Below are 114955 nucleotides of genomic sequence, written 5' to 3'. Positions count from 1 at the left end.
TAAGAGATTATTTTCATTTGTCACATCTTATTCCAGTTGACACAGATAGCCCAAATTGCTGCACTATGCCGTGGCCAAGTTATTGCCAACTTTTCTTTATTCTCTCAATATTCTTCGGTCTTCCTCCAGAACTTTTTCTTTAGCTCTCTCATTCCTCTCTTTTTTCTGTTTTTGGTCATTTTTCATGGTGAGTACCAATTCTCAGCGGTTCACTAATTTGCCAAACAGCACTGTGCTTTCTAGAGTGTGTTTGTGTCCCCTGGACTGTCAACTGTTGGATTCTGTATAGAATAGTTGCTGCATTAGCACATATATTTGCTTCTGTGCTGAATCAGGATTTTTGCAGGCTGTGGAAAAAATGAACTTACGATTTCATACTGAAATAAAGGAATTAAAACTTTTAAGCAACTGTTGCAACAGGAGCCCACTTGAAAATGTGGGGTTATGCACCTTTTTCAGTCTCTGAAGCTCTTCCTTTTGCTTTTATGCCCTGTTGCTGTGTGGACTCTATTTGAACTGTCTTAGGCAGTCAGGATAAATATCCAAGCCAAGGAAGTTCCAAGTGTATACTTGCAAATAATGAGAAGTTGCTCAGGGTTCTAGCATTTCTGTTTCTTTTCATTCTTTACATTTGAGAACAGCAGAATTGAACCTAGGAGCTAGCTGAAATATAGTTGGAAAAAGAATATGTTGCTTTCAATAACTTGAAATATCTAAGGCTGCTTTAAGTAATTCCCTTCATAATTCTGCAGTTACTCAGAAAATAGGGCCCAATTCTCTCTTGAAAAATTAAAAACCTACTATGAAGATCAGATGATTCTTTCACATTCTTTTGGTTTCTTGTGTTTTGCTAACAGGCAGGAAAGAAGGAGCACAGAGAACAGAATAATAACTAAAATCAACAGAGACAGAAGAGATACATAAATAAAAGCAGACTCAGAAGAGAAAGGAATCATTCATAAGTGAAGGTCAGCAAACAGCATGCCCAGTTATTGCACTTGATTGTTAGAAGTGTTGATTTTGATGCTTCCTGAAAGTTAAGAAATTTAATTATTTTTCCAAACTGCACTGCTTTGGGTCTGCAGACTACAGGGAAAGAGCAGTGGTAGGCAAAAGCTGCCACATCTGAATTTTTCACTGCCAGGAAATAGCACAGAAGCATTCTTGCCTGTTTAGTGTGTACTAAATCATGGATAGAAAGTCAACTGCTTATTTGGAGTCTGGCATAGATTTCCAATAACTTGCTTTTCCTCAAGCACAAACATACAACAACACTTTAGGAAAACCACAGAGTGAATCTTTTATAATCCAAAAGTAATCTTGTTAGATTTCCATGAGGAAACTGTAATTATTTATTTAGTCATTTTCTCTCACCTTGCAGTTAAGTCAAGTGCTGACACAGATTGCCAGATCATTTATGCCCCAAAGTGTTCAATAGAGATGATGTCTTCTGGTACTGAGGATTAAAAAAATGAAAACTTTACGGCTTTTAATAGTAATAGTAGCAAACCAAATATACAGAGTTACTACACAGTCACATATATTGCTATGTAATAGGTAGTCACTGTTTTGCTTCACAGATGTGCTCCCCAAGCTAATCTATGTTTATAGTTAAGGTCATATTCTGTTTGTGTATTATGCAGGATGATGGTATTTATGCCTGTATGGCTCTGACAAGTCAATCTACGGGCTTCCATCACCTTATTGTTTTGGCTGTTGCTGTCCTACCCTAGAGAATTTGGCCTAGTTTTAACAGGGATGTCCATGTGGCTGGATAGGCAACCATAATGTGTTCCATCCATGTAAAATCCCCGCAGGTATTTTACATCACGCTGAAAGTTGACACTGTATGAGGTGTCTTCTTGTGTGACACTTACTCCACAAGGTCGTTAGCACATATGTGAAGGCCCTAAAAGTGCTTTCCCTCACTCGTCTGCCCATATATATAGCACAATTTCAACATGCAGTCCTTCATGAGCAGTTCTGCCCAGCAGTGTTCATTAGTATTGACCTTTATTTCACCGAGACAAGCTATGACAAATTCAACTTGAAAGTCAGGGGAAGCATGAGAGAAGAAGTCTGCAGAGAGGACCAGGTATTCCCTACCTGGTCTTCTATTTGAGGGCAGTGTTGCTATCTTGTGACAGCAAGTCACTGAGTGACTGTATGACTGGCAGCTGGCCTTCAGTAGAGTCTCCACTGTTACTGAGTTTTGTTTAGTTGTATCATGTGTATCGGTTTCAGACACCAAGTGACTGCCAAAGGGACACTAACTTCTTCGTGTAACATACCGCATTCATAGCTCTGGGATAGGAGCTCTCAGAAAGCAGCAAGCATGGGTGGTCCCACAAGGGAAGGAAACCAGGAGCTGAGGGCAACAGCAAGGCAGGTAGGGCAATGATCTCACTAGGTGGGCACAATGCCACAGTATCTGAGCAGGTACCATGCTAGTGAGCAGTGTCAGCCAGCATTCAAGACTACAAGACATGTCTGCAGTGATGAAGCAGGTGCAAGGTCAAGCCAGCAATTCAAATCAGTGGTTCAGGATCAGCAAGGCACATGGACAGGCACAGGCATACCTAAGGCAAGTCTCAAGGATAGAGGCCTGAGTTCAATGCAGCTCCCAAGCAAAGAGCAGGAGGCCCCCGAGAGGCTTCCCATAGCTCCCTCTCACACAGCTCTGTCCCCAGCAGCCTGATCCAAGGCTACAGCTGCATAATATCAGAGCTGCAATGGAGCATAGGCAGCCAAACCCCAAGGCAGGGGGAAGAGGCTACAGAGCCTCTTGCACTCAGAGCCCTGACAGCAGCATGCTTATTTCCAGATTTCCATCCAGTCCAGAAGGTATCAGTCTCTTAAAAGTAATCTTGTTAGAGGCAAGAGACAGCTGTTCAGGGCTGGAATGTTTACTGCAGCCCGGTAAAGTCTGCAAAGCCATATGCTGTTTGATCCTCTGCTCCCTGGCTGTTTACCAATTCAGTGTCCAGAGGACCAGTAGTTTGAGTTGTGCCAGAATCACTGACAAACACAAGCCCTTCTGCTGGCCCATGAGGGAAGACAGAAGCGCCATAATTATATGAGATTACATTCTGCAGTACTCAGTGATCCATCGTACCCTTGTGATCATCACAGTGTTCATCTGCACTTTCAGGTCTGAACTGCTGACATTTTGATAAGCACCCTTGCCCCATAAGACCTGACAACAGCATCATCGTACCATATATGAATGTCCCCATCCTGACAACCACTGTGCCTCAGTGACCAGAAGGGAAGGCTCTTTACCTTCAGTGGCCAGTTACTTTCAGCTACAGATCCAGGCTAAGGATCACCTGCTTTTGCATTCGATCAAACAACCTCTTACCTTCAGATATGTAATGGAGAAAGATGAAAATAGAAATTGAGACCAAAACAGCATTTCCGCCGTTGTGGGGACCTCTCGTTGAATCTGGTGTGCAGGGTCTCCATCCCACTGTTGTTGGTTTCAGCACACCAGGTTGGGGTGAATGATGCCATAACTCACAATGAGCATTGCAGCTTTCTGCTCTTGCCCTTTGCTGGCAGGTGCGGTCAACAGTTTCAGCTCCCTGGTTTTGAGCTCACTGCTGAACCAAGAGGATTGGGCCTGGAACTGGCAAGAGATAAAGGCAACAAGGATGAATCAATCCACAGGTTGTAAGCCCGTAAGACTGCTTCAAAAACTGGCTTTTGCTGTCTTGCCCTGTGTGCTAGTTCTGTCTGTTCTCTGTCTCACCAGTGCCCTAAGAGGGGTACTTGAGTAGACGAAACCTTTCAAGTACTTACAATTACAGAGCATCGTGAAATAACCTCTTTGTCATAGATTAAGCTGTCCCACGTCACATGGGCAGTAGTCCAGAAGAACTGCATTTTAGGCAATTTGGACAGAGGGAGTCCATGTGAATTTTGTGAACAGTGATGCACTGACTCATCTTGAGTAACATTTGTCAGAGAAAGCTATAGAGGCATTGAGCCCCTTACAAGTGTGTGGGAGTTTAGGCTGGTCCCTGTATAGCCCCAGGTACTCCGATGCTCCTTAGCTTCAGCAATGTCATTTATTCTAAAGGTGATTGATATGGAGAATATGCTCTAAGAGTGTTTTATTGTGAATAGTTGGCACAGAGGGTCTTATCCCTCCAATTTGTGGTTCTCTGACTGCCTGGCAGGCATTGTATCACTTTCTGTTTTATCGTGGAGCTAATTGTTCACCTTCCTGCAGCACAGCTGACAGCTGCTAGAAACAGCCAAGATGAGGTAGTGCCCTCCGTGGGCAGAGAAACACTAATGGGGACCTCTTATGTACAAAAGGATGTACATGTGTGTGTATATATATTTATATACACACATCTCAGCTTGCATATAATGAATTTGTTAGAACAGATGGCTGCAGACCTCTAAGAAGGACAGCACCTATGTTTTTTTATAGATGGTGGTCTGTCCCGTGAGGTGCAACAGCTAGCCATTTGCTGGCATAAATTGCTGGTATAATTGCCTGGTGATTTCAATGAAGATTTAAGTAAGCAAAAGCCTCCATGTCTTAAACTAACATGAGGTAATGTATAAAGTCTGTAATTCTCATTATCTTCTCCTAGGTCATACTCCATCCCTTGCTAATTGGCTCTCTGGGCACCCCATTTTGAGTTACAATAACGTTTACAACCTTTACTTGATAATCTATTGTGCAGACAGGTCAGACTACAAATGCAAGCTGCTTTTACTCCCATTTCTTTTGCATAATAAGTGTCTGAACTGGAACTACACTCTCACCTACCTGTTAGTGCTTTCCCATGTCAGTATCCGCTACTGTTAAGTGTGGAAAAAGGGTGTGACTTGGCCACTAATACTTCAGTGTGACTCTTCTGCTTAACTTCAGGGTATGCCTCATGACTCATTTAGGAGTTTCCTTGGTACAGACATAAGTAGGTCTATTTCAAGGCTCTTATGTTAGCTAGTTGTCCTAGATATTATTCCTTTGGAAGCTCATATTCACCCACAGCCTTGTCATGATTTGGGACTGCACCACCTCTGAAAATCCAAACACACGGTATGGTTACTCACTCCATAAAGTATATAGAAGGTTGGGTTGGCTCACTTTACCAAACTCTGAGTAGATGGCTTCGGTGATTGCTCTCTATGAACTGACATCAAAATGCAGTGTTGTACCTTCCCAATTAATAACGCTCCCTCTGCTAATTTATTTTTTAACGACCACCATGACAATTAAAACTTCCCTGATTGCAATATTGTTTTGACATTTTGCTAGCAGAGATCACGTATCTCAGTCTTTTATTTTAAGTTGAATTTTTAATTTTTTTTTTTTATTTTAGGGCTAGAGTACACCTTTCTGTTAAGGCTCCTGATCAGGAAAACTTCGGGGTATGTGTAATGTTAGACATTGTTCAGTTGAGTCTGATTGTTCAGTTTTGTTTCCTTCTTCTTTGTCAAGCTTTTTATAACTATCAACTTAAAGATATATGTGTCTCTAAAACAGCAGCCATACAGGATACCATGTGCACTGGTGACAAAATCTTTGTCCCAGAGTATATAGATATAAAAGAGAATACTAGGAATGAGCAGCCCAGAGTATATAGATATAAAAGAGAATACTAGGAATGAGCAGCCCAGAGTGTTGTATGTAGAAATCCTGAGTGCCTTGTACTTGGTATAGCAAAGTGAGGTTTTCAGATGGATAAAAAAAAACAACCCACCCTACCAACCTGCAAGCTTTGGTTTGAAGATGCTGCATGAAAATTGAAACATCTCAAGGGTGAGAATGACCCATGAAGAAAACTCCATCTTTAACAGACAAACCCCATAAGCACAGGCTTTCACACAGAATCATTCAGGTTGTAAAAGACCACTAAGATTGAGTCCAACCATTACCTTAGCACTGACAAGTCCAGCACTATAACATGTCCCTAAACACCACATCTACATGAGGTGGAATTTTTGAATGATTCCAGGGACAGTGATTCCACCACTTAGCAGCCTGTTCCAATGCTTCATCCTTTCTGAAAAGAAATTTTTCCTCGTATCCAATCTCAACCTCCTCTGGCGCAACTTGAGGCCATTTCTTCTTGTCCTGTCACTTGGGAGAAGAGACCGATCCCCATCCCGCTACAGCCTCCCTCCAGGGAGCTGTAGGGAGCTAAAAGGTCTCCCCCGGGCCTCCTCTTCTCCAAGCTGAACAACCCCAGCTCCCCCAGCCGCTCCTCACCTTTCTGAAGGCTAAAAATCGCTCCTAACCCGCAACACCCGTTGCAGGCCATGGGGAAAAGTCCTTTTCAACAGTATTATTAAGTCCTTTTAACAGTATTATTTATAAAAGAAAAGCACCTAAAATAAACCCTTCCCACTGCACCTACGCCCTGCCCGGGCCTGAGGCCACGGGGCCAGCCGCCGCCCTGCTGGCTGCGCTTACTGCTGCCCTTCTCCGCCACGGAAGGCACAGCAGCTTCCCGGCCAGGCCAGCCAGCGCCCGCCCGCCGGTTTCGCGGCTTTGTTCGTCTATGCCTGCGCCCGCCCCGCCCCTTCCTCCTCCTTCCTCCCCTCCGCGGCCCCCTCCCTCCTTCCTCCCTCCCTCCCCTTCCAGGCCTGGCCCCGGCCCAGAGCGCCCGAAGCGGCCCGAAGGAGCGAGCAGGACCCCGCGTCCCTCCTGCCCGAGCGAAGAAGCCGGGGGCCCTGCGGCGCCGCCCGCCCCAACGGCTGCGGTGAGGGCCGGCGGCGGCGCCATGGCCGACAGGGCGCGGGGGGCTCTCGCGAGTCGGGCTTGGTAAGTGCGGCCGAGCTGGGCCGCGCCGCCGAGCGCGCCCTCGGGGTGACTGCGAGCGGTGGCCCGGGGGGCCCTTGTGTGTGGGGCTCCGGCTCGGAGCCCCTGGAGGCGCCTGCGAGGAGGGGTCTCTGTTGCCCCCGGCGCGCTCGGGGCCCGGCGAGGGCTCGCTCTGGGAGCAGCTCCCGGGCCCTCCCGGTCGCCCTGCGGGCAGGGCCGACTGCCCGAGCAGGGGGCCAGCCCAGACCCTTCCCGGGGTCGGCTGTGGCCTGCCCGCTCCTGCCTGCCCCGGGCCTGCTCTGCCGGAAGCCCGGCGCTTGACCACAGTGCTGTTGTTCATTACACTCTAAGCCTCTTCAGCAAGGAGGGGAAGATGAAAAAGGTGAAATTAATGTAGGGTAAATAAGGCACACGTGAGGCTTGAACTCGGGTAGTTGTGTTTTCTACTCAGCCCTAATCGTTGGGCACACAAGATCCATTTTGGAACAACGTTGTGCTTTTTAGATACCTACTGCGAACTCTTATCTGCTAGCCTAGAGGGGATTTTGCACTGTAGGAATTTGTTTTGTTTTGTTGGTTTTTTGCATGTTTGTTTACTGATTAAAGTATCTTGCTTCTTGGTTGTCACTTTGACTTTTTTCTTTACCTACTTGGAAGTCTTTGACCAAAACAAAAGTTAATGCTAACTGTACCAAAGCACAGTGACAGACTTTGGATGTAATTGAGAAAAACTGCTCACACAAAGCAAGGTTATTGCCAGTGGTATTCTGAGAATGTTCCTGTTTTGCTGTTTGTGGGTCTCCTGGATTGTGATTTCATGTATGGCTAAGATGTAAAAAAATAGAGCAGATATTATGTGATTTAGAATAAAAGAAGGATAGTTCATGTGGAAGGGATCTACAACAATCATTTAGTCCAATTGCTTGACCACTTTAGGACTGACTAAATCTTTATGTTATTAAGGGCATTGTCCAAATACCTCTTAAACACTTAAAAGGCTTGGGGCGCCGACCATCTCTCTAAGAAACCTGTTCCACTGTTTGATCACACCCTTGTTAAAGAAATACTTCCTAATGTCCAGTTTGAACCTTCTCTGACACAACTTTGAACCATCCCTGTCTGTCCTATCACTGAATATTAGGAAGGGGAGATCAGCACCTGCCTCTCCACTTCCTCTCCTCAGGAAGCTGTAGAGAGCAATAAGGTCACACCTCAGCCTCCTTTTCTCCAAACTAGACAAACCCAAAGGCTTCAGCTGCTCCTCAAAGCACGTGGCAGCAGCTTTGTTGCCCTCCTCTGGACATATTCAAGGACTTTCACATAGTTTTCCAGTGGTGTACACATTACTTCAGATGAGGCCACACCAATGCTGAATACAGTGGGATAATCACCTCCTTTAACCAACTGGTGTGGCTGTGTTTTTATCCCAACTGTTGCAGTGCTACTTTATGTGATAATACTGACAATGTCTTTAAGTCTGCTTCTTGGATAAGTGTATCAACTTTCAAAAACACTGTTGTAAGTGGTTCCAGAGTGCACAATACTGTGATTCCTGGCTATCACTGAATTGGGAGAATCAGTTATTTCTGCTTCTTTTCATAACATTATCTTATTTAATGGGAATTTTTGACTGTTACCTTGAAGCTAACCCCTCTCCTCTTCTGTACTTACTCCTCTCTGAAAAGGCAGAAGTTTTCCATAGAAGTGGTTTTTATTTTCATAGTTTTCTTTCTATTGCCTCTTCAAAATTTTATCGCACAGTTTTCAGCTCTTAGTTGTTTTACTGTCTTTTCAGTTGAACGAGTGGTAAAGGGTTTTGAGGTTTTGGCAGTACAAATACGAAACAATCTTACTCTGCAGTGTTTGCCCTCCCTCCTTGGGGGCTTATACTCCTGAATGGCCATAAAGACTTGTTATTCTTGGAGTACTGCAGTGTGAGCCAGAGGCTGCATGGTGATCAGGTGAGTAATGGGCTGATTATCAGGTCCACTGGAATTATGCCTTGACCTTCTTGCACTGGGAAGGGTGCATTAATGCAAGAGGGGTGAATTAATGCATGTACTTTTGAGGAATGTGAGGTTGAGTGGAAAATAAATAATGATTCAAAAATCTAGTTTAGTTAAATGTTTGTGCTCTTTAAAAATATAGTAACCTAGACATCCGTGCTTCCAACTGTTTTGCTGTTGCTCTTATGTTTATGACTTTTCTCGTATTATTAGGTCTTAAAGTTATTTAACACCTGTATGAGTAAGCCTTTGGTGATATTTAATGTGTGTCTCTGACTATGCTTGACTACACTGGTGGTTAAATCGTGTTTTGTACTAAATTGGTTGTTACTGGTGCTGTCACCTGATGTCAGGATGATATGTTTTCTAGTACAAAACCAAAACTGAGTTTATATATTATTAATATTATTTATTATTATTATTATATATTATTATTATTATTTATATTCCACTTAAGCTACAGAAGCCCTGCATGGCACTTCAGGTGAATAAAATGTTCTTGCTTAGTTGCAAATCTGGTAGCTTGTAAGATATTGCCTGTACTGATGGATTTTACTTTACTTTCTTAAATCTTTCAAGGTAAGAAGAGTTAATGTAGACACTTGTTTATATCAATTTCTGCAACTAGTGCTTACATTTTATGATTCTGAAGTAAAAATAAAGGTGTTTTTCAAGTAAACCAGTAACATCGTGTAGTTACTATAGAATAGTAACTATATATTTACTTTCCCCCTCCAACTAGGTATTGTAAGAGTCACCTGTTACAAATTTACAGACAATTTTATAGTGTTTGGCTTCAGTGTATCAATTACATTTTTGTCAGCTTCTGAAAGGTGAAGTAGCCCTATCTATAAATGTAATAGTGGTAGCTAAAGCTGAGAGCCTTTTTTTTTTTTGTGATGTTTCTTGAAAATCTGTAAAAGACCCCTGTAGTTTGTGTGCAGAACTGTAGTTTTTCTGAAGATGTGACCTTGCAGCTCTCTTTAAAAATGTGCGTTTTTTGATGCTAGTTCTTTTCATTATGCGCTACTGCACTGTACTTTGGAATGAGATATTGACTCCAACTTTAGGGGAGAGGTAAGATGTGTTTGTATTACATGTCAATGGAAAAGATATTCACTCCTGGAGCAGAAGTTCTGTATTAACTTTTGATTTAATTATCAAACACTTATGAGGAGGAAGGCTAAGGGGCAGAATTACTTTTTTGTATTGTTATAGTTACATTCATAAATTCTGGAATGAATTTTCCAGTGATCCCATTAAAATATAGACCTTAATGGAACATAAGTTAATGAATGCAGTTTTATTGCTAGAAATGACATTCAGAAAGACTGCAGAATACATCCTCTTATGTAAACAATGAGTTGAAAAAGCACTTCTTGCTGGCTTGCAACAGAGTTTTTTGTTAGCTTTTTTTTGGATGTCTCCTGGGTGGCATTTCACAAAAGAACATGACAAGCCAAGATCTCTTTGTTGTTCCCAGATCTTTGCAGAACTTGGGAATTTATTACATAGAAATGACAGTGTATTGTCAAAAATAAACAATATACCATGTCCTACAGCAGGTTTAGCCTGTGGTTCCACGGATCTTGGATCTGGTGATTGATCTCTGTGGGAAAGCAAGACATGCAAACTGTGTAACTAAAGAATTTCTTAGCACAACTAAATGTACATGCAAGTTCCTTGTCAAGCAGTACAGATTTTTTTATTGCAGTGTATTGTGCCATAAAAATTAGTAACTATGGCAAAAATATATAGTCTTGTAAAACTTTCCATATTTTGAAGATTATGTAAACAACATTGTGACTATGAAAAGTTATTCCCAGAGATGAAGACAAAATGGAATTGTACTAGTTGTTTGGAAACAGAAGAATACTGCTTAATAATCCACAAGAAAACCCTTCTATCAACGTCAGTGTGGTTTTCTGTACTTTGTAAGTGAAAAATACATAGTTGATGTACGGCAAACTCTTAAACTGAGTTTTTGATATTTCAGCAAGTAATGTGCTGTGTACTGGGTAACATTAGATTTAAGATTGGTCTGTTCAAATATGTTCTCCCGTAGGAGTAATCATCTGGTATGATCCAAGCTTTAAAGCAAAAGTAGGTGTATGCCTGGAAACACAGGGAATTGCTCACAGGGGTGAATCTAACACCTCTTCCTAAGTGTACAGCAGGCATTTGGCAAAGTAGTCAGTTCCAGGATCCTGCAAGATGGATCTGCTTTTCCCTCATGTTCTGTTGAAATGACTTTGGAAATCTCAGCTGAAATTGGTCCCTGCAAGGCAGGATACAAGATTTTCCTTAGACGTAGGCATAACACGGTGGGTTTGAGATTCTTGACACTTTTTTTGTGATGCACATTATTTTGTGAAGTTTGGTTGGTACCATGAAATCTCAAAGTGCCAGCACAAAACAAAATGCTACATGATTGCATTTTTTGTTTGTTCAGGTGTATCCCTTACTGGCTGGTCTGATCTGTTTGCATTCCTCCTGGATCACAAATAATGGGTAGTAAGAACCTGAATTATTTGTCATTTTCACTCTGGAGGAGCAGAAAAGGTCCAGCATTTTATATTCTGTTAAGGGAAACAACCAACTAATACAGATCCTACTTCTTTTTTCTTCAAAGAAGATGCTACATGTTTGAAAAATAGCTGTTACTAGATGGAATTGTCACAACTTTTACAAGAAACAAATTGAGGGCTGTAATTAATTGTAATTGAAAAGATGCAAAGAAGGATAGCTGAAATAAGGAGATGGAAGGATGTAGGGGACTGACATGTTTGAAACACCTCAGTTTGCAGAAGAGAAAACTGAAGGGGGTGAACTTAGTGAAGTTCATGTAATTTACAGGCAGTACATATAATGAAAGTAGAACTTTTACTCACCAAATCTCGCATGATTATTGCTCGCTGAACGCTGCAACTCTAGAATTGGAAAGCACTTAACCGAAGTTAGTAGCAGACTGGTTTAAAAGTGGGTAAAATTGTTGACCGGGGACCTCAACCAGAGCTGATTTGCCATGGTTAAATGGTTATCCTATGGATTACTATGGTTGGTTAAAGATGAGAAACTAGATAGATAAATGATTGCTTCATTTTGTAACAATGTTAGTGGTAGATTTCTGCTTGGATTTAGGGGTTCACTGTATTAAAAAAAAATTCTTAAGGAATGACAGTGTTGTGACACCTAGCAGTTTGTTGATCTATGGGGATTGGTAAAATCTGAACTGATTGGGTAGTTTCAGCAAACTCTTACAAAACCAGCACTGTGTCCGCTGCTTTCACATACAAATGTAGTTCAGTTCTGGTGAATGCCAAATGATGCTCATGCAGGGGGAAAATAATGCAGACCTATCCACACAGTGTTGAGGTCTAAATTTGCTCATGTTACTTACTCAGAGAAGGGCAGTGGTCAGACAGCTGTTGGGAATTGTTCACAAAGAATTAAATAATTGTTAGGTGATTATGTGTATCAGTGGTGTGTCCAAATCATTAACAGTGTGCATTAATGTAATCACCCCAGCACAGCAAAGGTTTCATAGACAGTGAAAAAGTGGATAAGAGGTGTGGAAGATCTCTGTGCTGGGAAGAGGAAGATATTTAGTGTGAAAAAGAGAACAATAAGGGGAGAGGTGATAGAGGTCTATAGAATCTGTAGATCACACAGAAATGATGAATAGAAAGCAACAGTAGCTGTTCTTCTTGGGACAAAAATTAGGCTACATAGCAAATTAAACTTGCTACCCAATGAAAATTAAAGTAGCTTGTCAAGCAATGTGTAATTAAATTGTGGAACTTAATTGCCCCATGATATTGTGGAGCAGAAAAAATAGAAGTGGGTTAAAATTGTAATTAGGCGAAGTCAGACAGGGATAGCTACACTGAATACTGAACTCTACAGTGAAGCTGGACTATCAGTTGTAAAATGGCTGAAGGCTAGGAATTATTCCAGACACTTATTTCTAGATATTTGTGGTGTTTTACATTTTTTACCTGAATAATCTGCTTCTGGTCACCCTTGAAAAAAGGGAACTGTGTTGCATAGACCGAGACTGCATAAGTAAAAGCACCATTTATGTTCTTATTTTTATGTTGTTAGGTAAGTGTCTTCACACTGTTGTTCTGCCGAAGAAAGGATTTTCACCCTTGCGTGGAGATGAGGGAAGAGGGAGTGAGAATTTGGAGAGAAATGAACCAGACTGTTGAAAACAGGACAGAGGGAAAAGACAAACCAAGTGTGACAGTCTCCAATGAGCTCGGTCTCAGCTGTGATTTGCACTGCCTTACTGCAACTCACCCTCCCAGTTTTCATTAGTTGCTGGGCGAGACTCTCCTTCCAGCATCTTATGTGAGATCTCAAATCGATTTATGCATCATCTTTGGGAACACAGACTTCACTTGCTGGTTCCTTCTCTGCTAGGAAGCTGAAGCAGTAGTGTAAGCTGTCCTTGATTTATAGAATTGTTGCAGTTTAGAGTGAAGTTGTTGCTACTGTGAAACCTTTACTGAATAAAAGAAAAGAGAGGAAAAAAGCTTTCTCTACTTGCAACACATCAAAAGTTGAAAGTCCTTTACATTGTTACAGACCTTTTTTAACACCCACCTTTTCAGTGGCCTTACTTTTCTTGGTATAGTGTGTCTGATTCTTTCCGATCAATGATTTCTGTGGGAGTGTGTAGGTTTTCCATAGCTAGTCTCCTTTTTGGAGTCCTTGGAATTTTGAATGTGATTGAGTCTTGTTTCAGAACTTATTTACTTAACCATGTAATTCTTAGGCTTTGCTGTCCTTTTGGGATGCAAATACTTTGTTAGGACAAGTGTCACTTAATGGGTTTGATTCAGTGACATAGTAGTTTCCTTCCATCTCTTTGTGTCACTGCTCTTTGACGAACTCGTATTGAACAGGGCACATTATCTTTGATGTCTGCTGAGTTTTACAGTATTTTCTATCAGTTTGTCTGTTGTTAAAATAATTGATATCAACACTTAAACAAGATGATTGAGTGGAGCTTATTATGTAATTATGATTGACTGTTTTGGGCTGATTTACCTCTTCCCTCACAGAAATTTTGTTTCTCAGTGTAATGTAAGCAAGGCTTGTAAAATGTGATTTTGGTAGGGCTTTGAGGGCAGGATAGAATAGCAGCATGCTTGATTATTATTTGCCTTTTCCAGTAAACCCAAATGAACTTCCCAATGGAAGAGTGAATTAATAAAAGCAGCAATGTATTTAAGAAGTCTGTATTTTTTGGTGGTCAGTATCTCTTACAATTTGAGAAAAAGTAGGTTGTTTTAAACTTGTGTGTTCCTGGTAATTTAAATTACTAGTCAGAAAGCCTATGCCTTCTAGAAAGTGGAAATTTGAGGCATTTTGAGTAGATGTTGCATATAGATGAACCAGCTCTCAGGAGAAAGCCCTTTGCAAAGATTTTGCATTCTGAAACCATGTCATGAGACTCTTGACAGATGGTTTTTTCTCTCTACAATTTCTGTGTGCTCACACTCCCCAGACCCTGAGTCCTTGAGCAGAAAGCTGATGGGAGGGTAACTGGTGATTTTGGAATGAGGTACTGTTATCATTCATACTGATAACAGAGTGATATTCAGTAGGTTTCTCTATGTGCATATTTCATGTCTTACTGCTGAATAAAATACGGTTTCATGTAAATAATACATGTAGGAGTATGTAGAAGTATGAAACTGTCCTGAAGTTTTACTTAGCTATAGTTACACTTATAAATGCTGGATATTAAATATCCCATATACTGGTTATTTTTTTAGAGTTTGCTTATTTTGTGATTGTAATAACAATATAATTAACATAAATTTAAGACTGATTCTCCAAGCTGCACATATCGTTCATATTTTCAGGAGCAGTGCATTTTCTACTTCTTTAGAGCAAAAGGAGCGTATTTAATTCCAGTAAGAGTAATTCTAGCAGAGCTGACAGGCAAAAGGAAAGACTTTCTGGAAGATGAGTGCTATGTGAATGTTTCTAATCACTTTCTATGTACTTAATGTAGTGCATAGTCATGAGGTGTCAGAATTTAGGAAGACTGGACAGCTCTAGGACTGATGTACAACCGTAGAGCTTCTTTGCACATTTGAAGAAGAAAGTTACTGGTTTAAATAATCTTTGTAACATTGGTAAGTAATTGAAGCACAACAGGCATTCTTGTGTTGATATCATTTTGAGTCCTTCACTGTGGGAAATGTAGCATAGGTTTTGAAAATGGGAGTGATGGTGTTAACTGACAGCAAGCAAAGACTTACTGTGAATTGGAGAACAGAGCACTGAACTCACTTCTTTGTCAGGAAATGCTCTCTGGGGACTGTGGTCAAGGCTGGCTTTTTCTTTTGTGTTGTTTGTCTCATAGTGCTCCAGGAATGTCTAGGAGTTTATAGTGCTGTGTCATATCTGAAAAAGAGCTGTTGAAGAAAGCCAGAGGAGAAAAAGCCGTGTGTGTTCAGACAGCTTCAAGATACTCTCAGTGGTATGGCAGCTGTGCCTTTGGCACAGCCCCAGACTTAGAATATTTGTGTTCAATTTAACACTTTAGGGTGGCTGCCAGCATTTTCTCGGGAAAATGTGAGAAACAGTGTTCACAGCTTGTATCTGAGAAAAAAAAAACAAACTGAATTTTGTTAGTTGAACAAAGGAAACTCTTCTCATTGTTGTGACTTTTGTATGTCAAATTGCTGTGGACTGTTGGCCTGTTATGAATCATGGAGAAGCAAATCTTCTCAAGGAGCAAAGCATGCAAGAGCTCTTGTCCAGCAATTTCTGACTGCAGGGGCTTTTTCTACCATCTGCTGTATTACAGCTGTGCTGCATGCTGGAAGCTTATCTTATCAAAGTTCAGAGTTAGTGAGGTTATCTTGGGCACATCTCTGCGTGTTACCTGGAAAAGTTTGACATTTTTGCATCGCAGCTTTTACTGCTAGATAACAGTGTGTGTATGCTATCACTAAATCTCTTCTGTTAGGGAGTTGTTAGAGACTCATGTTAACTTGTTTTTTTTCAATCTGCTGAAGTTTCAGTCTGTTATATTCTTCTAATGTTGTAAAATACAATATGTTGTGATCTCGATGTTTAAATACAGCATTAAAGCATGGGTTAAAACTGTATGCTATCCAGTACCCTTACCAAGGGTATTAATAATATTGATCTCCTATTTAATGAGCATATGAAATCACTTAGCTCTGATGTTGGTGGCAGTATACTGAATGGGTAAAATACATTTTTCAATAGTTAGATCATCTTGTTCTGTGGTATTCTGTGTTGGAATGACAGAAATAGAAATTACCGTGTGTGGAAGCACATTTACACTTACTTCTTTTGGTTGATGTTGCCATAATTACTGTTAGGGTCACTGTACACTGGGGGTGTGGGAGACTTTAGAAGGTATCAGGGCAGTTAAGTTTGCTTGCAGCTTCCAAGTACATACTTTTTTTACTTCCGTAACTGTGATCCTGGGTCTAAAACAGTTGTAAATACAAAGTAGAGGTGAATTCTAAATGACTTTTTTGAATTGTAATATTAATGAAGCATTACACTTTTCAACTTCTTGAAACAGCTTCTTGGTTACAGTTGAAAGTACTGGCAAGCGTGAAATTTTCCATTATTTGGAGGAGAGTGTGAGGGGGGACAACATCAGTGAAGGAGCTGAAGAGAAGGTGGGTGATTTTCAAGGATCTGGTTCTGATTGTGCAGAGTAGTGATTTCTGAATGAGGCATACTTAGTGTTGAAGTAAGGAGCTGCTAAGGAATGCTGAGAATCCTTATGTAAAAATATGATTCATCAAGCTGCTTTTCATTGAAAACAGAATGTATAATGAGCATAGTCATGATTCTTGGTTTTAAAAACTTATTCAAAGTTGTGTTTTTAAATTCAAGTGTAAGGTATAATACACAGATAGACATCAGTGTAGCACACATGTAGATATTGATAGATTTGAGAATGGCAGTTCAACTAGTGTAAGAAACAGATCAGAGTTCTGCCTTTTGGGAAGTAATTGCCAAATACCACTGCAGCTTTTCACTTGAGTGCTATCTGTACTTTTTGATGCAAAATAATATCAGATTTGGTTTTTTGCAACTGTGAAAATCTAAGGAAGCGAAGGAAGTGGATGCATCATTGTTTATACTAATATTTTAAACTAAACAGGTTTGGGTTTGTTTAATAATTAAATCATCCTTGAATATGTTACATATAATGCTTTCAATCAATTTTTGTGTCATTAAATAATAAGTAAAAATTTTTGGTAATTAATTTTTTTCTTAATGGTTGATGAAATCTCTCACTGTGAAATTGGTCAGAAATATTTCTTGTGTACATTTCGGAATTTTATTTCGAAGAATTGTCTAGAATGGGGAGAGTCGCTGTGGAATAAAGAGATGAGGAAACAGGAACTTGAACTTGTTTTTTGGCTTGAGGTGTTGAGTTCTGTTAATCCACCAAGTTTTCAGTCTTGATCATACCTATTGCAGAAACACAAAATTGATGCTCATTATGACCTTGGACGCTTAGGCAAAAAGATTCTCTATTCCGTGGTTTTGAGATGGAAAAGATTTCCTTGGAGAACGCTGTTAAGGGTTTACTAGTGTGCAAGTTTCTCTAGATTTGGGAATGGGAAAGAGAAGGGAATAGACTATCTTTCTGATCACTTCAGTACTCTATCTTCTGTTTTCCTAATTTATATTTTAGTTCCAAACTGAACCATGTCACCATATGATAATAACATGAAGAAATGAAAAAAGCTTTAGTCTAGAAGAGTAATTGCTGTTACGTTTTAGCTGTGATCATATTTTGTTCATGCTATTGCACTAGAGATGAACTTAGTGCTTTATAACTGAATAATTCCACTTTTAAGTGTTTTCCAGTACTTTTTCTCTGTTCAAAATAATTACTGTGTTCCACTGTTGTTTGATTCTTAAATTAATAACATAATTTTTATCTTCTACTAGCAGTAATAACTGACTTCCTCCCCTGACTTATTGACTGAACAGAAAAAAGTAATTTTCTGTCAGGTCAAACACTTCTGTGAATGACTTGGGAAGGAAAGGAAGTGAAAGCTTGAGTTAGAGGATCGTTCAAAAAAAGCAGGGAGCATAAAAACAGTATGTTGTTCTCCTGCTGCACATTGTCTGGCTGGGAGGTTAGATGAATCTCTCGAGTGTTAGAGCCCTTAATTTAAATTCTTTCTCTTCCTCAGCCTGCAGTGCCAAAATACTAAATTGAAACTGTTAATTAAACCAAAGAATATGAGAATAAATCCTAACAGTGAGCTATTTCAACACCTGATTTTTACCTCTTATTTCAAAGAACATTTAAGTACGAAAAGGAATGCTCTGGTGTTTTAGGTGTTGCCAAGCATTGTTTATACTGTCAAGGACTTCTCAGCTTCTGACCCAGCCCTACTAGCAAGGATGCTGGGGGTCATGAGGAGTTGGAATGGGACATAACTGGGACAGCTGACTCCAGTTGTCCCAAGGGATATTCCAAACCACAGGGCGTCATCCTCCTGTAAGTATAGGGGAAAAGCTGACCGAGGGCTGCTGCTTGGGAACTGGCTGGGCCTTGGTCTGCTAGTGGTGAGCAGTTGCACTGTGCTTCACTTGTTATGTATATTCTAATTCATTAGGATTATAATTATTATTATTTTCTGTTCCTTTTGTGTCTGTTAAACTGTCTTTATGTCAACCCACAAATCTTACTTTTTTTCTTCCCTGTTCAATCTCACATCCCACTGGGGATGGGAAGAGTGAGTGAGTGGCTGTGTGGTGTTTAGCTACCTACTGGATTAAACCATGACAGTCCTTTTTGGCAACCAACATGGAACATAAAAGTTTGAGATAGTGACAGCTCTGACTGGAACACATTAAAACAAATTTGTCAAATCTGTCATAGTTGTAGAGCCATAGAATGGTTTGGATTGGAAGGGACCTTAGTAATCATCTAGCTCCAACCCTCCTGCCATGGGCAGAGACACATTCCATTAGACTGGGTTCCTCGAAGCTGCATCCAACCTGACCTTGACAATTCCAGGGATGAAGCATCCACAGCTTCTTTGGGCAGTCAGTTCCAGTGCCTCACCACTTTCATAGTAAAAAATTCTTTGTAATATTTCATCTAAATCTACCCTCTTTTTGTTTATAGTGTTGATTTGTTTGGTTTTGGAGTTGTTGCAGTGTTGTGTTACATAACAGCAATACTTGCGTAATATGTATGACTGTATATGTGCATATGTGTGAGTAACTATACTTGCTGTATATGTTCAATGTTGTGCTGTTACCACCTCTGGAGGCTGCGTTAAGGTTAGTGTTTTGTTGTACTGTATAGCACTGCTTTATGGTAAAATTGTGGTTGTGAGATAGATCTGGTCTGGTGTGTGTGCTCAGCACTGCCACCATCTCCGAGCTTCTGGAGCCATCTACGGGAACCAGGAATAATTGCAGTGCGTACCTTTTCTCCTCAGACAGCCTTGGCTAAGGGGGAGATACCTTCCTTCATCTTCCCCTTCTCTTCCAGGCAAATTACAGTAGCTCTTGAGAATTTTTAATATCCTCAGCATGGTCAAACCATCATGTTCCTGTTGCTGTGTCTCCTGAGTGCGTTTCAGGTCTTGTTCAGGGTTAAACAACTATTTAAGAATATTTAAGAATACCACCCAGAGATTTGCCCCAAGGCTGGGTAGTTATGTGTATTAGGGTGTATGGGATACTACAGGCAAGCACCTAGGACAGTGGTCACCTCCAAATTCTGCAATTTGACCCCTGGACAAATGCAGAATTCTGAAAAACTGATAAAATATTTGGAAAAAGTATACTGCCACCATGGCAACTCCAGAGACACAAATCACTGCAGTGTGCTAGGCCCTGACCTATGCCTATCAAATCCTGTTCGACACTACTCAGTGCCCTCAAGGGGAAGAGAAGGTGTCTGAATCTGATGACAAAATGACAGGCACTATGGCTACTCCAACCCCTACAACAGGCACTGCAGCTGAACCAAAGAACCAACCTGTGCTGCTTTTAGTGATCCCTGTACACAAGACAAAATATTAGAAGTGGAAGTCAGCTCATTTAGTACCAGATGAAGGAGTTTCTTCTTAAGAGGGAGCAAGGGGAAGAAGTGGACAAGGCAGACTGCTCCAAAGCAGGACCATCACAACAACAGGAAGAGGAAGAATAGAGTCAGCTGCAGTTTGGGGAGGAGTAAGAGGAAGAATTCAGAAATGAGGCAGTAACCTCCTTATCCCTGTTCCCGAGTGAGCTGTGAGTTGTGTGAAAGGATTTCAGTTGTCACACGGGTGAGCACATGGTCATCTGGCTGCTCTGATACTGGGATAATGGAGCCAGTAGCCTGAAATTAGAAGGTAGGGAAGCCATGCAGCTGTGATTCCTTTCTAGGGAAGGGGGCATTGACAAAGCAGTTGGAAAAGGGGTATAAGTCCTCAGTGTCTGGAGGGGATTCCTGTCAGGAGTGAAGGAAAGGTATCCTTTCAAAGAAGCCACTATATGTCAGCCAGAGAGAGGTATCCAGTACCTGAGATGAATGAGATGATTTATGATGATCTGGACAACAAGCAATTATCTAAAGATTCAGACGAAGTCAGGTGTGTGCAACTGATATGGTGGAATTGCACCATCACCTTATGCCAAGTCATTGGCAGCAAGGACCTGGGAAGATGGAAAGGGACAAGAGGTGAATGAATTAGCTAGTCAGTTCTAGCAGTACAAAGAAAGTCTATCTTCCTCCATTGCCTCAGCTATGGAAAACCTGGTAACAGCAACGCAGAGGATAGATCCTACTCCCTACCTGTCTAGACCAGTATTTCTGCTGTTAAGAGTAAGCACTCTTCTGGTCAAGAGAGAGGATATAGTGGGTACACACTACAGGGCACCTTGTGCTTTTACCTGCATGACCATGTAGAAGACATGAGGAAGTGAGATGGAAAAATATTCCAGGATCCTAGAGGCATGGGTATGTGATTTGCAAGTAAAAACTATCACAAAAAGGAGGTTTTCCAGGAAAATTGCAGCTCTAGTCTTCAGTTGGCAGTTCACCAGACAGAATAGAATGGCTCATACTCTTGATCTTGAAGAAGGAACTTCTGATCTGTACTTATGGGAATTGAGTAGCGAATACCATGACCAGGACTAGAGTGGCTCTGCCTCCAGCCGGGTGGAGGAAAGGGACAACCATGTTTACTGGACTGAGTGGATCCAGTGGCCTGGGACATCAGACCTACGGAAGTATAAGGCTCTAGTGGACACTGCTGCAAAGTGTACCCTAATGCCATCAGGCTGTAAAGGGACAGAAGGCATCTGTACTTGTGGAGTGAAAGGCTCCTTCCTGTATCAGAGGCTGAAGTGAACCTGACTAGGACTGAGTGGCAAAAGTGCCCTGTTGAGACTGGCCCAGAGGCTCCATGCATCCCTGGCACAGACTGTCTCAAGAGAGGGCATTTCAATGACCCAGAAAGGTACCAATGAGCTTTCAGTACAGCTGCCTTGGAGATGGAAGATGTTAAAGAGCTGTCTACCTTGCCTGTTTTTTCACTTTTACGTGTTTGAATTTTACGTTTTATTTCCCAGTTCTCTCCTCCATCCTGCTGGGGGGACAGGGAGTGAGTGAGTGGCTGTGTGGTGTTTAACTACCTGCTGGGTTAAACCAGCAGGTTTAAGTGCATCTTGGATGTAGTCATTGGAAGCCATTTAACAGATGCAGTAGTGTTGTTTTAGTTTTGGGAATATATGGATCTCTGTAGCTGTAGAGCTTTCCAAATTAGTTATAAACATGTGTATGTTCTTTTACAATGCCAGTGTGATACCTTCATGCTGCATATTTTGAGTGATATTTTGTAAATATGCTATAAATTTAGTTTTAAGGGTCTGTAGAAATGGCTATTTTAGCACAAAGTAGAATAAAAAAGAAACAGGACACCTTTGCAGGGTTGAAAATAACTTCTCTGTATGCAGAAAAAATTGCTGTACTGAGTTAAAATTATACAGTAATAGTAATAAGGGTGTGTGTATTTTAAACATTGATGACCACAGCTGTAAAAGAAATTATTTTCTGCCTGGCATTTCAGTTTTAACGTATACTTCTTTGTTTCAGTAGTGAGTCTCATCTTTCATCCTTGTCTTCTGAGCATATTGTAACTTCTTTTTTTGTTTGTTTGTGTCAGTTTTGATATGTAGGAGGGAGGGATGTGCTTTGGGTGTCTTGAAAAGTTAGTTTTTTTACTTAGAGCACTTGAATCAATTCTCTAATAGCAGTACCCACTACAGCAGCTATTCTTGGTGACTTCCTGTTGGTGATAAAATTCTGTTTTAAATGTTTCAAAAGAAAACTAAAGGTATTTGCTTAGCATCTTGCTTTTTGAGTCAGCAAACACTGGGCATGTTACACTTTTCTTTTTTCCAAAATTAATATGAAGTGTCTTGAAGCAGAAGTAGTCCAGGTCTTTGACATTGATACAGAAGACATGCTTTAATAACAAAATACCAATTAATAACATTTCCAAGTTTCATTTTGTAGTTTAATGGTTCAGTGATGCTTCTGTGTGGTAATAAAATAAGATTTTACAGCTTGAATTGAGAAATATTAATAGTCTCCTTCATGAATACAGTTGATAGGCTAAATAAGGTGATTAAAAATGATCAAATTTACACTTGGCTTATTAAAGATAGAGCCTTTTGTTATTTATATGTGAGAATATTATGTTACATATTCCAGTCTCAATAAACCGACTTTTAAGTATCCTTACTGCGAAAAAAAGGCACAGAATGTTCCTTTGAGAAAGCATTTTTGGGATTTAATTCTTATAAAGAGACCAGGTTTTGCTTTGTTTTGAGATACTCAATATATTAAAGAGTTTACCTGGACAAATTCTGAAGAGCCATCCTAGTCCCAGCCCTTGCTCAGAGCAGGGCTAACTCAAGCTAGGTCACCTTGCTGAAGGCCTTGTCTAGTTGAGCTCTGAATATCCCTCAGGTGGCCTGCTCTAGTGCTTATCCACTCTGGGAAAATTTTTCTCTCCCTTATGTCCAGTTGAGATTTCCTGTCTTTCAGCATGTGTTTATTGAACTTACCATTTCACTCCACAGCGCTCAGAATTGGCTTCAGATAGTGGGGCAAGGAGAGGGGAATGGCTTCCTCCTTTGGTCTGCTCTTCTTTGGGACGAACCAAATTGACAAGCCAAACAACCAAGTGTCCTTTTATGAACATGGGCTTCAATCACCAAAACATCTTAGTGGCCTGTCTTCAGTGTGTGGGTCTTCTCTCATAATGGGGACCCTCAAAGCTGGACATGATACTTTAGATGTGGCTTTTGCACTGCCAGGAGAGGAATAATGACATCCTTGATTTGCTGGCTACAGTCTTGCTAAGGCAGCCCCGGATGTCCTTAGTCTTTACCGCTGTACCGGTGTGTTCAATCTGCTTTGTTACTGTCAAGTAGAGAAGGGCAGACAGGAGGGAGAGTTTATGAAAAGATTAGGACAAGGAGAAAGAGTAAGATGAAGGGAGATACATATTCCATCTCTGTCATTATAGAGAAGAGTACCAAATGACTGAGAAAATGTGATGTGATGCAGATGTAGTGTTATTCAGTCTCCTACCCCTCAAAAAAGAAAGTTAATTAACAGCTTATTAAGCTAAATATAGTGCATGGTAGATTCAATGAAAGTTTCAAAATTACAAGTGTGGCCTTAGGGTGATGCCTTTTAGCCCATCATGTACTTGTGATTTTGGATAGAAGAGTGTCAACCATCATTTGCAGTTGAATTAGAATCACAGAATATTCTGAGCTGAAAGAGACCCACAAGGATCACCAAATCCAACTCTTAAATGAATGGCCCATACGGGGATCAAAGCCACAATCTTGGTGTTACTTGCACCATGCTTTAACCAACATGCTAATCTCAGGGTCTTACAAGAGGTAGGACTTGGCTTGTACAGGCTTCTGTGAGAATTCGTGACTGGATGTTGGTATGTTCCTATGCAGAAAAAAAAGGTTCAACTTTATCATACCATCTCTCTCTGCAAAGATTTTTACCTGGTTTACTGCTTGGCAGATGGAGGGTGTCATCAGTTCCTACTTCTCAGCCTAGAAATGGTTATTGTTTGAGATGTCTTATCTCTGCTGGTTCCTGCTTGCCTGCCCCCATCATGTACTGTGAATTATATTTTTCTGCAGGATGCAGATGTGTATTTTGCTATGTGACTTTTAGCTTAATATTGCTTCCTAAATTTTGTGGCACAGACTTGATCTCACTATTTCTTCAGAATATTAGAGCACAAGCTTTAAAACTCTTGTGTTAAAGAAGGTAAATAGTCCAGTTTTGAGTCATAGCATCATATGATTACTTGGCTCGATTGATGAATTGAAAACCAAACTGAAAGTAAGCTTTTCAGAGCTGTGGAAATCTGAAAGTGTGGTTATCTTTGAGCTTGTGCCCTTGAATCTTAAAATTAAACTAATTATTGTAAACTTTCCCCTTTAACTCCTGTGACTGGCTGCTGCGGTGCCCTTGGTGCTCTCCAGTGCCTGTGTGCTATCATGCCTTCATGTCCTTCTTGTGGTCTGTCCTGCCCCAGAACACATTTGGCTTCCTCTCACGTCCCTTGCGTTTGGCAAGCACCAGCCTGTGTTATGGCTGTTTGGAGCGAGGTGAGTGCTTCAATTGACCAGTTGATTGCTGCTGCTCGAGATGGATGGCAGCCAAGTTCTGTTTCCCTTTTCCACAATGCAACTGCTAATTTGTATGTCTTACTTCTACCCGGCAGCTGATTTCCATGAAACTTAGGGTAAACTTAGGTGTCTTTGAGATCTCTGTTTCTCTGTCAAATTTGGCTAAAATTGGCCTGTGTGATTAGAATTCATGGCTGCTGGATAGACTGCATACCATATAATTGTTTTCCAAGGGTAATTGAACTGCATTTTAAAAACTTTTGGATTTGGTTGCTAAAACAAAAATGAAGAAACTCGACTTCATGTGAAATGGTTTGTCTGTTTAATCTATGATGTGTTTGCTTTTTCCAAGTAGTGAATACAAAAGGAGGGAAGAGAAATTTGGCAAAAGTGCCTGTCTCTGCCTTATGCTCATTAGTTCAGCAGCTGGAGTGTTTCAGCATAGGTGAAATGCATACCAACTCAAGCCCTGGGGATTTGGAACATGTATTCTGCCTCCTGTGCTTTGTGAATTTGTAATATCCACTGTTGTGAATAGTCATTCTTCTTTGATGCCATTCCCCATTTTATGTATAATCAAACTTTCTTCAGAGTTGCCTCAGGATCTCAGGCAAATTACTCCTTAGGCATGGTGAGTCAGTCTGTGGGTTTGTTTTTTTTTTTCCCTCTTTGTGTGTATTTTAACATTTAGAACAGCTTCAACAGAAGGAATTGACAAAGGCTCAGATACCTAGCATGGAAATTGCGGAGAGATGCTATGTTCATGCAGTGCTATAATATGAAGTCTAGGTTTTGTGCACAGTGTTATTTGTTGTACAGTTATCCACTGCAGTTATTCTTTGCTAGGACAACATGCATCTGTGGTAAAATGTTTTTAATCCCTTCACGCTTTTAGAAGCAGAAGCTAAGCTCTTCAGTCAAGACAGCTTGGAATTGACCATTTCCTGAAAGATTGAAGTAGATAAAATTTCAACAGTTGTAGAAAGGATTTTATCAGAATTTGTCCAAAATAAAAGTGGCTCAGGGGATGATGTTCTCTTACGATTTAGTTTATAGGGCTTATATGTTTATTCACAGAGCAGAAGAGAGTAATTATTGAGGGGATTAACTTCATAGCTTCAGTATACCTTATCTCGATTTGAGGCTATGTCTTCAAAATAAGGAGAATGATAGTCTTAAGCATTACTTCGCAAATTTTACTTTTTCCCCACTCTTATGATGAGCACCACTTGTCCTAACTGCAAGTTAGTCATGTTCTCTTCTTCCTGGGAACCAGAAAGTAGAAGCTGTGATTTTAACTTCTGTGTTTATTCTGAAGCATTAGTTTTGCTCTCTTACCTTACCTGTCAGAGATCAAGAGCAGGTGCACACTAAGGTGTTTAGCTCTTAATACTTCAGGTGAAAGTAGACTGGAATTTAACTGTCTGTGAAACTTGTAAGAAAAAGAGAACCTGAAGTAGCTGAGTGTGGGTGGGTGTGTATTAATGAAGGATTGCAGAATTGCAGGTGATTATGACTTTCAGTTAATCAGCAATACACTGAATAGGTAACAAGAACATGGGTCTTCTCTTTCCATATTTCCACATGTGCTGACATATTAGCTCCAGTCAAATAACTCTAAAGCAAAAAGAGAAAAAAGAGGAGAAAATCATTCTAAAAAAGCAACTAGTTATCTGACAAAATGGCTGTCATACTAGTTACCTGTTCACCGCAATAAAGACAGGCCTCATGTTGCTCCATTCTTTGTGCATATCCTTTCTGAATGCTGCTGACAGAACATCAGACAGCAGAAAAATGAATGGTCTCGGTTGAAGCAATGTTAAAAAAAAAGGCAGAGACAAGTTTACTTATTTTGTCATTTTTTTGTAACTTTATTCTTCACTGTTATTTCACTTCTGTCTCTCTTTTTTATCTGTGTCCTTTGCATCTTTGTATGCCAAAGCTTGCAGTTTTCAGTCATATGAGGAGTTTAAAGAGATGTTTTTGGTCAAGGAAAAGCTTCAGGGTGTAAATGCTGCTCATGGATAGAGGTGAGTATCTCAAGTCTTAGTCCCTGTACAACACCCCTCTATATCCCATGGCTTGCTCACAAATTACTCCATCTCACCTCCCTGTGGAAGTAGGTGGGGCTGTGGATACACTTGTTCTTATATAAGTTTTGATGGTATATTGTGATGTTGCCTATAGAAAATGGAGCTGGAGTTCAGTTACTTCAGACCACTTAAAATTTTCAGACCTAGGAGCAGAATGCATGAATTTAATTCATGTCAAGAATACTCTGATGTGTGTGCTGTTGTACAGCTTATTGTGAGGTGGGACTCTTCGCAGTAAGTTTTTTGATTGCAGTTGTTAGCACAGAGATAAGGAATTACATCTATCCATTAATTAAACTTAGAGGAGATATAGGTGTACATGATAACAAACGTGAAGTTAGGCAAAACACATAGCAGAGGCTGTGGAAGAACTAGATGATGCCTGGTTCAGGAAGAAGTCTGTGAGTACAGAGGGAGTTCTGTGATTAAATTTGTATAGACAAAGCAACTTCATGAGATCAGCACTGTGAGTCATATGGCTATGACCAGTCTCCATGAAGGCCAAATTTTCTGTTGTCAAAGCATTAACTTCTCTTAATTTCTCAGTAGTAAACAGGTTAATAGTCTTGCCAAAGCATAGGCAGTAATGTCAAAGAAATGGGAGGAAATCATGTTTGCGGAGAGGGATGTGAAAATGGTCTCATGAAGAGCATGGGTTTTTTTAATGTTACGTTTCAGCAGACAGTGCTCAGGTCCTTAAATCTGTAAAGACAAAACAAACAGATGTCCATAAAGGGTAAGCATAGTCTGAGTGTACAGGAAGACAGAAGCCCTTATTGGGTTGTTTAGACAGACATTCATAGTTTGTCAGTGGCATATAGATAGGGGGGAAGGGAAGTCTCTTCTGTTGAGTGTCTTAGTGAATGATATAAAAAGTATTTTCCTGTGTTCCGTGTGAATTGAACAGCTCTGGTGTATCAGAAATACTTCTGAACCTTTAAGTTCATGAGGAAATTTTGTAGCATGCATATCTGACTTAATGCCATTAATAAAATAATAATAGTTTGGGTCAGAAGGGACTTTTAAAGGTCATCTAGTCCAACTCCTCTGCCATGGGCAGGGATGTCTTCAATTAGATCAGGTTGTTCAGAGCCCCATCCAAACTGACCTTGAATGTTTCCAGGAATGTGGCATCCACCAACCTCTCTAAGCAACCTGTTCCAGTGTTTCGTCACTCTCATTGTAAAAAATTCTTCCTTATATGTAGTTAGAATCCTACCCTCTTTTAGTTTAAAACCACTACCCCTTGTCCTATCACCACAAGTCCTCCTATCACCACAGGCCCTGCTTAAAGCTCATCCCCCTATTTTTCATAATCCCTTCAGTATTGAAAGGCTACAATAAGGTCTTCCTGGAGCCTTCTCTTCTCCGGGCTGAACAACCTCAACTCTCTCAGAGTTGCAGAAGAGGTGTTCCATCCCTCTGATAATTTTTGTGGCCCCCATCTGGACTCACACCAAGTGGTCGATGTCCTTCCTTTGCTGGGGATCCCAAAACTGGGTGCGGTACTCAGGTGGGGTCTCACCAGAGTAGAGGGACACAACTACTTCCCTCGACCTGCTGGCCAGGCTGCTTTTGATGCAGTCCAGGATACAATTAACTTTCTGGTCTATGAGGACATGTTGCCTGATCATGTCCAGACTCATCCACCAGCACCCCCAAGTCCTTGGCAGGGCTGCTCTTAATCCCTTCATCCCCTAACCTGTATTGATACTGGGGGTTGCCCCAACCCAGGTGTAGAACCATGCACTGGGCTTTGTTGAACCTCTTGAGGTTCCTATGGGCCTATATCTTGAGCTTATCTCTCTGGATGGCATCCTGTCCCTCAGGTGTGCCAACCGCACCACTTAGGTTGGTGTTGCCAGAATAGAAAAATGGCAAACCAGATGCCAAGTTGCTTAGTTTGAGCACACTTACTGGAGTGCTCTTTGCCAGCCTCCCTGTACATGTTATTGAGTATCTCTGTAACAGTTTGCTGATGATCTCTATTTTTGGACAGTGAGTGAGAAAAGACTGCTTTGCATCAGATATAGAAGTGAAAGGGTGAAAACAGAGCAATGAGGAAGGCTGGAGTCTTGGTTTTCAGGAGTACGGAGTGCACATTCGGTACATACCTCTAAATTCATATTAAAATGCTACTACTCAGACAAAAAATAATTGTAGATGTTTCAAGCAGGACATTCAAAGTAATGCTTGTCTTTTTGATGCTTCTAACTAAAATCTGACTATGTTTAATTCCATTTCCTGAAAGAAATGTCATCTCACCTTAGAGAAGCACTTGAAGACATTTAATTGTTTCATATTGTTCACATGGATTCTGTGATGACAATATCCTTGAAACAGTAGCAGAAAAAAAAGTCTTAAGGCTGGCATAATGCATTTAGTGTGGACTGCTATTGAAGACAAGAGTTACAGCATATTATGGTATTGCCTATGCCTGAAGTGGTATGAGTAAATAGATGTAAAAATACTGTTTATAAAAGCTCAGTCTGACCTTTAATGTTTGCATTTTCTCTCTCTTTTGGTATTGTCTTTATGTGTCTTTAATATCATTTTTGTGTAGCAATACATAGGTTTTGAAAACAACCTGTAGGATTTTTTTTATCCTTTTTTATCCTATTGAGAGCTTTATTTTTCTATTCCTGAATTTTCTATCTACATGTAAAACTATAGTTATAAAATCAACTTCAGAAAAGTACCAGAGGCAGTGCAAGATTTTTTTTTTTGTGGTGTGCATAGGATGCAACAGGGTAGAGTTTGTAAGATTTTGCATTATTGCTGCTGTGAACTGTCTGCATACCATTCGTGTCAAGTTTGAGTTACACAAAGTAGAAATTTATGGGGGCGTCTGTTCAGTGAAAATATTAACAGCAATTTTTTTCTGAAAGCAGACGTGAATTAGCAGACTTTCAGAGGTTTACAGTTATGTGCATTATTTGCTTGTCAGAGGTTTCTTTCTTTAATATTGAGGCAGTCATTTACGTTCTGGTGGTAAAATACTCTCGATTGGCTATGGGAGTTGTGGCACTGTGTATGCTTGGAGATGGTGATCATCATTCAGTCACCTCGACTTACACTGTCTCTCTCCTGCATATTTCTGGAATCTATGGCAGCCATTAGCGCTATAGGTGTAAAAGTAATTCAGTGTTGGAAGTAGCAGTTTCCCTGAAATCCTCCAGATTGAACTGTATAATTTCTGTGAGTCAGAAAGTTCAGTCATTGGTGCAGGACGGTAAAATGATTTGTTAACTTCTTGTGTAAGTCCTCTACAAGGCTGACTGTGTAGTAGCTGTTTCTGTCTTTCTATTAGAGGAAAGAGGAGGAAGCAGAAGTTTAGTTCCTCTTAAGAACTTTTTCTTTGATGTTCACGAAACTAAGGTATTTCTTAGGATTCCCAGAAGATTTTGAATATGTATATACATATTTGTATTTATATACATGTATGACAGAATTTTCTTTTCCCTAGTGTTATGATTATGCTGATTTTTCAGAAACTTTTATCTTTTCTGACGTGCTGAAAGCTTTTCTTGCAGTTGCATTCAAATAGTAGGTAAATATTAGCCTGTGCTTTGCAAAGTATAGCTCATCTTGATGGCTGTTCTCAGGAATGTGTAGTCTTGGAGTTATGCTCCAACAGTAGACACAAGTTTAATTCTCTGTCCAAATGTAATTGTCTAAAATTTAGATGCCTATGTTGAGCTGATTACTCTTATGTCTCCATTAAATTTACAGAAATAATTACCTCCAGAAGGCCATTCATCTCTTTCTAAGCTAGGTGTCCAAGATAAGAAAGATAAATTGCTGTGGTGATTGCAAATGGGGCAGTGACTCATTCAAATTCAAATATCCAGCCTACCCTCTGCAGCGAGGGTCACTGAATCTCATCAGAACTGTTCAGATGGCACTAGTTAGTTGCAGATTGCTTTTTCCCATTCCTAGCTGTGTAAATTTTACTTATTTATATATATACACACTATATATGTGTACATATATATGTATACATGCTAGCGTGTGTCCAAAGAAGACGAATGAGGCTGGTGAAGGGTCTGAAGCATTCGTCGTAAGAGGGGCTGTGGTTGTTTAGCCTGGAGAAAGGGAGGCTCAGGGGAGACCTTTGGGCTCTCTACAACTGCCTGAAAGGAGGTTGTAGCGAGGTGGGAGTCAGTCTCTTCTCCCAAGTAACAAGTTGTAGGATGAGAGGAAACGGCTTCAATTTATTCCAGGGGAGGCTTAGGTTGGATATTAGGAGAAATTTTTGCTCAGAAAGGATGGTCAAGTCTTATAGCAGGCTGTCCAGGGAAGAGGTTTGAATCTCAACCACTGGAGGTTTGTCAAAGATGTGTAGATGTGGCACTCAGGGACATGGTTTAGTGGTGGACTTGGCAGAGTTAGGCTTGCAGCTGGACTCTGATGTTAAAGGTCTTTCCCAACCAAAATGATTCTGTACTTTTTAAGTGTAAGGCCTTGCTTTGTGGATTTGAGACTCTAGAGGTATGGATGAGTCCCTGTTATTTGCTTCACCTTTTGGTTCTGGAGGCCCAGTTTAGAGGGTCAGTGGTAGTTCCTTTTAGTATTTGTTTTCTGGGTTGTTTAGCCATAGTTAAGATGAATGTGTGATACAGTACACTGATTTAATTTTTTTTACCATGGTGGACAATATTAATTGGTTTTGCTTTTTAATTATGTTTTTAATTGTAGCATGAAATATATCACTGTATATAAAATAAATTTGCTCTTTTTTTGTGGCATTTCCTTGGAGGATGTGGAGGAAGAAACAGAGGAAAGAATGTGGGTTTGTGTGTGTGATCTTTGCAGTGCTTTTGAGTACAAGGTATAATAACCATGTTGCTTCAAATGTTTAGTTGTTGATTAAAAAGACTCCAAATTTGTTCATAAAATATCCACTTTTTGTCTCTGAATGGTTTCCACCTCAAATTCAATTTTCCCTGCAGTACCTTTGTGAGGCAGAGAGATGTTGTTATCGCTCTTTTATGGGTGGATCGCTCTTTTATGGATGGCAGCTGTGGCAGAGGCTTTGCTTTTTCATTGTGAGTGGAGCGGGCAGCGTGCCCATGTGAGCCAAGTGCCAAGTCCTGTAGGCGCGAGGGCTCTGCTGTTGTACCTGACAGACAGGTGTCTAATGCCGGTGGAGACCTAGGGTTGGCAGGTGTGACACGGCTTACAGGAGTCTGACGTGCATCTGAGCTGGAAGTTGATGATGTCTCACATAGCACTACTATGTACTCTCACAGAGAGCTGTTTAAATTGAGCACATGAAGATTTCCAGATCCTTGTTATCGGAGTACCTTAATTTTTGGCATGTTCCTGTAGCATCTGAATGGTCCAGTTCCCTGAGGAACTGAAGTCTTCAGTCTGAATTGAAAATTTTTACATTAATTGTTGACTACCATAAATAAATTTCTTTTTAAAGTAGGAAACTTTGAAAACGACATCTATTTATACAAAGAAAACATAACATTTTTTTGCAAGCATAGTATTTTTTCATTTGTTAAAAGCATGTAACGTGACCTGTTACAATTCTGTTGTGTTTAGACTTAAAGTATGACAGCTTGTTTGTTGGGTTTGCATGGCCAGGTTTTGGTAGCAGGGGCCTACAGGGGTGGCTTCTGTGAGAAGCTGCCAGAAGCTTCCCCCATGTGCACAGAGACAATGCTAGCAAGCTCCAGGATGGACCCACCACTGGCCAAGGCCAAGCCCATCAGCAATGGTGGCAGCACCTCTGGGGTAGCAGAGTTAAATAGGGAGAAAAGTTACTGTGCCAGAACAAATACCAGACAGAGAGAGGAGTGCGAATATGTGACAGAAACAACCCTGCAGACACCAAGGTCAGTGCAGAAGGAGGAGCAGGGGATGCTCCAGGTTGCCAGAGCTCAGATTCCCCTCTGGCCCGTGGTGAAGACTGTGGTGAGGCAGCTGTGCTTGTGCAGCCCATTGAGGTCCACAAGGGAGCAGAGATCCACCTGCAGACCCTGGGCGACCCCATGCCAGAACAGAGGGATGCCCAAAGGAGGCTGTGACCCTGTGGGAAGCTCACACTGGAGCTGACTTCTGGCAAGACCTAGGGTCCTGTGGAGAGAGGAGCCCACACTGGAGCAGTTTGTCAAGAACTGCAACCTGTGGGTAGGACTCATGTTGGAGAAGTTCATGTGGGATGGTCTCCTATGGAAGGAACCCCACACTGGTGCAGGGGAAGAGTATGAGGAGGAAGGAGCAGCAGAGACAGCAAGTGATAAACTGACCTTAATCCTCATTCCCCATCCTCCTGCACTTCTAGGGGAAAGGAGGTAGAGAAAATCAGGAGTGAAGTTCAGCCCAGGAAGAAGTGAGGGGTGGGGAGAAGAGGTTTTTAAGGTTTGGTTTAATGTATTACTCTACTGTGATTTGATGGGTAATAAAGTAATTTTTCCCGAAGTTGACTCTATTTTGCCCGTGACAGTAATTGCTGAGTGATTTGTCCCATGAAAGGCTCGACCCATGAGCCTTTCATTATATTTTCTCTCCCCTGTCCAGCTGAGGAGGGGAACACTAGAGAAGCTTTAATGGGCATCTGGTGACCAGCTGAGGTCGACTCACCACAGCTTGATGCCCAGTTCTTTTTGTAGCTTACTATGCTGTGAGTTTTCATGAAGGCTGTTAACTGCTTATATAGTAGCAGATAGGTATGAACATTTAATTGTAAATTAAACAAATACTTGAGTAGTATAGTGCAGTTCATTTTCACTGCTTAGATTTTGATACTTTTTGTTTCTCTTTTGATTAAAAGGCTGGACAAATGGGCTTAAGAAGGTTGTGAAACCCCTGTATTTCGAGTTAAAAGCAGTAACCTCCTGAGTGTTTGCATGGGCTAGGATTGGGGAAATGTGCTGAATTGCCTAACAAGCTTACAGAAATGTTTTTACAAGCAAAGATATTTTTATAGCAGAAATACGCTACTTTGTTAAGTGAAGGAAAGGAATGGATTTACCTTTTGTAGCTAAAAGTGGTTGTAGCTGCTTGAACTACCTGCAAGCTGCTTTTTTGATGGCAAAAGCATACCATGTCTCTATAGAAAGGATTGGGACTGCCGCTGAGAGGTTCCAGATAATCTTTGCCCTGAATTTCACTACAGATAGACATAGTTCCCTTTTTTTTTCCCTTGGAAAGACATATTCATTCTTCTCTATGGTACTGGTACAGTCACCTGAATTAGTCATAGCAAAAATTTTACTGTAAGATGCTGCCAGCAGCTACTTGGCTGCCATCCCACAACAAGAATAGACGACATCCAAGTTCTGATGCCAAATCATGTGTAGGTTAACCTTTGTAACCCATCTCAAATCAACACACACTGTCTCTGGGAAATAAATCTGGTCTATTTGTAGGAATACTCTGCCTGTATTCGATAGCTTGCATGCAAACTATGCAATTAAAGCCTCTAGCAGTTGTTGCTGAGAGGCTTCCCCACTGTGAAGCAATGTCTGTGAGAAACTACCCTTGTAAAAAGTAAATCCTTTTTTTCACCTTAAGATTCCTCATGACTGAGTCATTGAATATGGAAGTATCAGTAAGGTGTCTGTCAGTGGAATAGTGTCACGTGCAGGAACAAGTTGCAGTTCGTGTCTGTTGGCTTTCATCTGACATATGACATGAGCAGTAACTATCAACATTTAAGTGAAAGATGATGTGACCCGTGATGTGGGATGTCATGCAAAGACTGTAAACACAGCAAGGCATACTGACATCAGCTAAGTTTAAGATGCCATACTTGAATGCTGGTACTTAACCACAGAGTCCAGCCATTAGCAATTAACAAGAGGGAAAGTTTAAATGACCAGCTCTTTCCAAAATCTGAGCAGTAGGGCAAATCTTTTGAGGCAGAACTTGGTGAATGTTTTGTGTTGTGGTTTTTTTTTCCCCTCTAAACTTGAATTAATTAGAGGGAGAAATAGGCTTTTCTTTCCAGAAGATAATTCTTTATGTCCTCTTATATTAAAGAAGTATCATGGGGAACAGGTTAAGAAGGGGATCTTATTGTGTGAAGTACTCTTTCTTTTCCATTTTATGTCTTTGATTTATTCATCTGCATTATCTCTATCCAGGATTAGGTAAAGATTGTGTGCCTAGAGTTGGGTAACAAGATTATTTCCAAAGTGCCTGCTTTTCACTTTATGTAAAATTGAATCATTCACACTTCACACTTCTGTAAATGTGGCAGCAGAAGAACACTGGGAGAAAAGATTCATGGGCTTCAGCTATTGTTACTGCTCCTTTAGGTTTTTTTTCTCTGTAAATATGAGAATCTTAAAACACTCAGGCTAACATGTTGTTCTGTAAACAGTTTAATAATTTTCACTGTTTTTATAGACAGACATAATAGGATGGCAAGCAACCACAAACAGAAATTTAGGAAACAAGTCATGACAAGTTTTGACAGGAAAAAGCAGTACTGTCTTGTTTCTTTAATGAAACTTTCGAGTTTTTTTAGGTACTTAAGAGAAAATGTAGTTTGTATACAGCAGACACAGTTGCTTTTAAGATGGGGGATTACTTACAGTATGGGAAATGTCTAACCTGAAGGGTTGCAAGCACTTCAGTGGCAAGTCTTTAGAATTTAAAATTAACTTTGAAAAGGATATAGAATGGAAAGGAAACAAAAGCAATGTATTTCAATGGGTTTAATGCAGATTATTTTGTGGGCGTAGGTAGGATTAGTCACCTGCATATCATATGAGATATGCATGAGAAGCAGTTCTGCAGAAGAATATTTGGACGGTTCTTTTTTTATATTTTGTTTTATCCCATACAGAGTATGATGCAGTGTCATGCTGTTGAAAGGGGTATAGAAAGCAGCTGTTCTGGTTGTTAAGTATGGTGTTTGTAAGATACCTGAAAAGGTTCTTTCAGCTTGGTCGCTGCTGTAAGGCATTAGCTGGAGTTAGTGTCCAGTTTGGGTATAGCACTGCATGAAAGAGGGGAAGACAGAAAAAAAAGTCTTAAGTAGAGAAATAATCTGACTGTAATACTTGAAGGGCAGTAATGATTGAGGTGTGGCCAAGGAATGTACATCTGATTTCTGCACCTATTTCTACATTTTCATCTACAAATTTTGGCGGATTTATTTTGCTTGTATGATTAATGTGTGTCCAATACTGAAAATAAAAAATTGAGTAGGTAAATTACCGTGACTTAAAGGCTAGAACATAAATCCTGTGCATATGAGTGTAATAATACTGCAGTGTCATGGAGAATGGTGTACTTTCAAGGGAATGTTTTTTTATTGTGGATTTTTTCTCTGAGAATATTGTGAACAACCCATCTGAAAGCTGTCATGTCATATCTTGATTGTAAAGCCCTGCTATCTTACATGCCTTCTTGCATATAAGATCATCTTACTTTTTTTTCTGCAGTCCTTCAGTTTAATAATAAGAACTGTTTGGATCTGTGGGGAAGAGGAAGATAGAGAAGGGAAAGAAATAGAAATGAACCCTTCTGCCATTAAAAGTGCTGTGTATGTTTATTTAGATAAATGAGGAAAGGCATCATCCTCATGAGGTAATTAAAAATGTTGAAAAATAATGCCTTTACTTACGTTGTCACTACTTGAAGACAAAATGAACAAAACAGAGGCAGGCTAGAAAGGACAGCATTTACAGAGATCCTTGCCTTTGTAGCTGTTATAGGAAAGATGAAATCTCAAAACATAAAATTAGATTTTGCAGAAGTTTTTAGTCGGTGTTGATGATAAACTCAATTACTTTGCCTTTATTAGCTTTGAGGTTTAGAACACTGAAACAAAAATGTTGATTTTGATGATTAGGAAGTATTTCTAAAAGCAATTTATGGACTTCAGCAGCAACAAATACTTTAATGATTATTTTATGAGGAGAAAAAAAATGGTTGTGTTTATGTGTCTGCCTTTCCTTTATCTGAATTTTGATTTGGTTAATGGAATTTACTTTTTCCAACCATACTTTGTGTTTCAAATTTTTAAATGTTTTCTTTTGTTTTGGCAGAGAACTAGTTGTCTGATGGCAGACTTGACTTTTCTGTGCAGTGGAATGCCAGAAGCACAGCCTCACTTTGTACCTTCTAATAATAATTTAACATAAGCACTATAATTGTTGTATTTACCTTCATTTTATAATCTGGAAAAATGTAGTTATAAATTACATGAATTTAGAAGGCAAACATCAGTTTGAGCGCACAAGAAAAAGAGAAACAGCACTAATTACATTAAAAAAAATAAATAACCAAGGTGGTTCTGGAACTACAAATTGACAAATCTGTGCTTCTGAAGATGCAACCTAGAATTTGACAGCAAAATAACAACTTAAAATTCATATGGTTTTATGCCAAATCAAGAGGGGATATTTGGTAATTTTTATGTCTTCAGGGTACTGCTGGTAAAACTTAATTACTCAGTAGCCTTACTATCATCTTTCTCTGCATCCTAATTCTAATCTTGCCCTTTTTTTGTGCTGCCTTAAATAAGAGAATGGTTTCTGTGGGTGAAGGACTTGTGTCTGGTCAAGTTTTTCAGTGCTGACATCCAGTTAGAGACATTGGAGATGGTTATGGTCTAGGTACTGTGTGCCATCAAACTTCAGACTTCTATCATGTAGTCAGCTAAATAGTAGTGGGATCTTAGCTTTGGATGGTTGATGGTGTTGGTAGACTGGAATGAATTATTTGTTCCTGCCAGGTATTGACCAAAGTGACCTTAAAAGATCCAGCCAAATAAAATTTCTAAATATCAATTGCAAAATCATGTTTGGATTCTTAAAAGTGGCTTAGAACTTGTAGTTGTGACTGCTTTGGGGGAGAGGGGAAGAATTAATATTGGTAACACAAAGAGTCCATTGCCTACGTATATCTATGTGGTAGTTTCTTACACGTCTGTTTCAGTATTGGAGGCATTACTGATTCTCAACTACTTCCCAATTCATTAGTTGATCAAAATATGTACTAAGTTGCTGTACAGTTAAATTACCACTTCATTAGTTGTGTTGTGAATGCTGAGAGCTGGTCTTAGTTAATTCTTGTCTGGCTTTTTATAAAAAGCAGAGGACTGTAATCTGTCACATAATCAGCTTGATTACACAGAGGCCACATCAACTGTTTGCTCTGTCTTATAAGTGTTAGTAGTGGAAGTCTGCATTAAAAATTAAACAACTTGAAATTTTCAGCTTTTATAACCAAAAGTTGAGTAAAGCAATGCTGTTGCTTAGTAATTTTGATTTGGTTTGCTTTGTTTTGTAATATTGTGTCTTGTTTTCAAAACAGATACTAGTATTCTTAGTGATTTGGACTGCTACTGAGCCATGAGTTAGTGTCTCGAAAATAACCTCACAACTGCGTATTTTTTATTAATGATAAGTTAGAGCTCAGGACTGTGCACGTTGTGTGAGGGTTGTTTTCTTCTCATTGTGCAGTGCTTTGTGTTTATTAATGTTGAAATTCACCTGGCGTCATATCCTACTACCACAGAGAAAAATGAGCTATAGATTTTGGTGTCATCTAGAACTATATAATCATCACCAATTATCACCTTGCTGTCCAGTTCTTTGCCTTAAAATTTGTGATATGCAGTGCAAACCTATATCCAGTGATAACTAATCCATTAGAAGAGAGACCATTGTGTTTATACCCTTCTTTCATGTTTTAGTATGTGAGAAAGGATTCTTCTTTCTTCTTGTGCCTTAACAATTCTGTTTCTTTAAGAACCTGTGATGAGGGATCTTGCCAAAGCTATTTTCTTCATCTTTCAGAGAAGTCTAATAGCTGTGGGTGGGACATCTTCTGTCTGCCAGAAGTAGCATCTTCACCCTAGAGCTCCAGGGTTCTCATGAGGCTACAAATTCTAGTCTCTGTTATAGCTTATATGAGTTTGCTCATAAGGGTCTATATAACTCCTAGGATTTCATGTGATTACTTGTTTTAAAAATATCGTGTGATGTTTTATTGTTTTCCATTCTTCTGGTAGAGGTGTTCATTTAAAACATGTTGGCAGTTCTGGATTTTGACTCTTGTAGTGAATACTTGCTGATCCCAGTGGGTTTTGTTGTCACTGCCTTTTCTATTGTAATATGAGTTTGAGAAACTTGCTTAGATTTGTATTTGAACAAGAACTTCAGTTTGGAAACCCCCTGAATGTCTGCTGTAGAGATTTAGTTTAGAAATAATGAAAAAAAAAAACAAAACCCAAAACCCAAACAAAAACCCCCCAACAAAACCCAAAGGAAACCAACTTACATAGTATAACATTTTTTTTTAATCGATTCTTTTACATCTCAGTATTTTGACATTCTTTGTCACCTGTCAGGATTCTTCCATCTGTTTTGAAATGTCTTTATTATTAGCTTTTATCAAATTAATCCTCCAGAATATTTTCTTCAGTCTTTCTTTTGAATTCCTTTTTTTTTGGTTGGTTGGTATCGTTACCCTCTCTTTTTCCTTTGAAAAAATGTTCATTATTTTTTTGATTTTAAATTCAAAATTCGCTGCCTCCTTACTGTTTTGTCTAAGCCATCAGTAATAATGTCTGTGGAGTAAAGTTCTCTGGGAAGTCACAAAAACATGAAACCGTGTTTATTTAATTATGAAATAATAATTCCTCACAGTTTGATTATAATTTTTTATTATATCTTAACTTTCTGATTTGTCCTGAGCTTTTGACCTTTCTTAAACTTGGTTACCAACTCGTTCTCTCGAAGATTCTGTATGTAACTACATGGCAAAGAGAGAGCTCAATACCTTTTTAATCTTCACAATAAAAGGATAGTATTTGGACACTGAAGCAGAATAGCATTGTCAGTTTGACTCAGACGTTCCTAGCCTTACTCACATGGTGGTGAAATAAGTGATTTCTGTGTCTGCTTTTCGATGTGATTGATGATTATTGTTGCGTTATAGAACTTGGTTGGTTACTTCCAGTGGAGAAAGTTATGCTTTGTGTCTCCCGGGTCAATGCAGGACTGAAGAAGTAGAAATACAGTCATGAGTGAGATGAGCAAAAGTTCCTTCTAGACTGATGCTAAGCAGTGTTTTATTTGGCAGAAAATTCTGTTTGCTTTCATCCTTTCAATCTACTTCATTCCCTACTTCCTAACAAGTGCTTCAAATTTTGCCGTCTTTAATATGAAAAATTTATACTTAGATAATTTTTGAATGTAAACCACCTGTCATTTATTTTATTAGTATATATCAGTAGCTTTTGCAATTGTTTTAAAATTTAAAACTTAATGGCTGTTTACTTATGTAAGCCTTGAGGGTAATTACCTTTACATACACTCAGTGCTGCTAATGCAGTTTAAAACTTTATCATAAATAAGACCATAAAAGTGTAAATGTACAGTTTTTTAAAACCTACCACATGCAGATCTGACATCTTAATTTGTAGCTTTTATCCCATCCTTCAGTGATTTCTCACCCTGTTTAGAGATGCCAGTGAAGAGCTGAACATTACATCACTCAATGAATTTGAGTTTTTCGAGCTTTTTGAAAGCATAAGGAAGTAAGTTCAACAGCTGCACAGTCCTTTCAGAGAGTGCCCTGCCTAGGAATTTGTCAATTCAAGTGAGGCTTTTCCACGTGTTTCTTCCTTTTCCACTCCTTGGCTTGGAAAAGAACAGTAGGTGTCCTGACACCAGCCTCTTGTAGAACTGTATGATCAGACAATCTCCAGTTTCTGGGATTTCGGACTCTGTTTCAGGGCTTTGCAAGTGATTATTTTGTGATCTTCTGTTGGGAACTGAAATTATAAAGGAAGGTTGGTTCTGGTTTTTAGTTTTTACGTAGTTTACAGAAAGCATTTGGTGAATGAACTATATTGCATTTTGGAAAGAGCAGATGGAGAGTGTGAGGTTTGTGATGGTGGCATTACTGGAGATGTGTAATTTGACTGTAAAGGTGCTATAAGTTTTATGTTTGGTTCGAGAACAAAGTTTTTCCTGTTTTCTCTGTTTGGAAGTGCTCATGAAAGATGTGCTGCCAGTCTCATAGTTTTAAACCTTTTTGTGTTAAAAAAAAAATTGCATTCCCAGCAGTAGGAATTTTATAGAAGAAAATAGACTTAAAAAGAGCACACATCACACTGTGTATCACACTATGGGAGGTGCTACTGTAAAGACCACACTAACAAAACTGTTAAAATGTGCCTTAAAATTCACGTTCTGTGTGCAAGAACTTGATGAAGAGTGTGCTGAAAACTTGCTTCTGATACTTAATGTAATTTTAGAGAGGCTGGAGAGGAAAAACCCCAATATAATACATGTTTCAGTAATTAAAAGGAGAAGTGTGGTGTGTGGGTCTAGGGAGGTGTGAGATAGAATCATGGACCGTCAGGCTAACCTAATAATAGACTTACAGTTCTCTTTGCATGTCAAATGTATGAAAGATTAATTCTAAAACTATCACTGTTTACTCAAGCTTTTGTATGAAAATGGTCCTTGTCTTTGGAAATGGATGAGAGGCTGGGTTGGTAAAGGCAACTAAAAAATCATGACAGAAATACAGACTTTGAAGCCCTTGAAGTATTGCAGGGAGTGCCGGGGTGTCCTCTGCCTCTGACCCCTCGCAGAAAACTCCTTACCACCAAATCTTGTCTCAGGACCTACTGACCCAGGGATAGGGCAGCTCTCCTCTCCTGTAGTGTTGTAGGAGAGGGGGAAAACACTGATCGTTAGGGAGAGCAGTTCCCATCCAGGTCATTTGCCTCTATAGTGTTGGTAGGAGGGGAAGGAACTGACTCTGCAGCAATATCGGGTAGGCTGGACGGGGGAGCAGGAGATTCCTGGGGGACAAGCACAGTGGGTGGTTGTGTTGGGCCTCATCGCCAGCTGCCAGACTTGTATTGCTTATGCAGTGAAATAATATTTGTAGTGTTTGGTATTGCATATGCTTAGGACTGCAGTGTTCCTAAATTATTGGTCTTTATCCCATTTGTGATGAAGTGGTCTTTATCCCATTTGTAATGCAAGTTTCAGGTAGAAGTAACCCAGGAAGAAGCTAATGCACTGATCTTGTTTAAGACAGTGCACTTTTAGGTTTTGTTTTCTTTTTGTTTTTTTCTTTTCCTTTTCCTTGGCTCCAAGTGTTAGCTGTGCTTTTCTTAGGTCACGATTTTACTAATAAAATAGATTTTACTGCTAGATAATTAACTAGTTTTGCTTCCTCACATTTAAAAAAAGGGGGGGGGCAGCAATGAGAGTCATTCTGCTTTTATTATGTAATGTAAAAAAACCCTACCTTTTTTGTTTATTTTGTTCTAAAAATACATTAGCTTTCTTAGCTCATGTTTTCATTGAAAGTCAAGTGTCACAGGCATCTGAGAGAGGATTAGGCCTTAAATTTTGTCAGCTAAACATCTGAGGACATGAGTTTGAGAATGCATATTTTATGAGTTCCCCTCTGGGGTTTCAGCTTGACCTGGGTTGAAGGCTGCACTTAAGTAAGTGGTGGGCTCCCAGGAGTGAAAAGTTAGGTAGCTGGGGATGCAAGTTTAACTGCCTGGGGAACTGAGGTGATGTGGCTGTGCACCAGTTTTAGAAATGTCAGTAATATTTTAAAAGTAGACTTGTACCGTGGTGTCTGTTCATTTAAAAGCGTACCTAGTTGTAACCAAAATTCTGTATTTCTCGGTATGCTTTCTGGATGGTTCAAGTAGGTTCTTGCTAGCATAAGTCCACTTAAAACTTAGTGGGTTTTTAACACTGATATAATACAGCAAGTTCTGTTATTTTAATATTTTGCTTTTGCATCTTCAAGGAGTAAAATTGGGAAACAGTTTAAATTAAGTTCCTGTAAGGCAATTATAAGACTAGTTTGATCATACTAGAAAGAATGGCTATGGATGGTTCACTGTCAAAATCCGAGGCTACATGAAAACGTGTTCTAGGTCATGTTTGATTTGATACTGTGATTAAACACCTGGATGATGGAGCATGAAGTGTTAAGCTCAAACACAAGATAAAGCTCCTTAGAACTGCAAAGCTGTGAGTGCTCAGGTCGGAGTTCAAAGTGTTGTTAACAAATTGAAAAGTGATAGGAAAACAAAAATACAGTATATAACAATAATCATCAGTGAAAGTACAAAATACAGAGGAAGATACACCAAATGTGCAAGGTAAGAACAAGATGTAGGAAGTAAGTCTTGAAATGCAATTGCAAAAAAAAAAAAAAAAGGCATTTCTTTGTGTGAGAATATTAATAGTAAAATTGCCAAGAATATCACTTGAATCTACATTTGTCATTCCTTATAGACGTTTGCTGAGTGGATAAAGGAACAGTTGGCCCTAATTTTTGCCATTTAGTTCTTTAAATAAAAGCACAGAAGCTGAAGGGAAAAGCAGTGCCAGTTGCCTTCTCAGTGTTGTTATGCAGGTTAAAGGATATGGAAAAACCTTCTTGAAAATCTGATTTTCATATTTAGCATAATAATATCTTAAAATGGGGTTGTTTTTCCTTTTTAAACAGCTCTAATGATAGCCTCTTAATAAAATTTGTAACATTGTGGTGTAATTTCTTTATACAACTGAAATTCAGCAAAACGTTTTGAAACCCTATTAAGAGAACTCCCAGGTTTTTAAAGTAGCTGGTACAGGAGATACGGTTCTTCTGTTATGGAACAATACTGACACCCAGTGGTGGTCTCGTACTAGTGCATTCTTTTTAAGTTGCCCGATGCTGTATTGTTTGAATTGTTCTCTCTTATTGTGGTGTTACCAAGTATGAGAAATTTGAGAGCTTTTGGTGATTTTTTTGCTTTCAAAACCTTACCTTTTTTATGACGTGATTGTATAAATCTGCTTCTGTTGCGAAGTAATGGAATGAACACTCTGGTTTTTGCATATGCACATTGAAAATAGCTATATAAAATTTACTGTAGTACTCGCATGTTGTGTTGTGTGGCTGGCACTGAATCAGAAGTGGTAGTGCAGTTTATATTTGCTGCCAGTATCACAGTGATTCTCTGAAGAGTTGTGAATCTGAAATGCATACATTTTATAGAACATATTTATTAATATTAATTTCCCTTATTTACTTCTTTCCTTAAAGAAAGCTTCTACTTAATAAAATGTTAATTCTAGAGATGATAGGAGAAAATTACAGAGGATTTATAGAAAAATTGTAATACGGGATAGAAAAAGGATGGAAGTTTAAAGGTTTGTGTTTGTGCATGAACTGTTAATTATAATTAGAGAAAACATGCTTTTCAAGAAAGCTGCTCATGAAAAATAACTTTAAGAAAGTTATTTACCTGGTGGATTTAATTATAGAATAAGGCTCTGATTTTAAACCTTTTCAAGTGTGTGTGTGTATACAGGTGCATGTTTGTCTGCAGATCAAGTGTTTGATCCAGCAGTGTAGAACAGACAAAAATACATCTTCCTTTGATACCACTGGTTTCTTCAGTGTTTTAGGCAGAGATGGTAATAGAGTAGCAGTACAGAAGTCGGTCTGTTTAGGCCATGTCGGGTGTAATTTGTTCTTTATGAAGTAAAGCAGAACATAAAGCGAGATAAATAGAGGCACAGATGAGATTGGTACTACAGTTATATTCCTTAGCAGTGGGAAATACCGAAAAGGAGAATGTGCACACCTATAATGTGCAAAAATGATTTTTAAACTGATCTCATACTTGATATGAAGGAGCAGTGGGAAAACAGCTCTGCCTGTCACTCATGTAATATTTTTTTCTGTGTATTACAAAGGAAGAATTACTGGAATCTGTTTTTTGTAGAAGTTGAATGAGAACATTTTGACAGAAAAATTGTAGATTTGGATTTATATGTGAATGGTTAACGCAGAAAGTGCTGATTCATTACTAATGGCTTTGTTTTAATGTTTCTTTTGAAGGTAAGAATGCAGGTACTTTCTAGGAGATGCTTTTCTGACAAAAGCTGTTGCTAAGAGGATTGTACTGCTACGTGTCTCACATGAGTGGAACTGGAGTGAGGGGGAGAACTAGCTGAGATATCCCTCAGGTTTCTGCAAGCATAATGCGAAGGAATTGCAGTAGAAACATTTATTTTCCTCTCTCTTCTGATTTTCTTTCTCTCGAGAATGCTCCACAAATAACCATCTCAACCACTTGTGGCAGCTTTATGCCCATTTGGTTGTAAACTGTGATTTTATTTCTTTTTTCTTTTAATTTGTATTAATGTTCCAAGGCTACAGAATCCCTGTGTGACTCATGCAACACTGCTTACTAAAATTCCCTTGAAATCATTGCAATTCTCTTCATTACTTCAAAATGTAACTTTTAAGATTGTTTTAAAACGTGCATGAAAGAAGTCTAGTGAGTACTTTTTTTCTTGAAAACTAAAGTTTCTTGCAGTGTATGTTAATCTAGTTACCAGTCCTCATAGTGGAGGATTCAGTGTGGTGGTGGGGTGTGTGTATGGTGGGGCTTTTTTTTTTTTTTGGTGTTGAGGTTTTTTGTGGTGGTTTTTGTGGGGGTTTTTTGTGGTGGTTTTTTTTTGGTGGTGGTTTTAAACTTTCTTAAAGAAATCTGTTTATTTATTTCCTCAAAAACATAAACATCTCTTTAATATTTAGTATTATCTTCATTGTATATCAAGGAAATAATTTATGTCATTGCTGTCAGCGTAAGATGTCAGTGGTCAACCACTGGCTTGCCTTGGACTTTCTAGAAGAGCTTTGTGGAGCTTGGCTGCTGCTCACTCTATGCTGTCAGAGTTGTTCATTTGATCTTTTTTCTTGAAAGTAATTTTGGTGCTGATCTTTTGCATTTAAGTATTTTATGCTTTCATGTGATAAGCATCTTTAAAAACCAAACCAACCAACCTCAAACTATAAAATATTCCCCCTACATGTTCACAGATTTTGCTTTTTTGAAAACTTTTAATAACTAAGTAAATCAGTTTTTTTGCTGAAGAGCTTTGATGTTTGCTTAAATCAAACTAACAGATGTCACCAACAGTATTTCATGATTGGTGCCTCAGTGAGGTTGGCAGAGATTTTGGTCAGGTGGGCAATGTTTTTGCTAAGTGTTATTGCTTAAGTTAGCACAAGTCAAAAACTACTGGTCTTCTCCAGTGAGTTTCTCTTTATCCTTGTGTCTCAGAAACTTTCCAAAGTAATGAGACAAACTAAACAGAAAATTTATATATAGATTTATATATAAGAAGTTATAAACTGAAAATTTTTTCTTGAGCAGAGTGGGATTTTGACAGCTGTGAGTCAGTCTTCATTTTGAGGTTAGAAAGTAAAACATGACTCAGCAGTGAATTTTGTAATAGCAGAATTTATCTTGTCCTATATAAAGTTTAATTCTAGGTCAGATTCTTGTCTATTCATTCTTTAAAAGCATTTTTATTTGCTGGAAAATGATAATGCTTATGTCAAAGTACTAGGCTAAGTAACTCTGTAAGAGAAGCACAGTTCTGCTAACTTCAGTAGAATGAAGAATGACTTCATTTGCATTTGGAGCAGAAGAGGAGGAAATCTTCCACAACTTACCCAACAGTCTAAAACTCAGCTTATGGATTTTGTACTCCCCATAACCCCTGCTATTAAACTTATGCTCAGTTTTATGCTGAAGATGACAGAAGGTAAACATATAGAGTTTATGATATTGCTCTTTCTAGGAAGTCTGTTGGTGTAATTAAGCCACAGTTGAAGCCTCAAGAGCAGGATAGTGTCTGTTGGTTGTATCTGTTTCCTGGCACAGAGTGGGAATGCTGTTCTACTTTACCTTCTGACTCCAGCTAATGAGATCTGTTAATTCACAGTAGTTGGATAAATCTGCATAGATCCTAGTACTTGAGCTCAGAGTTGCTCAGCTGGGAAATCCTGTATTCCCATGCAAGCTACCAAGTCTCACCACTTTATTACTCTCAGGCATCTGCCTTTTATATAAAAAATAGAAGTGTTTCTTCTTATGCTTTTATAAATGCATTTTCTTGCCATTCAGTTCATCTGAGTTGTTTTTTTTTTTTCTTTTCTTTTTGGTGATGGTGGCTAGTGACTTGGGATTTGCTAGATACCAGTGTCCAATTTGACCAGTTATATCCCATCAAGTGTCTGGGTTACAGCACAACTGTGATCATTAATTAGCCTGGGAACACTGGGAAGACTTGAGGTGGTGATGTTAAAGTCACCTGGGCTAGAATCAAAAAGATCTGTAAAGTATACTTTCCTTCAAGTGTTTTGCCTTGTTTATGTTATTTTCTTTAAAAAGAAGTACTTCTTGAAGCACCCACGAATATTTATTTTTAGTATTTCCTAATGTATATTACTCTTTGTTTTTTAAATAATTCTTTTACTATTTGGGAAATGGTGTTTTCTTGGTAGGTAGTTATTTAAATGTTATTTGAGGAAGTACTGTGTTTCAGACTGAGTATCTAGCAAATATCAACTATTTAGTGGTTGCTGTGATGTTGTTAAATAAAATGAAGAGCTGTGCAGAGAAGGCAGGTTGCCAGCTACATAAAAATGAAAACTGGGACTGCAAATAGAATATATAAGGCTAAACGAACAACAAATGTCACAATTTCTGACCACTCAGGTTAAAATTATCCTTTTTTAAAGTGTTTTTTTTGGAGGTTAGAATAGGTCAACCCTTTAAAATGGATTCAGGTAATCAATTCAGAAATTACTTTTCAGATGAAAAATTTATAGTTACAGAATTTTTGCAGAAAGATACTGATTCTGAACTACCACCATCAGGCTCACAAATAGCCTTTCCAAATGTGGTCGTGAAGGAGATTTGTATTTTTATTTCATCTTTTTCACTATATTTAGCTATTCATACACTGGAATGCACTTTCATTTTTATCAGTTTCTTTGTAGCCCAGGCAAGCAAAATACATTTTAATGGCACAGTGTTGTGTGTCCCAGCCCTTGAAGGATTAACCCTACAATCTTGGGCTTTAGAAATAGATATGATTGTGTTTCGAGTGGCTTGGGAGTTGGTGGGGGTGTTTTTTTGTTTTTGTTTGTTTGTTTTGCTTTTTTTCCCCTTGCAATGCATGAGTGAAAGTATGCCACTTGTCAAGTAAAGGTCAAATGGTTGATTTTGAAACCAGGTTCCTATAATTTGGCAGGATGGGCATGGGGAGCTTAGTGTTACCCTATTCGGGATGGCTGTTGTTACTTTGTAAGTAGAACTTGTTTTTCTTGTTTGCATTTAAAAAAAAATTCTTTTATTTAGAAATTATGGAAGAGGAGAAGTCTGTCTTAGCCTCATCTCAGTGTAAGGAAACTGATTACATAAAGTTATTTTCCAAGTATTATTACATCTATGCTTCACCAACAGAAAAGATAGGAACTAAAGACAATCTCATGTACAGAAAAAATGTTTGTCTAATTGATACATTTTGTGATATTTTAATTTTTTTTTCTTTCACAGGTATCTTTCAGATGAAGGAATTGAAGCTTGCATAAGTTCATCTGAAAAAGTTAATACAAATGATATAATCCTAGTTGCCCTTAATGTAAGTTATGATAGTGAAAGTTTTTTTCTGACAAATCATGCTAAAAATGATATAACTAATGACTTAAGTATAGGTTTGTTTGTCTAATTAAGCGTACTGTTTTCTGTGTGATTTATGTAAAGGACAAAGTACGAGTACCTATCTTTCTCCTTGCCTGTATGAATTGTGAGTTTTATTTCCAAAGTCTGAAACCTGTAGGAGAAATATTAACGGATTTTGCAGTAGGAGAATATTTTTTGTTTTATAAAATGTAAAACTAAAGTCAAAGTACAAGCTGTAATATGATTGGAAATGCTATGTATTGACTTGAGTATGAAATTATAGTACAAAATATGTTTGTTGGGATGAATAAAACATCCTTACTTAGTTTAACTTCTGGACAAGATACTCCTTAAAGCACATTCAAACTGTACATCCTGTTGAATACATATTTAACTATCAACAGGTTTCTTGCTTTACTGTAGGAATATGGATTAGTAGTCATTATTCCTGCCACTAGATTAACACAGGAATATACAAGATAGAGAAACATCTTCGAAGCAATAAACCATAATACTTTTAAGTATGTGAGAAAAATGTGCATGTGAATTCCTATTTTTCAGAATTTTAGTATATACAATGTTGGTAAAAATTAGTAAGTCTGCTGCCTTTCTTAATCTGTGTATTTGTTATTTGTTTTTATGTATTTTATCAAATCCATACTTAGATGTTTTAAAGCTTAAATGCACTATATATGGTTTAATGTAAACTTTGTGCTTTGTAATAACTGTAGTTTCAAGGGGAAAAAATCAATGTAATAGAGTGCTTAAGAGACAAGTGTTCTTTCTTAATGAAATTGTGTGAGAGGGGATTATTTTGTCCATCCTCAAGATTCAATCACCAGTTGGTTTAAGGTAATAGTCTGAAAATGTCCCCTCTGCTCCTTTCATTTATTCTTTAAAGCATATGTTCAATCACTCACATGTATGCAGGCACCAATTCATATAAGGAATTGGAAAAGAATTAAAGCAAAATTATAATGCAAAGGTGCAAAGAATGTAATGCAAAACATGCAGAGGGTAAGCATTTGGTTTCTGGACTGTATTAGCATGCCTGTATATATGAGAATGCATTGCTGCTTTATAAAAAACCTAAATAAATACTTCCAAATTGCTGGGTATTACCCTGCATGTAATAATGTACTGGAACAAGTACTGACATGATCATTTGTGACTGTTTTGTTATTTCTGGCTTGTTGATAGATAATAAAAATGTTAACACAAGCACTCCAAAGCCCAATTTAATTCTTTATCACTGTTTTTGTCATTAAGTGGGTTGTTTTTATGCCCAGAAGATTAACTTGTCTGTTGAGTACGTGGGGAATAGCAGTGTGTCTTTAATGACAGGATAACAGTGAATTTATATTTGACTTCTTAAAAAATTGACAAATCCTTCCTTGACTGCTAGAGCCATGTTTTGGGCAGAAGAAATCAAGAAGCCATATGAACTTTTTTACCTTTTTTTTTTGTGTGTGTGTATGAATTGGTTAAATAAGTATGAAATCAACGTAAATGTACCTTCAGTCCTTCAAATGTTTTTATTTTGTGTAAGATCTTACAGAGAATTTGTAAAAGTTGTGTCCCCTTCCTGCTGCTCTGATTGCAAAGCACATTTTTGGAGACTTTACCAAGGGCAAGTCCTGCCTGACCATCCCAGTGTCCTTCTGTGAGGGAGTGACTGCATCAGTGAACAAGGGAAGGGATACTGAAGTCATCTATCTGGACTTCTGTAAAGCCTTTGACACAGTCACTCAGAACATCCTTCTCTGCAAATTGGAGAGAGATGGATTTGATGAGTGGACTGTTAAATGCATAAGACATTGATTGGACAGTCACATCAAGAGGGTATTGGTCAGTGACTCAGATGGACATCAGTGACAAGTGGTGTCCCTTAGGGGTCCATACTGGGGCCAGTGTTATTTAATATCTTCATTAATGACACAGACTGAGTGTACCCTCAGCAGATTTGCAGGTGACACCAAGAAGAGTGGTGGGGTTGACACACCTGAAGGATGGGATGCCATCCAGAGAGACCTGGACAAGGTCCAGAAGTGGGCCTACATGAATCACATGAGGTTTAACAAGACCAAGTGCAAGGGGCTGCACTGGGGTCAGGGCAACCCCCAACACCAATACAAGCTGGCAGATGAACAGATCAAAAGCAGCTCTGCTGCTTGTGGATGAGAGGCTGAGCATGAGACACAGTGTGTGCTTGTAGCCCAGAAAGCCAATTGTGTCCTAAGCTGCATAAAAAGGAGTGTGACAGCAGGTTGAGGGAGGCGATTCTGCCCCTCTTCCCCACTCTCATGAGACCACACCTGGAGTACTGCATCCAGCTCTGGGGTCCCCAGCACAGGAAGGACATCGACCACTTGGTGCGAGTACAGAGAAGTGCCACTAAGCTGATCAAACCTCTCCTATGAAAGAAGCCTCAGAGGGCTGAGAATGTTCAGCCTGCAAAAGAGAAGGCTTTGGAGCCACCTGGTTGTGGCCTTCCAGTACCTTCTTGTAAGGGAAATTACAAGAAGGATGGAGAGAGACTTTTTGCAAGGACAGTTAGTGAGAGAGCAAGAGGGAATGTCTGCAGACTGAAAGTAGGTTTAGATTAGATATTAGGAAGAAATTCTTTACTCTGAGGGTGGTGAGGCACTGGAACAGGTTTCCCAGAGAAGTTGTGGATGCCCCATCCCTGGAAGTATTTAAGACTGGGTTGGATGGGGCTCTTAGCAATCTGGTCTGGTGGAAGGTGTCCCTGCCCACAACAGGGGAGTTGGAACCTAGCTGATCTTTAAGGTTCCTTTCAACCCAAACCATTCTGTGATGATTCTATGATATGGATATAGGACACGTGGGAACAGTTTATAGGACCCTGTGTGCTATTCAGAGACACATAACTGACAGATCAGTTTCCTCAGGTGGGCTCAGACTGAAAACTGAATGTGCTTTCTTAAGACTGTCTGCCTTGTGCAACAGAAAGTGTGTTGCTCATTTGTCCACTCTGTAGATACTCAGTAAATACACTAAAAGAACATTCCTACGATAATTTTTTATTTGTAGGGTGTTTCTCACTGAAAACCGGAATAAACCAATTGTCTACAATGTTTCATATACTAAAATACAACCCTGCTCAGTTCTAGATCAGGATGTCAGAGCAGTAGTCCATTGACATATATTAATGGCAAGTTAGTGTCCAAGTTCTTTTAGTAATTAGATTTAGCCCATCTTCTTTTAGAAGTGTTGGTTTTGATCATAATAAGTAAGGAGGCTCTTCGGCTTCACTACTGCAGTCTGCATCAGCATGCTCTATTTAAAACAACAAGCTTATTTCAAGCACTGGAGTTTAAAAAACACAGGTGTTGTAGGTTGCATTGTTATGCCTTATATTTTTTTCTTAGCATATGTCAATGCACTAAAAAGGTGATTTGTAAAGTTTCATTAATTTTTATTCTATTTCCTATTTTCACATGCTGCCCCTTTTAGCTCACATCACCCTGAATGATGTGCTTGTCCAAACACTGTTAGGTGAGGAAAGGGCAGAGATTTTTTCTTTTGATCATATGAGTTCTTTTGTTTAATGTTGTCAGTGGCCACATTGCACAGTTGCAGAATAATGTCATGTAGCTGTCTATCTCACTTCCAAAAGAAATAATTAGACATTTAAGTTAAAAAGCATCTAATGAGAATACATAAGCTTTTACTCCAAGTGTAGTTGCAAAAATCATCTCAACCTTTTATGAAGGATTTGTGCATGTAAAAAGTCACAAACTAAAACCACTTTTCTCTAAGTGCCAGGTGGAGAGTAAAGAAAGGTGTTTACCTCTATTAAACCTCATAGTTATGTTTAATCATAGTTATGTTTAGTCATTTCATTTCATCTGTTTGAAGTGTTTTAATCAACATTGAAAATGTACTTAAAACAATATAGTTTAAAAAGCAAAATGATTTCTTTTGTAAACTCTTAGTTGTTGAATTTTTTTTTCATCATACAGGGTTAAAGGAATGGATTTTTGTAATGAATAGTTGTCATTATGGAAAATGTACCCTTCTTTTTCTTATTTTACAATGATTTTTTTGGAAACAGGATATTTTAGGTTAATATTCTCTTGTTTTCTATATTAATTTCAGACAGATTTAAGAACGATTGGCAAGAAATTCCTGCCCAGTGACATCAATGGTGGAAAGGTGGAAAAGGTACACAATATTTCTACTTCACTTTTCTGTGCTCTGTGATTTCTGTGTGATGACACCCTTCTATGGTGTATTAGTCTGGTTTTGTCATTATTTCACATACAAAGAACCCAATGTTTTAGTATATTATTGTGTATATATTATATAGTATTATATAGTATATATATTATGTTCATATATATATATGAATATAAGCTTCATAAAAAGAGGGCGCTTTCTTTTTTATTTCACAACTTTGAAATGTTTAAGTAAGAATGTGACCAATCCTAGCACCTTCATTTATCACTGACAAGTCATTTAGCCTCTTTGGTTTTGACGTGGTATTAGAATTTCATATTCCCTCTCCATTATTCTACGAGGGCAACAAAGCAGGTCAGGAAAAAAGCAAAGTTTGATTATGATGCTTAGTGATACATATTAGTGCTGTATTACTTGGCATACTGATGTACATGATTATAGCTATACGCTTTATGTAATTTTGCTGTGACTGTGTATCCTGTAAGTTATGTGGATAAACTGTGTTAGATGGTGTAACATTTTGTGTTAGAGTATTATGCTTGAAACTTGGATGTCCTAGATTTTTAATGTACGTTGTGTGTTTAGATAGAAATTAACTTTGTCCCCTTCAGTATACCCTTCCTGTTTTGTTCCTTACATGCAATATAGAGAGTCGATAAATGAAGTAATTTTATTTTAAATCGAGCAGTAGTTCTCACTTCAGTTCATTATCCCCAACTACCAAATATAGACAGTCTGTGTCACTGATGTGAAAATTCTAGGGAAATATGTTTCTTCACTGTTGAAATTCAAATAGTCATAAGTTAAGGTGGATTTGTTTTAAGAAAGCAAGACTGATGAGAGAGGCTGTTAAGAGCTGTTTGCATTTGTTTTTTCTGTCAACACTATTGTCTAAATGGAATGGTAAGTGCCATAAGCACAGATTTCTACAAGAACAACAGCAGGAACGTTATTGCCATGTATGAAAAGCACACTTGAGAGATTGTCTGTTGCAGGATCATAGTTTTTAGCTAGGCAGCAGTTTGTGCATGCAGCATATCACTTAGTAAACTAAATTTATGGGAGAAGTTTTATTAACTTTATTTCTTATAATGTGGAGCTATGTTCTTTTCAGGTATTACTTGAAAAAAATAAACCAAGATGATGTTTTATGAAACTGATTGTTTACCTGTTTAGGTTTCTGGATAACATGTTCTTGAAGATACTTCAGTGCTTCAAGAATTTTTTACCACCTAAATGAATTTGATTTAGTGGTTTTTATAGCTATAATTCTAATATTTTTTTGTCCTCTTCAGTATCCTTTATTTGAAATACAGAAAATGAGTAAAATAGTTGCTTTTAATGTCATTTGGTTTTGCACTGTTCGTTTCCCAGTTGCTTAATTGTGTAATATTCCCAAAGTCCACATGTATTTGGTTAAATGTAATTCTCCATGGTATTAAGGTTATACATGTGGTAATGTTTGCCTTATTTAGTGCTATTGTTGAAATATGATTTCAGTTCAAAAATTCAAAATGACCTTAATAGTACTGCTTTTTCAGAGTTTTGTTTATTATGATAGGATTTCTTTAAAGGTAGTTGTCAAGTTTTCATTCATCACTTGAGAATGTACCTAATAATTTGTCCATTTCCTTTAAAAAGAATGTTTTCTCAGTTTCTGTTGTCGTTACATAGTTCAAGTGGTCAGTTAAAGATTGAAGTGTGAGTAATTTCCTCAGAGCTTTGATAGAGGTTATATGTGAGAATCTACTTACGTGCTTTAAAATGTTTTCATCTAGTTTTAGCTGCTCAGATCACCACTTGGGTTTTTCATAGTTCTCAGCTTCAACTGGGGAAGGTGCAATTGTGCCATTTGTTTCCTTTAAATACAAAACCTCTGCACAAAAATGAAGGAAAACTCTGGTGGTTAGTGCTTTAGAATACCTGTGAAATAAGAACTACCCTTTTATGGAAAAAAACCTTTTGCACCTGTACACACACAAATGCATCTATATTTTGTAGAAAAGAACATCTCAGAAAATAAAAAATGGCCCTTAATTGTCTTTATTAAAGACAATTTTTTTAAACAAATGTTGTTTGTTAGTAGCGATTTACATACTTCTGTCAGTATTGTTAAAGATCAAGGATTTTTAATGTGAACTTCTAGTAAAATTTAGTTTGGTCTTATGTTGATCAACTGTGTTTATTTTGATCATAGATCTTAGAAAATTATTCTAAAAAAACGCCAAACCAGACACTTGCAAACCATTTGCTGGAGGGTGATAATCCTTCAGGTTTTGAAAAGAAGTAATGATTGCACAGAAAAAGCCTGTATTTGAGAAGAACTCCTATTTATAAATTTTAGCTCAGGCTATTAGATACTGTACTGAATCCTTGCTTTCTTAACTGTAGTGTTTCCTTTTTTTTGAGTAATGTAAAGCAAATCTGACGACTTAAACAGTGCTGCTATTTAGCTTTCAGTGTATGCAAATACTTTGTTACAGAGCTGTGTGTTTATAAAGAAGAATATTTATGGGGCAGGAACAACAATAGAAGTTATGTGATACTATTGTTTCTCTCATCCAAGACTCAGATCGATATTATCTGTATCTTGAGAATATATGTTATTTCCATCTTGCATAGAAAATAAGTTTATTCTGAAGTATTATCATAACAGGCAAATAGTTGCATAAAAGCTGGCATAGAGTCCTAGTATGAAACAACATGGGTATTTGACCATGATAGGTGGTTATCAACTTCAGTCATTAATACACAGAAATGTTTCATTCACTCATTAATGGATTGTATGGATAGTATGGATTTAAAAAAAGTTAACATTACCAGCATTAACCACAAGATGGCCACATTTGCATAGGATTTGGAAAAACTGAACCCTCCTCTTTCTATCTAGATGACTATATACCATAAATATATGTTAAGTATTTTTAATGGAAGAAAACTGCAAAGAAGGCTATGAAGTTATAATATATAATTTAAGTTATGTTACATTTAAGGTGTTACTGGTTTTCTTTTGAGAACTAAGATTACAATGGAAACATTGATTCCAGAAGAAGCATTCAGAAAGGATTTAATTTGTGAACTCTTTGCTTTCTGAGTTGCTTTCTGAGTACCAACAAATTATTGATAAGCAATTAAAAACATAAGTTGCCAGCAATTTAATTCCTTTTTAAGTTTACTCATATGCTTCCCAGTTTCTGTTTCATTATTTTTTGATTGTGGATTTTGGTTTCCTACAGCCTTTTTCCTTTCCCTTTTTTTTTTTTTCAAAATGATGATCAGATTTGTTGTTCGAGTTAAAAATGATCTATGTTTAATAAACCTCCTTCCAGTGAGAGTGATTGCTACATCAGACCTTTTGTTGTCATCATAGTAAAGCTACTTTGCTTCTATTCTTTTATTTATTAATTTCTTTTTTCTTTCTATGTTTACTATGTTAGAAGTGACAGTATTTGTGGTTTTTGTTTGTTTGCCTCCTCAACTGTTTTCATTCACTATTTTTTCATAGTTGATATTTCACAGATGTATGAAACATGACAACTGTTCTCTGAAAAAGCCATTTTTATCATGCTTTAGAACGTGCAGTACATGAGTGATAGAAATTGAACATGACTGCCTGATAAAATTACACTTTTCTTTGCCTGGGGGCATCTGTTAGTGTGTCTAGATATTACAGCGTTTGCTTAACAGTGTTAACAGTCTTGTCTTCTCTGTTTCACATATCTAGCTAGAAGGGCCATGTGTTCTGCAAATACAGAAAATTCGCAATGTTGCTGCACCAAAGGATAACGAAGAATCTCAGGCTGCTCCCAGAATGTTACGTTTACAGATGACGGATGGACACACAAGCTGCACAGCTATAGAATACAGTAGCATGTCAAAAATAAGGTGAACCAACTTTCTCGTCCAAGTTTTGCTCAATACTTAAATGTCCTTAAAGTAATGGAAGTGTCCTTAATAATATATGAAAAGAATCGCTTGACAAAACTTCCTTCTTGGATTTTGAATATAAAGGAGAAACTTAAATTCAGCATGCAAAAGTAGATCTGAAAGTAATTTACAGTACCGTTTATGCTGAAGTACGTAATGGAAGAAAGGGGATTTTTGCAGCCATCTACTGAGTCGTAGTTTCACAGCACACAACATTTTGGGTGTATGTAAACTTGAGCCAAATTCCCAGTTTTTAATAGTAGCACATCTTTTGTCTGACCTTTGTAGCAGGAGTGTCACAGGTCTGACACACCTAAGCTAATGCAACTAGTGCTGCTTAACTGTGGGCAGGCCTTTAACTTGAATATTTCTTCAGTTAAAAGTGAAGGGTAAGAGAGCTAATTACTGTTGAACATGGGGATTTTTTGTGTGTTCAGTTATGGAGATGCTAAAAATGATCTCTAGTGTTTAATCTCTAGAGTCATAATGTGCTCTGCACTTCTTTAGTTCAGATTACTTGGATTAAAAACAAAAATCTTCCTCTGTCTTTTTCTGCTAGCTGCAACAGTTATATATATGTATATATATATATACACACTTAATTTTTGAATGTCATCTGTTACCGTTAAACTGCTCCTTCTGAGCAGGAGCCAGCTTGCAGTTTAGAGTGGTGCTGTCAGAACATTTAATGATATTTTAATTTTAGCTTGAGCCAGCAGAACTTGGAATGTCATATTCCAATGCGAATATAAAGAGAGCAGTAAAGGAAGGCAAACAGACTCTTGTGTAAGTAGATTCTAGATCACAAAATATTTAATTGAACACACAGTACAAGACATCATTTGAAAGCTTTTTGGTAAAATTTGAAAAATGTTAGCAAACTCATCACTCTAGTAATGTTGTGAGCTCTTCTTTTTGTGTAACATATGAAAATTCAATTTCTGTTACATGTAGTTGTTTCAGGTTTGAAACTGGACTATTATCCTGGAATAATGTACTTTTTCAGTACATAGTGTTTCTTTAAATTAATAAATAAAAATCATATTTTATTTTAAATTGTAGGTTTTTAATGACTATGGTTTTCTTTTACCCCTCTCCCCATGCATAATTTTAATTTTTTTCTGTATTTCTGGCATGTTCGTTTGTTTGATCTCATTTTCTTTGCTTTTATCTACACAATACAGAAAACCTGCTAACATTGCTAAGGTTAAATGCCCCTGGTGCTGTAACTGGCTGACTGCATTGTGAGTGTGCCTCACTATGTAGTATGGACCTGTGATTGCAACAGTAGCTTCAGCATATTTTAAAGATATTATTGCCTCTCAGTTGAAAAGTTATAAGTGGCTGTGTCCTATTTCTCATAAGAATGAGCAGTCTTTCGATTGTTCTGCTTGTCATATCTTCCAGTTATGAGTTGGAGATGCATGATTCTTTTACACTTCTGCCATTGCTTTTCATAGGGTAGATTCACATGAGAAGATAAGGTACCTCCTTGTGGGAGCTGATGACAGAAAGTATTCATAATGTTTTTAAATTGCAGAGTAATGAGAGAAGAAGCACTATGAGTTGCATGCTTTTTATTTTTATTCTAGTACAGTCCTGGCTGTTGGTAACATATAGAAAGCTTCCTTTCTAACCACTCTTTGTTTTCTCCTAAGTTAAATGTTTAAAAAAAAAATGAGGTGATTAACCATCTGGAGATCCTCTATTAATTATAAATACATACTAGGATGAGGAACTTATCTTAAAGTCAGTTGTCTAAGACTATCTTCTCTTAGTCTAAACAAATCACATCCTTAGTTTGGTATTGTGAAATTGGGTTTTAACCAAGCAGACAATTTGCAAACATTCATCTCTGTTAGAGTCTAATTTGCAGTATAGCGTTTTTGTGTAATGAGTTGGAAGTGTTCCAATAAAGCTGTTGAAAAGTACTGTGTATACTCAAGGAATTATTGCAAAGGTTTTTGATGTTAATTTTTTATTATGGCATATGAAATGTTGGAAGTATAATAGAAATATTTTTAAATGTTTCTTTGTGGGAGAATATTAATAAATGTATTTGAAATATTTGGCTTTGTTTCTATCTCTAGCCTGAACACTCCACCTGGAACAAAAATTAAGCTTTCGGGAATTGTTGAAGTGAGAAATGGGTTCTTGCTGCTGGATGACAGTAACACAGCAGTTCTTGGAGGCGAAGTGGAGCATCTTATAGAAAAGTGGGAATTACAAAGGGTGAGGTAACACCACTGCAAATACTTGTTTTACAGAATGCATATTACATTTCATGACATCAAGCTTATTGTGTTGACTGTGAACTTTTTTTATGATAAGCTTTTAGGAGTGTACTGTCGAAATAGTTTTAGGGCTGCAGACAGATATATGTAAGTAGGTCTTATGTATAATGTTGCAAATTAAGAAATTAAAAGCAATCTTTGCATGGGAACTGATTCCTTTCTGTATTCTGCAGGGATTGAAAATGTTAATCAAATATCTTAAATTTATTTTGGTACAGTCATGGCTGATTGCTTTCCTAAACAATGTGTTTGGTTCCAAAATATTATAGAATGCTGCCTTTTACAATTACCATCTTCAGACTGTGTATTTTTGAGGTAAAAATAGTGGAATAAGTGTACAGAAAGCACTGAAGTTGGTAACCTTTAATACGAACTCTGTATTGCAGATTTCATCAGTACTTTAGATAAATTTGTGGTTACAAAGACAAATTGGAAGTTTTAAATTCTTTCAACAAGCCATAAATCCTTTACTCTGGTGTCTGTCCCAATAGAACAAAAGTGGCTGCAGGAATACTTTTTCATACATTTTCTCACAAATGAGTGGAAGTTCTTAGGGCAGGAAGTTGTGACCCTACTACCCTTGGTCCCAAATACCTGCCAGATCAGTTATCGCTACTGCTACCACACTCATCTCTGTATGTTTGCATCCACATCTCTGATGGATGAAATGGAGTAGCTGCTTATGAACAAGATGGTCATTTCTGTATGAAGCACTTCTTTATTTGTTGCTGATGTTAAGTGGGGCTCAGTCATTTTTGTTGCAAGTAACCTTCTTTGGTGTTTGGTTGCACTTCTTAGATTTCATCAAACTGAACCAAAACTTATTTGAATGTTTGAGTTACACAGTGTCCATTGTCATAGATTCTGTTTGGCATCCTCTTTGTGCTTTTATAGTTGAAAATAGTTTGGTTGGTTGATTTTTATTGTTGGTTTGTTTTTTTTTAAAAAAAACTATTCCTGGTTTTAAAAGAAGTTCTAGGGCCAACAGCAGAAGTATCCCAGTTTATAATTTTTTTCTTATTTAACATAAAGTCTTGTGAGTTTTAATATTGATGGGGACAGAAGGGAGACACATAGAGCTAATATGAATTCTTAAGAATGCCATCTAATTTGTAAGACAAGGGTCAATAGAATTGGTTGACTTTCTTGGTGATTAACAGTCTGTTTTCATATTTCTTCTATCTGGACTTCAACAAATAATTCTTACTTCATAATTATTATTTTGTTTTTGAAATAAATATCAAGAAATAACTTGGAACATGTTGTGTTTGCAAGAAAGCAAACCATTTAATAACCATTGGTGTGCTGCTGACTACACCTTTTAGCACTTGTTGTGAGCCAGTTCTGTTGGCTTTATGTGATATGTTTAACTGAGTGGTAGCTGTCACTCTTTTGCTCTGGTAAGATATAGAAAGGTAACTATTGCCTGTTGGTATCCCCTCAGCTCTCTCGTTCCATCTTGGAGTTTGCCCGAGTATCATTTTCTTTTTCTTGTTGACCAGCTCACAGCACATGTGGCCAATGTCAAAAGCTCTAGGTGACAACAAATCAATTTGGACAGGTGAACCATGACCACTGGAAATTGTAGTTCCAGTTCTATATCCAGACTGACAGCTAGACAGATAGGGCTCAAATAAGTCTGTAGAAACCAGATGCTACATGATAACTATTTCCCCATTAATTCAATATTTCTCTCCTATTCAGAAAGCTTTGCAGGAGAAAACAGTGGACAAATAAACATGATTGCTAAAATACCTGAGAGGTGACAAAGGACATTGCCACTCTAATCTTGCCACTGAAGCATAAATAAAATGCTGAATTGTGTTTGCATAAAAAGACAGAAAACTTTTATTTGGGGGACTATTTAAAATGACTTGTTTTTAAGCCAGTTTTTTGGTTTTGAAGCCAGTTTTTTATTTTCTTGCTACTAGAGTGTCTGAGATATGTTAATTTGGCTTCTCGTGTAGATGATGAAATAAGAGGTAACGTTAGTACTACTAAGCCAAATAACATTCTGAAACTTTAGAATTAAAGTTGTTTAACCAGTTTAAGTTACTGCCCTTGCACCTGCCTGTCAGCTTCTAGTTGTTACAGTTCATTACTGTTTTGTTCCATTCAGACCATTCAAATTGCTTTCAGGAGGAATCAAGTTTTAGTAATGAGAGACACACGCAGCAAATATAGCATATGTGGAATGAATGTAGTATTATCACACAGAATGAGGAATAAATTTGCTATTCCTTGTAGCATTCAATTTTATCATAAGTTAAATTCTTGTCTGCAAATTTCAATTTTTTTCAAGCGTCAGTATTTAAGTAACAGTATATAAATAAGGAAGGAGGAAATGAGACTGTTACTGTGAGATCTTTTTTTCTAGACTGTTTGGAAATGCAAGGTAAAGTGTCTGGACATCTTTAGGTGAAAATACAGTTCCAAATAACTGTTGCTTCGTGGAGTTTCTTATGTTCTGGTGGTGACTGGTGTTTCAAATATGAAGAGTCAGTATCTGCGAGATATTGCTGTTACCCTTCTTATGAAAAAACAGTACTTCCTATTGCCATTAATCAAAATATCAGACAATATGTAAGCGGAGTCTGAAGCAAATTTTGCTGAGATGATTGGTGAGAGTGTTTGATAGGCTCTTATATTTTTAAAACATAGAATCTGTTGAATTACAAATTATTTAAAAGTAAAGTTCTCTACTATACTTAATGAGTCTTCTGTTTTGGTGAAGGTGAGGCTAAATATTGAGGTTACCTTATGGGAAAAGGGAGTAGTTTTATGTATACATCAAAATTCATACTAGAAAGAAGTGTGAGGGTACAGTAGAACATAATATCTAGTTCAGTCTCATATTGTAAAACCTTTGTTTCTTAAGAGGTTCCCTAGGAAATAGGTTTTTAATATCACAATGCAAATACAGCAAAAAGGATAAAAGAAGCATACTAAGTGTATTTGTAACAAAGTTTATTGTAAATGATAGTTACTGCTGTGCTATGAGCATATTTAATTGTAAGTTAAAAAAATACTGTTGTCAAGTTGCTTTGTATTTGATGCAATACAAAATGTCATTTCCAAAGCAGCTGCTCTCACTTCTCAGCAGACAGTACTACCTGGGAAGAAAGTGTCAGGGCTCTTGTTTACCATTAGAACATTACAATTCTTTCATTACAGCTTTATGCAATAAATTGTTACGATTCAAAATCCATGTAGCTAAATGTAATAAATAGGCAATCAGTTTTAAGTGCTTTTTTGCTATTTACCCAATTGCATGTGTGAGCGGTAGATTAGAACAGTCATTTTCTTCTATGGGAAAGAAAAATTTAACCTTAAATTTCAGCATGTTCTTCCTGATTGTAGGACATGCTTTAGTTCTTAGACTAGCACTTAATATTTTTTTTATTATAAATTGATTCAGCGTGGGAGTTCATTCCAAAACTGCTTACATTTCTCTAGGTACAAACAAACAAAGCAAACAAATAAAAACCAGAATAAGTGTAGGATTTACTGGACCTAGAGTGCCTTCCTTGGGGAAGTGAAGCGGCTTGGCCGTGAAATCACTGTTGTACTGTGCTGCTTCAGTTAATAGATACAGAAAGGTATGAGCATGCTACAGTGATCAGCCTTTGGTTAGCTCATAATTCTAAGGCAGCACTTTAAGGGAACTGATTGAATCTAAAGCAGAAAAATTTTATGATTTCTGCACTAAGTGCTTTGTTTTGAATAATTTATCAAATACTTTATCAGTGTTTTTTTGCTCCAAGGCATGAAGAAAAGGATTATTATTTTTTTTCAGCCTTGAAAGGACTTAATAACCATAAATGATTTAGAAAACGGTCTTTGGCTCCTCAGTAAAAGTAGTTAACTTGAAAGGAGTGGACCAAAAGTTTTAATTTCGGTATGTATTAGCTAAATTGATCCATTACTTAGTTTAAAACATTTTCTGATAATATAGTGGCTTAAAGGATGTTCACGTTTATACTACAGTTCTCACATGATGTATTTAAATCAATTTTACATAAGTGTAATAAGTATATAGGTAAATATCATATATAGTCTTAAGTAAATAATACTGTCTCTGCCAATCGGGAGTAGTAAATGATGTATGTAATCATGCATGACTGTCCAGTGAGGGAAAAAAGATAATATAAAATGAAGATGATAAAACAGATGCATTATATGAAATGCAATTTTGGAGCATTTTAACAGCATTAAAGACCTGTTCTTCCCTTCTTCCACTTCTGAAACCAAATATTTCTGTGTAATACACAATAATTAACACATAACCAAATGTCAGTTACAGTGAATTTCTTTCTCTTCCAGGTTATTGCTGTTTTTGTAATTTGTAGAGAATGAGAAAAACTTTATCAATTTATGAACAGATAGTTCATAATAATCCATCTTTTGGCTGTTGTTGTTAACAAGTAATTGTATTATTGGAGAATGCTATGTTTTCAGGCCTAGGTCATCGATAAACCGAAGAGTTTAGAGCACTTGTTCTATCAATAGTGTGTATCAGTAATTGTTATGGTCTTTGTGATCCAAAGACCTTCTAATCAATTTAGCCTATATACCATACTTTTTATAAGGTTATTGGGGAAATTTCCTGGTAGCACAGTATTTTGTTTCCAGCAGTGGCAAAAAGATGTTTTTTAGGGAGAGCACAGCCTGAGCTCTTATGAAGCCTTAGCATCCAGAATTTCTCTTTTATGTTTTATCAGGGGATACAATTCTGACTTATCTTTTCTGTGTTTGCTTATGCATGGGATCATGAATTTCACAGAATGGTTGAGCCTGGAGGTCATCTGGTTCCATCAGGGCCATCTAAAGCCAGTTGTCCAGAACAGTGTTCTGGCAGCTTTTGAGTATTTCCAAGGATGGGGACTCCACAACCTCCCTGGGCAACCTGTGCCAACCTGTGCTAGTGCCCAGTCACCCTCAGTAAAAATAGTGGTTTCTGATGTTCAGAGGGACCCTCTGTGTTTCAGTTTCTGCCCATTGTCTTTTTGTCTCACTGGGCACCACTGAAAAGGGCCTGGCTCCATTCTCTTTACATTCCCCTTTCAGTTGTTTGTGTAAATTGATAAGATGTCTGTGAACCTTACCTTCTTTAGGCTGAATTGGTCCAATCCTTTTTTAAACATGCTGAATCTGTGTGTCTTTACAATCTGCAGTGACAGCAGATTTACTGGGCACTATGTAAAGAAACATCTACTGCCTATTTGTGTACTGCTTTGTTCTGCTAGTGTAGGTTTTGGTATATAACTGAATTTTCTATATTTGCTCTATATGTTGCCTTAATGATTATGCAGAATTCCATAATTTTCTTCTTTTCTCTGCTCCTCATTGAACCTTCTTCTTAAGTACCCCAGGATTTTAAGAATATCATTATTTTTTTCTGCTTAAAATGTCCATCTTGCAAATTTCCTATTCTTTCTGAAATAGACATTTAACATATAATCTCTTTTCTGTTTGCAATTTATTAATCATCAGTGTTCTTTTACAGAGTTTGGCGAAACACAATAGGAGTAACATTGGAACAGAAGGCGGTCCTCCTCCTTTTGTACCTTTTGGGCAGGTATAGCGTACTTCTCTTTGTCATTTCATGAAAGAAACCTGTATTATGATATCTAGGGTACCTGGTTCCAGTTAGATAAAGGCTATCAAAACACCTTAGATCATGATGACTTGGATATAAAAAATGTGCTTGTTTAAAAAAAAATTGTGTTAATCCTATCACTTTGTGGCATCAGTTTCTATTTGACATTTTTCCTCTCAATGTCAAACTTAATTTTATTTCATATGTGGAGCCTTTGATTGTGCCAGTCAGATCACGTAGGCACTAACGTAGTCCCTTCTTGAATGCCAGAGGTACTTCCAGTAATCTTACCAGCCACGTTGTGAACTAAGCTTAAAATGTAAAAGTCTTTTTTTGGCCTTTCTAGTGGACCAGAGGAGTATGCTTTTAGGAAAAACAGATCTAGATGTCCTAGGTGTACATTTTTGTGATCATATTCTTTAGCTTAAGTTGTGCTAATCTAATGCAATAATACTTTGGTCTTTTTTAAATGACAGTAGGCAGAAGAGTTAATTAAAAAATTCTTTTGCATTTTCAGAAATGCGCGTCTCATGTGCAAGTGGATAGCAGAGACCTTGATCGCAGAAAGACTCTGCAAATGACAAATGCTGTAAAAACTGTTGTGGACAATGATGAATTTGAAAAGCAGAGAACAGCTGCTATTGCAGAAGTAGCAAAGAGCAAGGAGGTTAGAATGCATGTGTTACACCGTTTTACTTACCGTAATTGATCTTTTCTTGTTATTTTAAGTATTAAATGACAAATGCTTTCTGATATTTGCCTGCTTATAATTCTACTCCCGTATCTTTACAAAGAATCAGAGAGTCATTTTGGATTCATGGCTATGTTCTTTTAATAATGCCAATAAATGTATCATAATGTTTTATTGAAGATATGTTTTTGATACCACTATTAAAAAATGTGGGGTTTACAATTTAGCTAATAAGATTTAAGTAATTAATGCAGGTTATCAATTTTGATGTGTTTTTTCAATTCTCAAAAACTGGTGATTCCCTGCACTCGGTCTGAAAGAATAGCTAGGAATTTTAGTTCTAATGTGTCAGGTTTTTGTCCTCCTTTGGTTTTCCTTTTAGTTTATTTTTGAAATCTGCTTTGTAAGTCATAAAAACTAGAATTATATACTCTTTTAACAACCTCCTTTGGGCACAGAGAAGGAAAGACCTATCTAATAAATTAATCTTTTTGTGTGTGTGTAAATTAGTGCTTTATTTGTTGATGGAAAGCATAATCATAAAAAAATATCACTGCAACAAATTTACTGCACTTTTTCTACTAGCTAATATTGAGGCTTATTTTTGTAAGTTCTGTTTGCTGAAATTTTGTTTTGTGCTTATCTGAAGACCAAGACGTTCGGAGGAGGCGGTGGTAGTAGCAGAAGTAATCTCAGTGTGAGTGCTGGAGGGAATCGAAACAGGGAACTGTTCCAGAAAGAGAAGATAGCAAAACCTGAGGGGAAGAATGAAGGTGTCTACCGAGAATTGGTAAGGTGGAAGACTTAAATGGAACCTTAAATGCTCACTACTCAAAACCAAAAAACAAATATAACAAAAATAAAATCAAAATACCTCAAGGAATAATGACTTCCAATAATTTTGAAGTCTATTTAGAATACTTAAGGTGTTTTTGTACTTTACCAAGATAGTTAGGAGCTTCAGTGTGATTTGAGGGTAAAAAAGTTATCCAGGAAACTTTAAATGTGTATCTAAAGGTTAGATTCCACTAGGTTTGAAGGTTGTTTTTATGAAGGGTCATAATATGCCTATTTTGGAACTTGCAGACACAGTGTTATATTCATGGGATTCCAATTAAGAATGTATTTGGTTGCAGCTGTTCCAGTAGATGCGTAACTGGTGTCATTTTGGTTGGGTATGGGATAAGGAAGGACAGAGGGCCTAGTCCCATTTTGTGTTTGTTGCATGTAAGTCTGTCTGCACTGGAAGAGGCAGTTTTCACCAGAGTGCTTTAAAGCAGATGTCAGGCTGTTTTCTATATTTGACGCTTTGTGATTCCTGCTTTGCCTTTTCGTCATTGTACTCTATACAGTTTAGAATAACAAAACCTGCATTTCTGAAGAAATGAATTGTTTGTACTTCTTTGCTTTCTTCTACAAAACCTTTAGCCAATTATTTTCTCCATGTTTTAAGAAATGTGTAACTGGGTTTTGTATTGTCTAAAAGTTGTGAAAGGGTTCGAACAGGACCAAACAGCTCGTTTTGATACCAGTATTATTTTGAGATATTCTTTTTAGTTTTCATCTAGACTAGGAGAATTTGTACTTGACAGCACATAATAGTAGAACTGAAAACTAATGAATTAAAAATCATAATAATAATATTAAAAAACCCCAAACCTTTATTAGCTGATTGTTTGGACCTAAGAGAGATTGTACGTGAAGATTTTATACAAAACTGAAATATTTATCATCAATTAAATGAGAAATAGTGTTTCAAGTAAAAATTAAAGAAAAAATAATGTAAAATCTGGTGGGTTTATAGAATCTTTGTTGTATTTATTAGTTGTGTGTGTACCTTTTATTTCAGGTTGATGAAAAAGCTCTAAAACACATAACAGAAATGGGCTTCAGCAAAGAAGCAGCAAGGCAGGCACTTATGGATAACAGTAACAGCCTAGAGGCAGCATTAAATTTTCTTCTGAACAACAGTAAACAGAAACCCATTCAGGGACCACCACCTAGAGGTAAAACTTGAAAACAGGTGTTTACAAGCAAAGGACTTTGTGTATGGTGGATTACTAATGTGGTTATAGAAAGTCATATCTGCATGTTTTTTTTCTTAAAGTTAGAATGCATTGCAAACCTGAAAGCAAATACCTAGGAAAGGCCTCTGTGCCTTATATTCTTGTCAAAATTTTTGAATTGGAAGTCCCAGATTGGAATATCCTTAAATGGGAAATACGTGTATCCTAAAATCACAGAAAGACGTGGGTTGGAAGGGACCTTAAAGATCATGTTGTTCCACCTTCCCCCCCGCAGGCAGTGATGCCACCCACTAGATTATGTCACCCAGGACCCCATCAGCCTGGCCTTGAACACTTCCAGGAGTGGGGCATCCACAGCTTCTATAGACAGCCTGTTCCAGAGCGTCATCACCCTCACATTAAAGAATTTCTTCTTAACATATTATCTAAATCTCTTTTATTTTAAAAATGTTCTCCCTTGTTCTATTTTGTCTATGACAGAATTTTTTAAAGACAGAAAATACAAACATTTTGTAAATCAAATGAAAAAGTGTATACTTTTTAATTTATTTATTACCCATTCACAAAAAACTTTTGATGCTTACAGGTAAAGGGAAGGGTCGAGGCCGAATAAGACCTGAAGATGAAGAAGAGCTAGGAAATGCCAGACCTTCTGCACCAAGCACACTGTTTGATTTCTTGGAATCCAAAATGGGTACTCTAACTGTAGAGGGTAAGTTACTGAAATTAATGTATCTGGAACAAATATTGGACAGTGTTGGTGGAATTCTTTTTCCTATCTATGTCATCTAAAAGGTGACTCCTAGAACTTCCTCCACACTCAGTCATAAAAAAAAAAAGAGTGCTTGGAGAGCTGTTCCTCTCCTTTGAAGAAAGGTCAAATAAATTGCACTGCAATGGTTAGATGTCTAAAAGTAAGTAATTTGAAATAAGATGACATAAATCACAGTCTGTTAATCTGATGGGATTCCTCCTGAATCATGACTCTTCGCTCATGATATCATGAGTCTTCCCTGTATTTGTCAGAAATCTAAAATATTCTAAGTACCTTTCAAATACAAAAACATTCTGCGTTAGCTGATACAATTTAGTAAACTATTCAGGTAATGCATATAATTCAGAAAGCAGGTGTAGGGAATGATGGTTGAGATATATCTTGGCAACTCATTTCACTTACCAAGGATGAATTAGATTTTTACAGTGAACAGAAATTAAAACAGTGGGGGTGTTTTTCACTTACATTCCAAACATTGATTTCTCTTTGGATACATTTTGTGCTTATATTGAGAGGTTAGAGAAGGCTTTTTTGTGTGACCGAAAGACATTTAAAGGAAAATAATAGAAATAATCCCTGTGCGTTATATAACTTGCTTACTGTCAGTAATTATATAGTATGTAAGTAATGGTAGTTTACCAAGACTTGTGAAATAAGTGAATTGCTTCTTGTAAAATGGTATTATGGATTGCTAGGGGGGGGACTTCTATGATCTTGGGATTTAGTACGTGTAGGTAGACAATAAAGCGTAGTGTTATATCAGTAAAAAAATGGTTTTATTGGTTATATGTATTTCAGTTTATAATCTTCAATGTTGTCTTTTAAAGATAAATACATTTTGCTTTTCTATGTTTTTTCCCCTCTTAAATAAAAATAAAAAGATTCCATAAGTGATCATAATAATAGACATAATTGTATTAAAACTTTGAAAAGGTTTTGTACTCCTTCAGTTGCCAAAGGTTCAGGCATATTTCCTAGCATGACATGGGGTTTTTGGTGTTGGGGTTTTTTAGCTTTATCTGAATGATCAATATGCGGTCTGTTGTACTATTCCTGAATCCTGCTTTTCTGAAAAGTAAAACCAAACCCAACTTGTTACCACTTTTGAAGAGTTCAGAAAGTGTTCTAATTATATTGTGAAATTTTTTTAGATATTTTTGCCTTTTTCTTCTGAAAAAGAAAAAGATGTTCTTTGTAATTGGTAAGGCTTTGAAGTGGTTGCTTAGTTTCATGTTGTTTTTATTTTCCTTACTGACTGTGTATAAGCCCATAAGATTGTGTCTCCGTTTCTATGCCAGGTTTTACTTTTGTCTCACAAAGTCTGTTTCAAATGGATTTTTTTCAGGAAATACATAGGCATATGTATTTTGTATTTTTAAAAGTACTTTTTTCCTTGCCAAATTCAAGGAAAATTCTGCAGTCTGATGAATTCAAACACATCCTTGAAATGATATATTGAAAGTCAATTTTCTGCTAGTTTTCTCCCTCTGTGGTTGAACATCATCTCGGTTAAATTCTTAATTATTAGTTGTCTTAAGTTCCATTTAAACAGAGATGACAGGAGTGTTAAAAGTGTTTGCAGAGTGATATATGTGTAGTGACCACTGTGAACTCTTTCACGATGACGTCTGCATCCAACTGTCTGCAGAAAACAGGATATGTATATATATATATATGTATATAGTACCTTCTAAATTTCATTTGATCCTGTTGGCTGTTAGCAGTAGACACATGTAGTTTCACTTAGAATTAGAAAAATATTGGTCAGAAATGAAAGGCACGTTGGGGAAACTGATTGAAGTGACTCAAATATGTAATGTTACATAGCCAAAAATAAGGTCTCTTCATTGATTTTCCTACATAGTAGTACACTAAGGAGAACCCAGGCTGGCAGGTTTTTCTCCATTTATATTCACTAAAGGCTGTACTATGCTACGTATAAAAGAAGATAGTTCTGCGTCTTCTGTATTTTGCAGTATTTCTGGCATCTCGCTGTCCTATATGGTCTCTAAAATACCATATTGTTTTTTAGGTATTCGGAGATGGCCTTTGTATAGCAATAGTGGTTTTAAATAAATGAGAATGTCTCTGCTGTTACATGAATGCTTGTGACCAGGAGCATATGATTACCTGGGATGGCTGTATTTCTCATTATTGCAAGCATGAAACTTCTGTACACTTCAGACAGCTTGTAATCTCTTCTAAATGACTGAGAATCTATATAGAAGCCAAAAAACAGAAGGCAGTTTTGCTAAACTGAGATAAATATTTTTTAATTCTGTGCTATGCTGCATTTTCTTCAAAATCTGCTTATGTGATCTGGGGACAGAAAATGTCTGAAAAGTAAAATCTTTTCAAGGACACAGAGGATTGATTTGCTTTTCTCTATGCATCCCTCCCTATTTTTCTTCTATACTGTTTCTAATTGCACCTGAAACCTCAGTACTGTGAAGAATTTCTTAATTCACTTCTAAGTTTGCAATAACAGGAACAATTTGTGAACAGGAACTGCAGAACAGTTGTTGAATTTTTTATCTTTTATTTGGTACCTTTTCATCCTTGGATTTAAACTAAGTAGAAAAACATTTATGAATTGAAATACCTTTGTGTTTTTTAGGATGTACTTCTATTCCTTTTTAGAGATAAAATAGCACATTGAATTTCTTGTTTGGTGTTCATTTTTCTTTTTTTTAAAAAAGAAGTACAAATTGGTTTTAAGAAAGCAAGTTGTTAGTCCTTTGCCCCCTAAGTGGTGTCTTGCAATGGTTGTTTATGTTTTATCTCCTTTTTGCCAGTTAATGAAATATTGTTTGAAGTAATTACAGCTGTTGGAAGTATTAAATACCTGACTCCATGATCTGCTAGTTCTTTCAATGTAAAACATAGCATACAGTAAACGTACATTGTTTAAGTGAAATGCAAAGAATTAAACCAAACATATCCATAGGTTTATACTGCATGTTTATTTATTTATTAAGTGGGAATGGTTGGTGGCACCTATGAAAATGTTTGTGTTGAAATTAAGTAGTTTAAGTTTTGGTTGGCCAGAGAATCCTCCTGACTACAAGAGATAACACAAATAATGGACAAAATTGCTGTCGACTAGCTGCCCTTGCTTGCACTTGGATTATTTCTGCCACTGAGCACAAAAGATTTTTCCATTAATCTCCTTCTTATATTTTTCTTTTGTTATGAGGAACAATTCATCCATCTTTGCCAACTTAAATAAGTAAACACAAGGTTTATCAGAGAGAACAAAACAGTGCCGAGAGATCTGACTGTAGTATTAAGGAATAATGCACAATGTGCTTTATATATTCCCAAAGAAGTTAAAGGTTTAAAACAAATCAGTAATGCAATACAATATAATTAAAATATATTTATTTCATTTTGTGGTGCCACAATTTATTTGAATATCTGGGACAGAGGGCACTTGGAAAAAAAAAAGAGTCTGACTTTTTGGAGTTAGAGGAAATTTACCTTTGGAATTTACCATTTAGTAGCCATGTTTTCAACAAATATGGTGTGCCCTATTGACAAGAGATCCAGATTGAACCATAGTCATGTTTGTTATTCAGCTTTACTTTTAAAATGGAACTTCAGTGGTGTTAATTGTGAATATCAAGAAAATCACTTATATTTGTTGTAGTAATATGTTAGCCTTGGTGACATATGTTAGGAGGCTTGTATTTTTATTTTTTCTTTAAATATAAAAGAGAAAAATATACTAAATTCCATACATTTTAAAGAATAATAAAAAAATTATTGTTTTTTGTTCCAGTCCTTTAATTTTGTAAGTTAAAATTAATTTTGTGTAAATGCAACAGCAGAATGCTTTGGAATTTTTTGGCCACTTCTTCATTTTCACCCTCCTCCTCAACTTGTATTTATTTTGTTTCAACAGAAACATGACCTCAGGTTCCAGTTCCTCAGTGTTACTACATTTTAGAAAGACTTATGTTGATATTTATCTAAATGGCAAAGCTATTGAGTAATGGGAATTTCATTCCATGGCATGAAATGTGTGCAAATGCATCATTAATTTTCTTCTAATTATTTAATCTTTTGTCCAGTGTGAGATAGAACATGCCCTGGAGATAGCTGTCTCCAAGATACACTTCTATGCAGTTACATAAAAATATTATTCAGTTTGAAAGGAGAAACCCAAGTCATTGCCACCAGTGCAGGAAGGGCCACAGTCTTTGAATTTAACCCCATTATTAAACATGATGAAATCCACAGGAGAGAGCCACAGGAAACTGTACTCTTTAAATTCCATTGTTCATGGAGCAGTGCTTTATAAACTGTGTTGACTGAGATTTCCAAGTGCAGCAGATCCTGCTGGTTTCTTGTAATCAAGGGAATGTGATTGGTTCTGTACGGTCTTCTTGCGTCATCACATACAAAAGCTAAAATGAGTAAAATAACTGAGTGAGAGTTTCAAACTGACAAATGCTAATCATCATCTTAAAGCTTCACAGCAGATGACAAAAACCTTGTCTTTAATTTTGAAATGTATTTTTTCCCAGAACTTGTTCCCAAACCTCTGGATACAGTGATGATGACTGGGTTAACACATCTTGCTGTTTGAAAGGAGCTTACCAAATCTTCTTGTTAAATGGCAAATTATTAATTGCTTGTTATTGCTCTGTAGGAAGCATTACTTTTCTGGGAACATTAGCTAATGAATTGTTGGAGTTGGGGCAAGAAGTAGAAGGAAGGAATAGCGGTTGAAATAGACAATCTGTGAATAGCATCACTTGTTGCTTAACTTTTTCTCTTAAAGAAACTTCAGAATCCCTTCAGTTTTTTGGTGATCAGCACAAATACATGAAGAATCACTACTATTCTCATCTCTAGGCTTTTTTTCTTAAATACTGTTGACGAAGTAACATTTACTGTTAGTTGGCAGTTTCCATTTGTGAATGGTTTGTGCTTGAACATTAAACAGTGGGTTAACATGTCCTGCTTGGTCAAGGCTGTCGTGTATGACTAGTCCCTGGGGAAGCTTTTAGCACAATAACTGCACCTCCGTAGAAAATGTAAGTTTATTGGATTTCACATACCTTAGAGTAGAAGAATGTCAGATGTTTTGTGAGCACCCTGTGTGTGTCACAGTAAAGACACCTAGAAAAAAGATGCTCGTGTTCACTGTTTTGAAATCTCTAGTCACTTTACTTACTGTCTAACATATAGTATTATTTTAACTTTTCACTGCTATCTAAAAGAAATCTGTAACTGACGGATTCAAGACACTTTCAAATCAACCTGTTACTTTAGTATTATGATCACATTATGTTGGGTAGACAATAGCTAAAATTACTTATTATATGCTATGAAATTGAATAGAAATTTCAGTACACTTTTTCCAGTTATTGAAGAATATGTCTATGTTTTGTTTTTTCCTCAAGGCTTTAACTAAAGTATAACTGCTCTGCATGCTTTTGTGTTGCAGTTGTATAGAGTCCTTGTATGTACTAGATGCTGCCTAGGTGACTACCCATCTCAGTTCAGGAAACGTTTATTCCTTTAGATGAAGGAGAAAGGACAACCCTCAAAAGGAAACATTTAGAGTCTAAGTCAAACCTAAAATCCTGCCGCCTAGCAAAATATTATCGCACCCCATCTAGTCATAAACCCATTTCTGCTTTTTTTCTGTTGGAACAGTGACTTTTTAAATGCATTTCATGATAAAAAATACTAAATAAGATGGTTTTTAATGAAGTATGTTAGAGTTTTATACACATTTTTCTTTAATGGTGTATACAACGGAGTAAACACTCAGGGGTCATCAAACAGTTCAGTCACTTCATGTGTAATTAACATTAGGAATAGACGTAAGAACTTAGATTGGGAATAGGAAGAGTGGAAGCCCAAGCATTTTACTACCAGAGGAGGAGAAGTATAAATTAAGAATGTCATGAGCAAAGAATATTCATTAATTAGGAAGTTAAATCTTTCAAGGCCACAGGAAGTCTAGAAGATGGGTATGTATTATACAGAAGTGGAAAAGTGTAATGAAGATACTTACTGAAAAGTTACAAATACAAACTAAAAAAACCCATTATTTTCATGAGCTGTTTGTAAAGAAGAAATAAAGAGGTACTTTTAAATTTAAAAGTTTTAGTCTTACAAAAAGTAAAATTTTAAATTATACAAGATTTAGTCACATTTTCATTTTTAAAAAGAAAATGCATATTTATGAAACTCTTGATTCTTTCTGAGTAGTATATATTTACATATTAATGCATTAAAAACATTATGAGTTTCAAAGTAGTAAATTATGCAGTAAGATGTATTTTTACCAAGATCATGTTCATGCTAAACCTTATGTATGCTCATGTCACTTTAAAAAATAAAAACACTACATCATTATAGTCAAAGATTTCTGACTTCTAAAAGTTATGCTACATCAGGTATATGTAAAAATAGAGCTAGATTCTTACTACCTGATTTAGTAAATTAAATTGATAAAAATTCTATGACCTATTAATAATAACATGATGTTTGGAAGTATTTTCTATGAAACAAAAACAAACAAAACAGGTGAAATCTCTATTTAATTTTAACTCTTACCATGTAGCATCTAATTGTGAAAAGTGATACATTTGCTGTCAGGTATCAGCATTCATTGTTTCCAGTGGTAACACGTGAACTGAAGTTCTTAGTTTTCCCTTCCCACAGGATTGTATGAGAGCCTGAGTGCACAGTCTCGCCATGCCCGCTGGGCTCATGCAAACAGTATATCCATGGCCAGATGCCATGGATAGACACAGACAAGGGAACAACACCTTTGCAGTCGCCCACATGACACAAAATTGCTCATATAAATCACTCTATTGGGTTTGTTTTCCTTTGCTATCACGTTTAAAGTGTGCTGGCAGATCTCATACTCAGCTGCCAGCATGCCTGTATTCACTTGGGTCTCTCCTGGTCCTGAGACCCTTAACCTCTGGCATCTCAGATGCCTCTTGTCCAGCTTGTTGGGTAGTACAACCTGAAGTTTGTAGAAGTGTTACACGAGTTTACTTACGTAGGTCTGACCGCTTTGAGCCCAGACCTGTGGTCTCTCTGGTAGATGGCCTTCAAGACCCATGGTCTCTCCAGTATTCAGCTGCCAGGTCCTCCTTGTCCCAGTTGCCAGCTTACTCTGTCTCAAATTTGCCAGTATGTTTAAAAAGACGTCCCCTCACTGTAAAACTCCAGCCCCAGGAGCTGCCAGCTCATGGGATTGGCTATGAGTTTTAGTTAAATATATAGATATATGGTTCTTTAATACTTTGAGATAGCATTAAGAGAATAGGCCACGATCTTGTTCCCAAGGAATTTCTTCATTAATTTAGGAGAATAAATAAGGGGACTTGGCCAAAGTTCAAAAGGACACCACACAAGCTAGACGAAAATGTTCCACTACAATACTGGTTCAACATATACTATTAATCTACAACACTCAAGTCAAAATCCAACCAATTCCACAACACTTCAATCAAGATCCAACCCCTCCAGCTCCAAACCACCCCCAAGCATCAAGAAAGGAGCAAAGAATGAGAAGCAGAGGGAGTAAGAAGAGAGAAGGAGACAGACTATATAGCTACCACCGCAGCCTTGTAGAAGACCAGCTCTCACAAGTCCAAGTGTCAGGGCCATGACACGAGGCAAACACATGCCCATGGTTTTATCTGCTCTGGTCTCTATGGCCAACCCCTCCGGGGGGGTTCTGTGACCCACCAGCCACTCTGGGGTTCCAGGCCAGGATGAGGGGCAGTGTCCTCACTGTCTCTGCCAATTTGAGCCTGGCTTAGGACCTGTAGGAGGTGTGGTGTGTTATAGTCTTCCCAGGCAGTTTGTGGCTGACAGCTACTCCGGGGCTTCCCCATGTGGGCTCCTGGAGTCTGCCATGAGGGATACACACACAGTCCCCACAAGTTGGTTCTGACCCAATCATAACTGGTCTGGTGTCTAACACTCACACACACAATAGAGAACTTAGAATTTAATAAGGAGAAGAGACAGGTAACAGTGATCACTTGCAGGAGTGTATTGACCGGGAACCTACTTACTTGCAGCTCTCCTGTTTAATCTCATTTCTTCTTTATTTTCTCGCACATATTTCTCTTGGTTTCATCTCTCTGCTCCTTCAGCTTTTCACCTAAAGAACCTATTAAAAAATTCCAAGGCTGCCTAAAACCCACTATATTTCCATGAAAAGTTTCACAGATACCCATAGTTACCTTCCTCTCCAGCAGGCATTCTCATCAGTTGGAGTTCCGGTGGAAACTCTTGAAGGTAATCCTTGAGCAGTTCCTGTTACAGCTCATTGATCGGAGTCTCCAGAATTCTGGACTTTGATGCTACTCCTGTTATCTCCATTTTGGCAGCTTTGTTCATTTTACCATTTCTATTTCTTGCCTTTATCTTTTATACTGAATAGCTGTTAGCAGCTTATTTTTACAGAAAGTTTCAATTCAGATTAGAAGTATTCCTTTTTTTCCTCCTCATGTTCTTCCCTCTTCCTTTCTCCATTTTGGAATTCTGCTTTTCTGTCTTAAGTGGCTCTTATTCAAGTGAGTTGTTGATGTTTTTAGAGAGGAATGAGTAAACTCCTGGAAATGCCTGGCTTTTCTCATTCTAGTAGGTGGTTTGGTTCTAAGTGCAGCCCACAGTAGTGTATATTTTCCAGTGACTGGGAATTACAGTTCAAATGTGTCTGCTAAATTTTCTGTGTCACAAATACTGCATACATTTCTAAAGGATACTGTTGCTTTATCAGAGTCTGAAACACTACATCTAAAATATGTTCCTGTGAAATACATTAACAATGAAATAATTTTTTTCTTTCTAGAACCAAAATTGCAATTTCAGCCACCACATCAAGTACAGCACAAAGTTATGAATGCAGAACAGAATGGCATCAAAGAGAATCATTCAAGACACATTTCGCGCAATGACACGAGACAACTGAGGAACGAGAAACCCCCTCGTTTTCAAAGGGATTTTCAGAATTCAAGACAGGCTTTGGAAAGTAGTGGGTTACCAAGAAACAGAGGTCCTGAAAGGCACAACTCTTTAGAACATTGGACAGATGAAAAAAATAAAAGTGACAGACATTTTCCTAGAAATGATAGGCCAAGGGATTTGAGTTATCCCATAGCCACTCACCAGAGTGATATTACTTTCAAAAAAAGAGATAACAATATGCAAAACAGAATAGGAAAAGGAGTGTCTTTCACAGAATTCAAGGAAAACTCTGCTGCTCAAGATACTACAGACAACAATAACCAGAAACGTGGGAAAAGGGAAAACCAAACACACAATTCTGAAAATTTTTGTGACAGGAAGGCACGAACAATAAGTAGTGAAGCGTTTATGGTAAAAAGTGAGCAACATTTTGGTGTTAATAATGACTACCAAAATCCCAACAGGACTGATAATTTTAATACTGTACCAAATGGAGATACTGAGCATCATCAGAAAGGAAGACGAGTAGGACCTATCAAATCATCAGGACCTGCTACGATCCCATCTTTCGATGATAAAATGTTGTATTACAACACCGGTCCCAAAAGAAGAACTGGTCCCATAAAACCAGAGAAAATATTAGAACCATCTATTCACATGGAGTATGGAAAAAGCTGGAGACCAGGGGATGAATGTTTTGCTCTTTATTGGGAAGACAACAAGGTATGCCTTTGCCAAATGAGAATTACCTCAAATTGTACCACTAATGTTTTGTTACGCACTTGTAGGAGATATTTAGCACACTGCTACAGAGACACTGTTCGAAGATGTGCAGTGTGCTTCTTGGATAGCTCCGTGGTCTGTTTTTTATATTTGTGAGATATGTCACTTATATTCATTTTTTTAAATGCTAAAATCAAGTCCTTGTTTCTCTCATTTAGGTGGAGTTTAGGAAGACTAAGCTCCTCACTGAAGCATTTTACTTAAGTGCCAAATATTTGAAGGGATGAATATGGATCTAGGTGCTCATGTTCTTTGCTAAGGAACAAAAATAGTCTTGAATGGTAGATGTGTAATGCCTTTTTCTGGAATAAGTCAGCATGCAACCTTTAGTAGCTCAAAGGAAACTCAGAGTCTGCAGGAACAGGGCTGTTTAAAAAAACTCCCTCTTTTAATTTCAATCATTACAGAAAGGAAACAGCAAAAGGCTTAATTTTGATTAGCACTAGTAGACTATTAGCTGAGGAATTTGTGGAACAAATGATTTATGCTGCATGATAGTTTTGTTTTACTGATATTTTAAAAGTTTAAATACTTCCTTTTCAGCTATTTTTCCCATTAATAAGATTTCTCTTGCAGCAGGACACTTTGCTTTCTTCCCTTTTGCTAAAAGAGTTTTAGACTGTTTTGTTTGATTTGTCATTATCTGTTCAGGAGTTCTCTGTCATTCTTCTTGGGCAGTTTCTTTAGTTTTTGACTCTTTCTGATAATCTGAGAAGGGAACTACCTTAAATATTGTTGTTCTTTGAGTAGGTCCTATTCACACTTTTTTCAGTCTTTTTTTTTTTACTGTCTATTTTTTGTGTTATTTATTATAAGTGGTTTTCCTTCTTTTGGTCCACCTAAACTCAGCCCATGACTTTTTTCTCTCCTTTCTTTGTATGATTAAAACAAATGATAAGCCATACACGTTTTTGGTAGTGTCAGCATACAGTAAGTTAGCTCTCTTAAATAGGAATTTGTAGCTTGAGTGGATGGATTAGTGTGAAGTATAATGGCATATTATTGAATTGTTTTCTATTTTGAGAAGCATACTTTGATTACTGCGAGATGAGTTTTTTAAATTTTGGAAAGTAAAAACTTGCAAAATAAATACATACGAGGTTATCCCAGACTGTTATCTGAAGAGTATTCATCACATTAGAAGGGGTGTTGTGGGCAGTAATTAATTTCCTGGTATTTATAATAAATGCTGCTGCTCACATCTAGGGCAATTTTGATATGTGATGATACAACACAGTACTAAGCTTAACCATGTTAGGGGGCAGTGATTTCTTTGTGTTCACTAAGATAGAAGTGATTGAATATCTTCAAGAAAGCTATATTTGCATAAGTGTAAAAAAATCAAGTTTCGTGTTTAGAAAAAGTACTTTTTGAAAGGGCAGTTTTATAATATTTTTGTCATGTTTTATTGTGTGATAATTATGTAAGTACGTACAGTGTATACAGCTGATAAGCACTTACTGATATGTGTATTTTAAGTAAACAGCTTACGGTAACACTTCTCTCTATACAGCAGCATTTGTGTTAGTGATGGATTTGTTCTGCTTTCAGAGAAATGAAAACAAGTCTTTTAAATGTTCAGTCTACTTTGATAAGCTGCATATTTTCTCAAGGAGTGTTCTAAATACATTCTACCATACCCTTGCAGTCTACCTTGTGGAAGTTTAAGATACCTGGTTTAATATCTGGTACAAATTTAATTCAAAACATAATGCTGTCTAAGACTAAGTATATATATACACAGAGACATACGTATATATGTATATGAAAAGGTAATTGAAAAGGTAATTGCTGGCTGTTTGTGGTATTTCTGATAATATTTTATGACCTTTGAAAATTTCTCTTTTAAGTTCTACCGGGCAGAAATTGAAGCTCTCCATTCTTCTGGGACAACTGCAGTTGTTAAATTCAGTGATTATGGAAATTATGAAGAGGTGCTTCTCAGCAACATCAGGCCTGTTCATGCAGACACATGGGTATGTCATAACAAATTGTATTAAAAATATAAACTACCTAGTCTGTACAAAGTATGTAACTCTTTAGAAATTAATGCCTGCTCATGCAAAGAATGCTACTTGCATGTGTAGAGAAATAGTTATGCGAATACATGAACAAAATCTCAAATTTTAGTTGTCTATATGAAACTTCGTAGAGGTGTATGATGATGTGGTATTCTTCCTGTATAATAAATTTCAATTGTATTGTTTGAAAATGAATAATTGATCTGTCAGCCAAACAGTTTTGTGCATGTTTTTTTCTCTTAAAAGTTGTTACTTTATTCAACCCAGTTTTCTGTTTTATTTCATATACATTGTATGTTGTTCTGTAAAGGTTAGGAAGTAGTCTTTTAAAATACATGTTCTGAAGCTTTTCACTTTGTGTGTATGTATGACAAAAAATAGACATCTGTATCACTTTATTTTGTATCATGATTTTATTCTTGTTTCAATGATTTCTTCTTTGCCAAATATTGTGGTAGATGTCTATGCCTCAAAATGTATTTTACAAAGTTTAGAATGTATTAGCCTTATAGAAATTGGAAATTTCAAAAGGCTTTATTAATCAATGTCATGGAAACAGAGATACATTTTGATTTAAAAAAAATACTAGAATTACACAATTCTTAGCTGTTTACTCTTATTATAAAAAACTGCACAAAAAACCCCAAACATATTTGCATATTGATTCCTTAATGATGAGTTGACTGTGTTAATTTTAATTAACAGTCAACTCCTGTTTCCTACCAGTGGTCTCTTGAAATGTACTGTTGTCTGTAGCTCTCAGATGCCCTAATGACCTCTGAGATTGCTTTTTTGTACTTAAAAAGATATTTGAAGTTCTTCCCAGCTGATGCATTGCTGTTTCTATTAAAATTTACCCTTTTTTCCCCTTTTTTTTGTCCTGCTAGCTGAGCTGTAAGGTGCTAGTTACTTACTGTATGATTGTACTTACTTTGACCCTTTTTCAGGGTTAATAATCAGCCTTTGGTTTTGATTACAGTTTTGAGGAGTGGCTTTTATTTTACTTTAACCCTCTGAAAGTTATCTCTCACAGTCTAAGAACTTGGACTAGTATTAAGTTGATCCTAGTAGTGAGGTTCCAACCTGAAGCAGTGGTCATTTTCCCTGCGTTTTCTGCCGATATCTGACCACGTGTTCTTCCTCATCCCTCTCCTCCCATGTTGGGTCGTCAGTCATGTAGCCACAGGATGAGTTGAATGAAATGGACCACTTTTTGTTCCCCCCAGACTGTTTGTTTTATTTCACAGTTAGTTTCTTAAAGCTGACACAAAATGGTGGGACCATGTATGGAAAGGGCATTCTGCCACTAAGTAGTGTAATCCTAGCATCGTGCTGCATCCTGATCGAGTCATTGAGGCTTCCTCTGTTGTTACTGGGGACAAATGAAGATTTTCCAAGGACTTTCAGTCCATTTAGAAATGAAAGATACCCTTCTCAAGGTTCTTTGAATTGCATTCAAACATTCAAACAATTAGATTTTAAATAATTACACAAATAAATGCCAATCGTACATCTTCACAGTAAACAACTTTTCTATGGTTTTGATTTTTTTCTGATGAATTACTGTTTTGTTGCTAGAAGGTCCTCGCAGCTATAGGATTTTTGCTGAAGAAAGTTAATTAGGACCTTGCTCTTCACTTCTTTGTGTTTGGATACTAAGTCTAATCCTCTTTTATTTGTAGTTCTTTGTCACCCATTGGAGTCATGCTCTGATACTCAGGTTTGTCTTTTAAACTGAACACTGTTGGTCAGTTTCTTTGTCTCAGTGTTCATACTAATATATAAATGTAGATAGCATGCATAAATGCAAAATGAAGTTCTCATGCTGCTTAGTACTTAATTTTTGACATAAGATTTAAGTAACTTTATGATATTTCCTTGTTACAAGAGAACAAAGCAGATTTTAAACTGACTTCAGTAATTCTTTCATTGATCGATGTTGTTGTCACCAATGAACTTGCATTGTTGGAAACGTTATGCTGATTTTTATTTTAGTCCTTCCAGATAATTTTCAGATAGCTAAGTAAAACCCCCCGGGAAAATGTTTTTGCAGGTGCTGGGGTCCATCGGTGCTGGTCACTTTTTAAACGTTACCTCCTAAGGGCACAGGAGTAGGCAATTCCCAAATGTCAGAAGTCAAGCAGACAAGGCAGAAGGCCACCTTGGTTGAATAGGGATCTTCTCTTGGAAATAAGGTGAAAAAGGAAGGTATATGTCCTGCAGAAGCAAGGTCAAGTAACATGGGAAGAATTCAGAGATGCTGCTTGCTGGTCTAGGGAGAAAATTTGTGCAGCCAAAGCTCAGCTGGAGCTGAAGGTGCCCAAAATGTGGGGGACAGTAAAGAGTTCTTTCAAATATATTAATGGCAATAGTCAGTATAGAAATATCATAGTCCTGTTACAGGATGAGGATGGTCACCTCACAAACAGGGGCAGAGACAAGGCAGAGGTGTTTAACACTTTCTTTGCCTCTGTTTCTGTTTTCAACATGGATGATGAACCAAGAGGGTCTCAGTGCCTTGAGCTGGAGAACCATGGCTATGAGATCAACTCCCAGTCAACCCTGAAAATGTGTGGGATCTGCTGCTCTAGCTGGATCCCTGCAAATCTGTGGGGCCTGATGGGATTCATCCCAGAATCCTCAAAGATCTAACTGATGTAATTGCAAACCCTCTCAATGATTTTTGGGCAGTCTTGGGAACCTGGAGAGGTCTCAGCTGACTGGAAGCTGGCAAACGTCCTGATTTTCAAGGAGCAGGACTCCAGAAACTACAGGCCTATCAGTCTCACTTCAGTGCCTGGTAAAATCTTGGAAGGGATTATTCTGTGAGGTGTTGAAAAACACCTAGAGGACAACACAGTCATTGGTCACAGCCAGCATGGCTTCATGAGAGGAAAGTCCTACTTGTTGAACTTGATTTCCTTCTGTGACAGGGTAACCCAGCTAGGTGATCAAGGAAAGCCAGTAGATATAATCTTTTTGTGCTTTGGCAAAGCTTTTGATACTGTCTCGCACAGTGTCCTTCTGGACAAAGTGTTCAGCACGCAGCTGGATAAAACATAATGAGCTGGGTGAGCAATTGGTTCATGGGTTGAACCAATTACAGAGGGTAATGGTGAATGGGGTGACATCAGACTGGAGACCTGTCACTAGTGGGGTTCCACAGGGCTCCATCTTAGGCCCTGTGCTCTTCAACATCTTCATAAATGACCTGGATGCAGGACTAGAAGGAGCACTAAGTTTGCCAACAACACCAAACTGGGAGGAGCAGTTGAATCCCTCAAGAACAGAAAGGCCCCTGCAAAGAGACCTCGACAAATGAGAGGACTGGGCAGTCACCAAGCATATGAAGTTCAACAAGGGAAAGTGCCTGATTCTGCACCTGGGATGAGGCAGCCCTTGGTATACATACAGACTGGGGAATGAGGTGCTGGAAAGCAGTGCCACAGAAAGGAACCTTGGGGTCCTGGTCAATGGCAAGTTAATTATGAGTCAGCAGTGCCCTGGCAGCCAGGAGGGCCAACCGTGTCCTGGGGGCATCAGGCAAAACATCGCCAGCCGGTCAAGGGAGGTGATTGTCCCACTCTGCTCTGCACTGGGGCGACCTCACCTGCAATATTGTGTGCAGTTTTGGGCACCACAATATCAGAAAGATCTGAAGCCATTAGAGAGAGTCCAAAGGAGGGCGATGAAGGTGGTGAAGGGCCTTGAGGGGAGGCCGTATGAGGAGTGGCTGAGGTCACTTGCTCTGTTCAGCCTGGAGAAGAGGAGCCTGAGGGAAGACCTCATTGCAGTTACAACTTCCTTGTGAGGGGAAGAGAAAGGGCAGGCACTGATCTCTTCTCTGTGGTGACCAGTGACAGGACTTGAGGAAACAGCATGATGCTGTGTCAGGGGACGTTTTAGGTTAGGTATCAGGAAAACGTTTTTCACTCAGAGAGTGGTTGAGCACTGGAGAAGGCACCCCAGGGAAGTGATCACAGCACCAAGACTGTCTGAGTTCAAGACGCATTTGGACAATGCTTTCAGGGTCATGGTGTGATTCTTGGTGTGGTCCTGTGCAAGGCCAGGAATTGGACTTGATGATCCTGATTGATCTCTTACAGCTCAGCGTATTCTATGATTCTAAGTCTTTCTTAGCTGTCTGTATTGAAGACTTGTTATTACTGTAGAAATATATTGTATGTTAGCCCTGATGTCCTGGTATTGCCAGTTTTTCAGACTCCTTTTTGAAAGACTTGTTGATACTGAGAAAAGATTTGGGAAACTGATTTAAAGGCATACATTTAGTCAATTTCTTAGAACTGATTGTCTTTACTGTTTGTTTCAGCACACTGCTTGGTAATCATGTGTTGAATTTCATTTTTTGTCCAACAAATAAAAACTGATGAAAATATACCACTGGGAGGAAGGGAAAAAAATGGAAAAGCCAAGTGTTGCTCAACTAATCAGTTGAAAAAATAACCAAAGTACCACAAGGACCTTATTTTGATGATATGACCTATTATTTAAGCACCTAAGCTTCTGATCTGCTTTTTGCAACCTTTATAATTTTAAAAAATAGCAAATTAATGAAATTTCTTTACATTGTTAGTAGTTTTAATATAATTTCATTTTCACTTCATCTTCTACTAGTTAACTTTCTGCTCTCTGTTCCTGCTGTCTCTCCAATACTGAACCACACTGCATTAGTACAAGTTGTGTTGTTTTAATGGGTTTTGGGTGGTGTTTTGGTTTGGTTTGGTTTTTTGGTTAGTCGAGGGGGTTTTTTTGGTCTTTTTTAAAAATTTGTTTGGTTGTCTTTTCTTGACTGTAGATTGAATCTGCCTCATATTCTCAGGGTTTGTGCTTACCACCTTAACGAAAAAAGTATAACTAGATGATCAAGACTCCTTGATAATTGATTGTATACTGTCCATTACCCAGTTTGCCCAGAGTTCTTGTAAGTTTTCAGTCTCTCTGACACCTTACATGCAGCTCTTTATTCTGGTGGCTAGAAGTATAGAAGATAAAGCTGAGTTTTACATTAGGTAAACCAAAAAGCTAGTGGGGAATTTTTTTCAGTAATCACATACAATACCAATATAAATATATTTAAGAACACTAAAACTGTTTATTTTTTTTCTTAGTGCCTGAAAAATATGTCTTAAGTATGCAATTCATAAATATTTTTAATAATAAAATTACATTTGGATTCCACTGTTCTAGAGTTCTTATAAGTGTCTTGTATGTAACACTACAATACTGTATCCCTCTAGTTCCCTCAATGTAGCAGGGGTCACTTAATGAAAGTATTATAATCCAAATAAAGAAAAAAATCACTGAAAAGCCATTGTAGAAATAAGAACTGTTTGTTTTTTCTTGTAAAATATGTAAAATTATGCTAACAACAGAAAAGCATGGAACGTGAAGGACTTTCCTGAATCACTTAATTTGTTCTGTGGAAAAAAAAATAAAGTCAAGATAATACTTTAAACTCTAAGTCTTAATTTTATTCTCTAATTTGTAGGATTTTTTTCCTCAATAAATTATGAAAATTTGTAGCCTAAGTGTTCGTTGTGTGACATTTTTCCCTAAAGCCTAGTAAGTCCTTACTCTGTTTTCAATCCTCTATTTCCTTAGTCTTACGATAGGCCTTTTCCCACCCCATTTACACTACAATTACCTTCTTGTTTTGTTTTCTTTGTTATTACTGTATGAAGGAAATAAAGATCATAGTGTTCCCTATATATGTTATGTAGTTTCACCTATAAATGTTATGGTCTTATCTGATTACTCTCAAAACAAGCTAGAATTTATATGAACTCTTTGCTTACAGTATTTCTAATTACTCTAAAAATTCTAATTATGAAGTTTGTAGTTTAGATTAGTTTCCTCTTTCTGTATCTTGCACTGTATTTCTGCATAAAGATGTAAGAAAGCAAAAATTATTTTTAAGGCATAAGTATTATACGTATTCCTAGTTTTTCTGTAATTTGTTCTGGTCAGTGGAGACTGAAAATCCACTTTGCAGCTTTCCTCAACTCATTCCTCCAGGAATGAATGAGCTGAGGAAAGAAAATAGCAAAGGATCTTGGATTACAGTTAATTTCTTCTGGCAGACATTTGAGAGCTCAAATTTGATATCTTTGTGTCTTGCACAGAGCTCTAAGAGCTTCTACATGTGTTGAGTTACCTTAAAACTATAATTCAGGTCTTACTTATACCTGTCCCCTGTTTCAGGTAAGTGAAGACTCCTGTGAGTTTTCTGAACGTGTTTGAACCTCTCTCCAACAATGTAAAGAGCAACTGAAAACCGCTAAATGGCAAAGGCTTACAGCTACCTCTTTAAGCTGGGGAAGACTTTTGCCTATATGTTTTATGGAGGTTTTAAACCTTATTCCAGTGTCTTTATTTTTGACAGGCAAATACCTCCTTGAAGGATTGGGTGTCATTTCTTTATGACTCTTAAGCCTTGAAAGCCTCGGCACCACACTATGGTCTTTTCGTGTTGTGGGTCAAGCAGGAAATCTTTCCCATTGAATAATTAAGTAGGTGCAGTAGATATATGTGTGTTGGTTGGGTCTCTTATCTAGCTTCTGTCCTCACTGACTACACTAAAACCAAAGCTGTTAAAAGAGAATGGTACAGTCTACTTGATCAGTTCTAAGATTCCTGTAGAAAAAATGTCCCTGAATATTGCGTCAGAGAAGAACTTGATGTCTTTAATTCTTTGGCTTCTTTAATGTTAGGAAAATCTCTCGATTAATTTTACAGTTCATAATAATTCAGTGACTCAATTAATTAATGAAGGCTGAGTATTTTGGACTGCTCATCTTCCTGAGTGGTGGTGGATATTTATTGAAATCCATCTAAAACATTATTAGTGGGAACTTAGTTTCCACAAAAGGATATAATTTTGCTTTATGAAAGCAAATAAGATATATGCAATAATTTTGTCGGGATGTGCCTTATTTTTCATCTCATCAGTATGTTGTGATTTCAGTTGCCTCTGTCCTGCCAGGCTGAAAAATTGCTTTTTGGAGTCTATCTTAAACTTTTTTTCCCTTACCAGAGACCTTTTGTACTTACTGGAAATATTGCCTCAAATTCCATCATGTCTTTTGCAGAGCATCATCATACATGCCCTACACACAATTAACCTTCAGGTTCTGTCAGGATAATTCTTTATGTAATTTATTTATTTCCCCAGCCTTCTTTTGAGGGGCATTATTTAGAGACAAACATTGTGGAAACCACTTATCCTGTTAATCTGCTAGTAAGTGTTTTTCTTTAACACCTATATCCTGTGAGAGACTACATAGTTTTTCAAACTCTAGCGTGTTGTATCCACGTTGGAATATAGACATGTTCACAATTTGACTCTGAAAGTTACTAACCCTTAGCAGAAATGTAATAAGTGACATTGAAAGGTGGTTAAGGAACTGCATTTTGCTTTTTCATAAACTAAAAGCAGGTATATTTCAGTTGAGGAGATAATTTATACTAAGTGGGCATAGAACTGGTTTTCTATTTTCTGTCTGTATCGTTAGGCATTGCAAAGTGTGTTTGAGTCTTCAATTTGAGCATTTTGTATTCATCAGACTATGAAATTCTATTGCAAATTATCACCAGCTGTACAAGTTGGATTAGGAACACATTCTTCTTGGAGTTTATAGTTATTGAAAATAGTTGGGACAGTTAAAGCAGCACACTCGGAGCATTATACTTGTCCCCTCAGCCCCTTGTTATTAATTGTAATTGCACACAATGATGAGTCATTATTCGGGGCTGCATATGGGCTCCTTAGTTCGTTTATTTTGAGAGATACTGTTTCTCACTAAATACCTTCCCTTAAAGTGACTTGCAGTTTTATTTTGAGATAGCATAGCTTAACCTGGTTTAAGTATTGTTTTTGATCCTGTTCTCATGTGATTAAAAGTTCTTCAGATTCTCATTTTGAGAATTCTGAAGTATTTATGCTTGGATTTCTCTGTATTGCGTGTGTTGGGATTGAATATGTTGAGTAAGTAAAAGAAGTTTGTTGTGTAAAAATGTCTGGACTGTTCTTCTCATTGCTGTTTTCCTGTTTCCTTCACCTTTCAGTGTTCTGAGTTGGTCCACATTTCACTGGTTATTTCAAAGGATTTTAATTAAAGAGGAAATTGGAGGAATTGGTGTAGTATTCCTGACTGGTTGCTTTCTAGGCAAGAGACATGATACTCTTGGCTTGGTGTTGCAGAAGAGAACCTGTGACAAATATAATCTGTAGTGGGCTATGTTTTTATGATACCAGATCTTACTCCTCCTTGTGTATACAGTGCATGTTGAATAGACGCATTCTTTAATACACTGAAGTTTCCTTGTACAGGGATGTACAAGCATCTGGAATGCTTGAGGGGTTTTTTCCTTGTTTGATGACCTGCAAGTGTTATCAGTAATAATATCTGCAAAAGAGAAATCTTCTGTAATGTAAGAACTAAAAGAAGAAGCTGACTCTGAAGGCATGCCTTTTTTTCAGAAAGGTGATTTGTTTTTCCTCATAAACGTTAGAGCATAGGGAATTATTCTTTCGGGTTTTTTTTTTGAGACTGAGAGATTGAGGGAGTTGGTTTGGTTTTTGTGGGGTTTTTTTCTTTGTTTGTTTTGGTTTGGTTTTGGTTTTTTGTGTTGAAGAGCTCTTTGCCAAAGGGAATGCCTTTTTCGCTAATAAGAGTGAGAGCTGGTTAATAAGAAAGCAATAAATGTGATAGCTATATAGAGGGTGGTTTTTCCCATGTTTTATGCATTTATTTTGTATGTCACATGTTGAAGATCAAACATGATAGGATCTTCTAACTTTATAACTTGAGACATGCTGTTATGCAGGAGGATATCAGGGACTATCTCATTGCTCAAAAAGATTGTTTCAGATTCTCCCACACTTATGAAGCCCATTTATTGGTGGTCGTTTCTTTTTATCGTGGTGTGGGGTTTTTTTAGTGGGGTTTGTTTGTTTATGTGGGGGGGGTGTGTGTTTTGTTTTGTTTTCTGTAGTACCTAATTGGAAATGCTATTTCTAACTTCTTACTGAAAATCTTGAGAGCTTATTTCATATAGGTTCATGATGATAAAGTATTTTGCTGAAAAGGTTTATATAGTTATGTAATAGTATCCTGTTTCCTTTTTGAATTTGTTTCTGGCGTTCATCTGTTTTCTCATCTGGGCATTTTTGTTCTCTCCCTAGACTGTATTTGCTCATATAGGACCTCCAGTGGCATATAGGAGCAAATGAAAGCAGTAGTGTTTAGCTATTGCAGTCATCTTTGTTCCTTTCCTGACAGAGCTCCTGCAGTGGTGTTTTAATGTAGCTCTGCTGATGAGCATTGTTGAGTGCTGAGATGGAAAGTAAAATTTTTTTCAAGCTATTGGATGCAGACTTGTGAGGTTTCCCTTCTTGCTTGCAATCCTTCTTGGCCCATTCCAGTCTCGCTTCTTTTGCCTGTGCACATGATCAGCCTCCTTTTGGTGTCGGACACACATCAGGTTGTGTCAGCAATCCTCGCTGCTGGGCGTTTCAAGGTCCAGCCGTTGGAAATTGCATCGTAAGTCCTAGAGTTTCATCACTGTCTGGGGAGAGAAGTTTAGTCCCCAGTGACAGAGCTGAATCTCCCACAAGTCCAGGCCAGTTAAAGGAGGGAGCTACTCAACAAAGGTTCATCACTCAACCTGGAAATGGACTTCCCCCTATATCAAAGTGGGAAGTACTGTGAATGTGAGTAAATTGGTTCTGGAGAGGGGTTATTATGCCTTGTTTTTACTTTCTTACACATGGAAAATTTTGTGTTTTGTTTTTTTGTTTTTTTACTTTGTTCCTAACTTATTACCTCATTCTGTGTAGATATAAAAATTGTTGAAGATTGCATATTACAGATTTAGAATAATAGAATTGTTTGAGTTGGCAAAGACCTTTAGGATCACCCAGTCAAACCATTTACCCAGCACTGCCAAGTCCACCGCTAAACCATATCACTAAGTGCCACATTTACACATCTTTTAAATCCTTTCAGGGATGGTGACTCAACCACTTACCTGGACAGCCTGCTCCAAGGCTTGGCCTCCCTTTCTATGAAGACATTTTCTAAATATCTAATCTAAACCTCCCCTGGAACAACTTGAGGTCATTTCCTCTTGTACTATTGCTTGTTACTTAGGAGAGAGGACCAACCCCCACATTGCTACAACCTCCTTTCTGGTAGTTGTAGAGTGATAAGGTCTCCCCTCACCCTCCTTTTCTCTGGGCTAAACACCCCCAGCTCCCTCAACTGCTCCTCATAGGACTTGTGCTCTAGACCCTTCACCAGCTTCGTTGCCCTTCTCTAGACATGCTCCAGCACCTCAATGTCTTTCTTGTAGTGAGAGGCCCAAAACTGAACACAGGATTCAAGGTGCAGCCTCACCAGTGCTGAGTAGAGGGAGATGATCAGTGCCGTGCTCCTGCTGGCCACATTATTTCTGATCCAAACCACGATGCCATTGGCTTTCTTGGCTGCCTGGGCACACTGCTGGCTCATGTTCAACCAGCTGTCAACCAGCACCCCCAGGTCCTTTTCTGCCAGGCAACTTTCCAGCCACTCTTCTCCCAGCCTGTAGTGCTGTATGGGGTTGTTGTGGCCAAAGTGCAGGACACAGCACTTGACCTTGTTGAACCTAATATAATTGGCCCCAGCCCATTGATCCAGACTATCCGTCTGCAGAGCCTTCCTACCCTCCAGCAGATCAACACTGCCTCCCAACCTGGTGTCATCTGCAAAGTGACTGATGGAGCACTCGATCCCCTTGTCCAGGTCACTCATAAATATGTTAAACATAACTGGCCCCAGTACTGAGCCCTGGGGAACACCACCTGTGACCAGCCACCAACTGTTCTATCCTGTAGCAGTATAAAAGGTTCCTAATGCTTTTAAGCATATTTTGCCCATCATCATTTTTTGAATTTATTACAGAACTTGCAGGGTGACATGGTCTCTCGGTTGTTTTTTTTTTGTTGTTTTTTTTTAAGTCATGGTTATTAACTAAAAGGTGCAATTCGGCCTATTTTATTTCAAAATGTAAAGCATATGGGATATAAATAATGTAGAGGTCCTAACTTTCAAGTTAAGATACTCTCTCTTTTATGGGGCTGAACTGTGTTGTCTCATGGACAGTTTCCCTTAAATTTTTGTGTCTTCACTACCTGTATGCAGTTTTGTTTTAGTTTTTATTTCGGAGTTGGGATATATATCTGTTTAAAATTTTCTCCATATTTACTGAAATACCTTTTGCCGTGTTTAACTTCCTAATATTTTTTTGTGTGTGTGTGCAGTTATTCACAAATAAATTCACATAGGCTTTTTTTTACTGAATATACATCTCCCTGTGTGACTTTGGGTATTCGTATGTCAAATCATGCCATGGGTCAGGGTATGCACACATCCTTCTTTTTCACCTAAAATGTCACCAAAGCTCCCTTATTCCCTGTTTAGGTTTTGGTAGTGATTTTGTGCCCTAACAGGAAAGCATTAGATAATTTCTCATAGCATGTCTTTCTTTCTGAAATTTTTGTTGGCAGGATTTTCTGTTTACATGCTAAAAATAAGTCCAGTGATACAGCAAATACTTCCCCCACACCCCCTTCCATGGAAGAGTATAGTTTGGTTCACAAGTGCACTTAGTGCAAAGAAACTGAATTTTTTCCAAGTCTATGCAAATATTCTTTTTTGCTATATATTTAGGATAGTCTGTATTACTATCCTGTTCAAAACATTTCCACTTCCACTTTATGGCTTTCTTCTTGCTGAATTGAGAAAACCCTATGTGTCCGTTGGTTGTGTGTTAATTTTTATAGAATAAGTCACTTTAGTGCATCCACTTTTCTTTTAGAAATTGTTTGAGAATAAACCTTTAAATATTTATAGTTTGATACTGATACTGCTCAGTGAAGAAGGTTTTACTGATAAAATGGATATGGTCTGAATGGTTTAAAAATGTATTTGTAAGGAATTTTTAAAATTCATTACTTTTTCCACAGTTGAAACAATGAAGTACAAAGAAATGTCTGATTCCACATTAACTGTTGTGTTGCTTTTAGTTGGAACAGATTAAGTACAGAATAATTTTCCATGCCCATCCATTTATTTTCCGTTTCTTGATTTTTTTTTCCTGAAGAATCTACAGATTTTCTGTCACTTACTATCTAATGGTTATTGCTTCATTTGAAAGTCAGGATGTGTTATGGTTTTAACAGAATAATTTAAAAATTATCTGATTTTGAAGCTCAGCTGCTTTATATTTTCAGCAGAGGAAAAATGAGGTAATTCTAATTAATTTTTTTCAGGATTGCCAAATAATTTTATTATAAATTTAGTATCTCTAATTACTGTGTAATAAGACATTAATTGATAAATTGCTGGTCCTGAAGAATGCTTTGTAGAATTTTACAAAAACTGGCTAGAAAATGTAAAATTATTTGACTTCTGATGTTTGGTAAGTGAAAGTCAACAGAAAATATTTATTACCATAAATTTACTTCAGATGCTAAATAAAAGACTGCTCGAGGAAGGGTCATCTTGAAATTTGGAAAATGCAAAAGCATCAGTTGTTATGGTACAGCCTCATGTGACCTAGTTTTACATACTGTAGTTAGGAACATATTTTCTTGTGGCCCATGTGTGTTCGGTGGAGCAAAAGGCATACCCTCATAAGGATCATTTCCTTTTTCTAATTATAAATAAGGGAAACAATGGGTATGTGTTTTATTGTTTTACTGTTCAGTGTTATTTTTCTGAATGACATTACAGCAAGTTTGTTGTAACAAATTGTCAGTAACTGTTGAAATTGACTGCTCCTCTATTAGGGAAGCAATGAACTGAATTTCTGACTTGCATAAAAGGCTTTGTACGGATCTTGAAAATACATTGTAGGGTTTTATTTGTATAGTACAGCAAAATCTAATAGAATTTGAGAAACATTAAAGGAGAGAAAGATGTCACTAGTATAGTAGATGAAAAAGTTTTGTAAGTGGGTAGGAATTATCCTGGCTGCACACAGAATGGCAACAAACAATAATTGTGTAGTTGCAGTTCACGGTCTTAGATGTTTTTAGTAAATCATACAGTACCATACAGTAAATCAGTTGTTTCCCTTTAAGGACAATTAAATTTGCAGTAAATTTCCTACAAGTTGCTGTAAAACATTTGACATTTCCATCACCAGTCTTACATAGTTTACTGTAATGAAGCTAAACCTAAAAACTTCAGCAAAGCTATTGATGGTTTTGATGTAAAAGTTAAAGCAGAATTACATATGGAGGACTATACATGTAGCATATACGAGTTTATATGCATCTGTATAGTACCTGTACTAATTATCTAATGCTTGTAATGTCCTATATGCAGTGAGGTGCTTATTGGATCATGATTTTCAAGTAGTAGAAGAACTTGTATACCCTATAAATCCTTTACAATTTTTTATCCTGCATATCCTTTACAGACAGAAGATAATGCATTAATAGGGATATGAGTTTATATTAATGATCTGATGTCAGTGAGGGATCAGCTGTGTGCAGGTCTAGTAGTATAATCTTGGTCCTCTCATTCATAATTTAACTCAGAAATTTGAATGCCCACAGGCCCACTCTAATATAGATGTGTACTGTGGAAAAAAATAAAATTGTGAGCATCTGCAGGCTTACGAAGATTACTCTGGAAGATTACTCTGTGAAAGGAACTGGTATTTTAAGTAACAAACCTAACTTGCAAAGAAAATTGATCAAGAACAAATATGTTGAATAATTCTGTAACAGACACCTCAAAAAGCTTCTGTCACAAGGTCAGTACTTGGTTAAGATCCTTGAAAAATCTATTTCAGTCATAATTTCCCTTTTACGTGGAATTTTTACACCTCATTTGATAGTAATTTTTGAAATTATGGCCCAAAACCACTCTGAAATTGTGTAACTTTAAACTGTTTTTTTCCCCCTACAAAATCCTTTCTCATTCTTAATTAGTCTGGAGAACAAAGAATCCAGATAAAGTAAAAGTTTAAGGAAATACTGTAGGCACTTCAGCCAATCATTTTTTTCCTTGCAAATATAGGATATATAATATATTGCATATAAAATAATTACATTTAGCTATTTCTAAGACTTGTGAATTTCTTATTATGGACATAGTATATTTTCTCTTTGGTTTTGTTTTTTTTACATCTGGAGTATCTTGCAATCTGTTTTCAGTTGATACAAGCGTGGGTAAGTAGAAAATGCAAAACCGAAAAAAGTACTCAAGGAGATCAACACTGGATGATTAGGTGAAAGAAGCAAATTTTAAGAAAGGAATTCAACCAGCAAAAAATAGATCACTTGTGTGTTAACAGCAGGAGGCTGCTGTTGGCAGCATAGTGGGCAATGCAAAGAGGCATTTGATCTGGATTATGAAATAGAATTTCAAATGGTCATGGAAGTAAAGGTCACTTTGCATGGAAACCAACACTCTTTCTTTATACTGAATCCAGCAAGTTCCCCATGCACTGAGTGTTTGGGTGAAGTTAAAACTACAGCTTAAACTGGAGCAGTGGTTTGACACTACTGAAATGGAAAAAGTCTTCTGCTTTCTTTGCCTTGCTGCCTCTTTGTCCCACAGTCTCTGGCCCCACTCTGCTTCTTCATGCCTCCTTGCACAGGCCTGAGTGCTCATCTCTTATTAGCCCACAGAGAGCTATAATTGAAAAGCCTTAATAGAAGGGCCCAGTGAATGGAGCAGAATTTTCCATTTGTAAGCAGTAATAGACAGAGGTAACTAGTTTGTAAGTGGCAAAGTGCAGGAGCTGCTCAGCTGTGGCTTGCAACTGCATCCTAAATATATGTGAGCACAACATTCAGCAAAGCTTTTCTATCAATGCATAACTTCTGTCTGGCTCTTTAATGTAATCCAGCTATTCGTTGTTCTCAGAAGTTATACAGTAAGTATTCACTGCAAGGTCTGTGTTTAAAAAGAAGAGTTTCTAAACAGTTCTTTTGAATGCACTGAAAGACGTCTTGCAGTTGAAATGAAATGAGAAAGCTTTTAATGAAGTATACATTTACTCTGCTCTAATATTGTTAATTTTAGGAGTAAATTGGTTGTTAAAGTATTTTAGATGCTGGATTTAGAACTGTATTCTGCAGCTATGAAATCCATTGAATTTTTTATGTGAAAACAAGCTGGTAGTCACTTGGCTGGATGGAAGTTACTTGTGGGATTCACTAAACTCAGCTGATCAAGTATGATGGTGGTGGTACAAGCTCTTCAGAATATATGGGTCCAAAATAAAAGCACTAGGTATGCATATATTCCAATTTCGCCCTTGTTTAGTTCTTGCCTGTCTTATGAGATGGAACAAAAACATCAAAAATAACTGCAGATTTTTATGGCAGAATATTGAGTGGAAGCTGAAATTCCCAATGGCTTATGCTTCCCTGTTCACTACACAGTCTAACCCTGTTACTGCAGAAATTTATTTTTGAATTTCATTGTTTGCATTGGGAACCTTTCCTTGCTTTTGCCAATGGATCTGCCATTTTTTGCTGTCTTTTGCAGTTATGATTAGTGCTATCATTTGATTTCAGGGTTCATAGTCCTAGGTGGGCATTGTCTAAGTACTAGCATACTGAGTCCTGGATCCTAGAGTATTAGGTAATGAATAATAAGCTGAAGTATGGAGATTATAAAATATATGTTTTTGGAGCAGTGTACTAATATAAAACCTCTGCTGGTAATAGAAGGAGAATGAAAATGCTCTGAGATTTGTGGCCACCTTTGCTTTATAAAATTAATCTAGATTTTATATGGATAAGAATAATTTAGAATGAGTCACAAGCAACTGATACATTGAAAGCAAGCAGTAAGAAAGACTGGAAAAGTAGAGTTGGTAGCAAGATGTGTGACCTAACCAAATGCAGTTAGAATGGAAGAAATGTAGACAGGTGAAGGTTTTGATTGAAGAACAGAAAAAACAAGGAAGCGAACATAAGAGATACTAAGTGCAAAAAGTGGATGGTGTTCCAGAAGAGGGATGACAGTTTTTAGTGTGGGGTGGAGAGATTTTAAAGTAAAGTGAGATAAAAATCCTTAAAATGGAATTAAGGGTTTCTTTAAGGAAATAAGGAATTTCCTTAAAATAGAAATAAGGATGAATAGGCTGAGCCTGTTTTGCATGGAGAAGAGAAGACTGAGAGTGGAATCTCAATAATATATATAAGTATCTGAAGGGAGGGTGCCAAGAGGATGGAGCCAGACTCTTCTTGGTGGTGCCCAGCAGTATGACAAGATGCAATGGGCAGAAACTGCTGCACAGGAAGTTCCACCTGAATATGAAGAACTACCTTACTATGCAGATGACCATGCACTAGAACAGGTTTCCCAGAGAGGCTGTAGAGTCTCCCTCGCTGGAGATATTCAAGAACTGTCTGAACACAATCCTGTGCTATCCTGCTCTAGGATGACCTCTTGAGCAGGAGGTTGGACCAGATGATCCACTGTGGTCCCTTCGAATCTTACCCGTTCTTTGATTCTGTGGAAATGAAATGGCAATAGAGGGTGAAATATCAGCAGTGGTGGATTGAGGGTCGGTGATTAAGAAATGGTGACAGAAAAGAAATTCAATTACTTGTAAAGCAAGAAATGTTTAATAGAGATATGACTTGGCAAATTGTTATTTTGGAGAATGTTAGATTCATTTAGGATCAAGTGTGAATAGGTAAGACCCAAGAAGCAAATGACAATGTGTCATCTGACGTGAAGATGGCAGACTTCAACAAGGCAATCTGTAACTGGGTGTGGAACCACTGAGTATGGAGTTGAAAGGTGTTCCGTTACTCATTTGTTATTATAATTTCCTGCATTTGTCACTGCCATTTTATTCAGAACCTTAAGAAAGTGAATGTAATTTCACATTTCACTCTTGCCTATTGCAGTAAAAATACTTGATTTGGAATGAATGCATCTGAAGCTTTTCATTCTGTGTGTGAAGACAACTACACTAAAATAGAAATGTGTTAGAAAATTCTCATTTTAATTTGATTTTACTGAGCTCAAAGGATCCACAACATTAAATTTGAGATTTGATGAAGATTTGCTGCTCTAGAAATTTACTCTGATATACTAATCCTCAGAAAGAGTTTGGCTATTACAGGTGAGGTGCAATACACTTCACTATTCAGTTTCTGTGCTTTCTGAGCAAAGACTACCAAGTGTCCAAATAAAAGGTTCATATTTGATTTGCTACAGTCTCTTGAAAACACCGATATACATTGCTAAATTTTCAGTCATGTATATATGCCATTTAGTTTTCAAGAAATCCAGATACTGAGCACAAGAAAGTTCACCAGTTTTTTCTTGAAGAATGAGTGCTCTTATGTTCGACTGAAGCTTTGACATAGAATTTTAAGAAGGCTTGCAATTGCATCTTTCTTTTGGCAATAGAAACTATTTTCAGCAATTCAGGTTTCTTAGAGTATGCTGAAAGAGCTAAAGGTGTTTAGACCACTTCAATCATGTAGCTTACCTTTTAACATTTTGATCCTAGTGCAGCTTGCGTTGCCAGTGACAGGAGATTACCTGATATACTAAGTTGAGTGTTTGTACTAGGGCTAGTAATATTGCAAACTATGTGCACCTTTGTGTTAGACATCTACTTCTCTATAGATTTTTTTTTTTTTTATAGTATCTCTGAACTTCTTTATATGAGGGAATTGATAGTGCTACAAGTGGTAAAAGTACACTGAGAAAACTAAGTCTTATGGCAGAATTGTGCTTTTCAGCTTTTGGCTACAGTGAAAGTAAAAGATATAAATCATTTATACTGTATTCAGTTGTGTTGAAAATCTGTTTTCTTCTACAGAAAGACTCTGTAGTAAGGCTTAATCTTGAAATATAGCTCTGACCACAGATATGCCCTGTAAATAGGAGACCTTACCATGAGGAATGTGGTTGTCTGTAACTGTTATTTCAAAAATACATGTTTATTGATGTTGAAGCTAATTCAGAAAGAGGGGTTTCTTGAGTAAGATCTGACTTTTTGCAACAGAAAGAAACTTAGGCTGTAGGATTTTCCTTTCTGTCGCTTAGAGTGAAATATTTTGCTGCTCTGACTTGCTTATTCTGTTATGTGCATGCTGCACTCTCAGACAGTTGCTGGGTGTTGGAATTGTTGATGAATATTTAATGAATCATTCAGTGCTTTTGCTTTGTGCTGCTCTATGTTCCTATGATGTGAATGAAAGGGATTAAGAGTTACATACTCAGTACTTTTTCCCAAAAGCAAATTTCTTCCAGCATGTTCCCACTAGACTTGGTGTCTGCTACAGTGTAGTGTTAAGATATTAAAGAAATGAAAATATAACTGTTTTTCTGAGGCACTGTTTGACAATCATACTCATTTTCAGGAACTTTTTTTTTCAGCCTGTATTTTTTTTCTTCTGTTTCTCTATGTTATAAACTCTTATGCTCTTAAAATTTTTCTCTGTCTTAAATGTGCACCACCTTCAAATATTCCACCAGATGGATATTTTTCCACTCAATATTTCTTGACCAAAGTAAATATGTAGTTATTTTATTCTTCCTTTGTAAGTCATTCTCCAGTATCTTGATTATTTTTGCGTTTTGGTTGGTTGTTTCCCCCCCCCCCGAATTCTGTGTAATTTGTCAATATCTTTCTGGTGTGGAGATACCTAGGAGTGAATGCAATATTGCAAATATGTAATTACCGCTCCTGTCATTATTCAGGGGGTATATTTATTATTGCAACATATAGAAAATTCATCTCTAACTTGTTCACTACACTTGTAGGCTTTTTTCATTATTACTGCATCATAGATTTTCATCTGCTGTTTCAGATCTATGTTTCTAGCATGCATGTTGCCAGATGCTGTTCCTTGTATTTCCATTTCCTAATTCTTTTATTTCATTCCACACACATTTGTGAACTCCTGAAAGCTTTCTCTTGCTCTGGCAGGTTATCAGGGTTACTTTGCTTCTTGAGTTTGTTGCCTGGATGACTCTTGGAAAATAATTTTTCTTTAATATGTATGATTTCCCCCCCCCCGCCTATACTTAATAACTTCTGCTGCTTCCCTGGGGGATTGAGTTTTGAGATTATCCAGCTTGTTTTTGTTAGCTTTCCTAGGTTTGAAAAACCAACTCCCATATCTCACTTATTTCATTAAGTGGTCCTGAGCACAGAAGCAGCAGTTGCTATGTGTGCATGGATTCATCCATACATGTATATATGAGTGGATGTGTGTATGCGTATAACGACTCACGTATAATGCATTTCCCAGCTCTTCTATTTAAAACAATGCTATTTACCTGCAGGAGGACGAAGAAGAAACATATGAGCAAACTCTAGAATTCCGCAGAGGAGGTGATGGTCAGCCAAGACGGTCCACACGACCTACTCAACAATTTTATCAACCCCCCAGAGCTAGAAACTGATGAATAAGGAAAAAAAGGTAAATATAAGATATTGGCATTTTATGTATGTGTTTAGATTTCAAGAAAAGCAGGTCTGGATTGTTCTCTGCTTTTTTTTTTAGGGATATTGGTATATTTATTATAGAAGTAGGATATCTGTTTCTCTGGATTTTGTGGTTTAGAAAGAGACTTCATATACCTGTGGAAAGAGGGAAGGCAATAAAAGCATTTCAGTAAATAGCTTTTTGGTTTTGCTTTATGTCAAGACTCATGTCAGCTCAGCAAGTTTTTACCTGATACTTTTTCACCTGAGAGCAGCAGCAAGATTCTCTCATTCACATACACTGGACCAGCTGCTTCTCTGAAATAAGTAGCTGCAGTCCTTGCTCAACTCAGGACTGTCTATCTCTGTCCAAGATCCCATATTCTACTTTTTATGAGCCATTCATGGGAATAAATGTCCTTTCTGTTGTTTTACTTGCATGAGAAGGAGAATTTGCAACACTAAAATATAAAATCTGTGAGTTCACCATTGAATGGGGAGCTACAAGGCCAAAGAATTTTTACCGTACTCTGAATCTTGAGGATATACTTACATCTATACTTTATTAATTACCAGAAATTAAGGAATTGTATATCATCCTCAGAAAATACACCTGATACATACATTCAGAAATTTGAAAAGGGCAACCAGATAAAACAGTTACAGTAATTTTACTAAACAAATCATGTAAACTATACTGCTTTCATTTTACTTGTTGATTTTCTAAATCCTTAATTTACAAAGGATTGCATCTTGAATAAAGAAAGCTTTGGTAAGCCACATATTGCTTGATGTACATCTACAAGGTTTCTTTGTCTTGAATCTGAATTATTTTTTTGTTTTACTTACTAGCCAATTTATTTTTACTTTTGTTCTTTTCCTTGCTCCAGTCCTCCACATTCTGTTGGCTTAACAGGTGTTGCTTATCTCTGCACCTTTTGATATTTCTGATGTGCAATAACATGATTCTACTTTTTTGATTATATGCTCAAATGTTTTTTTCATTTGGGGCAGTATTGGCAATGTAAGAGCATACTTTATTTCTGGCTCTTGCCAAGGTGAAAATTATTCTATTTTTACCTATGTAATTTGATTTTCTATTTTAAGTAAGTGTATCATCAATATCAATAAACATGTCAGAGACAGTGTAAGGTAAAACATACACAGGTATTCTTCCCAAGAATGGCAAGGCAGTGGAAGGATTAAAAAAAGGGTTTATTTCAGATACAAGGACCACTTCTTAACGATGCTGCATGCACTGGGCCCCCAGGGGGAAAAGGCAATGCCCCACCTTCTCCAAGGCTTTTTGTATCTTGTCTCTCTGCTCTCCCACCCTCTCTGGCCCGGTATTGTACATATCTGCAAACGTGTTCTCTCTCTGCATAGCAGGGAAAGAGAGAGCTTGCTCACAGCTTCTCCCTGCAGCTTTCTCTGAAATGCAGAAGGAAGGAAAACAAAAAACATCTAACCCATTTGAGAAGGCATTTTACAGTCTTCCTAAGTGAAATGGAGTTCTAGCTTTTTGTCACAGATTCTTCTGAAATTGTGCCTATCCCTACAGATAGTTGGGATAGGCACAACTATCCCAACTCCTTGCACAGTTGGCTCCAAGGAGTGTCAGTGTGATCAGTTGAATGAGACGTGTCAAGTGTACGCAGCAGTCAAAACCAGGGAATTTTTTTGTGCCTTTAGGTAATATTTTTGGTATTTCTCTAATTTTACAGTATAAATCTGGAAAACTGTACTGGCTTTGGTCAGCTATGAGGGACCAGGGAGAGTGATAGTGACTCCTGTATCTCAAGAAAAGTGAATGAATTGTTGGCAAGTAAGGAACAACCTTTCTAAGGTACAGGGAGTTGTTCCTTGCAGGTGTTTTAAAGATTCTAATTGGATCCTGATCTAAATGGACAGCAGATGTGGTATCAAAACCTACCTACTACAGAAAATAAGCCATTACAGCCTTTCCCTTCTACTGAGCTTCACCAAAAACAAGGGATTGATGTAATCAGTTTTTCCCTGCTTTTAAATGTGGGCAGAAAAATCAAACACAGTCCTTTTCTAAGTTGCTTTCAGCTTACTTGGACTTGTACAATACCAATGTAGCTCTAATGTCTTGACATGTAAAAGTTCAGGAATGTTGAATGTCAGTTCCTAGAAGTGGGTTTCTGCATGGGTTTTGCCTCCTTTTTATTCCTTAGAGCCTTTGAGAGCATGGCATACTGTTCTTATTTCAAGTTTTTGATAACCTGTTAAATGAAGACCAGATTTATCAGGGAAGTTTTAAGGGCTCCAGTAAGATGTAATTTTACCACAATTTTCCTCTGAAGGATGTTTACCTCTTCAACAGATCATTGATTAATGACACCTTTACTTACTGAAAGTAAAGGTGTCTATTATATAAAGTAACTTAATGTCTTTTTTGTGAAGAGAGATGTAGAACCCTTGATGATTATTATTTTATATTATAAATTGGTAAATTCTGTAGAATTTTAATGTTGTAGTTCATAACATTTAAAATTCCAACATGTCTTGTTCTCAAAGGCAACTTAGACAGTACTAAAACTGAAGTTTGCTGGCCATATTTGTATTGAGTATGATAGAGATGTATCAAAGATGAAGCATAAAGTCCATACAGTAGATGCATGCCCTTATACCCCAAATCTTTTAGATCTACCTGTATAATCTTACCTGACTTGACAGGGAGGATTTATTAGCAGTGGTGGAGCAGTGAAGCTGTTCTTCCTCCTGGATTAGTGTTCAGCACACTCATTCGGGTGTTGAATTTGCACATGCAAGTCTGGAGTTAGTATTACCAAATAATCAGTTTAAAAATCAGCATGTACAGTGTAATGGGATTTTAAGTGTGAGGAGGTTTAAGTTTTTAAAAATCTGAGATGTTTTTTAAAAGTGGAGTTTGTATCCAGGGGGCTATTCTGTCTGGGGAAGAGAAGTCTCCAGAGGGACCTTAGTGTGGCATTTCGGTACTTAAAAGGGCATTATAAAAAAGTTGGAGACAGACTTTGTAGTAGGGCCTTTTGTGATATTGGTGGTGGTTTTAAACTAAAAGGGGGTAAATTCAAACTAGATTCAAGGCAGAAAATTGTTTTGATGAGAGTGGCGAAACACCGGAACAGGTTGCCCAGAGAGTTGGTGGATGCTCCATCTCTGGAAACTTTCAGGGTCAGGCTGGAAGGCACTCTGAGCAACCTGGTATAGCTAAAGATGTCCATGGTCATTACAGGGAGGTTTGACTAGACGACTTTTAGAGGTCCCATCCAACACAAACTATTCTGATTCTAGCCTTCTGAAGAGGTTTTTGCCACAGTGTTAAAAGCCTTGGGTATTAAGAACAATTGCTGCAGACTTGCAGGAGGTCTTGACCTGGTAATTTTTATGAGGACAGAGGAATAGAGTAGACATGTTAAGGTGAAATAACAGAAGTATGGGGTAGTCAGTACCTCACTGTGGTTGCAGTTGACCTATAAATTATCCTTTATTAATATCCAGCAGTGTGAGGTGGAGAACATTAACTCAGAATTTTATCAGAAGGAATTTTATGTGGGTATGATTCAAATACTAGCTTTAACAGGTCTGTAAAATAAGATATTCCTCCTAGAGAGTCAAGATATAAGAATTAGAATCTAAAAATAATAAAAATACATCCTGATGTTATACTTTCTGTATAGAATGTCATGATAGTCTGAAGAAGAAGAGGAACAAGTAATCAGAAATGAGTGTTTTGAAGGATTGTAGCTTTTGGAGGAGCTTGAAAGAACCTGTGAGTGTGGACCTGTGAGTGCTTGGTCATTATATGTTTCTTGGGTCTTCCTTTGCTCTCTGATAGAATTAATTTTAACTTTGTCACACTTGCTATAAAATCTGTCTTAAAGTCCTTAACAATGGAGAAACTGTGTTTTTGTGAGAGAAGTCATTACCAGAAAGTATTCTTTGTACTAGACCAATCATATTTATTGCACTGAAGCGTAGCCTTCTGATTGATTCTTCTAAAGACTTCTAAAGACTTCTGCCTGTAATTACTGAAAAGCATATATCCAGTCTTTTGGAAGAAGAAAATGAAGTAACAATAAAGCGCATGTTGCACAAAGAGCCCAGGAGTGGAGGGTGGTGATGGTTTCTTGAGTGCTATTATTTTTTTTATCCTTATCTAAAGTATTTTATTTTTTTTTCATTTAGAAACTTTCTTGGAGTCAGCGGAAATTCACTGGCAGTTCCAACTTGCTGAAGACTTCTAGAGGAAATTCTGGCTTTTTCCAGACAGCAGGATGGAACAAAGAAAGCTCATGTGAGCAGAAGGAATTTGGACCTGACACCACAAGAGACTTTTTTAAAGTTCTTAGATAAATGAAGCTGAATACTTTTTACATATGACAGAGGCAAATTGTCATTGCTACCATCAATAAAACCACAGTGCACTATTCTATTCTTTGCCTTGTATTCTTTTTACTGAGCCTCCACTGTTAGTTAACATAATAATGTATAATGATTTTTATTAATTTTGAACTGATTTTGATTCTAATATTGCTTCTAGTAAAGTAAAATTAAAACTTATATTTTCTCAAAAGATGACAGGATTGGGCATTTTATTTAGATTTTTGGCTAACATTAGCAAACATGTTAAAAAAGTTTCAGCTAATTATTGTACAGTAAAATTCTGAATAGGTTTTGACTGGGTTTTCTGTGGGTTTTTTTTTCCAAAGTTGCTGAAGGCCAAATTACATATTTGCCTACTATGTTTTTCATGATCTGTGACCAGAAGATCAAAGGGGAGAAAAGAAAAACATCAGTTTCAATAGTCTTTTTCTAAATAATTTTAGGTAAACATTTTATTTTTAGGAATATTTATATTACAGAAATAGAAATATTTCTAAAAGGTACAGAAGTCATTTAAACAAAAAATGCCTAAAGATGCACGACCATTTTAAGCATAACTATGTGTATACATGCACACACTTGTGAACTGTTGAATAGTAAGTACTTTCTTGCAGCTTTAAACTCTGCTTTTATTGCTTCATATTACTAGAATTTCTATTGTCATTGGTGCTTGGAAGAATCTTATGTCAAACTACTTTTCATTATAGGCTGTATCTTCAGATCTTATGTGATTATGACAAATAGCTGAAATTTCACTATTTCTTTATCTGAGAAGCACTCAAAATCTATGTAACATGCAAATCCCTTCTAAGCTTTATTCTGATCACTTGAAATAGCACGTGTTTTGAGGTAGTTTTGTAAGGATAGAATTATACCTGAGAGATGTATTGATGGTATAAGTTGTACAATTAATTCTACTGAATTTTTCTCTAAGTGCTCATACAAAACTCTGTTTGAATAGAACCTTGTGTATTTGGATGATAAGACCTTTTATATTGAGGATGTATTTGAATGTATCTGCAGTACAGAATGTGGATTACTGTCTGAATGCAGTCACATCTTAACCAATCACATAAATATTTGCAGAATAGTAAGGAACCAAATGTTTTGCTGCCTTAATGGATCCTAAGCAGCTTCTTGATAATTATGATGCAACTCACTAATAATTCTAAAGAATTTTGGAAGTTAAAACATGAGCTGTACAACATTAAAGTTCTTCACTTTTAACTGACACACAACAAATTTTATGAAGTTTGTTAGATTTAAGTTAGAAACCACTTTCCAAATATGAATCATCCTGATCGGTTCTGCTAAATTGTACCAGCAAATAAATAAACTATAGATCTAATACATTGGATGTTGGATGTTTACTTCCAGTATTATTGCTAAGACCACTGACAGCAGCTATTCAGCTTCATAAAAAAATGCAGCCATAGCATTGTTTTAAAAAGCAGTTTTGATTTTTCTTTGTAAATAGGATGTGCATTAAAGAAGTCCTACAATCAGTGTACCAAAGCAATTTCTGAAATTAAAATAATTTTTATGTTCTTTTGGGCTTTCATTCCTGCTGTGAACTAATTCATAAAATTCTGAAAACTATAGTCTGATTTAGTGAACTATAAAAAATAATGCCTACTTACGAAATTTTAAGACTATACAAATACGAAGCAGCATTTCTCTGTAGCGACTGTAGCATTCTGAGATTACCACATGGATGTACAGCTGTAGGAAAATGACATGTCCTTGAGAATGTTGTTTTTCTTTGTAAAATAGTAAAGACCATGTCCTGGTCTTTTCACCGGTGCTGTGGAACTGGAAAGCCAGAGTAAGCAAACAGCTCCAGAGTCTTCTTGAAAAGTCACGTACTCTTCCTGTGTTTTATGATTATTTATGGTTTTGGTTTTGGCTGAAATAATGTCTTCTGGAAGCTCTGCTTGTTTAGGATCTGAAGAACTGATGTTTGAGTAGTTAAAAACTATTTTCAGTCTGTTCTGAAAAGCAAGAATTCATACATTCATGCTCATTGATTCCTGTATCTGGAAACATGATGATAAAATAGGTAGGTATATAAATTATTTTCTTGATTTGCATAGTCCATCAAAACCAAAAATACAATAATTTGCCAGTCATAATGTAGTAAAGTTTGCATGCACAAGAACACGATTAATTTATTTAGCTTTTGTGTACCTATCATGTCTAGATAGGTCTTCAAAACTGATGTGAAAGTTAACTTCTAATTTGTTAAAAGTAACAGCAAAAACAAGCTCCTAAACTTTGTGTGGCCACATCTGTGTAATTTAACAGTAAAGACTGATAAGGAGCACTGGATCCTGGTTATGCACACTGTTTAGTTACTAACTTGATTTGTGACTCTGTTGTGGAGTTTTCTTCACCAGCTATTTCTAAGACAAACCTGTCACAGAGGAACAGGTCCCTTTGCAAGCTTGACATGAGGCAACCTGTGCTTTTTGACCTGTGAGCCAATAGGTCCCTGGTCCATGGCCTTCCTTCACTAGGATTATAGATATAGCTTTTGAAAATTTCTATTGAATTTAGGAATGCAATTCTAATGAGATGTTTTCCTTGCCATGAGCTTGTGTATAACACTTTTACTGAATGAAAAAGAATGGAATTTCTGGTTTAAATTATTATAAAAGTTGTATGCCAAGTTGCTGATACTATCATTGAGCATGGAGGGTTTTTTCCCCTTTTATATGGTTGAGATACAAAATAACTTTGAAACAAAGAGTGGAAATGTTCTGGTTTTATCTTACAGGTTTTCAGAATTTTGTATTAAAATCTGATTGAAGTCATATTTATATTTAAAATTCTTCTTTGGTCTAACATCTTCTGATAGATATCCATATAGATATATATATATTTTAATATAACTTTTCCTTTTGTCACTAGCAGGTACTTTTTTTAAGTCTTTGGCAACAACTGTGCAAAGCATTTTGAGGATCATTTGTCAAGGTCGCTCTTCCAAGGAACATGGCTGGAATTGTCTCTGCAGAATCTCTCTGTGATGACTTGAGCCTTATGGAGATTGAACTTTTTGGGGATATGGCTTTTCAAGGCAGTGTTAATAACACTTGTTTTCCTTGGGTGGCAAAACGTTGATATCACAGGAAGGACAGATCTTATCTGTGAGATGTACTTGGCATTAGATACATACAGATATAGCTTGAGGTAAATCTGAAGACATATTTGCAAGAGAACTCCCAGACAACTAAGCTAGCTAAAGAATCTGGCAGTGTAGGGTGTACTGTCCCTTTCTAGCATTATGGTTAGAAGGAGTTTGATACAGAAAAATCTCCAGTGCTTTTATACATAAGCAAGAACATATAGTTTAGAATGATTCTCCTATAGATGCTTTTTTGAAGAAGAATCCTAATGCAACTGTCCTTTCATCACATGACTTGAGCCAACTCCAGTAAAATACCATAACTTTCTAGAGAGCTATAAAAGCTTGAAGAATGACTAATTGCACAATTAGGCTCAGTTTAGCTTTTACCTTGCTATACAACTATTGAGGTATTTTCTTGTTTTGTTTTTTTTGTTTGGTTGTTTTGTTTTGTTTTGTTTGTTGTTGTTGTTGTGGTTTTTTTAAAATGCTTTAGATCAACTTACTGCAGGAGAGTAGCTAAACTATGGAAGGTACTCCAAACATGTAGGCACTGACCTTCTCATAGAATTATATGCATGTGAAAAGCTTTGTGTAACAAGTGGCATCCTTCAAAGCAATGGTAAAGACTCATAATTGCTCTTATTTTTCAATATTTACTTCATATAATTTGCTTATATTGGCCTGGTTTAGTTTTAAATTGCAATTTTGTTCTGAGAATGTTTCAAAATAATTTAAAAGGTAAAGATAGAAATTACATCAATATTTAATTTTCCCACAAGATTGAGAGGCCATGAAAGTCAGTTTCCATGCAAACACTTGGCTGTTGATGGACATAATTATATTCTGGAAATTGTAGTGGTATGAGTGAAACCAGAATCTAGTATATATTAAAAATAAATCTTACATATCTTCAAATAAACAGGAACTGTGGCAAATGATTAAGTGTACAATAGCTACACAGAGCACTATAGATGGTTGAAAAAAATTCTGCAGCTGCTTCTAAAGGAAATATTTGTAGTCATTTTATAGTGCTTTGTCATTTTTTGTGCAACTTGACTGATCTATTTTTATTCTATGCATAGGTAAGTGTTGTGCAGAAGATATTAATGCAATTTTCAGGCACTTTAGTTTGTCCTGGGATCTTGAACGCTTTGCTTTGCTTTTATACCGTGTATTTCTAAACTGCAAAAGTTAGAGAACATAAATAGTATTTTATATTTCTTTTATAGTTGAAATGGTCTTAACCCCAGGTATATTTTGTTAGTCATTAGGTAATGCCTCTGCTAAAACAGCTGTAATCTAACATGACTGTGCACAGACTTAAGTCTCAACCTAACTATATTTGTGCTGAATATTCTTCTGTAGCTATTTATTACAGGAACTTGTTTTCTTTACAATAATGATAAAATGGAAAAGCAGAATAAATAAGCAATGCTTATCATTTTGACATGCCACAAATGAAACAATGTTTTTTGTACCAGGGGACTAGAATAGCATATACAAAGTCTATGTTCTGTGTGCTATTTGAATGTAAAATAGCTTTCTTCAAAATTGATATTTTTAAATTTTTTCCCCTGCTTCTAATTAAAAAATATTCGAGCTCAGTGTAATTCTTGGGATAAGACGATCTGCACTGACATGTCATTGCTCTTACCATATCAGTCTAATGATAAAATGCTCCCAATAATAGATATTCTTGATGGCCAGGTGCTAAATGTGCTTTTTACTCCAATTTATTGGAGTAAAATGTATAACAAAACTTGATTTAACATTGTACACAGCAAAGATGAGATATGTCATGCTGACTTTAATCAGAAGTAGAAGCTACAGCTAAGTTTCAGTGTACTACAGCTGCTCCGTTTTACTTAGTTGTTTTAACTTTGAACTCTCTTTTTCAAAAAGAAAAAAAAGACATTCTTACAGCTGTACATAAACCATTGAAAATGTGACTGAGTTTAAAATGAGAAGCTGATGCCTATTGCATCTTTAGAAAGAAACAGAAAGTTACAATAGTTGTGAAATGTGAAAACTTGCCATGCACATCAGCTGAGAACATTTATGTTCTATGGATATGGAATCTGGCATGTTTTTCCAAAATGTTGAAGATCTGACCAATTCTGATACAGAATAGTTGTATTTGAAAACAGCTTATCCCATCATTTCATTCAGTCTCTACCCTGTGAGGAACCTGGCTTTTGTGTCTCTGGCACTCTCTCACAGCACTTTGCAAGAAGCCAGACAACAATTGGGAGTATCAGATGAATATAAGAGAGGTTAAGACACTGATATTGGTTTGTGAGTACCTCCAAACTTAATTTGAGAAGCTATACTCTATACCTGGAATATATGAAAGAAGCTGTGACACTCTGGTTAAATAGTTGTTGAAGGTGAATGCTGTATCATTAATGTGTTGCAAAGTGCAGTTGTGTGTACTGGAACAAGGACAAGACAGGTGGAAAAAAATACCTGTTTAAATGATGATATGGTAACAATTTTTCCAAATAAAGTATGCCATCTGCAAAGTACTTAGCATTCTGAAATGCTGACACTAATGGGCAGAATGCGCAGTATTTATAGGAAGAATCTCAAATTTAAGATACTTTGAATGTCATCCATATTGACACCATTTGTTTGACTTGACTGTTTTGCAGTAATGTGATTAACTTGATGCAGATGTTAAGAAGACCTATGACTGCCTGAGGTGTTATTTTCCAGTAAACCAATATGACTAGTCTGCCACTGGATTATTTTTTTTCTCTTTTCATTAATGGTTAGAAGTGACAGTGGCTATGAGTTATTGTTTCCATGATATGTTTGGAGACCACTCTTTTAGTAAGAGCGGACCATATAGGCTCTTATGGAGGATTTGTGGGTCATGTGCTGAAGCCCAGCCAATCTGTATAACTGAATTTATGTCCTCATCTGACCAAAATATTGATGTCTCCTCCTGTAATTTTTGTACCTCCTACAGTGGAGAAAACATTCATGAATGATGAGTCACACTGCTTGTTTGTGGGAGGGCCCGAAGGAGGACCCGGGAAACTACAGGCCCTTCAGCCTGACCTCAGTGCCTGGCAAGGTTATGGAGCAGATCATCCTCAGTGCAATCACACAACACCTACAGGATGGACAAGGGATCAGACCCAGTCAGCATGGGTTTAGGAAGGGCAGGTCCTGTCTGACCAACCTGATCTCCTTTTATGACCAGGTGACCCACCTAGTGGATGAGGGGAAGGCTCTGGACATAGTCTACCTGGACTTCAGCAAAGCCTTTGACACTGTCTCCCACAGCAGTCTCCTGGAAAAGCTGGCAGCCCACGGCTTGGACAGGGGCACCCTGTGCTGGGTTAGGAACTGGCTGGAGGGCCGGGCCCAGAGAGTGGTGGGGAATGGTGCTGCATCCAGTTGGTGACCGGTCACCAGTGGTGTCCCCCAGGGATCAGCGTTGGGCCCAGTTCTGTTTAATACCTTTATTGATGATTTAGATGAGGGGATTGAGTCCATCATCAGCAAATTTGCAGATGACACTAAGCTGGGGGAGAGTGTCGATCATCTGGAAGGCAGGAGGGCTCTGCAGAGGGACCTGGATAGGCTGGAGAGTTGGGCTGATTCCAACGGGATGAGGTTCAACAAGACCAAGTGCTGAGTCCTGCACTTTGGCCACAAAAACCCCATGCAGCGCTACAGGCTGGGGACAGAGTGGCTGGAGAGCAGCCAGGCATAAAGGGACCTGGGAGATTGGATTGACAGGAAGCTGAACATGAGCCAGCAGTGTGCCCAGGTGGCCAAGAAGGCCAATGGCATCCTGGCCTGGATCAGGAACAGTGTGCCAACAGATCCAAGGAAGTGATTCTTCCCCTGTACTCAGCACTGATGAGGCCACACTTTGAGTACTGTGTCCAGTTCTGGGCCCCTCAGTTCAGGAAGGACATTGAGGTGTTGGAGCAGGTCCAGAGAAGAGCAACAAGGCTGGTGAAGGGACTCAAGCACAAGTCCTATGAGGAGAGGCTGAGGGAGCTGGGGCTGTTCAGCCTGGAGAAGAGGAGGCTCAGGGGAGACCTCATCACTCTCTACAACTCCCTGAAAGGAGGTTGTAGCCAGGTGGGGGTTGGTCTCTTTTCTCAGGCAACTATCAGCAAGACAAGAGGGCATGGTCTCAAGTTGTACCAGGGGAGGTTTAGGTTAGATATTAGAAAGAATTTCTTCGCAGAGAGGGTGGTCAGATATTGGAATGGGCTGCCCAGGGAAATAGTGGATTCTCCATCCCTGGAGATTTTTAAAAAGAGACTGGATGTGACACTTAGTGCCATGGTCTAGTAACCACAGCGGTAGTGGATCAAGGGTTGGACTTGATGATCTCTAAGGTCCCTTCCAACCCAGCTGATTCTATGATTCTGTGATTTGTTTCGTACAATCATACTTGTTTGGGCTACAAGTGCCCATGGAGTCATCCATATATCTCTCAAGAAAATGTGTGTCTGAAGTGTTTGGACCACAATGTTCACTTGGGGCATTTCTGTCCTGCAATCTGTAAACTGCTAACTACCGCATTAGTAATTTTTGTCACTTTTCCCTTGGTGATGTAACACCTACAATTTAAAACCAGTGTAATATAGAATAATAATGATATTTGGGTTGGTTTTGGTATGTTGTTTTTTCCTGGTAAAAAATCTTCTGTGAAACAGGATAAATATTCTGGTTCGAGGTGGACTGGGCAGGCAGAATACTACTGTGTACTTTGGTCTCAGATCCTTTCATCAAAGTCTGCTTATCAGTGCTACTTTGCATTTTAATATGTTGTTAGGGCAGTTTTGACTTTGATCACATAGGATATAGACGTTTATCCAGGTATTTTTTCAGCATAGCAAATAGCACTCTCCTGAGTCCTCTGCATATGAGGTCTTCATTAATTTTTTTTTTTGTGGACTTTGATTAACTTATCCCTTTGATAAAGTTCCTTAGCTCTTGAAAGCACTTAGCTCTAATTCCCTATTACTTCTATTACCAGATTGTTCCAGAATTTAATTCAACAGAAGGCTAAAAATCTTCTAATTACAGTCTAAACATATTCAATTATACACAGTTGTGCTTATGTCACTGTTGACCTTCACTTTAAAGAACTCTCATCTGACCCTTGAGGTATTTTTCTAAACTGTGCTGAATGATGGCTTGGAAGAACAATATTCTGTGCATCATGTCCATTAATCATTTATGATATGGTAGCATGCTTTCACAGGAGGTTCTATGACTCACACAATCCTTCATGCTTATATTGTGTGCAGTAATATCTATTCAGCTGTATATGTCTTCATTGAATTGATTAATTCTTTAAACTTGTCTTTTTGCATACCTTTTTTCTAGTGGTCAGGGAAAAAGTGTATGTGGTATTACAGAGCAATGCAGGTTAGATGGGACCTCAGGAGGTGTATCTCTAGGTCAACCTCCTATCAAAACAGAGTCAACTATGAGATCAAATAAGGTTGCTCAGGGCTTTATCCAGTCAGGTGTTGAAAACAGTCAGGGATGCAGATACATAACCTTTTTGTGCAACCTGCTCCAATGTTTGACTTGCTGTCTCCATGGGGAAGAAAGCCTTGCCTTTACATAGAGTCTGAGTCTGTCCTACTTCAGTGTGTGGTGGTTGTCTTTTGTCTTCCTGCCCTGCACCACTATCTTGATAAATCACCCCTTAGGAATAGGTCCCCCTGCAGCTGTCTTTTCTCTAGGCTGAACAGGCCCCTGCTGTTGACTGCTGCAGTAGTCCCCCACTGAACTTATTCCAATTTACTTCTGTCTTCCTTGTATTGGCAAACCCAAAACTGTATGTGATATTCTAGCGGGGTTTAATGAGACATAAGAAAAGGAGAATGATAATTTCCTTTGATTTACTGTCTGTGCTTCTCTTGATATAGCCCAGAATACTCTTGACCTTCCTTGCTACCAGAGCATATCGTTGACTCACATTGAACTTACTGTCTACCAGTATCCACAGGTCTTTCTTCACAGAGCTGCCCCCCTGCCAGTTAGTCCCTAGCTTGTAGCATTGCAAGGGGTTCTTCCTTCCCAGGTGTTGGCATTTTTATTTGTCCTTTGTTTAGTGAGGTTCCTATCAGCTCATTTATCCAGCCTGTCTGGGTCCATCAAAATGGTAGCCCTGCCTTTGAGCATATCACTTTGTTCTCCTTTCAGCCTGCCTCGAGTTTGGTATTCTTGCAACCTTTTTAAGGAACCAGTTCACCGCCTCTTTCAGGTCACTGATAAAGATGCTAAATAGGACAGATTCCAGGGTAGTCCCCTGTGGTACCCCTGTTGTTACTGGCATCCAGGCCAGTAAGTTTGTTGGCCTTCTGCAGATACAGAGTATCAGCACTCAGTGACTGCTCTGTTCTAGAATCATCTTTTGTCTCCTTAATCACCGTAGAGCACAAAGGAACATTGGTAGGACAAAGCTTAGTTGATATAATAACAAGAGGTAATTATTCCAGTAGCTGGGGGCTCAGACAGTAATAACCTGTGCTACAGAAGGTAAGGAAACCTTTGCTCAGTAAGAGAGTTTTGCAGTAGGACTGTGTGGCAGGGAGTACCTGTTACTGCAACATACCATGCAGTATTTACTATTACAATGTCTATGCTTCCCCCCCCCCAATCTTACAATTAGGAATATTGTAAAATATTAGGAATATCCAAACCCAGGCTATTTTAAAAATAATTTCAAGTAAGCAGAGATAAGGATATAACTGATGGAAAGAACAACTTGGATTGTTCAGTCTCAGCCTGGCTTAATACTGCTACTGTGAATTTAATATATTTCTAAAATAGTTTGATTCATATTCCTTGTATGCCAGGTGGCTGTTGCTCAACAGAACAGAACAGTGCTCTGCTAGCAAGTACTGGAGAATTGTGTCAACCTGCTGATGTTTCATAACAAGCTGTTGACCTGACTGGTTGTTAAACTTCACTTTGAATATAAAGGTGGGCAAAGAGTAAGCACACCCATGACAAAACTCAGACAGTAGCAACTGAGCCTAGGGTAGAAGAGGTTGCTTATTCTATTGTTGATATTGCCAGTATGAAGCAATTTTTTTATCTTAAATATGCTCTTTGAAATGAAGTAGGGCAGGGAAGACATCCACTGACAGTGATATGTGATATGGTAGGACCCAGAAGCAAAGTACTCTAATACTGTCAGAGGAAAATCTCTCTGCTAGCTACTTGTGTTTCCAATGGGGAATAGAAATGAGTGTCTTGGACAATGTCAGGAGCAGAGGTAGCCTTGGGCACAAGATTAACAAAGTCTGATGAGCACTGACTTGGCAGCAGAGAAGCTGGGCTAATGTGTCTGTTCCCAGCAGTGGGACCTGAGGAACAGGAAGCTCTGAGCTGCCTCCAAAGAAAGTTAAAACTGTACAAATCATAAGGGTAGGCATATCCTGAAGTGCCCATTTAATGAAAAATAAATGCTCGTTTCCTTCAGGACTTGCTCTCAAATGGGTATGTTTTATTGCTAGCAGTTACTAGTGGAAGCTGTAACATATATCTGTTTGTCCCGTAAAACTTGGAATAGACTCTATTGGTCACAGAGTAATCTGAAAGATTGGAATAACTGATTTTTTATTAGTTCACCACATCACTTTAAGTGCGTCTCTTCCTCTGTATTTGCCTGTGGACTACAGAATTAAAGCATCACCTGAGGATTTATGCAAGAATAAATTTTTAAGAGCCTACATTTATTGAGCCTTTTTTGGTCCAGTTCCTCCAGCTGCTTATTTGAATATACCAAACATAAAAGTTGTTAGCATATTTAAAACTTTACTTTGCATGGAGATTTATACTGTGCATTCATTTATTATGAGCTGTGATATGCTGTGAAAATAAATACCCCAAAATACGATCTGCAAGTCTGATCTGAACATCTATATGTGTTTAATTGAAGGAATTACGGAGAAGAGACCTCAGCTGTGCTTGGCAAATTCAAAAAGTACTTCCAATTTATCTAATGCCATTATCTAATGAAATGAACAAGATCGAATTATAATGCTGTGGTTCATTGAGCACGTTTAATTAAGATCACTGTTCATTCACCTAAGACCTGTCATTTAATATTTACGTTGTTAGAGAAATGAATGACTCTGAACCTAGTGGTGCTTACCTTTTGAAGGAAGAGCTATTTATAGAACACAGTTCTTTATGAATATCTTAGCACAGGTAAACCTTGGCCTGGGATACATTAAAATAAGTTCTCTGCCTAAAAACTAGATCATGTGATGGTATACTTTTTCCTTCCTGAGTAATCATACTGGTAGAAATTCTCCTATTGCAAAGATTTATGATAATTTAAAGAGTCATTCCCTTTCCCTTATGGAAACTGATTACAGTAGTATAAACACTATGACTGTACCAGTGTAACCAAAGCAGAGTGATTTTTATTTGTATCCTTGTGACGTGTCCATGTCCTCTGTCATAGAAGAAACTGGACCTGCTCTTGAGAACATGGGTGATAAATGAAAAATGCTGGCTCACCAGCCTCAGGGAGCATTAGAAGATACCCAGCCCCAGGTGGTGGGTATGACTGCCTCTGCC

General features: G+C 37.5%; 1 protein-coding gene and 1 long non-coding RNA gene across 3 annotated transcripts; one reads left to right on the top strand and one right to left on the bottom strand.

The window, feature by feature from the left end:
• Positions 1–3389: 3389 nt before the first annotated feature.
• Positions 3390–6360, bottom strand: LOC108639394. The gene is made up of 2 exons (XR_001920428.1): positions 6233–6360; positions 3390–3628 (listed from the first exon to the last, which is right to left on the bottom strand). It is a non-coding gene; the product is annotated as an uncharacterized LOC108639394 (long non-coding RNA).
• A 10095-nt stretch (positions 6361–16455) lies between these two features.
• TDRD3 (tudor domain containing 3) lies at positions 16456–104596 on the top strand. 2 transcript variants are annotated; one of them, XM_008934586.3, is made up of 14 exons: positions 16456–16472; positions 47965–48049; positions 52213–52278; positions 56018–56178; positions 58311–58452; positions 64021–64092; positions 64631–64780; positions 65454–65594; positions 66654–66810; positions 67418–67543; positions 76449–77287; positions 79198–79323; positions 98715–98851; positions 103051–104596. In XM_008934586.3, exons 4-13 carry the CDS (start codon positions 56105–56107, stop codon positions 98832–98834), a joined length of 1947 nt encoding a protein of 648 aa, XP_008932834.1. In that variant the 5' UTR covers positions 16456–16472; positions 47965–48049; positions 52213–52278; positions 56018–56104; the 3' UTR covers positions 98835–98851; positions 103051–104596. The 2 variants fall into 2 exon arrangements, with proteins under 2 accessions (XP_008932834.1, XP_017926772.1); XM_018071283.2 differs by lacking the exon at positions 16456–16472 and having other exon boundaries at positions 47972–48049; positions 52217–52278.
• Positions 104597–114955: the final 10359 nt, after the last annotated feature.

The sequence above is a fragment of the Manacus vitellinus genome, unplaced genomic scaffold, assembly GCF_001715985.3.
Source record: "Manacus vitellinus isolate BGI_N305 unplaced genomic scaffold, ASM171598v3 scaffold_2_pilon, whole genome shotgun sequence".
Classification (NCBI taxonomy): Eukaryota; Metazoa; Chordata; class Aves; order Passeriformes; family Pipridae; genus Manacus; species Manacus vitellinus.
This window is presented reverse-complemented; position numbering and strand designations above follow the sequence as displayed.

What these genes read in the sequence shown, in the direction of transcription:
- TDRD3 (XM_008934586.3), top strand. Translation starts at nt 56,105, where the DNA reads ATGTTACGTTTACAGATGACGGATGGACACACAAGCTGCACAGCTATA. An exon ending in TCAGGGACCACCACCTAGAG is followed by an intron (nt 66,811 to 67,417) that starts GTAAAACTTGAA and finishes TGATGCTTACAG; the next exon opens with GTAAAGGGAAGGGTCGAGGC. An exon ending in CTGTTCATGCAGACACATGG is followed by an intron (nt 79,324 to 98,714) that starts GTATGTCATAAC and finishes ATTTACCTGCAG; the next exon opens with GAGGACGAAGAAGAAACATA.